This window comes from Moschus berezovskii, chromosome 5 (genome assembly GCF_049115385.1).
Source record: "Moschus berezovskii isolate FMDL1 chromosome 5, NW_MosBer_1.0, whole genome shotgun sequence".
NCBI classification, from domain to species: domain Eukaryota; kingdom Metazoa; phylum Chordata; class Mammalia; order Artiodactyla; family Moschidae; genus Moschus; species Moschus berezovskii.
Window position 1 is genome coordinate 69,964,095 of NC_142464.1, and position 144,179 is coordinate 70,108,273.

At 38.8% G+C, this 144,179-nt stretch overlaps 2 protein-coding genes and 1 pseudogene across 2 annotated transcripts; 2 read left to right on the plus strand and 1 right to left on the minus strand.

Annotated features, from left to right (window-relative positions):
- Window positions 1-8,498: 8,498 nt before the first annotated feature.
- Window positions 8,499-12,559, minus strand: LOC129561452 (uncharacterized protein C1orf53-like). The gene has a single exon (XM_055433951.2). The coding sequence runs from the start codon at window positions 12,306-12,308 to the stop codon at window positions 11,877-11,879; it is 432 nt and encodes a 143-aa protein (XP_055289926.2). The 5' UTR covers window positions 12,309-12,559; the 3' UTR covers window positions 8,499-11,876.
- An 88-nt stretch (window positions 12,560-12,647) lies between these two features.
- On the plus strand, window positions 12,648-113,419 carry SLC30A9 (solute carrier family 30 member 9). Its single transcript, XM_055433949.2, has 18 exons — window positions 12,648-12,893; window positions 24,113-24,265; window positions 41,469-41,531; window positions 44,186-44,285; window positions 46,115-46,207; window positions 46,854-46,936; window positions 49,469-49,527; window positions 53,356-53,423; window positions 55,925-56,027; window positions 69,848-69,903; window positions 72,060-72,195; window positions 82,642-82,681; window positions 83,518-83,589; window positions 84,159-84,266; window positions 86,844-87,009; window positions 95,679-95,808; window positions 99,219-99,332; window positions 109,916-113,419. Exons 1-18 carry the CDS (start codon window positions 12,782-12,784, stop codon window positions 109,958-109,960), a joined length of 1,701 nt encoding a protein of 566 aa, XP_055289924.2. The 5' UTR covers window positions 12,648-12,781; the 3' UTR covers window positions 109,961-113,419.
- On the plus strand, window positions 24,751-29,312 carry LOC148777850 (tripartite motif-containing protein 77 pseudogene; annotated as a pseudogene).
- Window positions 113,420-144,179: the final 30,760 nt, after the last annotated feature.

The following is a 144,179-nucleotide window of genomic DNA, read 5'->3' on the forward strand; positions in this document are numbered from 1 at the left end:
AGCACACCAGGCCTCCCTGTCCATCACCAACTCCTGGAGTTCACTCAAACTCATGTCCATCGAGTCAGTGATGCCATCCAGCCATCTCATTCTCTGTCGTCCCCATCTCCTCTCACCCCCAATCCCATACCTGGGATGCGCTAAAGGTGACCCTGACATTTTTACTGCTGAGTTTTTCTCCCTCTCCTGGGCACACTCATGAATTGGCATGGTGCACCGCACGTCGTTTTGCAACCTGCTTTGTTTGCTCATGGACATTTTTCCAAGTCAGCGAATGTGGATTTACATCATTCTTTTTAATAGCTGGATAGTATAGATGTTCACTAATTTATTTAACAGATTCCCTTTGATGAACATTTAGGTCGATTCCCATTTCCTCCAATATAAATAATGTTGTAATGAACATTATTGTACATATATCTTTGCTTGACTTATCTAATTCTTTCCATTAAATATATCAGAATCAAATTGACCCTTAAAAGTAAGCTTATTTTAAGTTTTGATCACTTTTATACATTTTTATATCAAGCCTTCAATATATATTTTATTCTTCCAGTACATCCATATAGCAAATGCTCACTCTTCACATATGGTTAGTGGCTAATGTGTTGAACAACACAGATATGGAAGGTATGAAGGAGACTGTCTGAGATTCTCTGGTGACATTGGCATTATCACATGCTGTTCCCCCAGAGTCTAGGACTAAGACTCCACGGCTGTGAATGGAGCTTAGAAGCAGCTTGAATAGAGTAAAATACTCTCCGCTGGCTGGTGAACTTGAGGACTTTGTATGGTTTGGATGACATGGCCTGAAAATGAAGCTGCGATTGAACATTCTTTGCAATTTTGTATGTATATTAAATTGTCTAACATTAAGACTGCTTTATTATAGAGCAAGGGCTTCTCAGGTGGCACTAGTGGTAAAGAACCTGCCTGCAAATACAGGAGACTTAAAAGACACAAGTTTAATCCCTGGGTCGGGAAGATCCCCTGGAGAAGGAAATGGCAAGCCACTTCAGTATTCTTGCCTGGAGAATCCCATAGACAGAGAAGCCTGGTGGGCTACAGTCCGTGGGGTCACAAAGAGCTGGACAGGACTGAAATGACTTATTGCACATGCTCACTATGTTATAAACCACCTTTTGCTTCCATTATATGGTGTATTAGTCTGCTCAGGTTTCCATAAAAAAATATTGTAAACTGGGTAACTTAAACAACAGGAATTTTATTTTCTCACAGTTCTGGAGGTTGAGAATTCCAAGGTCAAGATGCCAGCAAAGTAGATTTCATTCTGAGGACTCTTGGCTTATAAGTAGTTGCCATTTCACTTTATGGTCAGGTGGCCTTTCTTTGATGTGTGTACTTGGAGAGAGAGAGAGATTTCTCTCTTCCTCCTCTTATAAAGCCATTGGCTTAAGGCTCTACCCTTATGACTTCATGTAACCTTAATTATTTCCCTATCTCCATAGTCACAGTAGGGGTAGGACTTTAATATAAAAATTTGAACACAATCCAGACTAGTTAATTAAGCAGACAAGGACTTGGCTAACAACCATTAGCCTGGCTAACAATATTTTTTAAAAGGTGGGAAGGTTCAGGCTTGGAGCTCTGGAACAGAGAATGAAGCAGCTTCCTATTGTTGTCACTCTTGCTGGGACACTCTCCTGGAGGCTTGTCCCTACTGCCTCTGAATTTGTGTATCTAGGTCTCACATCTCTTCCCTCATCAAAATATGTTCCATGAGATGCCTTGCTTTTCCCATTATTTTCTTGCAAATTGAGGCCTTTCACAGATTTCTGATGGTTGATTGGCGCTTCTGTCGCATCTGTGGGCCCTCACAGGAAAAGAGCCTGAGAAATGAAGGGTCAGTCTTCTACCTTGAGGAGGTAAATCCACAAGGTGGGAGATTCTCCAGACACTGGAATTAGTCAAAATATGCTGGGCGGCCACAAAATGTAAATTTTCTTCATTGGCACTGAGTTTTATTATTGTTTGAAAAAAAAAATCCAGTTCAGGAGACATAAATTTAGCTCAAAAACAACTTTGTTTAATTTAGAATTTGTTTCCAAAAGCAACTGTTAAACAGTCTGTCTGCTTTCAAATTTATTTTTCTTTATACCTGACCTTGCTTCTAACCTTTTCTGTTGCATCATATTTTTACATCCTGGTAAATAATAGCCAAAATCTACTGGCTAGAGTATGGTTGTGTCAGGGCCCTTCTCTTCCGTTGGCTGGGAGGTGGAATGAGTGAAAAATGATGCTTCACTTATGGAAAAGGAATAAGAATAAGGAACAAGTGTGAGCCCATTACCGAAAAAAAACAGCATGGGTGCAAAATATTAAGCTACTTCGGAGCTTCTCACTTATTCTGTGTACACACAGAACTTTCGCATACTGTTGTCGGGAGTGTGTATTGGTACAACTACTACTTTGGGAAACTCCTAGTAACAGCTAAAGCTGAAAGTTTGCATATCCTATAACCAAGTACTTTCAATCTTAGGAATATATCCATCAGAAATGCATACACATGTCCACATAATTTGCAATAGTCCCTAACTGGAACCCAAATATTATTCAGCAATGGAATGGATAAACTATGGAAACTCACAACAGTGGGATGCTATATAGTGACAGGAATGAACACAGGGACATGGATGAATCCTACAAACATAATGTGAGATAAAGAAGCCAGACTCTTGCATACATATCATGAAAGAGTTCATCATATATAATCCACGCATACAGAGTCCCCAAACAGTCAAAAATAACCTATGTTGTTAAAAGGCATGATTAGTGGCACTCTTGATGGTTGAGAGGATCCTGATGAGAGGTCTTCTGGGAGACCAGTCATGCTGGGTACTGGTTACAGGTTTGCTCACTGCTTAGAATTCTTAGAGCTGTGCCCTCAAGACTTGTGCTGTTTTCTGTGTATTATACTTCCATAAAAAGCTAAGCTTTGAAAAACTTAAGGGGAATTTCCTTCGGTGTCACCACTTGTGGCTTTGGGGAAGAAATGAACTCTTTTCAAATGCTGCTTTCCCCCAGAACATCAAATCTACAGTCTACATGCTTTCGGTCCACAGCTTATTTCTCTCAAGGATAAAAATTAACCACACATTTCATTCTCTTTTGCCCTCCAGAGTATTTAGTAACTTGACTTTCCCTACTGTAATAACTGTAATCCCAGTCTTGCTCACTGACCTCTCAGGAAAGGAGGTGGTGGGGTGGAATGTATACACATCAGTTCCACATTTCATTTCCTTTGCTTCAGCAGGATGGTTTTGCCAGTACACACAATGTGTCTGTGCACACCCACACTGCTTCTGACCTTGGTTGTACAGCAAGTAACAACACCCTTGGTGTGGTCCTTTTCTTTTTGAAGTGTTCAGGTGGGCAAGGTCTCTCCTTTTCTAATCCCACAGAGGAAAAACAACATGATGCCAACAAATATATGTGTGATCAAAATTAAATTTGTGTTCTTGGTAAGACTGAGGATAAAACCACCGACTATCTCATAAAAGATTATCTAAGTTAGTTTTCCAAATAAGCAGCCAAGTTTGTCTCATGATCAGAATTACTATTTTCCCAAAGCTAAAGACAGGATGAAACTGAGGAGCAGTCAGCTCAACTACAGAGGCAAATTTCTGCAAGATGTGGAACTTCTTCAAGAGTTAATGGAAAATGTGGCAGGAGTTGTGGTTGATGGTAATAATTATGACACTTCACCCTTTACCTACTTCTGTTTCTATCTGTCTGACTTAATATTCCCTGTGTGCACTTAATCACTCAGTCATGTCAGACTCTTTGCAACCCCATGAACTGTAGCCTGCCAGGATCGTCTGTCCATGGGGATTCTCCAGACAAGAATATTGGAGTGGGTTGCAATGCCCTCCTCCAGGGGATCTTCCAAACCCAAGGATCAAACCCAGGTCTCCCGCACTGCAGGCGGATTCTTTACCATCTGAGCCACCAGAGAAGCCCTAATATTCCCTTTATTTGGGCATTTATTTATATAAAAAATTCTTGAGAATTTCCTGTGGTCCAGTGGTTAAGACCCCATGCTTTCAATGCAAGGGGAGTGTGTTCAATCCCTGATCAGGGAACTAAAATCCCACATACTGAGCAGTACAGCCAAAAAAAAGAAAAATCTCACGAAACAGACAAATTAATATCATGTTGCTCACACACAATAGTGGGATATAAAATCTGGGGTAATGATCTCTTGACCTACATTTTAGAAAACAGGGGGAAAAGAAGAAAAAAATGAGATAATGATTTTTTAAAAAAGAAAGAAAACAGTGAAAGACCTTATATTTTCTTCCAAAGTACAAAACCCACTGGCTTGCTTCTGCTGCTAAGTTGCTTCAGTTGTGTCCAACTCTGTGTGACCCCATAGATGGCAGCCCACCAGGCTCCTCTGTCCCTGGGATTCTCCAGGCAAGAACACTGGAGTGGGTTGCCATTTCCTTCTCCTACCCGCTGGCTTAGAAAGTACTTTAGGTGTTGAGAGATCTTTGTGCCTCAGTTTCTTCATCTATAACTTGCTAAGGTATTATGAATGAGATAATGCACATAGAGGGCATGACAATTAGCGTAAATAATCAGTATTACTACTATGACTATCATTATTTGAAATTATATGTGTTTATTTTTTAATTTTCTGTCTCCTCCAATAAAAAATAAACTCCATGATGCTGGAATCTTACCTGTTTAGTTCACACAGGCATCTGCTGAATGTGTCTCAATTTGAGCAATAAAGTAAAACAAGGATGAAATTTCTCAAAGACTTTAAGGTCAATGGAATTTTCCCCTAAGAAACTCTAAAACTGATGCTGTTACCCCCCAAACTGCATTCACTTCTTGGTGATTGTCCACCCAAGAGATACAGCCAACCCAAAGAGGAAGAGAGAGAGGGATTTTTTACTTGCAGCAAGTAAGGAGAACACCAGGGATCATTTCCAAAGCAATGTCTCCCTGAACAGCAAAATTGGGGAATTTTTTAGCTAAGGGCACATACGTATTGGTTAAGGGGCTTGAGCAGAGGAGAATTCAGCATTGAATTGGGGCAGAGGCCCACAGAGTTTAGTTGATTAAAGTTATGAGGGTCGGGGAAGTTCAACATCATCATTCCATCCTCCATCTGGATGGGGGCCTTTGTGCTTGCAGAACTCAGATATGTATCAGGTTGCTATGTATCTCCCTTGAGGATTACTTTGCCAACCAAGGTCCGTCTAGTAAAGGCTATGGTTTTTCTCGTGGTCATGTATGGATGTGAGAGTTGGACTGTGAAGAAAGTTGATCGCCGAAGAATTGATGCTTTTGAACTGTGGTGCTGGAGAAGACTCTTGAGAGTCCCTTGGACTGCAAGGAGATCCAACCAGTCCTTTAGAATAAAGGAGGTCAGTCCTGGTTGTTCATTGGAAGGACTGATGCTAAAGCTGAAACTCCAATACTTTGGCCACCTCATGTGAAGAGTTGACTCACTGGAAAAGACTCTGATGCTGAGAGTGATTGGGGGCGGGAGGAGAAGGGGACAACAGAGAATGAGATGGCTGGATGGCATCACCGACTCGATGGACATGAGTTTGAGTGAACTCCAGGAGTTGGTGATGGACAGGGAGGCCTGGCGTGTTGTGATTCACGGGGTCGCAAAGAGTCTGACATGACTGAGAGACTGAACTGAACTGAACTGAACTGAACTGAGGAGAACTAGGATTCTGTTTTATCACTGAACTATTGTTTTTTAATTACTTTTGTTTTGTTTATGCATTTCCTCAAAATCATTAATTACAGAGACCTGTTCAAAGGCATGCATTGTTGCCAGACTTAGAGCACAAGATGGCTTCGGGCCAAAAATAGCTTATCTTATATCAAGAAAGCCATGCCTGGTTCTCTTTCCCTGAGGTGGGGGTCTACCCTATGTGCTTACAACATTGCTTCAGCTCTTGGGGAAATTTTGGAGCGCATCCATCAGGACAAATTTATGATGACAATATAGGTATAAAGACCAAGACAACTGCAGAAGTATTTTAATCCAAGTCCATGGAGAACGTATTATGTGATACAGCATTGTGAGGGTTAAAAAAGACAAAACAGCATGATTTATCTTATTCAAACTTTTAGGCAAGTCAAGGCTTTTGTAGGCTTATTAAAATTAATACAGTGTCTAAGTCAAGTTATACAGTGCTGTGAAGTTTTTACTGTTTTTATTTAATGATGGAAACTTTTTATTTTTAAAAGAATATTTATTTTTATTTATTTTTGGCTGCATTGGATGTAAGCTGTGGCATATGGGATCTTTGTTATAGTATTTGGGCTCCAGAGCAAATCGAATCTTAGTTACCTGACCAGGGATCTAATCCATGTCCCTTGCATTTGAAGGCAGGTTCTTAACCACTGGACTTTGACCAGTCTTGATTAAAATGATAGTTGAAACTAAGGGTCAACTTTAAGACTCCAAAGCATTTAAGTTAGCAATATAATAAAGGTTAATGAATATTTACATATAGTTACCAGAAAGTTAAATCTTTAGGTGGTTTAGATAATAAAACTGGATTACTGGTAAAATCTATTTACAAGGAAAGGATAAAAACTTTACACTAATATTCAGATTTCTAAGTAATCTTGAGGTTATAAATATTTATGGAGCAGCATTTTTTAATGTTTAACCACTTAATGTTTTAATCTACATTTGTCATAAGAAGTTAAATTTGCTTACCATTCTTGTGATAATTTAATCACCATGACCTCACTAATTTGGTTGTACTTTCTCAATTAGCATAAAAGACTGTGTTGATTCTCTTAAAATTGGTAACATACTAATTTATTTCCCCTTGAGTTAGTTATGTTGTAGTGAAACTGAGAAGAACCCTGTGGGGCCTTTCAGTATTCCCGTTTCTCATTTGTAGGACAAAGGCTGCGGTGGGCTTAGTTGCTCAGTCGTGTCTGACTCTTTGCGACCCCATGGACTGCAGCCCGCCAGGCTCCTCTGTCCATGGGGATTCTCCAGGCAAGAATACTGGATTGCGTTGCCATGCCCTCTCCAGGGGATCTTCCCAACTCAGGGATTGAACCCAGTCTCCCACATTGCAGGCAGATTCTTTACATTCTGAGCTACCAGAGAAGCCCAGGAAAAGGGCTACAGCTTCTCAAACCTTCCCTGTCTATGGGATTCTCCAGGCAAGATCACTAGAGTGGATTGCCATGGAGTGGTTGTCATGCCCTCCTCCAGGGGATCTTCCTGACCCAGGGATTGAACCCGTGTCTCTTACTTGTCCTGCATTAACAGGTGGGTTATTTACCACTGGCACCACCCTGGAAGCCCCAGGATATACATAACAATGTATCTCTTCAGATATATACAATAGGACATACATAACAATATAGCTCTTTGTTCTTTTACAGGAACTTGATTGCAGCCATGAAATTAAAAGACGCTTACTCCTTGGAAGGAAAGTTATGACCAACCTAGATGGCATACTAAAAAGCAGAGACATAACTTTGCCAACCAAGGTCCGTCTAGTCAAGGCTATGGTTTTTCCAGTGGTCATGTATGGATGTGAGAATTGGACTGTGAAGAAAGCTGAGCGCTGAAGAATTGGTGCTTTTGAACTGTGGTGCTGGAGAAGACTCTTGAGAGTCCCTTGGACTGCAAGGAGATCCAACCAGTCCTTTAGAATAAAGGAGGTCAGTCCTGGTTGTTCATTGGAAGGACTGATGCTAAAGCTGAAACTCCAATACTTTGGCCACCTCCTGTGAAGAGTTGACTCACTGGAAAAGACTCTGATGCTGGGAATGATTGGGGGCGGGAGGAGAAGGGGACGACAGAGAATGAGATGACTAGATGGCATCACCGACTCAATGGACATGAGTTTGAGTGAACCCTGGGAGTTGGTGATGGACAGGGAGGTCTGGCTTGCTGTGATTCATGGGGTCGCAAAGGGTCGGACACGACTGAGCAACTGAACTGAACTCAAGGCCCCCACCAGGTGAAGGAAGGTAACTGCAGGCTGGGCTGGTTGGAACCAAAAGGGTGATGATTGAGATTCATGGAACATCACACTGTTTCCTTACCATCAACCAGTCAGAGAAAGGTCACAATCCTGCAGACTTATCTCCAAATTTTGCCCATAAAAACTCTTTCTTGAAACCCTTCCAAGAGTTTGAGCTTACTGGTCATGAACCACCTGTTGCCCTTGTTTGGCCCTGCAATAAATCTGCTGTAAACACTGATGTTTTGATTTGTTAGGATTCACAATGCATCAGGCACATGAACTTGGGTTCAACAACAGTAGTGACCTCTGAGAGGCAGCGGTGACCAGTGACATGAAGCAAGATCTTAATTCCCTGCCCAGGAATTGAACCTGGGTAGCCTGGATGAAAACACAAGAACCTAGCCACCAGACTAGCGAGGGCTAGAGACTAAAAGATATTTTTCACTGGCTCTTGCCTCCAGTGAAAAATTCATTTCTCACAGAGGCAAAAACTGTAAATGCAGGTAGAAAGTTTATTATTAGACATAGTGTTACAACAAGAGGGAGAGCACACAAAGAAACAGTTTGTTTCGTTAAGATAGGAGTCCCGAGTGAGGAGAAGAGCAGTAGAGAGGCAGTTAAGTCATTTATATAGGATAGTTCTTCTTTGTTTATCTTTGGCTAATTGTCTGGTTTCTTTTTCCACACCTGCCCTGCCCTAGGACCCTCCCCAACATGCATGTGCAACTTTCCAAGATGGATTTCAGCCCAGAGGCCTATGGAATCCCATATTCTGGGGTTGTGCCCCTCCTTTTTATCCCCCAGGCGTCTTTCTGAGCATGTGAAATGTCTCCATTGCCCCAAGGAGGGGAAATGCATGAACTCTTGATCCTTTAACTCAGTGTTTAGCCCCTCTCTGCTCCTGTCGTGACTATTATCTGAAGGTGTCCACAGGAGACAGTCTTGACTATTTACCATGTTTCAGTTGTTACTTCCATTTCGGAGAGCAAACAGGAGGCTGGTTGTAAATATCTAAACTGGAGCTCACCTATCCCTGCCTCAGTAGCACTATAGTCAAATGACTCATTAATTTTAAAACAAATCATCATGTATTCCATTCAATTAATTTATTTGTGTCAGGCACTGTTTTACCCCTGGGAACCAGCAATGGGCAAAACACAAGACTCCAGCATCATGATGCTTATTTTTCATTCTGAGAGACAGAAAATTATAAAAAATGCATAGATAATTTCAAGTATTTGCAGGCATTTTGAAGAAAAGCATACAGGGCAAAGGGGTAGAGAATAAACAGGCCTATTATAGCATCAAGGAGGAAGAAATTGTCCTCTACCCTTTGAGAAATAGAATATTTCCTGCCATACCAGTAAGCAAAGGATATCATAGTCATCAGCGATTGCAATCACTACTGATTGCAGTCACCATCAGTGGTGAGCCGGTGAGCCCTGAGGAATCTCAGGATTCCTCAGGACATACAGGACACTGTATGAAACTATAGGACGCTGGCCCCAGATAGCTGAGGCGCGTATCAAGGGAATGATTTCAGTGAGCACAGACTCTTGCATCTTCCCATGCACAGACAGGTGCTAAATGAGGTATCTGGTATCCCTTTAATTAACAATAATCTTTTGATGTTCAAACTACCTGCCCTTTGTTGCAAAACTATATAACCTGATTCTCCCCTCACCTCCTTGGAGCAGTTCTCTCCAGGTTACTTGAGATGCTGCTTCCCTGGCTTGAAGTCCTAAAAATTCCTGCTAAATAAAACATAACTCTCAGTATTTTTTAAGTCTACATCTTCTAAGTTCTAGCTGGTCTAAGAGTTAACATCAGATGGATTAACAGGATAAAATCAAACAAAAGTTCAGCAACATGTATACATAGGAGAGACCCAGGAAAACTGAGTAACTCCCCAAAACGGCCAACTTGAATACCATCTTCAGTTAAAGAAAAAAGAGGATGTTAGGGGTGGGAGTTTCGGACTTCCTAGGGGAGGAAGGCAACTGAAAAGGAGACAGAACAGCAGATGTTTGGTAAACAAATGTTCGATGGGTCAGCAGACACAGTGGGACACAGAGTGGAATGTTAGCAGATTTAGCTAGGTTCCTCTGAGTCTACACATCTAGTTTGTACTATGGTTATCCATGGTGGTATCACCCTTGGCAGACATGTCCTCCACATTGTTTTAAGCAGGTCAGGGAAAGGCCAAAGGTAATGAGTCTTTGATGTAAAAAAAAAAAAAAAAAATCAGCCTAAACTAATCCACATGCAAGGATACTCACTTTGGGGTGGCAAATGTTGCTCCCCTACAATAGCTAGGGCGGTCAAGGCAGGCGTTGCTCATTTGAGCTAAGACCTGAGAGCATGTCAGATAAACATCACAGTTAATGCTTGGTGAATATTGTTGATTGTTTTCTCCCTGGGACCACACTGACTCCTATTTACTTGTCTGCACACCTGCTCTACCCAGATAAATCCTGAGCGTGTAAGCCTTACATTACAGACATGAATCAGAGGTTCAGAGGCTAGTAAGGCAAGTTCTGATTCCGTGGGTACTTGCCCTCATGGTAATGGCTACACAGCAGTGTTGTGACATACTGTGGTACGGGTTCTGAGAGGACTGAGGACAAATTAGCCTAGTCTAGGGCTTATCCAGTAAGGCTCAGGAGGAGAGGCCTAGAAGGCCATTGTCCTTCCTTCCCACCTTCCATCCCATTCCAACAGCATGGTCCAGGATCTGAGCCCAGAAAAAATGAGAGTAGGCAGACAGAGCCCCCCAAAGCTGTCACTTCTGCCCAAGTTTTCATGGGCTGTTAAGAAGCAAATAATTTATGTGTAGACATCCAAGCAGAGTGCCACAGTAGAAGCAAGGAAGACAGTCAGTTCAGTTGCTCACTTGTGTCTGACTATTTGTGACCCCATGGACTGCAGCATTCCAGGTCTCCCTGTCCATCACCAACTCTCGGAGCTTACTCAACTCATGTCCATTGAGTCAGGACACAATTTAAGTGACTGAACCACAACAACCATATTAGTCAGGATGTTTTCACCTAAAAGTGTAGGCAAAATGTGGCTTCTTGGTTTAAAAGACTTATATAACTCAAAAACATGAGATAATTCAGTCTATTAATTTCAGTTCAGTCGCTCAGAGTGTCCAACTCTTTGACACCCCAAGGATTGCAGCATGCTAGACTTCCCTGTTCAACACCAACTCCTGAAGCTTGCTGAAACTCATGTCCATCAAGCTAGTGATGCCATCCAACCATCTCATCCTCTGTTGTCCCCTCTCCTCCTGCCTTCAATCTTTCCCAGCATCAGGGTCTTTTCAAATGAGTCACTTCTTCGCATCAGGTGGCCAAAGTAGTAAGAGTTTCAGCTTCAGCATCAGTCCTTCCTAAGAATATTCAGGACTGATTTCCTTCAGGATTGAATGGTTTGATCTCCTTGCATTCCAAGAGACTCTCAAGAGTCTTCTCCAACACCACAGTTCAAAAGCATCAATTCTTCAGTGCTCAGCTTTCTTTATAGTCCAACTCTCACATCCATACATGACTATTGGAAAAACTATAGCTTTGACTAGACAGACCTTTGTTGGCAAAGTAATGTCTCTGCTTTTTAACATGCTGTCTAGGTTGGTCAGTTTTTCCTCCAAGGAGTAAGCATCTTTTAATTTCATGGCTGCAGTCACCATCTGCAGTGACTTTGGAGCTCCCTCAAATAAAGTCTATCACGGTTTCCATTGTTTCCCCATCTGTTTGCCATGAAGTGATGGGACCAGATGCCATCATCTTAGTTTTCTGGATGTTGTTTCTTTTTTCTTTGGATTAAAATTTTATTTATTTTTAATAAGGCTCAATTAGATGGAGAACAGAGATAAAACTGTTGTCACACATAAAAGTATGAATTGAACTGCTTCTTTTTGGATGGATCTTTGACATTGATTTGACCATATGGACAGTGTCTACAGGCTGAGCCGCAGCACTGACCTCGCTGCAAGTGGGCCAGCTGGGTGAACACCATGCAGCCGGTTGCTGGGTCCACGTAGTGTAGCTGGCCAGCCGCGCAGGCGGCCGCGTGTAGCTCCGCGATCCTTCTCTCCGCCGCCGTTAACTCTTGGCTCGCCGGGCGCTTGGCCGCTTCCTCCGGCTCGCCCTGCGAGTCGGGCCCGGGACCACCGTCGTCTTCCCGCGCAGCCGAGCAGAGGGGCACGCCGCAGCTTCGTCGGAACGCTGCTTCGTCACGGGGCGGCGGCTCTGGCTGCGGGGCGGCGGGCCGCGGCCTCCGGAGCGCGGACGCCGGGACCCGCCAGGCCGCCATCTGAGAGAATGTTGAGTTTCAAGTCAACTTTTTCACTCTCCTCTTTCACTTTCACCCAGAGGTTCTTTAGCTATTCTTCGCTTTCCGCCATAAGTGTGGTGTCATCTGCATATCTGAGGTTACTGATGATTCTCCCGGCAATCTTGATTCCAGCTTGATTCCAGACATGCAAACGAAGCGCCACTGTAAAAGCGCGGAAGACAGGGAAGACACCAAACTTCCTGTGTAGGCACGCCCTCCCCAGCTGGTCAGGGTCTGGCAAGGTCTCGCGATTGGTCCTGCTCGCGCACGCCACTTCCGCTGTCTCCACAGCGAGGTCTCTAAATGATGTTACCATTTCCGGGTTCGCTGAAGCCGCCTGAGGCGGCGCAGGCGTCGGTGTTCGGTAGTGTCCGGTCTATGGAGTCAGTTGGTGGCGGCGGCGGCGCGGAGGCAGCAGGCGGTGTCCGAGTGGGGGCCTTTGCCCCGCCAGGATGTTACCGGGCTTGGCCGCCGCCGCCGCGGCCCACAGATGTAGCTGGTCTTCCCTGTGCCGGCTCCGTCTGCGCTGCAGGGCGGCGGCCCGCGGCTCCAGCGACCGCCAGGGTGAGTGTCCCGCGCCGACCACTGACTCCGCGGAAGCCGGACTTGAAGACAAGGCCGGGCTCGGAGCCGGATGCCTCGCCTCGGGCAGTACGCCTCCTTGCCCTTCCCCAACCAAAGAACCTTGCTTTGGGTCCACCGTCTTCGCAGTTCAGGCTCCCCACCCTGCGGTGGCCCCTACAGGCCTCCTTGATCTGGTCTCGCGTGCAGTTCTAGCACGGCTCCCGCGGGAACTTGGGGGCAGTTCGCGGTCCCAGTGGCATCCATGGAACCGACTACTTCGTTTCAGATGAAACGTTACGTGAGCATCTTAGAGCCTGGCGGTGACCGCCCGCCTCCTCCCCCGGTCAGTAAGAAATTGCTGACTCCAAGTTCCAGGGTGTTTTAAGCTCACCGCCTTACCTCTATTGAGCACTTGTGACTCAGTAGATTTTCTTACTGTGCTGCTTTTCTCATATGCCCAGCTTGTTTTATTAAATTTTCCGAGAGGAAGTTGGGAGTTACTACTACTTAACATTTACGAATAATTATTTAATATGAGACTCTGACAGTCCCGCAGTTAATTGAATGAACTCAGTTCGGTTGAAAACTTTTTGGCGAAGAAATGTTTACTGTTTTTATAATCCTTTTCCAACAATCTTTTCTGACTCAAATTTCAATTGGCAGTTTACAAAATATCATTGAACTTGCAATTCTGAGTCAGGCTTACCTCCGTTTTTGCCATACCAATAGTCTGTTGCAGGCCGAGAGGAACGATGAAGGAGAGACAGAATCAAATCCACCCCTAATCTAATCCCCAGATACTTGCGGGTGAAAAGAGAATTTAAAGAAACATTTCCTCAAAGTTTATGTTTGAAAAATCTTGTATCATGCTTGTGACTTTGCAATAAAAGTTGGAAGTTGTAGTCATTCAAGTTTATAAGTAACATAAGCTTTAGAAGCCAGTATGCAGTTATTTTGGAATATGGTCCTATTTTTGATTTGTAATAAATGTAGAAACTGGCTCTTAAAATTTCAGAAGGGTTCATTTTAACAGCTGTTTTGGAGACTTTTTGGTAGTGATGAAAAAGTGTAGCTGTGGAGTTTTCCTGTAATGGGAAATAGACCTGATTCTCTTGTGAACAATCATCTAGTTGTAACATACTCCGAAATCCTCAGCTAAGCTTTCTAGCATGATTGCTTCTATTGACCAAATAGTTTCAGCATTTTACACTTAAATTAGGTGGAGTGGCTGTTTGTTGTTTGATGACTAAGTCTTGTCCCATGCTGCAACCCAGGGGACTGTAACCTAAATTTAGTCTAAACTGCCTTTAAGTGTTGGTAAAAGGAGGTGAAATAGTGTAATTTGTAATTCATTATTCTCTGTTGAAATTTGTGTGATCTTCTTTCATCCCTCTGTGATAAGAATCGCCTGTCTTCACCAGTCAGAATGACTGTAAAGTTGTTTACAGTATTTACCAAAAAATGTGTTCTCATACTTAAAAATAGTAGATTGAAAAATAACCTTGTTGGTGAAAATTTAGTTTCAATAATGCCTAAACAATTTTTAAAAGGGCAACCATAGTTGTTACAAAAGGATTATTTAGAAAAAGTACTAATTAAGTTGGATGCACCTAAGAAATATTGGAAGAACTTTTGGGAAGAAATTTCTAAAAATAAATGTTTTTACTTTGTGAAGAAATAAATTTAGTTTGTGCTTCTAAAACCCCTGTGTAAATTTAAAAAGAGTAGTAGAGGAAGAATCTTAAGGGAAACAACTGCTTCTTGCTGCTGCTGCTTCAGTGGTGTCCAACTCTGTGCGACCCCATAGACGGCAGCACACCAGGCTCCTCTGTCCCTGGGATTCTCCAGGCAAGAATACTGGAGTGGGTTGCCATTTCCTTCTCCAATGAGGGCATGCATGGTCAGGCACTTCAGTCATGTCCGACTCTGTGCAACCCTGTGGACAGCAGCCCACCAGGCTCCTCTGTCCACAGGATTCTCTAGGCAAGAATACGGGAGTGGGTTGCCATTTCCTTCTCCTAACTGCTTCTTATGCATGCTCAAAGATGAGAAATGCTGGAGGGTCAAATTAACACTGTAAACATTTAAAGGCAACAAGGAAAACAATGTTCTTTCTGTCTGAAAGAAATATAATGTGTATCATGTATGTAATTTTGATTTTTCTGATAGTTGTATTTTAAAAAGTAAAAACAAATGAAATTAATTTTGTTAATATAGTTTATCCAGTATATTCAAAGTATTTCAATATTATCAATATAAAAATTATTGAGCTATTTTATCTTTTTGAACTGTTTCTGGAGTTCAGTGTGTATTTTACACTTACAGCACATGTTCAGACTATCCACATTTAAGGTGCTCAGTGAACAGCAACTACTGTACTGGACAGTGCAGTTATAGAATTAGTATTCCTAATTTATAAAGAATTTTTACAAGCCAAAGTACATTCCAGTAGAAAAATGAGCAAAGGAGATGAATGTATTCATAAGGGCATTCAAGTGACCAATAAAAATGCAAAAATGTTCCATACTTATGCTAATAAGTATAGAAATATAAATCTAAAGGATTTGCTACTAATTGCTTTCATATTAGGTAAGTTTTTCATAGTGATACTCCATATTGAGGCTGCAGGAAAGCAGAAACTCTTACTACTGATTGGGACATATAGTTAGTTGGTCAGTGTTTTGGAGGTCAGTTATTCCTTGTACTAAAAAGAACCTTAAAGGTCTGTGCCTTCTTGCCCATAAAATCTACTTCAAGGGATTTGCTTTCAAGAAATAACCAGATACATACTAAAGTGTGCACACAAGTTTATTATTAATAGTAATAAATAGGTAACATTTACAGTTATGAAGAGTATATTACAGTTATGAAAAGTATATGGTATAATGAATATACATTATGGTATATTTATTAAGGACTGGTGATAGATGCAGCTGTTAAAAAATATAATTTAGAAGAATATTTAGTGACTTGGGAAAATGTTCTTGATGTATTTGTCTCACCTATTTTTCATATATTTGTACCTTGCCTCGTTGACAAGGATTTGAGGTGGGGGGATACTCCCTTAAAGACTACAAATCAACAGATACAGGCCATTGCTGAAATCCAAGATTAATAAAAGTATAGTTTTTACATAAAAAGATAGAAATTAACCTTTGTATTTTTAAATTTTGGTCTGTAACGTGCTGGTACTACCATATGAAAAGTAGAGTGGGGATTTAATCCCTTAAATAACTAACAGGAACATTGACAGTTGTAAAAGACCATTTTGGCAGAGTGACAGCAGGATTCTGTATAGTTCAGGTTAGTGATAAGGTTACCTGTGAAGTGAGGTTAACCACAATATATGTGTCATGTGTAGGGTTTTTGTGAGTGAGGATCATTCAGGAAGAGGTATCAGGCATTGTAGTTGCTGATTGTGTTGTACTGAACAAGACAGACAGAATTTCCACCTTTTTTGGAATTGAGGAATGAGAAAACATACCTAAACACTGTACAAGAAATAAGCGGAGTGGTAGTCTAGAAACCTGCAGGGGCCATTTTATTAGTTATGCTGACCTGGGCCTCTAGGTTTTCTGTGGAGGTGGTGACTGAGCCAAGTCATGACAAATGAAAATAAGCAAGCCAGGTGAAGATCTGGGGCAAAGAGCAATCCAGGCAGAGCAAATAAAAAACCCTGAAGACCTGACTTGTAGTATTCAGGAGCAGAAAGAAACATGCTGTGACTGGAGTATGGTTGGAAGGGGAGGGATGTGTGAAGTGAGATTTGAGAAGTATCAAGGAGACCCTGGTTTGATTCCTGGGTCAGGAAGATCTGCTGGAGAAGGGATCGGCTACCTACTCCAGTATTCTTAGGCATCCCTGGTGGCTCAGCTGGTAAAGAATCCGCCTGCAATGCTGGAGACCTGGGTTGGGAAGATCCCCTGGAGAAGGGAAAGGCTACCCACTCCAGTATTTTGGCCTGGAGAAGTCCATGAACTGTAATCCATGGGGGTCGCAAGAGTCGGACATGACTGAGCAACTTTCGTAGCCTTTTGAGCCGTAGGTTTAAGGGGCCAGAAAAGGAAATGTTTTAAAAATATCATTCTGACTACTGTGTAGAGAATGGATTGGGGAGGAGAAAGTGTAAATAAGGAGATTAGTAGAGGGCTACTAGAGTTAGCCACGCAAAGAAGATTGTAGTTGGGCCATGATACTTAGCAATGGAGATCAGTTCAGTTCAGTTGCTCAGTATGTCCGACTCTTTGCAAACCCATGGACTGCAGCGTGCCAGGCTTTCCTGAACATCACCAGCTCCTGGAGCTTGCTTAAACTCATGTTCATCGAGTCAGTGATGCCATCCAACTATCTCATCCTCTGTTGTCCCCTTCTCCTTCTGCCTTCAATCTTTCCCAGCATCAGGGTCTTTTCCAGTGAGTCAGTTCTTCGCATCAGGTGGCCAAAATATTGGGGTTTCAGCTTTAGCATCAGTCTTTCCAATGAATATTCTGAGAACCCCATGAACAATATGAAAAGTCAATGGAGATGGAGAGATGCAGATGATTTTGAGGCATACTTTGGGATATAAATTATAGCATGATAATACAGGTAGAGCATTTAGGACAATGGCACTTGGTGAATCCTTAATATATTAAATATTTTCCCCCTTTTCTAAGAAAATATTAAGAATAAAGCAAGGAAGTAGAGTTGTATGCCAAGATGCAGTGCAGAAAGTTGCATATTCTTTACATACTCCAAAAAAAAAAAAGGATTCCTGGTTTTTTAGTCTGTTCTGGTGAAAAATCACATCAGCAGTAGTCCTGAAGGTTTAGCTGGCAAGTATAAGTCACCAGGCAATCCTTTTGCTTGCCTGATGATTAGGGCTGAAAGGGATTTTCCTGCATTTTATTTTGCTTGCTGAAAGTATAAAAGTAAACTAGAGACAGTCAGTGTGCTCCTATTAGAAATAATGTTAGAAGTAATTTAATAATGGATATATTTTTAATTTAAAATTTTAGGCATTGGGGAAAATACAGAAAAATAGTAAGATACAGAGTTAAAATTATGCATAATCCAGATATTTTACCAGTCACATTTAATAGTTGAAATCAACCTGTATTTTGCTTTTTTTAAAAAATGCAACATTATGGTTCAGTTATACACACACACATATGTTAGCAGATTCTTTTCCATTGTATATTATTATAAGTTATTGAATATAGTTCCCTGTCCTATACGGTAGGTCCTTGTTTATCTATTTTATGTATAAAAAGTTGGTCGCTCAGTCGTGTCCGACTGTTTGTGACCCCATGGATGTAGCCCGCCAGGCTCCTCCGTCATGGGAATCTCCATGATGGAATACTGGAGTGGGTTGTCATTTCAGGGGATCTTCCTGACCCAGGGATTGAACCTGGGTGGGTCTCCTGCTTTGCAGGCAGATTCTTTACTGTCTGACCCACCAGGTGTGTATGTTAATCCCAAGGTCCTAATTTACCTCCTTTGGTGGCTAGAGCTTCCCTTGTGGCTCAGATGGTAAAGAATCCGCCTGCAGTGCAGGAGACCTGGGTTCAATCCCTGGGTTGGGAAGATCCCCTGTAGAAGGGAAAGGCTACCCATTCCAGTATTCTGGCCTGGAGAATTCCATCGACTGTAGTCCATGGGATCACAAACAGTTGGGCATGACTGAGTGACTTTCACTTTGGTAACTACAGGTTTGTTTTCTATATCTGTGAGTCTGTTTCTGCTTTGTAAATAAGTTTATTTTCATCATCTTTTTAGATTCCACATGTAAGTAATATGATATTTGTCTTTCTTTGTTTGACTTACTTCACTCAGTATGATAACGTCTAGGTCCATCCATCTGCAGTGGTCTCAAGTATAGAGACTGATCTCTGAAAGACTTAGGTACATGTTTATCTCTTGTCCTGAAACTAGCCTAAAGTAAAAATTTCAAACCGTTAAGAAATCTTTTTGTTTGTTTTTTAGTTATTGTAGAAGCAACATACATAGTAGACAGAATTGTCAGTTTGCCTGGCAGAAAGAGTTTTTTGTACTGTAGTCTGAAAGGAGGCCAGATTTCCTCCAAAAGCCAGAGTAAGTGGTAGGTGACAAAATCAGATTGGAGAGGACTAGGGGTGATCAGTAGCAATGTCATTAGGAGCTGCAGAGACAGTAACAGTAAAATAAAAACAGAGAGAAGTGATTGTTGGTGTTAGACTGATAAGATACCTAGCTCTGCAGTCTTGATGAGAAAACAACCCTTGTATATACAGCAATGAGAAGTACCTTGTCCAAGCCCATAGAGTAGTGAGCACCGATCTGAAGACTAATCTAAGGCTTAACATAGCTTATTTTAGAAGTCATCTTGAAGAGAGGGTATAAATGATGGGTAATATTTTTTTTACTATCTTTTTGCCTCCCAGAATTAATTAACAAATTTAGTAATTTATTCAACAAACAGTTGAGTTTCTACTGCTGGGTTTTAGGTATTCTGTGTATTTTATTGAGTCAAATGTTGTCCTGTATATTCTGCGATTTCCTTGCAGTTTCGGTCTTGTATTATGCCAAATATGTACTTTTAAAGTTGCTGATATCTGAAATTCTTCTAATGTTAAAATTTAATAACTTTTTGAAACAGTGAGCAAGGACGCTAACAAGATTACTAGGGTAGTATCACAGGGATACAGGAGTTGGGAATTCACTGGTGGTCCAGAGGCTAGGATTATTCACTTTTACTATAGAGAGTGAGGGTCTGATCCCTGATGAAACTAAGATCCCCATGCCTTGGAACAAGTAAGCCGGTGAGCTCTGGAGCCTGTGTGCCCAACTGGAGAGCCCATGTGTGGCAGTGAAAGATCCTGTGATGCAACTGAAGCATGACACAGCCAAATAAATAAATATTAAAAAACCTCAGTTATGGTTCAGTTCAGTCGCTCAGTCATGTCTGACTCTGTGACCCCATGGATCGCAGCATGCCAGGCCTCCCTGTCCATCACCAGCTCCCAGGGTTAACCCAAACTCACGTCCATTTAGTCGGTGATGCCATCCAACCATCTCATCCCCTGTCGTCCCCTTCTCCTCCTGCCTTCAGTCCTCCCAGCTGCTGCTGCTGCTAAGTCACTTCAGTCGTGTCCGACTCTGTGCGACCCCATAGACGGCAGCCCACCAGGCTCCCCCGTCCCTGGGATTCTCCAGGCAGGAACACTGGAGTGGGTTGCCACCTCCTTCTCCAGTGTGTGAAAGTGAAAAGTGAAAGTGAAGTCACTCAGTCATGTCTGACTCGTAGCAACCCCATGGACTGCAGCCCACCAGGCTCCTCCATCCATGGGATTTTCTAGGCAAGAGTACTGGAGTGGCTTGCCATTGCCTTCTCCGAATCCTCCCAGCATCAGGGTCTTTTCAAATGAGTCAGCTCTTCATATCAGGTGACCAAAGTATTGGAGTTTCAGCTTTAGCATCAGTCCTTCAATCAATGAACAACCAGGACTGATCTCCTTTAGGATGGACTGGTTGGATCTCCTTGCAGCCCAAGGGACTCTCAAGAGTCTTCTCTAACACCACAGTTCAAAAGTATCAATTCTTCTGTGCTCAGCTTTCTTTATAGTCCAAATCTCACATCCATACATGACTACTGGAAAAACCATAACCTTGATTAGGTGAACCTTTGTTGGCAAAGTTATGTCTCTGCTTCTTAATATGCTGTCTAGGTTGGTCATAACTTTCCTTCGAAGGAGTAAGCGTCTTTTAATTTCATGGCATCAGTCAACATCTGCAGTGATTTTGGAGCCCAGAAAAAATAAAATCAGCCACTGTTTCCCCATCTGTTTGCCATGAAGTGATAGGACCAGATGCCATGATCTTAGTTTTCTGAATGTTGAGCATTAGACCAACTTTTTCATTCTCCTCTTTCACTTTGATCAAGAGGCTCTTTAGTTCTTCTTCATTTTCTGCCATAAAGGTGGTGTCCTCTGCATATCTGAGGTTATTGATATTTCTCCCTTCAGTCTTGATTCCAGCTTGTGCTTCATCCAGCCCAGCATTTCTCATGATGTACTCTGCAAAAAGTTAAATAAGCAGGGTGACAATATATAGCCTTGATGTACTGTTTCATGTCCACTTCTAATGTTGCTTCCTGATCTGCATACAGATTTTTCAAGAGGTAGGTCAGGTGGTCTGGTATTCCCATCTCTTTCAGAATTTTCCACAGTTTATTGTGATCCACATAGTCAAAGGCTTTGGCATAGTCAATAAAGCAGAAATAGATGTTTTTCTGGAACTTTTTTGATGATCCATTGGATGTTGGCAATTTGATCTCTGGTTCCTCTGCCTTTTCTAAAATCAGCTTGAACATCTGGAAGTTCATGGTTCACGTATTGCTGAAGTCTGGCTTGGAGAATTTTAAGCATTACTTTACTAGCGTGTGAGATGAGTGCAATTGTGCGGTAGTTTGAGCATTCTTATTGCCAAATTCAGACTTAAATTGAACAAAGTAGGGAAAATCACTAGACCATTCAGGTATGACCTAAATCAAATCCCTTACGATTAAACAGTGGAAGTGAGAAATAGATTTAAGGGACTAGGTCTGATAGAGGGCCTGACGAACTATGGACAGAGGTTCGTGACATTGTGTAGGAGACAGGGGTCAAGACCATCCCCAAGAAAAAGAAATGCAAAAAGGTAAAATGGTTGTCTGAGGGGGTCTTACAAACAGCTGTGAAAGGAAGAGAAGCAAAAAGCAAAGGAGAAAAGGAAAGATATACTCATTTGAATGCAGAGTTCCAAAGAATAGCAGGGAGAGATAAGAAAGCCTTCCTCAGTGATCAATGCAAAGAAATAGAGGAAAACAACAGAATGGGAAAGGTTAGAGATCTCTTCAAGAAAATTAGAAATACCAAGGGAACATTTCATGCAAAGATGGGCTCGATAAAAGACATAAATGATATGGACCTAACAGAAGAAGAAGATATTAAGAAGAGGTGGCAAGAATACACAGAAGAACTGTACAAAAAAGATCTTCACGACCAAGATAATCACGATGGTGTGGTCACTCACCTAGAGCCAGACCTCCTGGAATGTGAAGTCAAGGGGGCCTTAGGATGCATCACTACGAACAAAGCTGGGGGAGGTGATGGAATTCCAATTGAGCTATTTCAAATCCTGAAAGATGATGCTGTGAAAGTGCTGCACTCAATATGCCAGCAAATTTGGAAACCTCAGCAGTGGCCACAGGACTGGGAAAGGTCAGTTTTCATTCCAATCCCAAAGAAAGGCAATGCCAAAGAATGCTCAAACTACCGCACGGTTGCTCTCAGTTATGGTATGTGGACTGAATTAGGATCTGTTCACAGATATATAAAAATTACAGCACTGGAAATTGAGGCTATTTTCATGATATTAAACTTTTTTTTTCCTTGCATTGGTGGTATAGCCATGTTTTAAAAAGTTCTTATCTTTTAGAATGCATACTGAAAGTTTTATGAATGAAATTATTTTATGTCTGAGATTTGCATCAAATTAATATGTAGATGAGATACTGGTGAGGTAGAGATAACAAAGTTGTCCCTGAGTTGATAATTGTTGAAGCTAGGTAATAAGCACATGCATGTTTATTGTACTGTTTTTTCTACCTTTGTATATATTTAAAAATTTTCTGTAATAAAATATTTTTAAAATTAAGGAGAACTTTGAACAAGATCGAGGATCAAGTTACAAATATATTGTCATCTTCTTAGGCAAGATTTTTAGACTGTAGTAATCCCTCTTTAAAAACCTTAGCACAATGTCTAAAGAAGTATTTCATCAGTGGGTTAAAAAAATGTTAGTGGTATATTGTTTTTGTTTGGTAATAATCACAAAAGATACTTTAAACAGGGCTGACAAGTCAGAATACCAGTGGTGGTTGTGAAGAAGATGGTTTCCTGGAGGGTGGTTTCCCAGGGAGAGTTTGCTTTAGCCTTTGGATCACTAGTTTTGCTAGTGATGTATTTATTTTAATATGCAAGAAGATACATTGTTATATTTGCTTTACTTAGCCTTTAATAAGTAGCCGCAAATGACCAAGGAAAAACCCAAACCATACTGGGCCTTCAACAAATATTTGCCAAATGAAAGATTGAAGTTGGCATCGGGAAGTTTTTCAAGAAAACAAGTTCTAAGCCTGAAATTTGAGTGAATACTTAAGTCTGCCTTATGTCCCTCATGCTTTTCAGATTACCTTCAGTATTCACAGTAATTGATGTTCCTGATGAATTATCTGAGCCATTAAAAAAATATTTATTTTCTTTGATTTCAGAAGGCAATCTATACATGCAGATACATGAGTTAACATTTTGGGAAGATCATTATTAAGCAGTTAGAAAAGTTTCAACTCTTAAATGCTTAACTTGACTGTTTCTAATGATATAATTTCACTATTTTACCTACATTTTAGAAAATGTATAAATTGCACCTAAACAAGGTTTTCAAGTTTCAGTCCTCAGCATAAAAAATAACAGGGAGACAGGGTCACACAAGAGTAGAGACATTACTTTTCTACCACTTTGATGCAAATGTGGACTACATTTTTCTGTTTCAGCCCTCCAAAGCCCACAGTCAACCCAGATGCAGCAGCTAAAGTGCTTTTTAATTAGACTTCTATTCTTCCCTCAGTTAGAATTCCCATATACTGAGGAATCTCACCAAATGTTGATTTATTTATCTGATTTTAAAAAATCCGTGACAGTATGAATGACTGATTAATATAATTCACATATTGATTGTGAAATGGAAGAGGACCGAGTTTCAGCTAGCAGAAGGAAGATGCAATGTAATTTTGAGTAGAGAGCCCTCATGACCTTTCTCCTTTCATAGTTCTTATACTGAAAGATATATATGCCATTTTCTTTTAGCATGCAACCAACATACAAAATAAAGAGTAACTTTTATATGCTGGAGACCTTTCAGAATAGCTGTATAATATAAATGTTTTATCTGACTTTATGTAATTTAAAAAATTTCTATATAAATTTGCAAATGATAAAAGAAGGAACATTATCTTTATGTTTCCTTTACAGAATATAGATGCTGTATACCTAAGGGCTGATGAAACACCTGTGTGGAAAGAGTGGCTTAACATTGTGCATTTGGGTATTTAACAGAGTGCAAATTTTACTGTTATTTTACTCTCTAATCTTAGGTAGGCTTTATTGGATATAAAAATCCTTAATATTAGTTTGTTTGAAATTTAAATTTTTTTCTTTTAGAATGGCAGAGTTTAGTGACATTTGGAAGCTTTTCAAAAAGTGTTCCATGCTGTACACTGAATCAAGTAAAGTTGTATTCCACAAATGTTCAGAAAGAAGGACAGGGATCACAAACTCAGAAAATGGAAAAAATACCTTCATTTGATGAAGCAGGTATGTATAAATCTTTTAAGTTCTTTTTTTCCCTGTATATGGGAATAGTTTGCATGAGATTATTCCTTGAATGTTTGATAGAACTTATAAGTAAAACCATCTGAACTAGTGTGTTTTTCATGAGGAGCTAACTTAATTTCTTTTAATTTTTCTATTTCTGTTTGACTCAATTTTGGTTAAGTTCTTTTTTTTTTCCCAGGAATTTATCCACTTCAACTAAATTTTTAATTTATTTATATAAAGTTCATGATATTCTCTATATACATTTTAAAATAACATATGTACTCTTTTTCATTCCTAGTGGTGTTTGTTTACTTCGTTAATTTTGCCTGAGCTTTGTCAATTTTATTATTTTTACTAAGTGATAATTTTTTTACTTTCAATCTTTATATTGTATTTTTGTTTCCTATTTCATTTATTTCTACTCTTACCTAATTATATTCTCCTTTCTGCTTCCTTTGTATTTATTCTGTTATTCATTTAAAAAAATATTTATTTGGCTGGGCTGGGTCTTAGTTGTGGCATGGGGGATTGCTAGTTGCAGCATGTGTCTTTTAGTTGTTGCATGCAAACTCTTAGTTGTAGCAGGTGGATCTAGTTCTTTGACATGGGATCAAACCTGGGCCCCAGCACTGGAGCTTGAGTCTTAGCCACTGACTGCCAGGGAAGTCCCCTGTTAATCATTTTTTAATGACCAGTTAGCTGTTTTGCTCATTAATCTTTAATTTTTAAATTGTTTTAGGTCCTCATTAGTTATCTAATATAGTATTATATGTAATACTATATAGTAATATGTATATATGTCAATTCCAGTCTCCCAGTTTTCCTGTCCTTTGACTTTAAGCTTTTTTGTCCTAGTTTGATAATCTTTGTCTTTTAATGGAAAGTTTAGTCTGATTATATTTACTACAGTCGTTGATATATTTGGACATATTTCTGCCATTGTATCATGTGCTTCCCTGTGTGTGTGTTTACTTACTTTTTTTTGCCTCCTAATAAAATCTTATTTTTCTTATTCCATTATCCCCTTTCCCTCAAATACACAAACATACACACACTTGCTTGCGATGTATATGCTTTATGTATGTGTTAAGTTGGAGGGTAATTGAAAAGTTTACTTTCCTTCTGAAAAATACAGAGTTTAGAATGTTCACTCTGGTCACCCATTCTGAACTTACATGTTATTTGTTGGCTAGTATCTTGTATCTGTTCTACTCTCTTTTCCTTCTCTAAAATTTATATCATTATTTGTTTAAATTTTTAATCTAAAATCTTTGTTAACCATCTTTTCTTATGTTTCTGCTTTTCTATTTGATGTGTCGATACATACTATAGAAATTTCATTAGGTGAGACTCTTCATGGTAAAGGCACATTTAATACATAACTTATTCCATTGTCTTTTGGCTGACACTGTTACTGCTGAGAAGTCAGATATCATGCCTTTGTTTTCATGTCTTTTCTGTTTGGTTTTAAATTTAACTTTATTTTGAAAGTCTTTTTCTTTGGTGTAAAGTTTAGTTTTACTATGAAATGAGTAAGGTATTACCTTGCCTGAGATTTGTTGGGCTTCCTGGATCTGAGAATTGTCATTTTTCTACAATTCTGGAATTCTGCAGTTCTCTGTCACTGTCCCTGGGCTTCCCCAGTGGCTCAGTGGTAAAGAATCTGCCTACAGTGCAAGAGCCACAGGAGACCTGGGTTCCATTCCTATGTCAGGATGATCCCCTGGAGAATACTATGGACAGAGGAGCCTGGCGAGCTACGGTCCATAGGATTGCGAACAGTCTGACACAAATGAACTGACTTAGCATGTATCCCTTGAAGTGTGTATTACACTTCTCAATTCTCTGTTCTCCTTTGGAACTCTATTCAGAAATCTAAAAAACTTACTGCATAATTTTCCATGTCTCTAAACCTCTCTGACATACTTTGTATTTTTTTATCGTTCTGGCCTGACTCCTGGATTATTTTCTTAGGTCTACATAGTGTACTAATTCTCTCTTAGTAGTTGCCTCTAAATTGCTGGTTAGTACCATGTTGGGTTTTTAATTTTAATGATTATATTTTTCATTTCTAGAAATTGTGTATTTTTATTTTTCAGCTTGCTTGGTTGGTCTCTTGTGTGTTTTCAAACTTCTCTTTTATTAGACTTTAAACATAGCTATTTTGTATTCTATGACTGAAAATTCTGCTATCTGAAATCTTTGGTTTTTACTGTATTACCTTTTTCCTCCATTTCCTGCTTTCATTCATGATGATCTGTTTTTAAACTGAGAATTGTTCATTTTCCATGTAGTTTAATATCTTTGAACTCTTTGATGTCTATGATTGAGGATGTGTTCCTGCATAGAGAGTTTGCATTTGCCTGCCTTGGCTGCTGGGGATACAACTTGGGACGACATTAAATTAAATCATCAGCTTAAGATTTTTGGACCACGTTAGCAGCATGAATTCAGACTGTAAATTTGTGTGAGCTGCCTTATCCCTAGGATTTTCAGGGGAGTTTTTTCGTCTCCACTACTTAACACAAAAGTCGGGGCAGGCTTACTTCCTTGCTGACCCCTTTTCTGTGTTTTTTCTTGTTGTTGTGTAGTCGCTCAGTTGTGTCCGACTCTTTGCAACCCCATGGAATGTAGCCCGCCAGCCTCCTCTGTTCATGGGATTTTCCAGGCAAGAATACTGGAGTGGGTTGCAATTTCCTTCTCCAGGGGATCTTCCCAACCCAGGTATCAAACCCTAGGCATCTCCTACATTGGCAGGCAGATTCTTTACCACTGAGCCATCAGGGAAGCCCCATGTGTTTTTTCTAGGTCACAATTATGCCGTATCTACCTTTGTTTCTGGGTATTGCCTGTTACCAGAATTCTCGAGAATTCTCCTAGAGATGGAGACTCTAACAGGAGATACCCAGAAACAAAGCTAGATGCTTGGCATAACTGTAGAAATAGAACCTCAGGCCGAATGAAGACTGTTGCCTCCTCCTTCTGGCTGCCCAGGGCATGCTGTGGATGTTGCTCCAGGACCTTGCTTCTGTCAATGACTGCCGGCTGTTTCCTCAGTCTTGAATCTGGATTTGATAACCCTATCACTGGGAGGAAATGGGCATGGTCATTGGAGAATATATAAAGCATCCAGCAAAGAGCAAAGCTCATTCTTCTCCAGAGCCCTGGGCTGTCGTGTTTGGAGTTGTCTGGGCTGTGGAGACTTTTGGAAGTTACTGCCACAAGGCAGTAAGCACTTAATCCTTGAACTGAATTTAACAGAGTTACTTACTGGACAATAGTAGAACATTGCATTAACAGTACCCAAAGAAACATGAATTCCAAAAGCCTCCAGAATGAAGTCACCTGTTCCCTGTGTGTGAAGTATTTCATAGACCCGGTCACGCTGGGCTGTGGGCACAACTTTTGCATGCCGTGTCTCTGTTTCTACTGGGAGGAAGGCCAACAGCCTCCTCGCTGCCCTGTGTGCAGGAAAATAGCCCATCAACTGAACCTGAAAACCAACACCAATTTGAGGAAACTGGTATTTCTTGCCAGACAGAAAGGACCCTGTGACTTACCAAATCCTGCAGAAGAGATATGTGAGATACACAAATATACCAAGAATTTCTTCTGTAAAGTCACCAAGGATGTGCGTTGTTTACTCTGCTGTATGTCTGAGCAGCAGGGCACTCCCAGGCATGGTTCCCTTCAGTGGACGGCTGAGGAATACCGGCAAAAGCTTCTGAACATAATGAGGTCTGTGTGGAAAAAGATACAAGAAAATAAACGAAATCTGAACAGAGAAACCAACAAAATCAGAACATGGGATAGCTACGTGAGTACATGGAAGAAGATGAAACAGACTGAATATTGGAAGGTGTTTCACTTAGTCTACCATGAAGAGAAGCATCATTTAGAGAAAACAGAAGAGGAAAGCAGAGAGATTTTTCAACAATTCAAAGAAAGTCAATACAATATGGACCTGAAGCAGAAGCTTTTAAGGCAGATATATGAGGAGCTCAAGGAATTGTGCCATAAGCCAGACATGGAGCTGATCCAGCATTATGAAAACATGTCCAAAAGGGGTGAGTCAGTGCAGCTGCACATGCCCCGGCCTGTAGTCCCACAGCTTAGTGCGTGGCCCATCCCTGGACTTGTAGACTGGCTCAACCAATTCCAAGTGTACATTGCGTTGGATAATGAAAGAGTCACTCGTCATGTCCCTGTGTTTGAAGATCTGAGATGTGTTCAGGCTGGTCCTGATGGTCCTGGGGTCGACTACACTCCACCAAGATCTAAATATTTTCTTGCCTGGGGAGCTGAGTCATTCACTTCCGGTCAGCACTACTGGGAGGTGGATGTGGCGGGCTGTTGCAACTGGGCCATTGGATTTTGTAATGATTCTTGGACGAGAGACAGTGACATGGTCCTTGACTCAGAGGGAATTTTTCTACTTCTTTGTATCAGAGAGAACAATCAGTGCAGTTTCTTTACTGCCTCCCCACTATCACCTCAATATGTCAGAAAGACTCTAGGCCATGTAGGGGTGTTTCTGGATTATGATGGTGGTGTCGTGAGCTTTGTGAATGTGGCGAGAAGTTCCCTCATTTGTAGTTTCCTCTCCTGCTCCTTCTCTTCTCCTCTCAAACCTTTTCTGTGCTCTGGATACCCATGATCAAGGGTACTTTAGAAATTTGAAAACAGGTGTCAGAAATGTCAATAACTGGCATCACTAATTTGTGTCTGTATGATTTTCTGTTATTTCACCTTTCTTTATGAAATGTATTGATTTATTTTTAAAGGGTTGATATGTAGACTGTATAAATTTGTATAAATTTTTAAATAAAAATGATATAAAAAAAAAAGAAATAGAACCTCAAAGAGTGTAAGGTTCAAGAGAAATCATCAGGGAAAAAAACTGACTTTGGTGTGCTCTCTTATTCTGTAGAGATCCTGCTTTCCCTTCATTTTTGCCCCCTTCAGATAATTTTGCTAGCTTAGCAATGCATTTGAAAAGATATTTTTTTCAGGATATCTAGTCCACTGTGCCGGAGAAGGCAATGGCAAGCCACTCCAGTACTCTTGCCTGGAAAATCCCATGGATGGAGGAGCCTGGTAGGCTGCAGTCCGTGGGGTCGCTAAGGGTCAGACATGACTGAGCAACTTCACTTTCACTTTTCACTTTCACATATTGGAGAAGGAAATGGCAACCCACTCCAGTGTTCTTGCCTGGAGAATCCCAGGGACGGGGGAGCCTGGTGGGCTTCCGTCTATGGGGTCGCACAGAGTCGGACACGACTGAAGTGACTCAGCAGCAGCAGCAGTCCATTGTGCAGCATTAAAAAGAAGTCTTTATTTATTCATTAATTTATTGAAGAAGTATTTATTGAGCACTTTTTATATGGCAGCACATGAGAATGAGTTTATATTTTTTATTACCGAAACAGAAAATTAAACAAAAAAAGGATAGTAAGTACTATGGTAGAAGAAATACTTTGTGCTGGAGGGACACCTGGGTCTTGAGTGGTTGGGGAAGGTTTCCATAAGGAAATGATATCTAATTAGTGACCTGAAAGTAGATATAGGTGTGATAAATGGTGGGAAAAAAAGATAACACTGCAAGTAATTCACTGTGACCAGACTATTGAGTAGAGCATCTCATGGTGGGGTTGGTCGTTTTGAAAGGGTTAAAGCTCGAGAGATGAACAGTAGTCAGATCAGGGTTTTGTTGAGGAGTTTGGACTGTTTTGGAGGCAGTGGGAATCTATTGGGATATTTGAGTAGAGGAAGTACTTAATCATATTTAAGATTTTAGAAAGATAACTAGATGCAGACTAGAAAACAGATTGCAAAGGAAGGAAACTGAAAACTGATATGAATGAGGCTCTAGACTAGGTTAATGGCAATGATTTTCCAAAGGGAGTAGGTGAATGCAAGAAATTTAGGAGCTGAATAATTGACTTGGTTGAATTTGGTGGACTAAAAGAGTCAGTAAAGCACAATGCATGGTTATTGGATTTGACTGGGCTTTTGTGTTGGTGATTTCATTGACTTCTAAAAGTAGAAATACCAAAGCTGGGATGTATATTAATGAGAAGTTAAGGGTTCAGTCTTGGACATCTGAATTGTAGCTGCCTCTGGGGCATTTTAACAGATGACTACTAGTAGGCAGTTGGTTATACTACTTTTCTACTGTGAGACATCATCTCTTTGGCTGGATTGCTGCAGTAGCCTCTCTGGACTCCTTGCTTCCACTCTCACTTTCTCATTATATTTCAGTTAAACCATTTTCTTTTTGGTTCTTAGAAAATAAGAAAACACCAAGCTTGTTCTTGTTATAGGGTGTTTGTTCTTGTTGCTTTAACTTTCCAAGATGTGCTTCTTCATCTGGCTGACCCCTTTTGGTAATTTACATCTTACATGACATGCAAACTCTGCACTCCCAGTCAGTCCTTGATATTACACTAATTTTAATTCTCTGTGTGGACATCACTTATTACTAACTGATATTTTCAGTATCTGTTTTATTTATTTTTTCCCCTTGTTTCCAAACCTCATCATAGCAGGAACTTCAGTGCTTAGCTGCTGCTGCTGCTAAGTCGCTGCAGTTGTGTCCGACCCTGTGCGACCCCATAGATGGCAGCCCACCAGGCTCCCTCGTCCCTGGAATTCTCCAGGCAAGAACACTGGAGTGGGTTGCCATTTCCTTCTCCAATGCATGAAAGTGAAAAGTGAAAGTGAAGTCACTCAGTCGTGTCCAAATCTTAGCGACCCCGTGGACTGCATCCTAGCTCCTCCATCCATGGGATTTTCCAGGCAAGAGTACTGGAGTGGGGTGCCATTCCCTTCTCTGTCAGTGCTTAGAGTGGTTTGCATATAGTTCAGTTCAGTTCATTTCAGTTGCTCAGTCATGTCCTACTCTTTGCGACCCCATGAACCGCAGCACGCCAGGCCTCCCTGTCCATCACCAACTCTCGGAGTTCACCCAAACCCATGTCCATTGAGTCGGTGATGCCATCCAGCCATCTCATCCTCTGTCATCCCCTTCTCCTCCTGCCCTCAATCTTTCCCAGCATCAGGGTCTTTTCCAATGAGTCTGCTATTCGCATCAGGTGGCCAAAGTATTGGAATTTCAGCTTCAACATCAGTCCTTCCAATGAACACCCAGGGCTGATCTCCTTTACGCTAGACTGGTTGGATCTCCTTGCAGTCCAAGGGACTCTCAAGAATCTTCTCCAACACCACAGTTCAAAAGCATCAATTCTTCTGTGCTCAGCTTTCTTTATAGTCCAACTCTCACATCCATACATGACCACTGGAAAAACCATAGCCTTGACTAGATGGACCTTTGTTGGTAAAGTAATGTCTTTGCTTTTAGTAGGGGTTCAATAAATTTTGTAAATGAGTAAATGCATAGAGTTGTAACCTGGGGATAAAGATTTAGGAGTTTATAGCTGTACCCAGGTTGTAACTGAAGTCATGAGTGTGTTTGAGACAGTACAGGGGGAGAGTTTAGATTGGGGAGATAAGAGTTAGTCTGCAATCCCCAGTGAGTCAGGGACAGGTGGAAGAGGAGAAGCTTGCAAAGATTAGTTGAGGAGGAACAGCCTGGAGAGCTAGGAGAAAACCTAAGGAGAGGATGGTGTTAGAAGAGTGTTTGAAGAATAATAAACATTTCAAGACCATCTTTCGTTTAGTTGGCTGTCTTTCACAGGAAAGATTTGACAGATTGCTTGAGAAACCTGTGTTTATGTTTATCTAGGGAAAGAGCCGGAGAAGGCAATGGCACCCCACTCCAGTACTCTTGCCCGGAGAGTCCCATGGACGGAGGAGCCTTGTGGGCTGCAGTCCATGGGGTCACTAAGAGTCAGACAACTGAGCGACTTCACTTTCACTTTTCACTTTCATGCATTGGAGAAGGAAATTGCAACCCACTCCAGTGTTCTTGCCTGAAGAATCCCAGGGATGGCGGAGCCTGGTGGGCTGCCGTCTATGGGGTCGCACAGAGTTGGACACGACTGAAGCAACTTAGCAGCAGCAGCAGGGAAAGAGCAAATTAGCCAAGATGGCAGTGGTCAGAATCTCTCGCCCCCACACTCTCATTCTTGCCCCATGTTTTGTAAATAATGATAATATAACAGCTGAGATCACTTACACCACTGTGCATGCACGTGACAAGGTAACCACTTGGCCACGGTCTACCATGCTTTTGTTTTGTATGCATGTATATATAAGCTCCAGCTGAAAAAGCCCTTGGGGCTATGTTATGGTGGTGAGGCTGTGTCATGGCTGTGTCCGATGGGCCAACCACAAGAGGAGAGGATACAGCTGCTACGGGGGCTGTGCCAGCCCGGAGAGAATAAACATGTCTGCAGTTGCTGCGGCTCTTCTAGTTTTCTTCTAGCCTCTTAGCTCACACCTTACCTACCCTGGGTTCAGTGAACAGTGTGCACAGTGAGATACTGCAAGACAGTTAATCATGCCTGTTTTTCATCCTTTTTCGTAAGCCGCATCCTCTCTTTGGGCTTATCCAGTTTTAGTGAGTTTCTTCTCTTTTCCTTGTGGTGATGGAGAACTGCTGGGGTATAGATTGAGAGTTGGATATTAGAGGATGAAGGAATGGAGAGTGTCATGAGTCCATGAGTCCCTAAGTTCCAGAAATAAGCATATTTATTTAGAACATTGAAATGGGAGACGAAACAGGTTGTAGAATAATGTAATTAAAGATAAAACGTGTTATAATGCTATTGTGAGGTGAACATCGACTCAGGCAAAGGTATTTAATATTGGTTCCACTTTACAGAATGCTTGAAATTGAAATCTGTGACTCAGTTTCTTTTTTCTCTGCTGACTTGTGAAATTTAAATATTAGTTTATTCTATTATATTAGGACTACCTTGTTTACTGATGGTTTTATTTTGGGCTCAATTTTTCAGAATTTTCTTAAGCCAGATTAGACCTTGTTAGGCATCAGATTGGAGAAGGAAATGGCAACCCATCCAGTATTCTTACCTGGAGAATCCCATGGACAGAGAAGCCTGGCAAGCTACAGTCCATGGGGTTGTAAGAGTCGGACACAACTTTGTGACTAAACCACCAGTCATCAGATAGACAGCAAGTAATTGCTTGATTGAAAGATAATTTGTTTATTTAAGAGTTTGAGGTTGACTTTTGAATAATTCAAATCACATGATAAAGTCAGAAACAGCTCATTAAGAGGCAGAGACTTGCTAAGGAATCGTTAAGTTTTTAAGGAGCGTTCAGATGTTTTAAATTTTAGTAAAATCAGTTTTAATTTTGCTAATGACAGCAGATGTGTGGCAAACAGCCAGGACTTGAGCTTAAAACAAAATGTCTGGAGATATTCATGGATAGCATGTCTGGTTGCTTATTGAAATCATCAAGATTCTACTCCAGTGATCCAGTGTAAATTTATTAAGATGGTGGTATGTAAAAAAAGTATTTCTTCATGTGTTTGAGCTTTTTACTAGCATTTCTTGTTTGTGAGTCTTAACACTATATATTTAGTAATATCTAGACAGTTTGTGGTTAGAAGAATATCCAAAAATATCAGTATAAGAGCACCTCATTTTATGTGATTTGTTTGAATGACTTTGATCATTGTAGAAAGAACAGCTGTCTGCGAAATTTTAGATAGTAGATTTCAGTTGTTCACACACTATATGAGTGTTCAAAGCTTAATATTCTACCACCCCATCCCTTCATTTTTGTCTGCCCAGGGCTTTATTTCCCCAAAACAAAATTTTAAGTACTTGATACATAGATTCTGTAGATAAAGATGCTTTAGAATTTGTTTTCTGTATAGCCAGACAGAAATAAAATATCAGTCATTTAACTGATCAATGTCAAATGTTGGAAGCCATAGTTACTAATTAAATAGAAGTGTTTTTAGGCCTCTTTTTTGTTTTTTAACCAGTGTGTCATCCTAAGTTACTTAGAATCTGATGAACAGTGAAAATAAAGCCTTTTTGAATTTTCTGTACATGTTTTAGTTATGAAAACATAATATACCATGTTAAGTCATTTTCCCAGTTGCTTTCCCTGAAAAATAATTGAGAAATATACTAAATATTACAGGTAAGATTTTTTTGTTTATATTTTGAAGAGAGTTTTGTTTTTGTTAAGTGCCTATTCTGTTGATATTTAATTTATACATAAGAGTGTTAAAAGAAGGTAAATCAGTGGATTGGCAGAAATTTGGATCAGATAGCAATAGCATTGTTGAAGGAATGCTCTGACGTAACCATTCAACTTCTCAACTTACTGGTGTGATAGACTGAGTGTGCAAAGAGAAAACTGAAGTAAGTGGACTCAAAAAAAGATGTATCCAAGAATTGAAACAGAAGATACTGGCCTCTGGGTTTGTAAGCAGGCACTGGTAGCCAGAAGTTTGGCTTATTTGGGGTAATGGATCTGTAAGTGCTGCATGCATAGCCAGACTCACTGTGTGAATTTACCCATCCACCCTCCTATAGGAGGCTGAAGCTAGCCTCTTATATTTATCTGGGGCTCTGTGTTATAGAAGGTGTAGTGTAGGTGGAGGCAGCAGAAAGAACAGAAACTTAAACTTTTTGCTGGCTGGCAGACTAAACTGGAGGATAGTTATTTCAAACTGGCAGTGTGAGATCTGGTTCAGGACAGAAGGGTCAGATTGAGTTCTGGGCAATAGATCATGGAGAGTGAAACAGTGTATCCTATTCAGAATAAGACTGCAAATTCCAAAATTTAGAAGTACATAAAGGATCATATTGTAATATATAAATTAATCAAATCAATATATTATACACCTTCATTGGAAGGACTGATGCTAAAGCTGAAAATGCAATACTTTGGCCACCTCATGCGACGAGTTGACTCACTGGAAAAGACTGATGCTGGGAAAGGTTGGGGGCGGGAGGAGAAGGGGACGACAGAGAATGAGATGGCTGGGTGGCATCACCGACTCTGTGAACATGAGTTTGAGTGAACTCTGGAAGTTGGTGATGGACAGGGAGGCCTGGCGTGCTGTGATTCATGGGGTCGCGGAGAGTCGGACACGACTGAGCGACTGAACTGAACTGAACTGAACCTTATGTCAATTATATCTCAGTAAAAAATACACAAAGAATTCTAGCACAAGAAAGCCAACAAAATCAACAATCAAATATGAATTAGCTCCAGATAATTTTAAAATAACAGCCCAAATTGCTTCAGATAAGTTTAATATCCTCAAAAGAATAAGTGAAGTACTCATATTTTGAAATACAAACTGGCAGAAATAAAAGCATAATAAGTAGATCTGGAAGAGCCAATGAGAATTCCTAGATATGAAAGTGTGGTCATTAAAATAAGAATATAGTACATTGAATAGCCATAGTCAAGTGGAGAATTAGTAAATTGAAATTCATTCTGAATATGCATAAGAAAGTAAAAAGATTTTCCAAAAAAATGAAAAAGCTTTTGAAAGGCATGAACCTTTAGCTGATATTCAACAGGCATTTCAGAGAGAGAGAGAGGATGGAGAAATTATATATAGAGAGATAATGGATGAGAATTGTTCAGAATTTGAGAAAATCAATCTTCAGATCAAAAGTACACTTTTAGTACTAAACAGTATAAATGAAAAGGAATCCATAGATTTCAAAACTGAAAAAGAAAACAACCCAACCTAGCTTCCAAAAAGCGAGGCTGCTGTTAGTACAATTGTTATTACTCTTTTGAAGTAGACTTTTTATCTGCAACAATATGCAGAAAATAAAGGAGAAATGATTTGAAGTACTGTCCATGAAATGGTCAGAGGAAAAATAAATGTTCCCTAGAATTTTACATGGTCTAAATAATCATTGGGGCTTTAAAAGGATTATATCATCTAATAAGTACAATCTTATGGGCTCTTGGGCTTCCCAGGTAGCACTAGTGGTAAAGAATCTGCCTGCCAATGCAGGAGATGAAGGTTCAGTCCCTGGGTGGGGAAGATCCCCTGGGGAAGGAAATAGCTACCCACTCCAGTATTCTCGCCTGGAGAATTCCACAGACAGAGAAGCCTGGCAGACTACAGTTCATGTGGTCACAGAGAGCTGGACGTAACTGAGCATGCAAATAATCATTCCAGGGGAAAGGCAAAATAACATTTCACATGTAAAGATGACTTATCATTTACTACTAAACTACCTGTATTAAAAAAAAACCAACTATTCAAATACGTGTTTCTGTAAGATGCAGAGTAAACTCAGGGAGAGAAGGGTTGGGACAGTGAAGAGCCAGAAATAGTTTAAATGTGTTAGTAAAGTTATTGATAGTAAAAGTAAACTTTATATTAAATGCTCAAATTTTAGAGTGGTAAGATAAAAGAAATTTCAGTGGTTATTAAAGATATTTTTCTTGTTCAGAGGAAGGTCAAGATGATAAATAACCTTACAGATGATTAGAAAGATTTATAAGAAAACATGTATGTTAAATTTCTAAATAGAATCATGAAAACAGTAGAACTTTAATCTTGTAAATTCAAAAACCAGCTGGAAGTGGGGTGAGAGGAGAATATAGAAAATTTTATCAATCTAACAGATGGCCAGAAAGACAAAATAAAAATAAAAGCAAGAAAAAAGAGGATGGTAAACCAAAGACAGACCGTAAGGTGGCAGAAGTCTAAATCAGGTAACCAGGTTCGGTTTCATGGTGTTGCCTATCATTTATATAAATGCATATTCTAAATATGAAGAAATGATTATCTTCCCTATTTCATTACTTCCACCTCTGTAAAAATAAAATCATTATTTTATTTTTGATAAATGATGATTGCTTGGTTCCATTCTCTTTTCCAGCTCTTACTGAAAGTCCAGATATTGCTTTCAGTGTCTCATCTCCCTTTCTCACCTCTACCAATTGCTTCCATCACGACTCTGCTGAAACTGCTGTTGTCGAAAGGTTACCAGTGATCTCCACATTGCCGATCCAGTTTTCACTTCTATCCTCTTTTCCTGAAAACATGCAAATATCAACTTATACCAAATATTATTTTAAATGTAGAGGCAGTGTAGGAAAGAGGTTAAAAGAATAGAATAATAAAATGGCTTGGGTTTTAATCCTGACTGTGCTTCCATATTTAAAATACTAGCTGTGTGACATTGAGGGAAGTTCCAAATAAGATGAAGATAATAAGAGTACTCAGAGCAGCTTTGTGAGGATTAAACGAAATAATGATGTAAAGGACATAGTACTGTATGTGGCACGTGGTAAATAGTAAATGTAAGCTATTATTAATAGGCTCAAAAATGTTATTTTATTATTGAGTGAGGATATAAATATAATAAGGGATGATATTTTAAGGATGAGGTTTTTTATTACAAAATACTTGATACATGTATAAGAATATCTGTAATCAACACCTATAATTTACCACCTAACCTTGTAATTTACCATCTAACCTAACCTTGCATTCTTGATCACATTCTTGTTATCCTTAATATTTCTTTTCATAGTTCCTTTCACCCTTTGTATCCATGTGACTGTCCTGAATTTTGTGTTTCAATCTCTTGAGTAAAAAAATAAAAGGAATAGATTTAGATAATTGTATATGTCCTTACGGAGAAGGCAATGGCAAGCCACTCCAGTACTCTTGCCTAGAAAATCCCATGGATGGAGGAGCCTGGTAGGCTGCAGTCTGTGGGGTCGCTAAGGGTCAGTCGCGACTGACTGACCTCACTTTCACTTTTCACTTTCACACATTGGAGAAGGAAATGGCAACCCACTCCAGTGTTCTTGCCTGGAGAATCCCAGAGACGGGGGAGCCTGTTGGGCTTCCGTCTATGGGGTCACACAGAGTCGGACACGACTGAAGTGACTTAGCAGCAGCAGCATATGTCCTTAATTGTTTAGCTTACTTTATTGTGATAATTTATTGTATGCTTCTGTGATTTAGTTTTTCATTAAATTTTTTTGCCATGATTTATCTTAATTGTATATGTGTCTAATTCATTAATTTTCATTGAGATAATTACAGCATGTACTTTTGGGTGCTGTTGTGTGAATTAAATGAGTTGATGCACATTAAGTGCTTAAATAGTGCTTGCAGTTACCTTAATAGTAAAGGTGCAAAGAAAGATAGTCATTATGTTGTTTCTTTTTTACTGATGTACAAAATGCTGCTGAATGAATATAACATGGTTTCTTTATCTGTTCTCATGCCTGTGGACTTTGGATTGTTTCCAGTTTGAAACAACAGAACACAGTACTGCTTTGAATGTTCATCTTTTTATACCCTTGTACAAGTTTCTGCGTGCCATATATGTTGACCTAGAAATAGAATTGCTAAGTTGTAGGTTATGCCTGTGTTCAGCTACATTAGATAATGCCAATTTGTTTATCAAGATTATTGTACCTGTTTGTATTTCAGCCAGTAGTGTATGAGTTACCATTGCTCCATACCCTTGCCAACATTAGGTATTATCATATTTCTCATATTTCATAATCCAGTGGTTGTTAAATGGCATCTTGTGATTTCATTTCCGTTCCGTTCCGTTCTGTCGCTCAGTCGTGTCCGACTCTTTGTGACCCCGTGGATTGTAGCCTACCAGGCTTCTCTGTCCATGGGATTCTCCAGGCAAGAATACTGGAGTGGGTTACCGTTTCCTTCTCCAGGGGATCTTCCCGACCCAGGGATCGAACTCAGGTCTCCCACATTGGAGGCAGACCCTTTAAAGTCTGAGCCACCAGGGTGATTTCATTTGGATTTTATTAATAACGAGGCTGTCATCTCTTCATATGTTTATTGGTTATTTGTACTTCCCTTCCTGTGCGAGTTTGTTCCTGTATTCTACCCTTTTCTGTCTTTCTAATGGGTTGTCTCTTTCTTAACACATTTGGAGGAATTCTTAAATATTCTTCATACTTATCCTTTGTTGATTGTATTTGTTGGAAATACAGTCGCCCAATTTGAAGCTTTCTTTTCTCTATATATGGTCTGTTAATCATGCGTGCATGCTAAATTGCCTCAGTTCAGTTCAGTTCAGTTCAGTCGCTCAGTCGTGTCCGACTCTCCGAGACCCCATGAATTACAGCACGCCAGGCCTCCCTGTCCATCACCAACTCCCGGAGTACACTCAAACTCATGTCCACAGAGTCGGTGATGCCATCCAGCCATCTCATTCTCCGTCGTCCCCTTCTCCTCCCGCCCCCAACCTTTCCCAGCATCAGAGTCTTTTCCAGTGAGTCAACTCATCGCATGAGGTGGCCAAAGTATTGCAGTTTCAGCTTTAGCATCAGTCCCTCCAATGAACATCCAGGATTGATCTCCTTTAGAATGGACTGGTTGGATCTCCTTGCAGTATAAGGGACTCTCAAGAGTCTTCTCCAACACCACAGTTCAAAAGCATCGATTCTTCGGCGATCAGCTTTCTTCACAGTCCAACTCTCACATCCATACATGACCACGGGAAAAACCATTGCCTTGACTAGACAGACCTTGGTTGGCAAAGTAATGTCTCTGCTTTTTAATATACTATCAAGGTTGGTCATAACTTTCCTTCCAAGGAGCAAGCGTCTTTTAATTTCATGGCTGCAGTCAGCATCTGCAGGGATTTTGGAGCCCAAAAAAATAAAGTCTGACACTGTTTCCACTGTTTCCCCATCTATTTCCCATGAAGTGATGGGACCAGATGCCATGATCTTTGTTTTCTGAATGTTGAGCTTCAAGCCAACCTTTTCACTCTCCTCTTTCACTTTCATCAAGAGGCTTTTGAGTTCCTCTTCACTTTCTGCCATAAGGGTGGTGTCATCTGCATATCTGAGATTATTGATATTTCTCCCAGCAAACTTGATTCCAGCTTGTGCTTCTTCCAGCCCAGCGTTCCTCATGATGTACTCTGCATATAAGTTAAATAAGCAAGGTGACAATATACAACCTTGACGTACTCCTTTTCCTATTTGGAACCAGTCGGTTGTTCCATGTCCAGCTTCCTGACCTGCATACAGGTTTCTCAAGAGGCAGGTCAGGTGGTCTGGGATTCCCATCTCTTTCAGAATGTTCCACAGTTTATTGTGATCGACACAGTCAAAGGCTTTGGCATAGTCAATGAAGCAGAAATAGATTTATTTCTATTTATAGAAATAAATATTTATAATAATATAAAAATTAAAATATAAAATATAAATATAAATAATAAAATAATATATTTGTATAGAAATAAATATCTATTTCTATAGAAATAGAAATAAATTGCCTCAGTCATGTCCTATTCTTTGAGACCCTATGGACTGTAGCCTGCCAGGCTCTTCTGTCCATGGGATTTCCCAGGCAAGAATACCAGAGTGGGTTGCCATTTCCTCCTCCAGGGGATCTTCCCAATCCAAAAATTGAACCTTCATCCCTTGTGTCTCCAGCATTGGCAGGTTGGTTTTTTACCACTGGTGCCACCTAATCATATAAATGCCTTAGTCTTCAATCATTAATTTTCCTGGAATTGATTGTTTATGGTATGAGGTAGATTACAGTTTCATTTTATTAAATGTTTTTTGAAGTGGGAGAGGGTTGTACCATTGTTCCAATAACCATTTAATAATCATCCTTTCTTCATTGAATAGCATCTCTAGAACAGTTTGGGGGTGGAAAAATCGACAGCACGTTCCCTTGTTTTGTTCCTTGTTTTGAAGGGATGCATCTAAATTTTTACCATTGAATACGGTGTTTGTTACAGGTTTGCTTTACCCTCCAAGGAAATTCCTTTTGTCCTAATTTTTCTTAAAAAGGTTTGAAACTTGCGTGGGTGCTGAATTTTATTAAGTGCTTTTTGGTTAGCTCCTGAAATGATTCTACAGTTTTTTTCCCTTCAATCTGTTAATGAGAGGAATTAATAGATTTTTCTAATGTTTCTGGGCTTCCCTGGGAGCTCAGTGGTAAAGAACCCTCCTTGCCAGTGCAGGAGATGCAGGTTCAATCCCTGGGTCAGGAAGACCCTCAGGTGAAGGAAATGGCAATCTGCTCCAGAATTCTTGCCGGGGAGATCCCCTGGACAGAGGAGCCTGGTGGGCTATAGTCCATGGAGTTGCAGAAGAGTCAGAATGATTTAGCAACTAAACAACAGCAACAATGTTTAACTACTCTAATCTTGGTCTGTGATATATTATCTTTTTTATACATTGCCAGATTGTTTTAGCAAATGTTAATTAAGTTTATAGGGTTTATATGAATACAACTATTTAAAATAACTTTTAATCTTTACAGCAGAAAATATGGGTGCAGAATTGAAAGCTCCAATTATTAAGCAAGAACCTCTCCAAGTAAGAGGTAAATATGTTTTATTCTATTTTTTATTATAATGGTACTTTGAACTATATATATATAATTAGTTTCTATAGATATCTTTACAGTTATAAAGGTGTATTCAGTTTTACTTTTTAAAAAATATATTGACCATAAGGATTTATTCTATTTGTAAACTAATTTTCTACTGAAATTTGCATTCTGGTCATAAATTTTATGGTAATTGTTATTTCAAAAGCCCAAAGAAAGGAGTAAAGGCAAATAAAAATTGTTTTATCATTTTTAGAAAAGTAATGTGATTAATAAAGAACTAGAGGCCAATACCTGTGGCATGTTGAAATCGAGATAGTTTGGACATTCTTGATTTCCATTTCTAGGAGTGATTAAGTAATGAAGGAATTCTTGTTTGCAGTTCTCTTCTTTATAATTGGGCTATGGCTCCCATGTCCAAAGTAGCATATTTTATGGAGGTACTAATTCTGTGAGTAGGATCACCATGGCTTTGCTGCTGCTGCTGCTGCTAAGTCCCTTCAGTCGTATCCGACTCTGTGTGACCCCATAGACGGAAGCCCACCAGGCTTCCCCATCCCTGGGATTCTCCAGGCAAGAACACTGGAGTGGGTTGCTATTTCCTTCTCCAATGTGTGAAAGTGAAAAGTGAAAGTGAAGTCGCTCAGTCATGTCCGACCCTTAGCGACCCCACGGACTGACTGCAGCCTACCAGGCTCCTCCATCCATGGGATTTTCCAGGCAAGAGTACTGGAGTGGCTTGCCATTGCCTTCTCCACCATGGCTTTAGCGTCAGACAAAAGTAAATTCAGTTTGTAGCTTTAGCATGTACCAGCTTTATGGCTTTGGGCAGTTTACTTGATTTTTCTGAGTCATAGTTTTCTCCTCTATGGTGGTGCTGAAAATGGGACTTCTTTTTTGTAGGATAACTGTGGAAATGATACATACTGTACAATCACAATTAAGAATACTTAATGTTGTATTACCATCAATAATCTGGACTGGGAGAGGCCAACAGGGAGTTCTAGATACTTTGAAGAAACTATTAAAAAGTAATTTAAAAAACTAATTTTTTTAAAGAGAAATGTATTTATCCTGAAATAATCATTTGAATTTACTATTTTAGGATTATTAGAATAAGGTAGTTTAGAGACTTATGCAAAAAGAAACCTGAACTTCCTTATATACTTTTTTTCAAATAAAGTTTTGATTTTTATATAGAACTTTATTTTTGAAATGTTCTTATTAACTATGATTTGTGAATTTTGACTTTCATAGTTTAAGAGTCTTTTTGCCTTCTTCAGTAGTGGATAGTTTAGTCTTAATTTATTCTTTCAATTTGCAAGTACAACAGAAGCCTTAGTAGTTACTAGATATGAGAATAGAATATGAAGTAACTTGGCAACAGTTTGAAACAGAACACATGAGTTTCTGCTGTTTTTCTCCTGCTTTTCCAAGATATGCTTATGTTATTTATATCATGTGACTAAAAGTCTAACTTTATAAAAATGAACAGACCAATGTTGGCTGTAATTTTAATCCACAGAGTGTAACTGATGCCAAATTGGTATTTTGTTACTGATGTCTGTCATTTTTTATGAACAGTTTGATACTTGATAATAGGGGAATAATTTAACAGAAGGCAGTGTTTTGCTTATAATCAATAATTAACTTCCTATAATTTTTAACTGATAAAAATGTTCCTTATATTTATTTCACCTTTGTTACTTTATGTGAAATCGTTCAGTGAATTTCAGACTTTTTTGACTGCAACCCACATAGGAAGTACTAATGATGTAATATATATATAGATTATTATACGTAACTGAAACAAGTTTTCACAAAAAATGCTGATTCTTCATTATATGCAATACTCTTTGATTACTTTCTGTTTTTTTTTTTTAATGTTGGTTTCACCAGTGTTTGTAGAACACTGAACCAGCATGTAATTTTTTAATTGAAACTTCAGTTCATTTTCACTTAGACTTTCCAAGCAATTTAAAGTGTACTAGTCAGACAAGACTGAGCGACTTCACTTTCACTTTTCACTTTCACACATTGGAGAAGGAAATGGCAACCCACTCCAGTGTTCTCGCCTGGAGAATCCCAGGGATGGCGGAGCCTGGTGGGCTGCCATCTATGGGATCACACAGAATCGGACACGACTGAAGTGACTTAGCAGCAGTAGCAGCAGCAGTACGATTTAACAGACCAGTAATACCTTTGCAAGGTGTCCTTTAGACAAAGGGTTGATCTTTTGGCATCCAGTCTGGAAGATCCCCTGGAGGAGAGCGTGGCTACCCACTCTAGTATTCTTGTCTGAAGAATCCCATGGACAGAGGAATCTGGGGGGCTACAGTTCATAGGGTCACAAAGAGTCGGACATGACTGAAGAGACTTAGCATGCAAGCAAGCACTGATGAACTATGGAGTTAAAAGTTTAACTTTTAAACTTTAGACTCTGGGTGGTTGCAAGTTTAATTCTGTCCTGTTCTGTACTTGAAGTAGACTTTATTTTCCCCTGATGCCATCCAGTGCATCAGGAAAAACCTGTTTTCTATGGAACTCACTAGTGACCCCACTTAAAAATTATCATATGTTCATCTTCAAATGTGACTTCCAGTGTGCATATTTAGTATGTTTTCCTTTTTTTTTTTTTTTGGTTTTAGTCAAAGCAGTTCTTAAAAAGAGGGAATATGGACCAAAGTATACTCAGAATAATTTCATCACTGGAGTCAGAGCAATGAATGAGTTCTGTCTCAAATCCAGGTACGGTAATTTTTTTTTAATGTAGTGGTTTGCTCTATCTAAATAACCGGTTACTTCCTAGAATTTATTGCCAGCTACCATCCATGTGGAAACTTTACTATGGTTCCTTCCTAAATTGAAGAAATATTTTTATTCAGTTAAAAATATTTTTTAAAAATGTTAAAATTGTTAGCTTATTAAACTGAAGGTTGCTCTAGCTTGAGCAATTCCTGTCTTTCTTGGCTCCTTTAACTCAAAAAAATAGGCTCTTCAAAAATCTATGTGTTACACAAGAACCTTAGGAGTTCTATTGTTAATATGTAGCATAATTATCAATAAGAGTATTTGTATATTAATATAGCTTTAAAATTTGGGATTTTTTTTGGTACAGCAATTTTATTATGTTTATGTTCACATTCTAGCTGTGGTTTTTGTTGAGTGTAAATTATTTTACTTTCTGGTATCTTATTATTTTCTTCTAACTGAAGAGATTTATTGAGGTAAATTTTTTACAAATTTAAATGTTTTCCCCTCTTTTGTATGTTTATCTAGGAAAGCTATATATTTAAGTGGAAGATTTCTTGGCAATTTAGATATCAGATGATCTAGGCTTTCCCTTCATCACCCCCACCATGATACATCTTCTAGGATATAAAGTGAAAGTCTCTTATTCGTGTCTGACTCTGCGATCCCATGGACTATACAGTCCCTGGAATTCTCCAGGCCAGAATACTGGAGTGCGTAACATATGGTATAATATCAATAAGTAAGGATTCCTATAATCAGTTTTACAACTTCTGTAAATATTGAAACAACAACCAATTATAATAATGATATAAAACTATATTTTGTCTCCCATACAAAAATTTTATGAGTAAAGTAGGTTAGGTATAGCTATCTCCATATTTAGGCCAGAAAATATAATAAAGATGTTAGCAATGACCTGGTTCATTTAGTGAGTCAGTGACAGAGTGGGAACCAGAATACAGATCTTTTGCTACCTGATCTAGACCTTAGTTTTTTTATTTTTTGGCTGCAGCACACAGCTTACAACATTTTAGTTTCCTGGCCAGGAATTGATGCCAAGCCACAGCAAGAAAGCTGGGATCCTAACCACTAGGCCACTAGGGAATTCCTTAGATTTTTGTTTATAGGTCTTTTGTTGCTATTACAAAATTTCCTTAGGAAGACCAGTGGTCAAATTTAGAATGACTGTTTAGCAGAGTGACTTGATACATGTATCAACCTTTCAGAATTTAAGAGAAAGAAAAATAATTAAATAGCATGAAATTGACATATACTCTATAAATTGATACCTATGAATGATATTACCACTTAGTATTAGTCTGGACATGAGTTTGAGCAAACTCAGGGAGATAGTGAAGGACAGGGTAGCCTGGCGTGCTGCAGTTCATGGGCTTGCAAAGAGTCGGATACTTAGCGACTGAACAATGACAGTTAATCTGGATGTAAACAAATGACTGTAAATATTAAGTTTACATCCTCATATAGAGGAGTAATACTCAAATCTGTGTTCTTTCTACTTTTTTTTCTTCATGCATCAGGTATTGCAGTGGTGTATCCACAGCAGATGAAGGGACAAGCACTGCTGAAGGGTGTGACTCACTACATGTTATATTATGGTATCTATATTGAGTCAGAATAATTCTTAGTTTTTCAACTCTTTCTAAACCACTTTTATGTACAAAATGTCATCTTTAAGCTGATTTTTACAGGCTATCTAGCTTTAGCTATTAAAATGAGGCTTAGTTAGTGGTTTTTATCTGCCCTTAATAATCCTGAACTATATGAATGTTCTCTGAATAAATTCAACATATTTCTTTCTTCAGTGATCTGGAACAACTACGAAAAATCAGACGACGAAGTCCTCATGAAGATACCGAGTCGTTTACTGTATACTTGAGATCAGATGTGGAGGCAAAGTAAGAACATAGTTCTTCTAGGATAAAATACAAGCTGAATTTGGGATTAATAAAAACCCATTTTAGACAGACTCAGGATTTTTAAAATGACATGTTTTAAAAGCAGAATATATACATATTTTTTAAAGTATTTACTTTTATTTATTTGGCTGCACCAGGTCTTAATTGTGACATGCAGGATCTTTGATCTTCTTTGCAGCATGTGGGATCTTTAGTTGTAGCATGCAGAATCTTTAGTTGCAGCATGCGAACTCTTTAGTTGCGGCATATGAGCTCTTTGTTGCAGCATGAGGGATTTAGTTCCCCAACCAGGGATCAAACCCAGGCCCCCTCCATTGGGAGCACACGGAGTCTTAGCTACTGGACCACCAGGAAAATCCAAAAGCAGAATATTTTTACATTTGCAGATATGTATTAATTAGCAAAAAAAATCAGATTTTTTTTTTAATTTTAGAAAATTTGCTGTTGAATTTATTCTTATTGTGTAGATTTAATTTAGAAAAGTTTCTTAAGTGCTTTATATTTTTCCTAAAGGACCTGTGATTTGTTAAATTTTCGTATAGTTTTAGTTATCTAGATTTTATAATGATTTTCATGCAGTCATTAAAATTGTATTACTGAGTGATGGCCATGTGTATGTACATAGATCTTTGGAAGTTTGGGGAAGCCCTGAAGCTCTTGCCAGAGAGAAAAAACTTCGTAAGGAAGCAGAAATAGAGTATAGAGAAAGTAAGTATATTCATTTTAAAGCTGAGTTAACTGAAAAGCAACTTGTAAATGAGACCTGTATCTATAATAACTATGTCCTCCCTAGTGGTTGCCTACCTCTTGTGTTTGGCTTTGTTGGTTCTAGCAAATGCAAGTTTTCATTTTGGGGTTTAATTATTTTATAAAAACAATATCTATTTGTTTTCCTCTCTATAGCTTTTAAAGATCATGAGCGCAAGCAAAGCTAATTTGTCATTTCTATAAGACATATGAATATTAAAACTCAGGGTCTGATTTGAAGATTGTACCTGTTCTAAAAGTGAATCCTAGTTTCTAAAGGGTTTTGGCCTCTCAGAAGAAGCAGACAGCTGTTTAGTATCTTTATATTCACAGATAAGCTAGAGACCTGCACTTAACTCTACAGGAATGAAATGTTTACTTTTTTTTTTTTAATATACTTTTTACTGAGGTAACATTGGTTTACATAACATTATATGTTTTATTTCTGTTTATAACTTGATCACCACCAAAAATTTAGTTTCCATCTGGTACCACAAAGTTGATCCATTTTACCCATTTTTTCCTTAACCCTGCCCCTTTCCCTCCAGTAAGCACTACCCTGCCCCAGATTGGTAATCAGCATTTATAGTGGGAGCCCCTTTTCCTCTTAATAGGAAATAAAATTTAGAGACATTAAATTTTGGGGGCATTAGGGGTACTCAATTTTTTTTAGTAGGTTGATATATTTTTAAGGTATTTTCAGTAGACAGAGTTAGGAAATGCTTTTTGTTTCTTAACGGAAAATATGTAGGTTATTTTGATAAACTTCCTCCCCCCCTTTTTTCCTTTTGTATCTCTTACTCTGAAAATCCTATTTCTTAATTCATTAACATCATTAATTACATTTTTTATTTGTTCTTATATGTATGTACACACACACATAGACAGAATACAGTGTTGTTTCAAACTATCAGTATCAGTGTTCTTGCTAGTAAGGTAATTTAAGATTTCTGTTTTTCTTTTTGTCTTTACTGTGTATCTCACTGGGGATATACAGTCAAATGCCTGTGTTTTAAAGTCACTTGTAATTTCTCATTGTATGGATAAACCATCTACTAGATATAAAATAGGTTCGTTTGTTTTGCTTCTGATTTTAAGAAATTTGATTTTTTTTTTTTACAATTTTGTAAAACATTTATATGGTTCCAGAGTCACCTCAAATACTTTAAAGACAAAATACTTCAGAGAAGTTTAGCTTCCATCCCTGTCTTTTCCACCCTTTTCCCTCCCTCTAGCATAGGTAATTGCTTAAAAAATTAGTTTGAGTGTTATTTTTACGAAAATAGCATACATACTGGTAATTTAGACCCTCCTATTCATAAATAAGGCATAGTCTATGTACTTTCTGTGCTTGCTTTTTTTAACTTGATTATATGTCCCAGAGAACATTCTTTAGCAGGAAATAGAGAGGTTTCTTCATTTCTTTTATAATACTCCATTTTGGGGGGTACACCATAGTTTATTCAGTCATTTTCACCTAGGTCATTTCCAGTCTTTTACTGTTAAAATAATGATGCTGTGAATAACCTTATACACATGTTAGAGGACATACTTAAAATACAGAATTTGAGGAAGCACACTAATAAAATATTTTTTCCTTAAACTTTGAGCTAAAGATGGAGAACTGGTTCTTATATCAAGCTTAAATAACTCATCTTGCTGCACTGAAACTATACTTGTTTAACAGTTCTCCTGTCCCTCTAACCCCTGGTAACTACTCTTTTTTTTCTGTTTCTATAAATCTGACTCATAGATACCACATATAAATGGAGTCATACAGTGTTTGTCTTTTTGACTAAGTTACCTCACTTAGCAAAATGTCCTCAAGGTTCATCCGTGTGACAGGATTTCCATTGTATGTATATACCACATTGTTCAGCATTTATTTGTCCATGGACATTTTGGTTGCTTTCACTTCTTGCCCATTGTGAATGGTGCTGCTATAAATTAAGGTGTGAAAATAACCTCTTTGAGACAGTGCTTTCATTTTTTTTTGGATATATACCCAGAAGTGGTATTACTAAATCATATGATAGTTTTTAATTTTTTGAGGAACCTCTGTATTATTTTCCATAGCAGTTGCAATATTTTATAATCCTACCAGTATAGTCAAGATCTCCAATTTCTCTGCACTCCTTGCCTACACTTGTTATTTTCTCTTTCTCTTTGTTTTGTAGTAGTAGCCATTCTAATGGCTGTGAAGTGATACCTCATTGTGGTTTTGATTTGCATTTCTCTGATGGTTAGTGATCTGACCATCTTTTTATATGCTTGTTGCCCAGCTATATATCATCTCTGGAGATAAGTCTATCCACGTCCTTAGCCCATTTTTTAATCAAGTTGCAAATTCAGATTTATTACCATCACCTGATATTTTTGTTTGTATCTGGGAGAAGACTGTTTAACATAGTCTTAGAATAATTGTTTTAATCTAAAACGTGAAAGGATAAGATATGTATGAGCTAAATGTATTGCATAATTCTTTTTTTATAGGGCTATTTAGAAACCAAAAAATACTGAGGGAATATAGAGACTTTCTGGGAAATACCAAGGTAAGAATATTTTTCTTTTAATGTTATGTTGAGTATGAGTTTCACAGAAAATCCTAGTATCTGTCCATGATGAAAATCTAGCATGTCTGTGATCCTATTCCAAGGTAGATCTAATCTGCTTAAAAAAACCTTATCTTTCCACCACCAAATTTACTACCTTATGTACAAATGTGCCAGAATACTCTTATTTTCCTTCCTACCAGAAGGAAATTAATATTGGGACCAGTATAGAAAGCTTACCTTTACTGTTCACTTCTTATTTTCTAAGTCCTTCATTGGACTTACATTCCCACCACTCCACTGAAAGAACTATCAAAGCCACCGACACTTCCACGATGCCAAGTCGTCATGCTCAGAGTCAGCGTTGCATTTAAATTGAGCTGGAGGTGTCTCCTGTCAAGAAGTGAGCACCATACCTGGAGAAAGGGCTAGCTTTGCAAATTGTCTCTTTCCTTCTGACTTAAATTTGAGTTGTTGCTTCCTTCTTGGAAAATTTAGAAATTAGCAATGATGACAACTCTAGTCATACCTTATTTGATGTGCTTTTCTTTCCCATTCATCGTATTCAAAGCCTCTTAACTTCCATTTCTCTTTTGAGCCCTACATTTCTGGCACCCCAGTGCTGCACTGAAGACCTGGATTCTCTTCAGTGGTAGGGCCTTTGTATGTCATGTGAGTCACTTCTCTGCCTTGACAGCCGCTGCCCCTGCCTCTTGCCATGGAGTAATTTAGGCTGGTGAGATCTGCCTCCTGGGAAGACTTCCTGCTAGCTTTATATCTTTTTTGCATGGAGGATCATCAGCACCAGATTTTTGAATAGCAGCTGTTTGACTTCTGAAATCTGTGTCACTTAGAGCCCTTTTGAAGATTAATACTCATCAGCCTTGAAATGTTACAGATTTTGAATAAAATTTCTATTATACTTTTTTTCTTTTTTACTAGTAATAGAATAAGACTTTAGTATTTAATTTTCTACTGTTTCCATATTCCTTCTAGGAATACTCACTCTCTCACTAAAGATGGTTGGTTTCCTTCTGTAAAACATAACAGGATTATTCATGTTTCCTGGAATAAAAATACCTTCTTTACTTTTTTTTTTTGTCTATTTATTTATTTTTTATTGGAGTATGATTACTTCTCAATGTGTCAGCTTCTGCTGTATAGCAGAGTGAATCAGCCATATGTATAAACACATCCCCTCCCTCTTGAACCTCCTTCTCACCCACCTACTTTGGATCCTTTTTTATCTCTGATCCAGACACTGCCTTCTCTATTATATTCTTCTTCATTTTATGGGAACCCCAATAGTGAAATATATGAACTCACTATATTTTAGGTTTGGCACAAGCACCCTCTCAATGCTCAGTGTTCTGATTGATATCTTGTCCCTTTAATACATTTTCCCTTTAATAATATTTCTACTTTTTTGTGCCTTTCCCTCTAATCCTAATTCTCTGAACTTCTTGGGATAGTCTTTCAGCATACTGAAGTGGGTGGCCACTTGCTATTCCAGGGGATCTTCCCAACCTAGGAATCGAACCCGAATTTCTTGCATCTCCTACATTGGCGAGTGAATTCTTTACTACTTGCGCCACCTGGGATTGAAATGATAGTGTCATTTTGAAATTACCTGTAGCTCTTTGAGTATTTTATGCGGATTTTCCTCCTAGTCCTCTGAAATCTGTCCATCTACTATGGATCTGTTGTTTTTTGAGATTTTGCTTCCCTTGCTGCTAGATTTCCCTGGACCTTGTTGCTGCTGCTACTGCTAAGTCACTTCAGTCGTGTTCGACTCTGTGCGACCCCATAGACAGTAGCCCGCCAGGCTCCCCTGTCCCTGGGATTCTCCAGGCAAGAACACAGGAGTGGGTTGCCATTTCCTTCTCCAGTGCATGAAAGTGAAAAGTGAAAGTGAAGTCACCCAGTCATGTCTGACTCTTCGCGATCCCATGGACTGTGGCCTACCAGCCTCCTCCGTCCATGGGATTTTTCCAGGCAAGAGTACTGGAGTGGGTTGCCATTTCCTTCTCAAGGACCTTGTTGCTATTTCCAACCTAATTATTACCAACACATTTTCACCTTTTCTACAACTTTTTTTTTTTTTTTTGGCTGTGCCATGAGGCTTACATAATCTTAGTTCTCCAGGACTGCAGCGGTGGAAGAGCCCAGTCCTAACCACTGAACTGCCAGGGAATTCTCTCTGCAACCTTCTTTCAGAGCAATTTGAGCTCAGTGAATCTCTTTTTCCTTATTATAACATTCTGTTATGGTTTAAAAATCTCATTTTCCTTCCCTGTCTGTTTACTCCATAAATTTTCAGAACTTTCTTCTAAAGAAATCTTTTTCACCTTCTACCTTAAGTAGCATGTTTTCATTTTCTACTATTCCTATAACAGTTTCATTTTTTTTTTCCTGTACTAAGCGAAGGATATGGTATATTCTCGTTGTAGTAAAATGCACACACACTGGTTTTTGTTTATCAGTAAATGTCGTAACTCAGAAGTCTGGAACCATGGTCAGACTTTATAAATGAATCACTGTAAAGCTTGCAGCTCCCTCTTTTGCTCTGTTGTCCACAGGAACTTAGTAGGTGCTTTTTAAATCCTAACCTGCAGACCTGACTACAAAGCATTATCAGAGTGCAAAATAACAAGAAAAGCATTTTGCTCCCCTAATGCCACATCAGCCTTGTCTTTATCCTTTCTTCACACAAAACTTATTTCTGTCATAATCTTTGAATGTGCTGTATACTCTCCTAAGACATTCTTTCAGATTTTTCATGGTTGCTTCCTTCTCATCACTGAACTCCTTTCCCATAGTATTCTAATCAAAATAGCCCTCCTTGTCATACCCCCAACACTATTCTATCAGTCTCTGTCTTAATTTCTTTATTATATTTATCACTCTCAGATATGATGGATTTATTCTCCCTCTTCCTATACTAGACAGTGAGATCTATGAAGGCAGGGACTCTATTTTGTTTACTCTTGTGCTCCAGCATCTAGAACTGTGCCAGGTATGTAGTACTTGCACAATAAATATTTCTTGAATAAATTACATAAGACTGAATATATGACTTGCTTTAATAGAAAAGTAAAGTACAACAGCAAATGTGGAGCAGTGTGAGTATTCTCTGGGGGATCAAGGAAGGCTTACATAGAAGGGTAACCCTTGGCCAGATATGGAAGAAGATGAGTAAAGCTTAGAGAGGGTACAGTGACATATGATAGCATTCCCTGGAGAGGAAAGAGCAGGAAAAGAAACACAGAAAGTATAAATTCAAAGAATAGCCAAAGAGTATTTAACTGAAGAAAAATATTCTCCTTGAATACGTTCTCTACTTGTTTGATTTCCTTTTGTTTTGCTCAGTTTTGGAATTAAACACAGTGTTATCATTTGAGGGCTTCAGTCTTTAGAGAATAGTCAGGAGTTAAATGAGGGCAACAGGCTTACTGGCTTTGGCTGTTCTTGTTTTAAAAGTTTAGAAGTTGCTCAAGAAATGGAAAATTTTAGGTTATTTCTTTTCAGTATATTTTTATCACTTTATTTCTGTTTTTTAATGTAACCAACTCAGAATTTTTCTGGGAGTAAACAGGAAATGAATTACAAGGAAATAAACAACATTCTGGAAAAGGATCTACATGCACTTTCAATTTCCATCTTCCCACAATTTAAATAGGAAAGTCTAGAGAAAAAGAATTAAATAAGTAAATCTAGTTGTGAAGAGGCATTGATAGAGGAGATATTTTCTGGTGTGTCAGAGTCACATATAATCGTCATAGTGCCTTTTGGAAAAATGTTAGAGATTTTTTTGTTTTGTTTTTATAGCCACGCTCTAGAACGGCATCAGTTTTTTTAAAGGGGCCAGGGAAAGTGGTGATGGTTGCCATTTGCATGTAAGTACTGAAAAATAAACCTTTAAAAATAGAATTATATTGTTTTTAATGTATATATATGAATGTATAAATTTATTATTTGGTATCAAGATAAAGGTGCTGTCTGAAAATTTTTCTTCTGTTTTCATTGGTGTTGATAGAAATCTTTTTTAAAAAGTTGAGTTGGCCAAAGTTACATTTAGAGTAAACCAACCTGCATTGTGACTACTGAAGAGTGTCTGCCCTCTATATTTTTCTCCCATTTAACCTGGTAGAACATAATTGATGCTTTTACCTCTTTCTTTTCTCCTCTGTCTTCTTGATCTCTATTATTTTGCCTACCTTTTAATCTATTGTACTGAATAATCTATTTTAGGATGTTTATTTAAGCACATTAATTCGTAGTTCATTAGTTTGTGCTTTTATGTCTCAAATACATATACTACATGTGTCAGGAATTTTGATGTGGTCTGGAAACATAAAGGTAAAATACGTAATTGTTATCTTCAGGGACTGGAGGGGCACTAGACTAAGAGTCATTTATAATAATATAACACAGATGGTGGTAATAGGGATGGAGAGACATGGTTAGATTCAAAAAGTATTTAGGAGGACTGATTGGTGTTGGTGCCCAGGTTTCTGACTTGGACAGTTGGATAGATATTGTACTATCGCTGAGAAAAAAGGAGCACTGGAAGGAAGAGTCCGGGTGGGAGCAAAAAAATAATGGGTTCTTTTTTGAGTCTGAGGTATTTATAGGGCACCCAAGTAGAGCTGGTCAACAGAAATAATTGTTTTTGTCAGTAAAGCGGGATTAGCAGCTAAAGCTTTTTATATTGGAGGCATGTGATGTAGGGTACGTAAACTGTTTAGCATAGTTTCTGTTACATAATATGTTCAGTTCAGTTCAGTTCAGTCGCTCAGTCGTGTCCGACTCTCCGCGACCCCATGAATCACAGCACGCCAGGCCTCCCTATCCATCACCAACTCCCGGAGTACACTCAAACTCATGTCCACAGAGTCAGCGATGCCATCCAGCCATCTCATTCTCTGTCGTCCCCTTCTCCTCCCGCCGATGGTTATTATTGTTAATATATATTGGCTTGAAGCTCAGGAAGGAGATCTGAATTGGAGATAAAGAATAGTTATTAGTATATAGGTAATAATTAAAGCCATAAGAATAGTTAAGATCACCTAGAGAATGTATATACATATACATTATAATGTATGAGGAAGGAAAAGCACTCCTGAATAAGCCTTGAAGAATGCTCACATTTAAGACATTGGTAGAGGGGGAAAAAAAAACCTGCAGAAGAGCCTGAGGAAGAGTAAAGAGAAAGGCAGGAAGAAAACCAGGAGTCTGGTAGAAATCAGGGAAGACAGCGTTTTAAGAAGATAGTGGCAAATGCCTCTATAAGATTAAAGAAAATATTAAAAATGTTTTCAGGAATTTAATAGCAAGAAACAGTATGTTAAGTATATTGAGTTATTAAGTTAAGAACAGTATATTAAGTTAAGAACAATCTTGTGAGGGGTTGGTGGCGAAGCCATTGTTTAGGGATTGAAGACCGCATACAGAATGAGGAAAACTGAGACAGCAAGAGCAGATACAGTTCTCTCAAGAAATTATCTGAAGAGGAGAGGAGAAAAGGGTAGCTGGAAGGGGATATATTTATTTTTATTTATTTACTTAAAAGTTATTTTATTTGGCTGCACTGGATCTTAGTTGCAGCAGTGGGACCTTTTAGTCGCAGCATGCAAACTCTTAGTTGCTGCATATAGGATTCTCTGACCAGGGGTCAAACCCAGATCTCCTGCATTGGGAGTGCAGAGTCTCAGCCTCTGGACCACTGGGGAAGCCCCCGCCCCGTTTCCTCATTTATAAAATGAGGATGTTATTACTTACTGATATTTGTATGATAGTTATGGTAAAACATAGTAAGTGACTAAGTGTAGTGTCTGAGATAAATTATACTAGTTATTACTGTTAGAATCTGAGCACAGCTAGCTTCCTCAGGAGATAATCATGTTTATTTTAGCATGTATGATCTTCTAGTATGACCCAGACTACTTGGTCAAGCTTTGTTTTCACCTCTAACATCTGCCTAATTAAACAACCTGACCTTCACCAATGTAATGTCTTTGACCTGCTGAACAATATCACGTGCCGATCCTCTTTCGCTTACCTAAGACACAGTTTCCTTTCCAATTCCATTTTGTCCAAATGTAGAACACCCTCTTTTCTCATCAATTCTTAAATAATTTGTTTGCACATATCATGCCTCTTTCATTTAAATATTTAGTGAAACCATAATCTATATTCTTCAAATTTGTACTCTCTTGCCTAAAGCATAGTAAACTAGAAGTCTGTTTTAATTTACTTTGAACAAAATCTTGTGTGTCTGTGTTTATTATATGTATATTATATAAGCTTATATATTATATATTATTATGTACAAATAAGCTTATGGTGGGAATTTTTATCTAAACCTGTGCTAAATTATCTTTTCTTTCTCTCCTAGCAATGGATTAAACTGCTTCTTCAAATTTCTTGCTTGGATTTATACGGGTTCAGCAAGCATGTTTTCAGAAGCGATACACTCTTTATCTGATACTTGTAACCAGGTGAGGGGTAAAAGCTTTCTTACTAATTTAAAGTAATATTTTTTTAGATTTTAGTCTAAAAGTTGACATTTTAAAAACAATGATTCCTACAGTTGGGTTGTAAAAGAGAATGGAAGGTGTTTTACTTTTAAATGATGACATACAACGAATTATGATCATAGTATTTGAAAACTGATTGTTATGCTTTAAAAGCTTTTAACAATGAAGTGTAAGATTATCAGATACTAGGTGTTTGGGTAGAGGCTTTTGCAGAAGTGATTCTTACATTAAATAGAAATTTGATGTAAGAATACGAGTTCTTATAACTGTAAGAGCCATTGGATTTGTTTGAATAAACATATAAAATAGTCACATGTGATTGATGAATTAAAATGATTTTCACAATAAGCTAGTATTTTGATTTTTTCCTTGAATTTATAAATGAAAAATAATTTTTATAAAAGTAAAATACCTTCTTGCTGCTGCTGCTAAGTTGCTTCAGTTGTGTCCAACTCTGTGCGACCCCATAGACGGCAGCCCACCAGGCTCCCCCATCCCTGGGATTCTCTAGGCAAGAACACTGGAGTGGGTTGCCATTTCCTTCTCCAATGCATGAAAGTGAAAAGTGAAAATGAAGTTGCTCAGTCGTGCCCGTCTCGTAGCGACCCCATGGACCTCAGCCTACCAGGTTCCTCCATCCAGTCCCTTTAATTCAAATTTTGAATACTACAAATCTAAGCCTTTTTTTAAGAATACAACATTTCTACTTGTGTATCATTTCATACTTTAAAAAACGTGGCCTGTTAAAACCTTTTTAATTTTTATTTGTTTATCTTCCTGTTATAAAAGAATGATTTGGGAGAACTTATTACAAAAGACACAGGTACATACAGTAAGAATATTTAAGACAAAGTTAAAAATAATAATAAAATGGCTTCCTTTTCCGGTAAGCGGCCTGAGGTGAACCCTAAAAATGGTGTGCTATTCACTTGACCCAGAAAACCCCACAAAATCATGCAAATCAAGAGGTTCAAATCTTCATGTTCACTTTAAGAACACTCGTGAAACTGCTCAGGCCACAAAGGGTATGCATATCCGAAAAGCCACCAAGTATCTAAAGGATGTCACTTTAAAGAAGCAGTGTGTGGCATTCCGTCGTTACAACGGTGGAGTTGGTAGGTGTGCACAGGCCAAACAGTGGGGCTGGACGCAGGGTTGGTGGCCCAGAAAGAGTGCAGAGTTTTTACTACACATGCTCAAAAATGCAGAGAGTAATGCTGAACTGAAGGGCTTAGATGTAGATTCTCTGGTCATTGAGCACATCCAAGTGAACAAAGCCCCCAAGATGCGGCGCAGGACTTACAGAGCTCACGGTTGGATCAACCCCTACGTGAGCTCTCCCTGCCACATTGAGATGATCCTTACTGAAAAAGAACAGATTGTTCCTAAACCAGAAGAGGAGGTTGCACAGAAGAAAAAGATATCCCAGAAGAAACTGAAGAAACAAAAACTTATGGCCCGGGAATAAATGCCGCAAAAAATAAATGCAAATAAAAGTAAAAAAATAATAATGATAATAATAAAATGGTAAGCAGCAGGGAGACCAACTTTAATAAAAATTAAATCTGAGAACTCATGTAACTTACTGTCAGATAGATTAAAACCTTTTGTAAAAGTAAAGAAAAAAGTAGGGACTTTCCTAGTGGTCCAGTGGCTGAGACTCCACGCTCCCAATGCGTGTGGCTCAGGTTCAATCCCTGGTCAGGAAACTAGATCCCGCTTGCCACAACTAAGAGTTATCATACCGCAGCCAAAGATCCCACATGCCGCAAAGATCAAAGATCCCACGAGTGGCGCCTAAGACTGGGTGCAGCCAAATAAATAAATATTTAAAAAAATTTTTTTTAAAGATAAGGGAAAAGTACAGACACTTGGTATTAGTACTAACAATCATTTTCTTAAATTTTTATACTCAGTAATTTCTTAATAACTACTATTTATGTAATATTTTGCCTGTCGAGTGGGGGAGAGGTGGGTGAGTGAGAAATATATAACACACAGTACCTGTTTTAAGTTTATGTGAACATAAGAAAATTAAAATGTAAAAATAGTACATATTATTAATTTTAGTATTAGTTGTTACTTAAAACATTGAAGACAGTTTTTAAGTGTCTGTACTCTGAAATACTATTTAGGGGTTTAAAAGCATGTGGTAGGGGGACTTGCGTTGCAGTCCAATGGTTAAAACTCCATGCTTTCACTGCAGGGGGCACGGATTTGATCCCTGGTTGGGGAACCAAGATCCCACATGCCAAATGCCACAGCCAATAGATAAATAAAAGCATATGGTAGACAGCTATATATTGATCTGGAATAATAACCATATGACTGAAAAATCAAGCTGCAAAACATATGTATATGACATATGTTTCCAGCCATGATGGACACATGGGGACTAGACTCAGTCTTTTGCTATAAACAGCTAAAAACTATACAAAGTATATTTAACAATATTTTCAAACATTGGACATTAGCAGTGCAAGACTGTGATCCCTGAGGAAGGAGAACAGGTGAATTAAATTCTATGATCACTCTGATTTTTTGCTTGGAGGCACTTTTGGGATAGTGGGTGGAGCAGGGTGGGTTACCCATCATTGAGTTGAGAAGGTAGAAATTAGGGTTCAGTGAGTCTGAGGTGGCTAGAAATTATAAGGCAGATTACACAGAGGAGGGAGCTATGCAGACAAAAGCTGCCGAAGTCTACATCGGGTTTTCCTTGAGTTGAATCTTTGCTGAGGTTTTGTTACACTTGTGTTGGGTAAAGCACCATGAGACTAGGCAAAGAACCAGCAGGGATCGTTAACCTGAGTAATCCCTAGAGTGCACAAAGGGCTTGGATTAAGTTCTGACCTAAGGCTGAAAGTCCTGACTGATTACCCAGGCCAACAGAAGGCTTAGACTTTGGTAGTGGGGCTAAATTATCTTAGTTGTAAAGTTTTAGAGCCTTTCTGACAAAACTCTATAAGGATCATGCTGTTTTGCAAGTAACTTAATTACCTGCCAAAACAAAGCCCTACACTTATTAAAAAGAAGACAACAAATTCCAGACATGCAGTATAACGTTCATGGTGTTCAGCACCTAATTAAAAAAATTTGTATTACACAACCAGGAAGCAGAAAATTTGACATTCGACCAGGAGAAAAAATACTCAATAGAAAAAGACTCAATTGACATATGATAGAATTAGCAGACAAGGATCAGTTCAGTTCAGTCGCTCAGTCGTGTCCGACTCTCCGCGACCCCATGAATCACAGCACGCCAGGCCTCCCTGTCCATCACCAACTCCCGGAGTTCACTCAAACTCATGTCCACAGAGTCCGTGATGCCATCCAGCCATCTCATTCTCCGTCGTCCCCTTCTCCTCCCGCCCCCAACCTTTCCCAGCATCAGAGTCTTTTCCAGTGAGTCAACTCGTCGCATGAGGTGGCCAAAGTATTGCAGTTTCAGCTTTAGCATCAGTCCCTCCAATGAACATCCAGGATTGATCTCCTCCAGAATGGACTGGTTGGATCTCCTTGCAGTATAAGGGACTCTCAAGAGTCTTCTCCAACACCACAGTTCAAAAGCATCGGTTCTTCGGCGGTCAGCCTTCTTCACAGTCCAACTCTCACATCCATACATGACCATGGGAAAAACCATTGCCTTGACTAGACGGACCTTGGTTGGCAAAGTAATGTCTCTGCTTTTTAATATACTATCAAGGTTGGTCATAACTTTCCTTCCAAGGAGCAAGCGTCTTTTAATTTCATGGCTGCAATCAGCATCTGTAGTGATTTTGGAGCCCAAAAAAATAAAGTCTGACACTGTTTCCACTGTTTTTCCATCTATTTCCCATGAAGTGATGGGACCAGATGCCATGATCTTTGTTTTCTGAATGTTGAGCTTCAAGCCAACCTTTTCACTCTCCTCTTTCACTTTCATCAAGAGGCTTTTGAGTTCCTCTTCACTTTCTGCCATAAGGGTAGTGTCATCTGCATATCTGAGGTTATTGATATTTCTCCCGGCAATCTTGATTCCAGCTTGTGCTTCTTCCAGCCCAGCGTTCCTCATGATGTACTCTGCATATAAGTTAAATAAGCAAGGTGACAATATACAACCTTGACGCACACCTTTTCCTATTTGGAACCAGTCTGTTGTTCCATGTCCAGTTCTAACAGTTGCTTCCTGACCTGCATACAGGTTTCTCAAGAGGCAGGTCAGGTGGTCTGGGATTCCCATCTCTTTCAGAATGTTCCACAGTTTATTGTGATCCACACAGTCAAAGGCTTTGGCATAGTCAATAAAGCAGAAATAGATGTTTTTCTAAAACTCTCTTGCTTTCTCCATGATCCAGCGGATGTTGGCAATTTGATCTCTGGTGCCTCTGCCTTTTCTAAAACCTGCTTGAACATCTGGGAGTTCACGGTTTATATACTGCTGAAGCCTGGCTTGGAGAATTTTGAGCATGACTTTACTAGCGTGTGAGATGAGTGCAATTGTGCGGTAGTTTGAGCATTCTTTGGCATTGCCTTTCTTTGGGATTGGAATGAAGACTGACCTCTTCCAGTCCTGTGGCCACTGCTGAGTTTTCCAAATCTGCTGGCATATTGAGTGCAGCACTTTCACAGCATCATCTTTCAAGACTTGAAATAGCTCAACTGGAATTCCATCACCTCCACTAGCTTTGTTCGTAGTGATGCTTTCTAAGGCCCACTTGACTTCACATTCCAAGATGTCTGGCTCTAGGTCAGTGATCACGTTATCGTGACTATCTTGGTCGTGAAGATCTTTTTTGTACAGTTCTTCTGTGTATTCCTGCCACCTCTTTTTAATATCTTCTGCTTCTGTGAGGTCCATACCATTTCTGTCCTTTATCGAGCCCATCTTTGCATGAAATGTTCCCTTGGTATCTCTAATTTTCTTGAAGAGCTCTCTTGTTGGCTGTCTGAGGAGGCCTTACAAATAGCTGTGAAAAGAAGAGAGGCGAAAAGCAAAGGAGAAAAGGAAAGATATAAGCATCTGAATGCAGAGTTCCAAAGAATAGCAAGGAGAGATAAGAAAGACTTCCTCAGTGATCAGCAGACAAGGATAAATGACTATTAAAGATGCATTCATATTATGTATCAAAAAGAAAATATTAATATAATGAGAAGAGAAGTGGAAGATATAAAGAAGAACCAAATGGAAATTTTAGAGCTGAAAAATAATCTGATATGAAAAATCCAATGTGTACAATTAAGAGCAGATTAAACTTTGTGGAAAGCATGATCAGTAAACTCAAGAAAACATATGACTGTAGAAAGCATTCATACTAACACTAGAGTGAAAAAAGACTAAAAAAAAATAATGAATGGAGCCTTAGACATGTGGGACGTTATAAAGAGAATTATATCAAACATGTGAGGAAGAAATAATAACCAGTAGTACACAGACTTTGAGATATAGAGGAGAAGGAAACACTTTTCATTTCCTTTAATAAGGCTAGTATAACCCTGATTGTTGTTTAATTGCTAAATTGTATCTGACTCTTTTGCAACCCCAAGGACTGTGGCCTACCAGGCTTCTCTGTTCCTGGGATTTTCCAAGCAAGAATACTGGAATGTGTTGCCATTTCCTTCTGAAGGAGATCTTCCTGACCCAGGGTCCAATCTCCTGCATTGGCAGGTGAACTCTTTACCACTAGGCCACTAGGGAAGACCACTGTAACCCTGACCTAAAACCTTAAATATACTGCAAGAAGAAAATATGGACCCATATCTCCCATTAACATAGATGTAGATATCCTTTCAGTTCAGTCGCTCAGTCGTGTCCGACTCTTTGCGACCCCATGAACCACAGCACACCAGGCCTCCCTGTCCATCACCAACTCCCAGAATCCACCCAAAACCATGTCCATTGTGTCGGTGATGCCATCCAACCATCTCATCCTCTTTCGTCCCCTTCTTCTGCTCTCAATCTTTCCCAGCATCAGGATCTTTTCAAATGAGTCAGCTCTCCACATCAGGTGGCCCAGGTATTGGAGTTCCAGTTTCAATATCAGGCCCTCCAATGGACACCCAGGACTGATCTCCTTTAGGATGGCCTGGTTTGATCTCCTTACAGTCCAGGGGACTCTCAAGAGTCTTATGCAACACCACAGTTCAAAAGCATCAATTCTTCGGCACTCAGCCTTCTTTATAATCCAGCTCTCACATCCATACATGACTATTGGAAAAACCATAGCCTTGACTAGATGGACCTTTTTTGGCAAAGTAACGTCTCTGCTTTTTAATATGCTGTCTAGGTTGGTCATAACTTTCCTTCCAAGGAGTAAGCGCCTTTTAATTTCATGGCTGCAGTCACCATCTGCAGTGATTTTGGAGCCCAGAAAAATAAAGTCAGCCACTGTTTCCACTGTTTCCCCATCTGTTTGTCAGGAAGTGATGGTACCAGATGCCATGATCTTAGTTTTCTGAATGTTGAGCTTTAAGCCAACTTTTGCACTCTCCTCTTTCACTTTCATCAAGAGGCTCTTTAGTTCTTCTTCACTTTCTGCCATAAGGGTGGTGTCATCTGCCTATCTGAGGCTATAGATATTTCTCCCAGCAGTCTTGATTCCAGCCTGTGCTTCCTTCAGCCCAGTGTTTCTCATGATGTACTCTGCATATAAGTTAAATAAGCAGGGTGACAATATACAGCCTTGACGTAATCCTTTTCCTATTTGGAACCAGTCTGTTGTTCCATGTCCAGTTCTAACTGTTGCTATCTGACGTGTATACAGGTTTCTAAAGAGGCAGGTCAGGTGGTCTGTTATTCCCATCTCTTTCAGAATTTCCCACAGTTAATTGTGATTCATACAGTCAAAGACTTTGGCATAGTCAGTAAAGCAGAAGTAGATGTTTTTCTGGAGCTCTCTTGCTTTTTTGATGATACGGTGGAAGTAACGCTGAAGAAGCTTAAGTTGAATGGTTCTATGAAGACCTACAAGACCTTCTAGAACAAACACCCAAAAAAGATGTCCTTTTCTTTATAGGGGACTGGATTGCAAAAGTAGGAAGTCAAGAAATACCTGGAGTAACAGGCAAATTTGGCCTTGGAGCACGGAATGAAGCAGGGCAAAGGCTAACAGAGTTCTGCCAAGAGAACGCACTGGTCATAGCAAACACCCTCTTCCAGCAACACAAGAGAAGACTCTACACATGGACATCACCAGATGGTCAACACCGAAATCAGATTGATTATATTCTTTGCAGCCAAAGATGGAGAAGCGCTATACAGTCAGCAAAAACAAGACTGGGAGCGTGCTATGGTTCAGATCATGAACTCCTTATTGTCAAATTCAGACTTAAATTGAAGAAAGTAGGGAAAACCACTCGACCATTCAGGTATGACCTAAATCAAATCCCTTATGACTATACAGTGGAAGTGAGAAATAGATTTAAGGGACTAGATCTGATAGAGTGCCTGATGAACTCTGGACGGAGGTTCGTGACATTGTACAGGAGACTGGAATCAAGACCATCCCAAGAAAAAGAAAAGCATAAAAGCAAAATGGCTGTCTGAGGAGGCCTTACAAATAGCTGTGAAAAAGAGAAGCGAAAAGCAAAGGAGAAAAGGAAAGATATACCCATTTGAATGCAGAGTTCCAAAGAATAGCAAGGAGAGATAAGAAAGCCTTCCTCAGCGATTAATGCAAAGAAATAGAGGAAAAAAATAGAATGGGAAAGACTAGAGATCTCTTCAAGAAAATTAGAGATACCAATCACCTGCCTCTTGAGAAACCTGTATGCAGGTCAGGAAGCAACAGTTAGAACTGGACATGGAAAAACAGACTGGTTCCAAATAGGAAAAGGAGTACGTCGAGGTTGTATATTGTTACCCTGCCTATTTAACTTATATGCAGAGTACATCATGAGGAATGCTGGGCTGGAAGAAGCACAAGCTGGAATCAAGATTCCTGGGAGAAATATCTATAACCTCAGATATGCAGATGACACCACCCTTACGGCAGAAAGTGAAGAGGATCTAAAAAGCCTCTTGATGAAAGTGAAAGAGGAGAGTGAAAAGGTTGGCTTGAAGCTCAACATTCAAAAAACAAAGATCATGGCATCTGGTCCCATCATTTCATGGGATATAGATGGGGAAACCGGAGAAGGCAATGGCAAGCCACTCCAGTACTATTGCCTAGAAAATCCCATGGATGGAGGAGCCTGGTTGGCTGTAGTCTCTGGGGTCACTAAGGGTCGGACACGACTGAGCGACTTCACTTTCACTTTTCACTTTCACACATTGGAGAAGGAAATGGCAACCCACTCCAGTGTTCTTGCCTGGAGAATCCCAGAGATGGGGGAGCCTGGTGGGCTTCCGTCTATGGGGTCGCACAGAGTCGGACACGACTGAAATGACTTAGCAGCAGTAGCAGCAGATGGGGAAACAGTGTCAGACTTTATTTTTTTGGCTCCAAAATCACTGTGGATGCTGATTGCACCTGTGAAATTAAAAGACGCTTACTCCTTGGAAGGAAAGTTATGACCAACCTAGACAGCATATTAAAAAGCAGAGACATTACTTTGCCAACAAAGGTCCGTCTAGTCAAGGCTATGGTTTTCCCAGTGGTCGTGTATGGCTGTGAGAGTTGGACTGTGAAGAAGGCTGATCGCCGAAGAATTGATGCTTTTGAATTGTGGTGGTGGAGACGACTCCTGAGAGTCCCTTGGACTGCAAGGAAATCCAACCAGTCCATTCTAAAGATCAATCCTGGGTGTTCATTGGAAGGACTGATGCTGAAGCTGAAAGTCCAGTACTTTGGCTACCTCGTGTGAAGAATTGACTCATCTGAAAAGACCCTGATGCTGGGAGAGATTGGGGGCAGGAGGAGAAGGGGACGACAGAGAATGAGATGGCTGGATGGCATTACCGACTCGATGGACATGAGTTTGAGTGAACTCTGGGTATTGCTGATAGACAGGGAGGCCTGGCGTGCCGAGATTCATGGGGTTGCAAAGAGTCAGACTTGACTGAGCGGCTGAACTGAACTGAACGAAGGGAACATTTCATGCAAAGATGGGCTCAATAAATGACAGAAATGGTATGGACCTAAGAGAAGCAGAATATATTAAGAAGAGGTGGCAAGGACTTGTACAGAAGAACTGTACAAGAAAGATCTTTATGACCCAGATTATCACAAAGGTCTGATCATTCACACTCACCTAGAGCAGGACATCCTGGAATGTGAAGTCAGGTGGTCCTTAGGAAGGATCACTACGAACAAAGCTAGTGGAAGTGATGGAATTCCAGTTGAGCTATTTCAAATCCTAAAAGATGATGCTGTGAAAGTGCTCCACTCAATATGTCAGCAAATTTGGAAAACTCAGCTGGGGCCACAGGACTGGAAAAGGTCCGTTTTCATTCCAATCCCAAAGAAAGGTAATGCCAAAGAATGCTCATTCTACTGCACAATTGCACTCATCTCACATGCTAGTAAAGTAATGCTTAAAGTTTTCCAAGCCAGGCTTCAGCAATATGTGAACTGTGAACTTCCAGATGTTCAAGCTGGTTTTAGAAAAGGCAGAGGAACCACTGATCAAATTGCCAACATCTGCTGGATTATCAAAAAAGTATGATATCCTTTAGATATAATCCAATTGAATCTAGCAATATACAATATTTATAATACATCATGATCAAGTGAATATTCTAGGAATGCAAAGTTAAATATTCAAAGTCAGTAGAAAATTAATATATAAAAATCTTTGCATTTCTACTATCAGGAAACAAATGGAGAATGAAATTTTTAATAAATTCCATTTAATTATTAATTAAATATTTTAATTAATTAAATATTAATTATGATTGATTAAATACATTGGGGTAAATTTAACAAAAGATGTGTAAGACCTTAATACTGAAAACTTAAAATATAACTGGATTAAGTTAAGACCTAAGGAAATGGATAGAGATACTATGATCATGGATTGTATGTCTGATTTCCCTAAATTAATTTACAGATTTAATGTAATCCAGCAGACTTTTTTTTTTTTGGTAGAAATTGACAGATTGATTAAATTGTAAAATTATATCCAAATATAAAGAACCTGGAATATTCAAAGTAATCTAAAAAAATTTTTGGAGGATTTTAAGACTTATTTCAGAGCACAATAATTAAGACAGTAGGGAAGTCCCTGGTGGCTCAGACTGTAAGAATCTGCCTGCAGTCAGTAGAGACAGGTTCCATCCCTAGGTCGAGAAGATCCCCTGGAGAAGGAAATGGCTACCCACTGCAGAATTCTTGCCTGGGGAATTCCATGGGCAGAGGAGCCTGGCGGGCTGTAGTACATGGAATCGCAGAGTCGGACATGACTGAACAACTAACACTTTCAAGGTATTGGCACAAGGACTGACAGATCAGGAGAGCAGAGTGGAGGGTCCAGCAGTTACATAGTCAGTTGATTTTTAACAAAGGCACCAAAGCAGTTCAGTGAAGAAAAGAAACTCTTCAACAAATGGTATGGGAAAAATTGGATATTCACATGGATAAAAAAACAAAGGACCTCAACTTATACAAATGCCTTCATACCTTATACAGATTTAAGGTGGACCCAGAGGTACCAGCTAACACTTTGAAAATACTGGGAGAAAACCTAGGAGAATATCTTCTTGGCCTTTGTGTAAGCAGAGATTTCTTAAACAGGACACAGAAATAGAACCATAAAATAAGAAAAACGTCATCAGAATTAAAAGCTCTTACTAAGGACACTTTTAAGACAATAAATAGGCAGGTTGCAGATAGGGAGAAAATATTGGTAAAGCTTATAATCTGACAAAAGGCCGGTATCCAGGATAAATAAAGAACTTCTGTTTTGTTGTTGTTGTTCATTTGCTGAGTCACGTGTGACCTTGCAACCCCATGGACTGTAGCACACCAGGCTTCCCTGTCCTTCACCAACTCCCAGAGCTGCTGACATTCATGTCCATCGAGTCAGGGATGTTATCCAACCATCTCATCTGCTGCTGCCCTCTTCTTTTGCCTTTAATCTTTTCCAGTGAGTCAGCTCTTCACATCCAGTGGCCAAAATATTGGAGCTTCGACTATAACTCAGTATTAAAAAGAAAATTAATTTTTTTAAAAAGGCTGAAGATTTGAAAAGGTACTTCACAAAGATACATGAATGTAGTTAATGGACATAAGGAGGTGGTCAACACTATTCATCATCAGGAAGTGTATATTGACATCCAAACAGGACCTCTCTACACATCCACTGTAATGATTAAAATTTAAAAGCCTGACAGTCAAATGTTGGGTTAAGGTGTAGAGCACCCAAACCTTTTAGATATTGCTGATGGAGTGTAAAATGTTATAACCACTCTTAAATTAGTCAGTTTCCTGTAAACGTATGTCTATTGGCCTCAGCAATTCCCCTCCTAAATATTTAACCAAGAGAAATGGGAACAAAGGCCCACAAAGACTTGTATAAGAATGTTTAAAGCACTGTAAAGGTGCTATAATGGACAAAAAATTGGAATCAACACAAATGTTCATCAACAGTGGAATAGACAAACTGTGGTATACAATAGAATATTATCTAGCAATAAAAAGAAAAAATGAAATTCTTATCTATAACAGCATATATGCATCTCCAACAGTATGTTAAATAAAAGATGACAAATACAAAAGAGTAATCATTGCATGATTCCATTTACATTAAGTTCTAGAACTTTGACTTTAATCTTTGGAGAGCAGCATTCATTTCAGTTCAGTTCAGTCGCTCAGTCGTGTCCAACTCTCCGCGACCCCATGAATCACAGCACGCCAGGCCTCCCTGTCCATCACCAACTCCCAGAGTTCACTCAAAGCAGCATTAGTGATACCTTATTTTTATAAGAATAAATAAATTTTATAGAACTTATTAAATTTAACATATTAAATTTATAGAACTTCTGATATCTCACACTTCATTGCATAGCCAACGTGAACATTATTTTAAAAATGATTGAATATTCATTGACTATTTTTTAGAGTGTGAATTGATAATGAGTATTTCAATTTTAGTATACCAGTTTTAAAATTATATGTTCTTAATTTACTCTCGTTCTCTTAGTTTAATTTATTGAAAAGCCATCATCTGTTTTAGGTAGTTTGACCATCTTTTTCTTTGGAATCAAGTAGGAAAAAAAGTTGTAATATTCTTTGTTTTTAGGATAGAATTTCCAATATCAAAAGTTAAGTCTGGTATTTATTTGTTTTAGTCATTTTCAGAGTGGTATAATCTCCATATATTCTACAAAAGAAAATGTTTTCTATTAAATGCATGGTAACCTACAGAGAAACCTCAACTGTGAAGAATTTGGTTATCTTGAAAGTGTACCTATTTGATACTATGCTGAAAAAATGGAAAACCCCCAGCTTAGTCGAATAAAATTACATAGGATATTCACTCAGAGGCTTTGTATTTTTATTAGATAAATAAGTTTAATAAGGTAATCTTTTTTAAATTTCTAAATTTACATCAAATTAATGGAAAAGATACTTAGTGCAAACATAATACTGAGCAGTTCCAGTGAATCAATCTTTTTTAACAAAAGATATGATCAAAAATATCAAATAAACAGAAATAAAGGAAGAAAAGATGAAGGCAAGGGAGGAAGGAAAGAAAGATGATAACCAATATAAAAGATATTTTTGCATTTTTGTCATGACTTTTTTTCCCCTAAAGAAATAAAATTTTTGTTGTATTTAGTCTTCCATCTTTATTTCTCCCTTCCACACTCCAGATAGTCACTGCTGTATATACATTGATATGTATACTTCACATAGTTTTGGAGCTTTACTAAAAATGTAAATGTGTCATAGAATAGTCACTCAGTCATGTCCGATTCTTTGCGACCCCATATCTGTAGCCTGCCAGGCTCCTCTGCCCGTGAAATTCTCCAGGCAAGAAAATGAGTGAGTAGCCATTCCCTTCTCCAGGGGATCTTCTTGACCAAACCCAGGTCTTCTTGATCAAACCCAGGTCTCCTACATTGCAGGCAGATTCTTTACCTTCCAAGCCACCAGCACAGCCCAAATGTATCATGTGTATACACAATTTGTACTCTTTAAATCTTTTATTTGTTCAGCTTATACAAGCTATTCTTCCTGTAAAAAATTAGGTATTACAGGCTACCCTAATCCTACTTTTCTCCTCAGAGGTTAAATGTGAGTTCTTTCAGGCTTTTTCCTATGCTTTACATTATATGTTGTATACAAAAACTACAAAACACAAGTTCTTTTGTATTATACATACCATTTCTAAACTTGCTTTTTCCCCTTTCATTGAATGTTATGTCTTGGAGCTTTCACCATGTCAGCATAGAGAGCTCTATCTCAACTCTATTCTTTTACACTGAGGTAGAGGACATTTTGGGGAAGGAAGTGGCAACCCACTCCAGTGTTCTTGCCTGGAAAATCCCAGGGATGGGGGAGCCTGGTGGGCTGCCGTTATGGGGTCGCACAGAGTTGGACATGACTGAAGCGACTTAGCAGCAGGAGCAGCAACAGAGGACATTTATTGTTTGGTTGTACCATAATTTATTTTGCCATTTCTCATTGAAGAAATTTTAGGTTGCTCTCTTGTTTCTCATATTTCTAAGCAGTGTTTTTTAAACCCCTTTCTGTTCGTCTTTATGTCTCTATGGTAAATACTAGAAACCAGAATTGCTGGGTTATTGGACATTCATGTGTTAAGTGTTTCTTTGTTGTAGTCAAGTTGTGCCCTCCAGATTGGCTTTACCTCATTATACTCCCTATCTTGCTAATGATTATTTACTTTTTTTTCTTCCATAGGCCTTACTAGCATTGGGCATCAGTAAGTCTGTTCAGACACCAGATCCTTCTCATCCGTAAGGACTCTGTCTTTATTATGTTTTCATTTGTTTTGGCAGTAAGTCGTTGAATTATAGATATGTCCTGAAGTTTTATATCCTGCAGCTTTGTGTTAACCTTTCTTCTGCTGTAGTATCTAAAATGCAGGATTCACTTGTTTTGTCAAAGTAAATTCAAGATGTAATTTGAAAATGGAGTTCAAATTATTTTTATTCTTTATAATGTAACATAAAGATCTTGTCCTCTTTGTATTTGATAATAACAAAGCACATATTTTAATCTTGGAATTGTTTTATTTGGTCAAAGGAAATATGTATATTTCACGTTTGGACTAATAGGCCACTCTTAAATTTTAGTGATAATTTTCTATTAAATTTATGCTTAATGTATTTTAATCCCTTTATTGTTATCTGGAGATAGTAGTCTGTTAATATTTCAAAATGACTTATTTTTAAAAGAAATGTGCTCTTTAGCACATATGGTTTTGAATTATATTAGTTATTTGATACAAAGACTTGCTAGTGCTTCTGCTAATATAACCAGGTAAAATTTTTGGATTCTACATGTATTTTTTTCTTTTTTTAACAAGCTTCAGTAATAGAATTTAGGCAGTCAAATTTGCCATAAGGCAAAAGAACTACACTTTTATTTCTGTATAGGAGTCTGCCTCTGTGCTTTATATATCTTGAAATCCAGATACTCCTGTTTTCTTATACATAATAGCATATTTTGAATATCCTGTAACTGTCAGTAAGCTTTTATATACCAAAAATTTTAAAACAGGGTGAAATTGAAAATTTTTAGGTGTGTATATTTCATAAGATATTTTCAACAGTCTAGTTTAGTGCTGCCTGATAGAATTTTCTATAATAATAGGAATAGTTATGTATATCTATTCAATATGCTAGTCACTAGCTACATGTGGCTGTTGAGCACTGGAAATGTGGCAGGTGCAATTGAAGAGTTATGTTAAAATTTTATTTAGTTTTACTTAATTTACATTTAAATAGTCTTATATAGCTAGTGACATATTGGATAGTGCAGATCTACATAATTTAAAAATTTCAGTAAGAATATACAAATTCCTTGAAAACATATAAAATGAAAGTAATGATATTTACTTTAGATCTTAAATTATCTTAAATATAGTCTATGTGAGAAAAACTTTAGAAGAATGTTAATTTTTCTAAATTAAGCTTATAGAACACTGTCACGTCTATAAACTGATAATTTCCTATGGTAAGATTACATATTTACAAAAGGAATTCAAAAAACAATTTTAATTACGATTCCAAGCAAGAATACTGGAGTGGGTTACCATATCCTACTCTGGAGGATCTCCCCAACCCAGGTATTGAACCTATGTTTCTTGCATCTCCTGTATTGACAGGCAGATGCTTTACCACTGCACCACCTGTGAAGCCCTTTTAAATTAAGAACTCTTGTTTAAATTTGCATTTACTCTAGAGGTACCATGTTTGAATTTGGGGGTAAATTTCCGAGAAACTTTTGTATCAATGAGTGATTCTTTCCCTCTTACATTATCTCATATTTTAAAATTTATTACTCATTATTTTATTGGTACATACAGTGATACAAAGAAATGCACATGTTGACCAAAGACTCTTAAAAAAGTAATTGTGATTTAACAAAAAAATTGTCATCAAAACAACTGAAGCTGTTAGTCTTTTAATAGTAGTAGTGAGATACTGTGTTTTAAATTCTACAGAATCAGCAAAAAGTATCTAGCATCAAATTATAGGTAATATAAATTATGTAAGACAGTATTTAATTAGAAACTTCATTACAAGGAAATTGAAATGTTACCCTCTTCATTAAACCTCTGAATACATTTAAAAAATAAATTTTATCTGTGTTTGTGGTATTTAAGGGTAAAGTCGCTGTAGTAAATCAAAGCAAATTATAAGAGGGATTAGCAAAAACCTGAATTAAATAATATTCACTTTATTTTTATATAGTTTCAAAGATCTTGCAGTTTTTTCCACTTTATATGTTATTTTCTGATTAGATATGAGTTTGGTACTTACCTTTTACTTAACTATAAAATCATATCATCTTGATATTGTAAGAGGTTTTTCTTAATTGAATGATTAAACATATTTTGGAAGGAAATCATTTGTATTTCTTGTAAACTATTTTTTTTATTTTTCAGGTATGGATTTTCAAATATGCGCTATATCGCTTCACTAATAAGTGGTGTTGGTATTTTCATGATGGGTGCAGGATTATCTTGGTACCATGGAATCATGGGATTGCTCAATCCTCAACCAATAGAATCTCTTCTATGGGTAATTTTCTTCTTCCCTCCCCCCTCAGTTTTAAACTAATATGAAATAACAGTTAAGTACAGTAGAATACCTTTGTTATATTAATGTTAAAGATTGGGACTAAATATACCTTCTTGACTGTAATATAGGATTACGTACCTGTATGTGTTTTTCTGGGCTTCCCTGGTGGCTCAGACGGTAAAGCATCTGCCTACAGTGTGGGAGACCCAGGTTCGATCCCTGGGTTGGGAAGCTCTCTTGGAGAAGGAAATGGCAACCCACTCCAGTACTCTTGCCTGGAAAATCCCATGGATGGAGGAGCCTTGTAGGTTACAGTCCATGGGGTCGCAAAGAGTCGGACATGACTGTAGCACCCTTATGTGTTTTTTAGGATGTGACTGAACCTGACCTCTGAATCCATATGATTCAATGATGTTGAGCAAGAGTATCTCTTTAGGTACAGTCATTAAGCACTGCATCCTTGGTTAACATTTTGGACAATTCTATTAATTTCTGCTATCACTAAAAGCAGAAAGGCCAGAAGACCTCTGTTGAGTTTTAGTACTAAGAATAATCTGTCAGTAGTTAAAATATCCATTCCCTTGTAACAGTCATATGTTAGAATTTTTCTTAAAATTAAAGCATCTTCTTTCCCACATTCTGGTAGGAAGCCTACATTGGGAGAATGGGAGTGTGATTCCTTTCTGTATTTTTTCACCTAAGGGCTTCTGTTCTTCTCTCTTATACCCTAGGTTCCTTCTGGCAGTACTGAAGGTAGATATAGGGGACAGAAAAGTACTACTTTACGGTACCAGCATCATCTTGCACTGGTATCCGCTGGCATTTGTAGGTACCTAAAGCTGTCTTTTCTCTTCTCATGGGAACTTCTTGGAGATTACCCTGCTTGGCAGCTGTGACCATAGCTCCCTTGACAAGTGCAAATTGGTCATGTGGCACCCCTGTCAGCTTTTGTATCTCATGGTGTAGTTCCAGACTATTTCTACTGATGTTGCCAGTAAGATTCAGTGGAAGGAGCCTAAAATTGAGACAGGAAAACCTGTATTCTAGTTCTTATTTCAATATCCTTTCCATATACTCAAGCAAATCACGTAGCTTTGGGAAATCTTAACTTTCCTTAACAGAATGAGGAGAATGTTGAAGTGGGTTCAAAATTTTTAAACCTCTATTTCAGGGAAGACTGGGGTTCTGAAAAATTCTATATTTGGATTTTTTAATTTCATATAACATTTATCATTTGAATTTCATATAAAATTTTTTATGTGTTTATTTTTTAAAAAATATTTATTTATTTTTATTTTTTATTGGAGGCTAATTATTTTACAATATTATATTGGTTGGTTTTGTCATCCATTGACATGAATCCGCCCTGGGTGTACATGAGTTCCCCTTCTTGAACCCCAAGTTTTTAAAAATCTGTGTTATTTCTTTCTGTATGTCTTGGACTAAAGCAGAAAGCTGTTTTTGATAGTTCAGTTCAGTCGCTCAGTCGTGTCCGATTCTTTGCGGCCCCCTGAATTGCAGCACGCCAGGCCTTTCTGTCCATCACCAACTCCCAGAGTTTACCCAAACTCATGTCCATTGAGTCGGTGATGCCATCCAACCATCTCATCCTCTGTTGTCCCCTTCTCCTCCTGCCTTCAATCTTTGCCAGCATCAGGGTCTTTTTAGATGAGTCAGCTCTTCACATCAGGTGGCCAAAGTATTGGAGTTTCAGCTTCAACATCAGTCCTTCCGATGAACACCCAGGACTGATCTCCTTTAGAATGGACTGGTTGGATCTCCTTGCTGTCCAAGGGACTCTCAGGAGTCTTCTCCAACACCATAGTTTAAAAGCATCAATTCTTCTGCGTTCAGCTTTCTTTATAGTCCAACTATCCCATCCATCCATGACTCCTGGAAAAACCATGGCTTTGACTAGATGGACCTTTGTTGGCAAAGTAATGTCTCTGCTTTTTAATATGCTGTCTAGGTTGGTCATAACTTCCCTTCCAAGGAGTAAGCATCTTTTAATTTCATGGCTGCAGTCACCATCTGCAGTGATTTTGGAGCCCAGAAAAATAAAGTCAGTCACTGTTTCCATTGTTTCCCCATCTATTTGCCATGAAGTGATGGGACCAGATGCCATGATCTTAGTTTTCTGAATGTTGAGTTTCAAGCCAACTTTTTGACTCTCCTCTTTCACTTTGATCAAGAGACTCTTTAGTTCTTCTTCACTTTCTGCCATAGGGGTGGTGTCATCTGTATATCTGAGGTTATAGATATTTCTCCCGGCAATCTTGATACCAGCTTGTGCTTCACCCAGTCCTGCATTTTGTATGATGTACTCTGCATGTAAGTTAAATAAGCAGAGTGGCAATATACAGCCATGATGTACTCCTTTTCCTATTTGGAACCAGTCTGTTGTTCCATGTCCAGTTCTAACTGTTGCTTCCTGACCTGCATACGTATTTCTAAGGAGGCAGGTCAGGTGGTCTGGTATTCCTATCTCTTTCAGAATTTTCCACAGTTTATTGTGATCCACACAGTCAAAGGCTTTGGCATAGTCAATAAAGCAGAAATAGATGTTTTTCTGGAACTCTCTTCCGTTTTCAATGATCCAGCGGATGCTGGCAATTTGATCTCTGGTTCCTCTCCTTTTTCTAAAACCAGATTGAAGATTTGGAAGTTCACGGTTCACATATTGCTGAAGTCTGGCTTGGAGAATTTTGAGCATGACTTTACTAGCATGTGAGATGAGTGCAATTGTGTGGTAGTCTGAGCATTTGGCATTGCCTTTCCTTGGGATTGGAATGAAAACTGACCTTTTCCAGTCCTGTGGCCACTGCTGAGTTTTCCAAATTTGCTGGCATATTGAGTGCAGCCCTTTGACAGCATCATCTTTTAGGATTTGAAATAGCTCAATGGGAATTCCATCACTTCCACTAGCTTTGTTCGTAGTGCTGCTTCTTGATATCTTTATCTAATTGAATTGTGTTTGGGATTGTAAGGAAAATGGTATTATCTTCCTCCCCGAAATTGATTACTGTGTATAACTGCTGATCCATCTGAATCAGGACTGAGAAAGAATTCTCTTGGTACTGGGCGTCCAAACAAAATTAAGAAATAACTGGGTATGGTTGTGGATCTTACTGTATCCACAACCCTAGATTTCAAATGTTTGTGTTCATTTTGAAGTTCAAAAACTTTTTTACCAGTTAAGTAATAATTCTTTTATGTCATGAATTAACTTAGGTCATGGTATAACATTCTACTTTGTGTGTGTGTATTACTCTTCCAGGTATTAAAAAATGAGATGGTCATCAAATTTTAACTCTTATTTCTTCTTTTTTTTTTTTAATTTTTTTAAAATTTATTTTATTGGAGGCAAATTACCTTACATTAATATATTGGTTGGTTTTGCCATACATTGACATGAATCCTCCCCGGGTGTACATGTGTTCCCTTTCTTGAACCCCCCTCCCACCTCCCTCTTCCCCATATCCTCCCTCCATGTCATCCCCGTGCACCAGCCCCAAGCATCCTGTATCATGCGTCAAACCTGGACTGGTCACTTATGATAATATACATGCTACAATGCCGTTCTCCCCAATCATCCCACCTTCACCCTCTCCCACAGAGTCCCAAAGACTGTTCTATATGCCTATGTCTTTTCTGCAGTCTCGTATACAGAGTTCAGGTTACCATCTTTCTAAATTCCATATATATGCGTTAGTATACTGTATTGGTGTTCTTCTTTCTGGCTTACTTCACTCTGTATAATAGGCTCCAATTTCATCCACCTCATTAAAACTGATTCACATGCATTCTTTTTGATGGCTGAGAAATACTCCATTGTGTATATGTACCAAAGCTTTCTTATCCATTCATCTGCAGATGGACATCTAGGTTGCTTCCATGTCCTGGCTATTATAAACAGTGCTGCAATGAACATTGGAGTACATGTGTCTCTTTCAATTCTGGTTTCCTTGGTGTGTATGCCCAGGAGTGCGATTGCTGGATCATATGGCAGTTCTATTTCCAGTTTTTTGAGGAATCTCCACACTGTTCTCCATAGTGGCTATACTAGTTTGCATTCCCACCAACAGTGTAAGAGGGTTCCCTTTTCTCCACACCCTCTCCAGCATTTATTGCATGTAGACTTTTGGATAGCAGCCATTCTGACTGGTGTGAAATGGTATCTCATTGTGGTTTTGATTTGCATTTCTCTGATTATGAGGGATGTTGAGCATTTTTTCATGTGTTTGTTAGCCATCTTTATGTCTTCTTTGGAGAAATGTCTGTTTAGTTCTTTGGCCCATTTTTTGATTGGGTCACTTAGTTTTCTGGAATTGAGCTGCAGGAGCTGCTTGTATATTTTGGAGATTAATCCTTTATCAGTTGCTTCATTTGCTATTATTTTCTCCCATTCTGAAGGCTGTCTATTCACCTTGCTTATAGTTTCCTTTGCTGTGCAGAAGCTTTTGATTTTAATTAGGTCCCATTTGTTTATTTTTGCTTTTATTTCCAGTATTCTGGGAGGTGGGTCTTGGAGGATCCTGCTGTGATTTATGTTGGAGAGTGTTTTGCCTATGTTCTCCTCTAGGAGTTTTATAGTTTCTGGTCTTTCATTTAGCTCTCTTATCCATTTTGAGTTTATTTTTGTGTATGGTGTTAGGAAGTGTTCTAGTTTCATTCTTTTACAAGTGGCTGACCAGTTTTCCTAGCACCACTTGTTAAAGAGACTGTCTTGTCTCCATTTTATATTCTTGCCTCCTTTGTCAAAGATAAGGTGTCCATAGGAGCGTGGATTTATCTCTGGGCTTTCTATTTTGTTCCATTAATCTATATTTCTGTCTTTATGCCAGTACCATACTGTCTTGATGACTGTGGCTTTGTAGTAGAGCTTGAAGTCTGGCAGGTTAATTCCTCCAGTTCCATTCTTCTTCTTCAAGATTGCTTTGGCTATTCGAGGTTTTTTGTATTTCCATACAAATTGTGAGATTATTTGTTCTAGTTCTGTGAAAAATATCGTTGGTAGCTTGATAGGGATTGCATCGAATGTATAAATTACTTTGGGTAGTATACTCATTTTCACAATATTTATTCTTCCAATCCACGAACACGGTATATTTCTCCATCTATTAGTGTCCTCTTTGATTACTTTCACTAGTGTTTTATAGTTTTCTATGTACAAGTCTTTTGTTTCCTTAGGTGGACATATTCCTAAGTATTTAGTTCTTTTCGTTGCAATAGTGAATGGAATAGTTTCCTTAATTTCTCTTTCTATTTTCTCATTATTAGTGTATAGGAATGCAAGGGATTTCTGTGTGTTGATATTATATCCTGCAACTTTACTGTATTCATTGATTAGCTCTAGTAGTTTTCTGGTAGAGTCTTTAGGGTTTTCTGTGTAGAGGATCATGTCATCAGCAAACAGTGAAAGTTTTACTTCTTCTTTTCCAATTTGGATTCCTTTTATGTCTTTTTCTGCTCTGATTTCTGTGGCCAAAACTTCCAGAACTATGTTGAATAGTAGTGGTGAGAGTGGGCACCCTTGTCTTGTTCCTGACTTTAGGGGAAATGCTTTCAGTTTTTCACCATTGAGGATAATGTTTGCTGTGGGTTTGTCATATATAGCTTTTATTATGTTGAGATATGTCCCTTCTATTCCCACTTTCTGGAGAGTTTTTATCATAAATGGATGTTGTATTTTGTCAAAGGCTTTCTCTGCATCTATTGAGATAATCATATGATTTTTATTTTTCAGTTTGTTAATGTGGTGTATTACGTTGATTGATTTGCGGACATTGAAGAATCCTTGCATTCCTGGGATAAAGCCCAATTGGTCATGATGTATGATCTTCTTAATGTGTTGTTGGATTCTGATGGCTAGAATTTTGTTAAGGATTTTTGCATCTATGTTCATCAGTGATATTGGCCTGTAGTTTTCTTTTTTTGTGGGATCTTTACCAGGTTTTGGGATTAGGGTGATGGTGGCCTCATAGAATGAGTTTGGAAGTTTCCCTTCCTCAGCAATTTTCTGGAAGAGTTTGAGTAGAATAGGTGTTAGCTCTTCTCTAAATTTTTGGTAGAATTCGGCTGTGAAGCCGTCTGGACCTGGGCTTTTGTTTGCTGGAAGCTTTCCGATTACTTCCTCTATTTCCGTGCTTGTGATGGGTCTGTTCAGATTTTCTATTTCTTCCTGGTTCAGTTTTGGCAAGGTGTACTTTTCTAGGAATTTGTCCATTTCTTCCAAGTTATTCATTTTATTGCCATGTAATTGCTGATAGTATTCTCTAATAATCCTTTGTATTTCTGTGTTGTCAGTTGTGATCTCTCCATTTTCATTTCTAATTTTATTGATTTGGTTCTTCTCCCTTTGTTTCTTGATGAGTCTGGCTAGTGGTTTGTCAATTTTATTTACCTTCTCAAAGAACCAGCTTTTGGCTTTGTTGATTTTTGCTATGGTCTCTTTTGTTTCTTTTGCATTTATCTCTGCCCTAATTTTTACAATTTCTTTCCTTCTACTGACCCTGGGGTTCTTCATTTCTTCCTTTTCTAGTTTCTTTAGATGTAGAGTTAGGTTATTTAGTTGACTTTTTTCTTGTTTCTTGATGTGTGCCTGTATTGCTGTGAACTTCCCCCTTAGCACTGCTTTTACAGTGTCCCAGAGGTTTTGGGTTGTTGTGTTTTCATTTTCATTCATTTCTATGCATGTTTTGATTTCTCTTTTGATTTCTTCTATGATTTGTTCATTATTAAGCAGCGTGTTGTTCAGCCTCCATATGTTGGCATTTTTAATAGTTTTTCTCCTGTAATTGAGATCTAATCTTACTGCATTGTGGTCAGAAAAGATGCTTGGAATGATTTCAATTTTTTTGAATTTACCAAGGCTAGATTTATGGCCCAGGATGTGATCTATCCTGGAAAAGGTTCTGTGTGCACTTGAGAAAAAGGTGAAATTCATTGTTTTGGGGTGAAATGTCCTATAGATATCTATTAGGTCTAACTGGTCTATTGTATCATTTAAAGTTTGTGTTTCCTTGTTAATTTTCTGTTTAGTTGATCTATCCATAGATGTAAGTGGGGTATTAAAGTCTCCTACTATTATTGTCTTATTGTTAATTTCCCCTTTCATACTTGTTAGTAATTGTCTTACATATTGCGGTGCTCCTATGTTGGGTGCATAAATATTTATAATTGTTATATCTTCTTGGATTGATCCTTTGATCATTATGTAGTTTCCTTCTTTGTCTCTTTTCACAGCCTTTGTTTTAAAATCTATTTTATCTGATATGAGTATTGCTACTCCTGCTTTCTTTTGGTCTCTATTTGCGTGGAATATCTTTTTCCAGCCCTTCACTTTCAGTCTGTATGTGTCCCTTGATTTGAGGTGGGTGTCTTGTAGACAACATATATGGGGGTCTTGTTTTTGTATCCATTCAGCCAGCCTTTGTCTTTTGGTTGGGGCATTCAACCCATTTACGTTTAAGGTGATTATTGATAAGTATGATCCCGTTGCCATTTTCTTTATTCTTTTGGGTTCGAGTTTATATACCCTTTCTGTGTTTCCAGTCTAGAGAAGATCCTTTAGTATTTGTTGGAGAGCTGGTTTGGTGATGCTGAATTCTCTCAGCTTTTGCTTGTCTGTAAAGCTTTTGATTTCTCTTTCATATTTGAATGAGATCCTTGCTGGGTACAGTAATCTGGGCTGTAGGTTATTTTCTTTCATCACTTTAAGTATGTCTTGCCATTCCCTCCTGGCCTGTAGAGTTTCTGCTGAAAGATCAGCTGTTATCCTTATGGGGATCCCCTTGTGTGTTATTTATTGTTTTTCCCTTGCTGCTTTTAATATTTTTTCTTTGTGTTTGATCTTTGTTAATTGATTAATATGTGCCTTGGGGTATTTCGCCTTGGGTTTATCCTGTTAGGGACTCTCTGTGTTTCTTGGACTTGGGTGATTATTTCCTTCCCCATTTTAGGGAAATTTTCAACTATTATCTCCTCAAGTATTCTCTCATGGTCTTTCTTTTTGTCTTCTTCTTCTGGGACTCCTATGATTCGAATGTTGGGGCGTTTAATATTGTCCCATATGTCTCTAATATTGTTCTCATTTTTTAAAATTCTTTTTTCTTTTTCCGTCTCTGTTTCATTTATTTCTACAATTCTATCTTCTAGCTCGCTTATCCTGTCTTCTGCCTCCATTATTCTACTGTTTGTGCCCTCGAGAGTGTTTCTGATCTCATCTATTGTATTATTCGTTATATATTGACTCTTTTTTATTTCCTCTAATTCCTTATTGAACATTTCTTCCATCTTCTCAATCCTTTTCTCCAGTTTATTTATCTGTAACTCCATTTTGCTTTCCAGATTTTGAAGCATTTTCACAATTAAAATTCGAAATTCTTTATCGGGTAGGTTCCCTATATCTTCCTCTTTTGTTTGTGTTGGTGGGCATTTATCCTGTTCCTTTACTTGCTGGGTATTTCTCTGCCTCTTCATCTTGCTTATATTGCTGTGTTCGGGGTGGCCTTTCCGTCTTCTGGCAGTTTGTGGAGTTCTCTTTATTATGTAGTTACCTCGTTGTGTGTGGGGTTGGATGGGTGACTTGTCAAGGTTCCCTGGTTAGGGAAGCTTGAGTCGATGTTCTGGTGGGTGGAGCTCGATTTCTTCTCTATGGTGTGCAATGAAGTGTCCAGTAATGAGTTTGAGATGTCAGTGGGTTTGGGGTGGCTTTGCGCAGCCTGTATATTGAAGCTCAGTGCTATTCTCCTGTGTTGCTGGATAGCTTGCGTAGTTTGTCTTTCACTGAAACCCTTGGGTGGCGCCTGGTTTCAGTGTATGTATGGAGGCATTTGATGAGTGCCTATCAATTAATGTTCTCTGGAACAGGAGATCTCTTTTGTTCTCAGGATTTGGCCTTAAGCCTCTGCCTCTGGTTTTCAGTCTTATTCTTGTAGTAGGCTCAAGGCTTCTCCCTCTGTTACTTCCAAGGCAGTTTCTTCTGTTGAAAAAGCTCTTCTGTTTTCTGGTCTCCTCAGTGTCTAATTCCCGTCCTGACACCAGGATGCGGTGGTGGACACTTCACTCCCCCTTCCGCCCCCGGCTCACCTATTCAGTCCTGCTATGGGAGGGAGGAACAGCTAACAAATATCCATGGCGTCTGTGGGGAGTGCTCGCGGTCTCTTGGCTACACTGGGAATGCTCCCGCTCGAGGCGTGTGTGCTTTCCCTGTTTATGCTGCTTAGGCTTTAGTTTGCTCTGCTGCGAGCTGTCCGCGGCTGGCGCTGGGTTGCATGCACTTCCCAGGTCTGAGCGGCTCAGGTTCAGGTCCTCGGGTACTCCACAAAGGCGCAGACTTGGATGTGCCTGCGTTTTGTGCCTTCCCCGGTCCGAGCAGCTCAGGTGACCAGGCATTTGGTGAGCGGGGTTGCTGCTGCTCTGTTTTCTGGGAGTACAACCGGCACACTTTCTCTGGCGGATATCGACCGGCCCGAACCCAAGAAGTCCTGGCCAGCAAGGGAGCCTGCCTGCAGCTTGGCACGGGAGGCCTCTCTGGGGCCGCTGCTGCCCCCACCCCTGTGCGGCTGCCCTCCCCGCCGGCGTTGGTGGGGGCTGGGGGATGGACCGCCCTCTGCCAGCTCGCTCAGCTCAGCGCCCCGTTCTGTGGGCGGGGCTGGCAGAGTCCTGGGTTGGGGATTTTCACAGGCTTTTCCCAGCCCTCTCGCCCTTCAGCTGCAACCTCTGCTCTGGTATCTTAAGTTCGAGCCCTCAGTTTGCCCTGGGGCATTCAAGCCTGGTTCTCCCTCTAAGCACAGCCGCCAGTTCTCCCTCTAAGCGCCTGCCAGCGCCTCCCTGCCCAGCCCCCGTCTGCTAGTGAAGGGCGCAGGCGTCTGCCCCGCTTCTCCGGTGAGAGTTTCCTCTGGGCACTTAGTCTGTGAGTTTTAATTATTTATGTCTTTTGTCTCCCAGTTATGCGGCCCTCTGAGATTCCACTCGCCAGTGTTTCCAGGTGTTTGGAAACTTCTCTATTTTTTTTTTTTAAGCCTCCCTTCCCTGGACGGAGCTCCGTCCCTTCCTCTTTTGTCTCTCTTTTTATCTTTTCATCTATTTCCTACCTCCTTTTGTTGACTATGGGCTGCTTTTCTGAGTGCCTGATGTCCTCTGCCGGTATTCAGAAGTTTTTTTGTGGGATTTACTCAGCGTTCAAATATTCTTTTGTTGATTTTGTGGGGGAGAAAGTGGCCACCCCCGTCCTATTCCTCCACCATCTTCCCGTGCGGTGCTCTCCCTTATTTCTTTTGAAGATACCATGTATCTCATTGTCCTCATTTGAACTATTTCCCATCAAAATCCTTATCTGATTAGGATTGAATTGATGTTTCCATCCATTAAGCTTATGCATGGACTGTTATAATTCTTTAGTGAAATATTAACTTATGCTTTATGTTAATATTTATTTCCTAGGCATACTGTATTTTAGCGGGATCATTAGTATCTGAAGGAGGTATGTACTATCCCAGAATTTTGTTATTCTTAATAATCTATAGTTCATTTTTATAGTTTGCTATTAATAATAAATTCTCTTGGTTAAAGAAAACTGTAGAAATAGGAATAAAGTTTTGTCTCCTTTGAGGGAGGAAATTCTTTGTATAATATATGGTGTTGATTCCTGTAATGGATGGGGCCAAATTTGGAAAAGTTTTTTTTGTTCTTGTTCTGAAGTATCATATCATAATGCTCAGAACATTTGAAATGGAGTATAAATACATAATGATATAGTGAGTTTTTAAGAATCAGGCTTTAGTAATGTTAACCAGGGAAGACTGTCCCTTTTTGCAGTACAAGTATTTTTAAGTTTTTGAAAGTTTCAGCTGTAGCAGTAATATGACAGAGAAGTGCTAATACCATGCATGAAACTGCCTTATCTGCTGCCTACTTACAGTGTGTTTACTTCTGAAACATTATCGTTTTCTATTCATTATCCCTTCATCTTTGACAGTCTTGTAAAATGTTGATAATACCACCTGCCTCAAAAGGTTGGGAGTCTCAGAAGTGATTGTGCTTAGTGTGGTACCTGACAACTAATAGTTGTCTAATAAATTAAGGCTGTTTTGATGGTAATGATGTTTAAATTATGGTAGCTAAAAATATGGGATTCATTTTATTATAATGATTAACTGGAGTTCTTGATAATGGCTAGTTTAATATAGAACTTTTCCTTATTGACAGCTCTTAGATAGCATTAAAGCATTGTGCCTATTTATTTATCTTTTGAGATGCCATCTTTAAAGTTTGGAGGCATGAAGTTTCTTCCATCTGATATGAGTGCTTTTCTTTCAGCAACACTTCTTGTTGCTGTAAATGAGCTTCGTAGGAGTGCTCGGGCCAAAGGAATGTCATTTTACAAGTATGGTATGTACTTTAGAAACGTAGGTGTATTATAGCATCATCTTTATTTGCCTAAAATCACCGAGTACTGTTGCTTTGTTCCACATAGATGTGTAAAAAATATATCTCAGTGTCTTCCCTGTGTGGCTCTTATATATTAGCTCTTTTAAAAAGAAAAATGTAGTGTAATTTGAATAGGAGTGCTTTATATTTGGATTTAACTTATGTAGACTTCAGTATTTCTTTGTATGCTTATGTAACTTGAGAAAGTAATTTGACTTTAAATATCAGTTATTGTTAACATTTAAATCAAGTAATTATGTTTATATTGAGCAGTTTTAAAAGTCAGGATCTCATATATTTTTAATTTTTTTCTTTTATGGCCATTGGGCATAACTTGTGGGATTTCAGTTCCCCAGCAAGGGATTTAACCTGGGCCATAGCAATGAAAGCCTATAATCCTAACCACTAGGCCACTAGGGAACTCCCTTTTAATTCAAATTAAGTTAAATTAATGGACATTTTATGTTACCTGATAATATCAAATTAAGATTTCAAAAGTTTCTTTTCTTGTCTCTACCCCAATGATTAAGTAATGGAAAGTCGTGATCCTAGTACAAATGTTATATTACTGGAGGATACTGCAGCAGTGTTGGGAGTGACAATAGCAGCCACTTGTATGGGCCTTACTTCCATAACAGGTAAATATTTCTCGGATTACAGGTGATTTATTTGTACTACTTAAATAATCCTTTAATATGTGGGAATTTTCGTTTATATCATTGAAAAAGTTTAAACCAGTAGTTTGTTAAATGTGAATTTCATACTAACCATTGGTATAAGACAAATAAGATAGTAAAAGTATTCAGATTTCTGACTTAGGAATTTCTCGTAGAAATAAAGAAAGCTGCTAATAGAGCATTTCTGTAATGCTCTAAACCTTTCTAGCTGTGACTTAGTAAATTACACAACTATTCAGAGCTTTTAAGTTCTTAATGTGTAGAGATATTGGTAATATTTGTCCTAATGACCTTACAGTTTTGAGATAGTATATGAGAGAGAACTTTAATAAACTCTTAAGTTTAAAATAAATATACATTGTGGCTCATCCATTTGTCTTTTTCCACTATTAGTGCCAATAATAACTGCTCTTGCTTTCCTGTTTCCTTGATTCTTCGGTTGCTTCCATCCTCATTCTGGCAGCTAGTTAAATGTTTTGAAGGCCAGTGCAGCACAGGTGAATAAGAAGACAGAAAAGCCATTTTATTTTTATTTTCTAAAATAAACGAACCAATTATTACGAAGAAACCCAATTTCTGATGTTGGAATTCTCTTGGAACAGTATTTCCATTCTTCCCTGTTTGTCCTAGCATATTTAAAATAATTTTAGGTAGTGAGCTTCCACCGTTCGGCAGTTAACATAGTCTGAAGTATGAATAGATTTTTCTCATTTTGAATGTGCATATTGAGACTAAATTGGCATTTTCTAATATTCACTATAATCCAAAATATTCCTAAATGTTAATCTTGATTGTTTTTCTAGTTGACCTTACCATTTTAGACACTTTTTAGACATAAATAATTTCTTGCCAAAATGTCAGGCTTAAGGAAAGTATGACTTGATGAATAGGTCAGCTTTTAATAGAGGGGTAGGATGGGATCAGGGGTAGGAGGGAGGTTCATGAGGGAGGGCTATATATATATCATATATATACTTATGTCTAATTCATGTTGTTGTATGGCAGAAACCAATGCAACATTGTAAAGCAATTTTCCTCCAGTTAAAAACAAATTTAAAAAGAAGGTTGAAAAAAAATCAAGATAAAGATCTCTTTCTACCAAGTATGTTTTATTATATCCTTCATTAAAAAGTTTCACCTTAATTTTTACTTAATTACTTAAGTTATTTACATTAAATGACATGCCAGGAAATAAAATATTTTCCAGCTAATAATTCTGTTCATTATTATTGTCATTCAGTTATTAGTAATGTATATTTGAAAATAAAAATAATTAAGTTTAGATTTCTAAAGAGCAGTATTTGATTTGAAACTCTATAATTACAGACTTCCTAATGGATTATATTTTACAAGTGGATCATATTTATAACTTTAGTAGTATAAAATAAGTCATCCCTTTTTAGTGTTATATTTTGACTACATGTTAATAAAACTAATGTAAATTGAGATTTTTTTTTAGTAAAACGTGTATTTTATCAAGCATTAAGGTAGTTAAATTTAATACTGACATTTGATCCATGAAATAAAAGGCTTAATTATAAAAACCTTGCATGTAAAATTTATTATAAAGATTTAAAGTATAATATATATTGATACATTCATAGATAATAAGTCAACTCTTCTTATTGGTTCTGGAAGAGAATAAAGCCCTAATAACCTAAGGCAAACTTTACAATCAGAATCATCGGGAGGGATTGGGAAGGCATAGAATGCTAGACCCCTGCTCCAGATTTCTGATTTAGAAGGTGGAGAAGGAAATGGCAACCCACTCCAGTGTTCTTGCCTGGAGAATCCCAGGGACGGGGAGCCTGGTAGGCTTCCGTCTATGGGGTCGCACAGAGTCGGACACGACTGAAGCGACTTAGCAGCAGCAGCAGCAGCAGAGTGAGAACTGAGAATTTGCATTCCTACCACTACCACGTTATCTAGTGATGCTGATGCTACTACTGGTCATAGGACTGCATTTTGAGAACCACTGCTTTAGGGTAGCCATTTGATGCAAATGAACTTCCTTCCATTTTCTTTCTGCTTTCTTTTTGTGTATCTAAGAACGTTACTACCTATGTATCATTCTTGGCTGAAAGAGAAAGAAGTGCCTCATACATATTTTTTTATATGGCTTAAATCTTTCACAGAACCTTTGTAAGACAAAACACAAAATTTTTTTTGGCTGTTGATCCTACAATTATTTTGTCAACTAGGAAAAGTGCTACCGATATATCAGAAAAGAAATGGACTCTTTATTACTTTAGTATATATATCATGTCTCTAATTTGAAAATGCTCTGAACCTTAACCCATGTAACCAGGTGCAAGTAATGGATCATAAGTAATTAAACTGCATAATATTCTTTATGTAATATGCAGCAAGTTGTAGCATTCTTATTTTGTAGAATAGTAAAACTATCAGGAGAAAGTCATTAAAGGAATTAGGAATGAATTTCAAGTCCCTTGATTTACTAATTCAGGTTCTTTGCTCCCTAAAGCTCATTGAAATAGAACATGTTAATTTACTGACTTCTTATGTGCTTTTATTTAGGCAACCCACTGTATGACAGCCTAGGTTCTTTGGGTGTGGGCACCCTATTAGGCGTGGTCTCAGCATTCCTCATCTACACTAACACAGAAGCACTCTTAGGACGATCCATCCAGCCAGAACAAGTACAACGGCTTACTGAACTCCTGGAGAATGATCCATCAGTAAGGTCAGCTTATTCCAGTGATGCTGTTAAAGTTTAGAGAAATATATTAAGAAATAGAAATGCTTGTTTTATAAATTCTTGCAAAAGAGGTTTTGAATCCCTAGCCTTCAGAACTTTTTGATCTGTTACTTTGCAGCATTGCAACCTTACAAGAAAGCAAGTGAAAGCATTTAGCAAACTCCCTGAGTTTCCTTTTAAATTTTGTATATCTTTAATTTTTCTAATAAGGAACAATTAGAGGATATAATGGGAACAGAAGTTTGCAAAGTATTTGCCTCTTTAATGTGGAACCACTTATATGAAATCTTCATATTTATATTTGCCTTGTATTATAAGTACAAATTGAATATGTATTTTTAAAAATTTATTTGGCTGCACTGGGTCTTAGTTACAGCATGTGAGGTCTAGTTCCCAGACCAGGACTGAACCTGGGCCCCCTGCATTGGGAGCTTGGAGTCTTAGCCACTGGACCACCGGGGAAGTCCCCACAAATTGAATATATTGAACTTAAAAGATTTTTATTCATTGGGATATGACTACCAAATTGGATATAATTTGTACTTTTTTTTTAGTATAGACATCTTATTTTAGCTTATTTTAAATGTTTTCCTTATAATCTTTAAATGATAAAGAGTTGAAGATTTAAGAGATAATCAGAAGAGATAAAGTGTTCTAATAGAACCTAGTGAACTTAAGCAGTTTCAGAGTGAAGGGGAAGGAACAATCCTTTAAAATTCTAATTTTCTAATACTTACCTACATATATATATATATATATATATATTTAAGAATGTGTTTTTCTTGTGTTATAATTAAAATCTTTAAGTTCAGTCCTTTAAGAATGACCTCTATATCTGCATCACTAAAACAAATGAGTATGTGATTACTATATTTATATTCTAAGCCCTACATGTTTATTCTTTAAAAAGTAGTTACCTACTAGATCAAGATTAGAAGTTGAGCGTTTTTAGAATCAATACTAGGCTTAGTGACTTCATGTGAGATTCTCCTTATTAATATCCTTTTCTTGTGATGTCTTTTGTGTACTTTTAGTATCATGGTATTATTGACTTTATAAAATGAGTTGGGAAGTGTTTCCTCTCCTCGTCTTCTAATTTTTTTTAATGAATTTATTAAAAAATTGTTATAATTTCTTCTTTAAATGTTTGGTACAATTCACCAGTGATACCATCTAGGGATGGGCTTTTGCTTGGTTAGTTTTTTGATTACTTGCTCCATCTCTTGTTACACATTTATTAGGATTGTCTGTTTCATCTTGTGTTAGTTTCAGCGGTTTGTATCTTTCTAGAAATTTGTCCATTACTTCTAAGTTATCTAATTTGTTGATACAGCTGTTCCTGGCTTTCCTTTGTATTTCTTTTTCTTTCTTTAGGATTGGTAGTAATGTCTCCTCTTTCATTTCTGATTCTGGTAATTTAAGTGTTGTTGTTTTTTTTTTTTCCTTGGTCAGTCCAGCTAAAGATTTATCAATTTTGTTTATCTTTTCAGAGGACTAACTTTTGGTTTAATTGATTTTCTGTAGTTTTTTCTATTTCTTGAATCCTGCTCTGATCTATATTATTTCCTCCCTTCTGCTTGATTTACATTTAGTGTTGATTTAGGTTTGCTCTTTTTTCAGTGTCTTAAGATGGTACATTAAGTTTTTTTATCTGATATCCATCTTCTTTTTATAATATAGGCTTTTACAGTTATAAATTTCCTTCTAAGTACTGCTTTCACTTCATCCTATCAATTTTATTATATTGTGTCTTCATTTTCATTTCAGTTCAGTTCAGTCGCTCAGTTGTGACCGACTCTTTGTGACCCCATGAATAACAGCACGCCAGCCTCCCTGTCCATCACCAACTCCCGGAGTTCACTCAAACTCATGTCCATCGAGTCGGTGATGCCATCCAGCCATCTCATTCTCCGTCGTCCCCTTCTCCTCCTGCCCCCAATCCTTTCCAGCATCAGAGTCTTTTCCAGTGAGTCAACTCTTCGCATGAGGTGGCCAAAGTATTGGAGTTTCAGCTTTAGTATCAGACCTTCCAATGAACACCCAGGATCGATATCCTTTAGAATGGACTGGTTGGATCTCCTTTCAGTCCAAGGGACTCTCAAGAGTCTTCTCCAGCACCACAGTTCAAAAGCATCAATTCTTTGGTTATCAGCTTTCTTCACAGTCCAACTCTCACATCCATACATGACTACTGGAAAAACCATAGCCTTGACTAGACGGACCTTTGTTGGCAAAGTAATGTCTCTGCTTTTTAATATACTACATAGGTTGGTCATAACTTTCCTTCCAAGGAGTAAGCGTCTTTTAATTTCATGGCTGCAGTCAGCATCCGCAGTGATTTTGGAGCCCCAAAAAAATAAAGTCTGACACTGTTTCCACTGTTTCCCCATCTATTTCCCACGAAGTTGATGGGATCAGATGCCATGACCTTCGTTTTCTGAATGTTGAGCTTTAAGCCAACCTTTTTACTCTCCTCTTTCACTTTCATCAAGAGGCTTTTGAGTTCCTCTTCACTTTCTGCCGTAAGGGTGGTGTCATCTGCTTATCTGAGGTTATTTATATTTCTCCTGGCAATCTTGAGTCCAGCTTGTGCTTCTTCCAGCCCAGCGTTCCTCATGATGTCCTCTGCATATAAGTTAAATAAGCAGGGTGACAATATACAACCTTGATGTACTCCTTTTCCTATTTGGAAACAGTCTGTTGTTCATGGCCAGTTCTAACTGTTGCTTCCTGACCTGCATACAGGTTTCACAAGAAGCAGGTCAGGTGGTCTGGAATTCCCATCTCTTTCAGAATTTTCCACGGTTTATTGTGATCCACACAGTCGAAGGCTTTGGCATAGTCAATAAAGCAGAAATAGATGTTTTTCTGGAACTCTCTTGCTTTCTCCATAATCCAGCGGATGTTGGCAATTCGATCTCTGGTGCCTCTGCCTTTTCTAAAACCTGCTTGAACATCTGGAAGTTCACGGTTCACATATTGCTGAAGCCTGGCCTGGAGAATTTTGAGCATGACTTTACTAGCGTGTGAGATGAGTGCAATTGTGCGGCAGTTTGAGTGTATACTTGCCTTGAGAATCCCATGAACAGTATCAAAAGGCAAAATGATAGGATACTGAATGAGGAATTCCCCAGGTTGGTAGGTGCCCAGTATGCTCCTGGAGATCAGCAGAGAAATATCTCCAGAAAGAATGAACGGATGGAGCCGAAGCAAAACCAATACCCAGTTGTGGATGTGACCAGTGATAGAAGCAAGGTCCAATGCTGTAAAGAGCAATATTGCATAGGAACCTGGAATGTTAGGTCCATGAATCAAGGCAAATTGGAAGTGGTCAAACAGGAGATGGCAAGAGTGAACGTAGACATTCTAGGAATCAGTGAACTAAAATGGACTGGAATGGGTGAATTTAACTCAGATGACCATTATATCTACTACTGTGGGCAGGAATCTCTTAGAAGAAATGGAGTAGCCATCATGGTCAACAAAAGAGTCTGAGATGCAGTACTTGGATGCAATCTCAAAAATGATTGATTTCTGTTCGTTTCCAAGACAAACCATTCAGTATCACAGTAATCCAAGCCTACGCCCGAACCAGTAACGCTGAAGAAGCCGAAGTTGAACGGTTCTATGAAGACCTACAAGACCTTTTAGAACTAACATTCAAGAAAGATGTCCTTTTCATTATAGGGGACTGGAATGCAAAAGTAAGAAGTCAAGAAACACCTGGACTAACAGGCAAATTTGGCCTTGGAGCACGAAATGAAGCAGGGCAAAGGCTAATAGAGTTTTGCCAAGAGAACGCACTGGTCATAGCAAACACCCTCTTCCAACAACACAGGAGAAGACTCTACACATGGACATCACCAGATGGTCAACACCAAAATCAGATTGATTATATTCTTTGCAGCCCAAAACGAGAAAGCTCTATACAGTTAGCAAAAACAAGACCAGGAGCTGACTGTGGCTCAGATCATGAACTCCTTATTGCCAAATTCAGACTTAAATTGAAGAAAGTAGGGAAAACCACTAGACCATTCATTTTCATTTACTTCAAAGTATTTTCTAATTTCACTTCAGATTTCTTCTTTGACCATTGGTTGGTTAGCAGTGTGTGGTTTAATTTCTCAAATGTCTTTGTTATTTCTTATTTCATTCCATTGTGGTTGTCAAGCATTCTTTTTATTGTTTCTGTCCTTTTAAATTTACTGGGCTTTATTTTATAGCCTAACATATGATCTATCTTGGATAGTGTTCTGTGTGTACTTGAGGATGTTTATTCTGCTGTTATAAGGAGTGTTGTGTAGATGTCTGTTAGATTTGGTTGGTTTATAGTGCTCAAGTTCTCTGTTTCTCTGTTGATCCTCTTGCCTTGTTCTCTCCATTATTGAAAGTAGGATATTGAAGTCGCCTATTACTATTGTTGAATTGCCTATTTCTCCTTTCATTTCTGTCAATTTTTACTTCATGTATTTTGGCACCCATTTGTTAGGAATAATGTGTTTATAATTTGCGTATGTTGTTTATAATTAAAGTCTGCAAAAGAACTGTAAATGGAAAGATTGCGACATATTTGAAATTTCCTGAAATAGTGAAGATCTGTAGATTAAATTGTTGGAAAAATACATGTTAGTATTTCAGAAAGTTTATACAGTTTTTAAAGCAGTGTATTAGTTATCTATATTGCTTTGTGACAAATTACCCCAAAACTTTGTGATTTAATACACGTTTATTGCTTCACGGTTTCTATGGGTCAGGAATCTGAGCATGGTTTACCTGGGTCTCCACTCTAGGGTTTCTCACTTATTGCAGTTAAGGTGTTGACTGAGAGATTTCAGTCGTCTCCTGGGGAAGGATCAGCTTCTAAGCTTACTGCCACAGTTATCAACAGAATTTAGTTCCCTTGCCATGTGGAACTCTCCAACATATCAGTTTGCTTAATCAAAGTATGCAGATGGAGAAGACAACAGATATTGAGTGTGGCCAAGATAAAAGTCACAGATCAGTCACCTGATCTTGAAATGACACTTCATTATCTTGCCATATTCTTTTGGTAAGGAGCAAATCACTAGGGGTAGCCTGCATTGAAAGAGAGAGGGTTATACAAGAGCCTGAACACAAGAGGAGAGGATCGCTGGAACCATGATAAACACTGCCTATCACAGTTTTCTATCTGCAGTTAGTTATGTGTAAGAATATAAGGGAAAAGTATATCAGAATATTTTTATTAACTGCTGTTTAATATTAATCAAGTCATGAGTATTTTAAATCGTTTGTTAAGCCTGAGTTAGATACACTTTTCTAAAATGAATAAATTGTATAGCTTCTTAAAAACCTGGACAAGTTCTGTTTCAATTTGGACATATATAACTTTATAAATATTCAGCCATTAATTCTTATTTTCATCTATACATCTTTATTCATATGGATAAAGAATTTTAGACTCATAGTAACTTGCTTAAGATCTCTCAGGTAGATGTTTTAAGAGTACTTGGTACCTCATTTAGGCTTGTTTTCCCAGTAGAAAATCTCAATGTCCTTAGAATTCAGAGGGGTTTTAATTTTCTTATGTATCCTGTAAACAAAAGATGTTATAATGATTACCGTAGAAAGAAAGGATTTTGTCAACAGTGTTCTAGGGGAGATTGAGGATTAGGGCAGGAAGGATGAAAATCAGTTATGCTTGAGCATCTGCTTCCTTTTCTGGAAGGCAGAATGGTATAATGGAAAGGGCACTAGGTTTGGATATCTAAAGATCTCGGGGTGAGTCCTGGCTCTGCCGTTGACCAGATAAATTATCTTAGACAGGTCTCTCATATCCCTCTGGGACTCTCTTATGTATGCCATCTTAATCTACTTTATGAATATCATTGATTAAATGCCTGCTGTGTAATTGGTACCATATTAAGCATTTTATATATCTTGGTTCATTATTTCCCACATCCATCCCGTTCAGTTCAGCTCAGTTGCTCAGTCGTGTCTGACTCTTTGTGACCCCATGGACTAGCACACCAGGCCTCCCCGTCCATCACCAACTCCTGGAGTTTACCCAAACTCATGTCTGTTGAGTCGGTGATGCCATCCAACCATCTCATCCTCTGTCTCCCCTTCTCCTCCTGCCCTCAATCTTTCCCAGCATCAGGGTCTTTTCTAATGAGTCACCTCTTTGCATCAGGTGGCCAAAATATTGGAGTTTCAGCTTCAATATCAGTCCTTCCAATGAACACCCAGGACTGATCTCCTTTAGGATGGACTGGTTGTATCTCCTTGCTGTCCAATGGACCCTCAAGAGGCTTCTCCGACACCATAGTTCAAAAGCATCAGTTCTTCGGCACTCAGCTTTCTTGGTAGTACAACTCTCACATCCATACATGACTCTGGAAAAACCATGGTTTTGACTAGACGGACCTTTGTTGGCAAAGTAATGTCTCTGCTTTTTAATATGCTGTCTAGGTTGGTAATAACTTTCCTTCCAAGGAGTAAGTGCCTTTTAATTTCATGGCTGCAGTCACCATCTGCAGTGATTTTGGAGCCCAGAAAAATAAAGTCAGTCACTGTTTCCATTGTTTCCCCATCTATTTCCCATGAAGTGATGGGACCAGATGCCATTATCTTAGTTTTCTGAATGTTGAGCTTTAAGCCAACGTTTTCATTCTCTTTCACTTTCATCAAGAGGCTCTTTAGTTCTTCCTCACTTTCTGCCATAAGAGTGGTGTCATCTGCATATCTGAGGTTATTGATATTTCTCCCAGCAATCTTGTGCTTCTTCCACCCCAGTGTTTCTCATGATGTACTCTGCATATAAGTTAAATAAGCAGGGTGACAGTATACAGCCTTGACGTACTCCTTTTCCTATTTGGAACCAGTCTGTTGTTCCATGTCCAGTTCTAACTGTTGCTTCCTGACCTGCATACAGATTTCTCAAGAGGCAGGTTAGGTGGTCTGGTATTCCCATCTCTTTCAGAATTTTCCGTAGTTTATTGTAATCCACAGAGTCAAAGGCTTTGGCATAGTCAGTAAAGCAGAAATAGATGTTTTTCTGGAACTCTTGCTTTTTCTGTGATCCAGTGGATGTTGGCAATTTGATTTCTGGTTCCTCTGCCTTTTCTAAAACCAGCTTGAACATCTGGAAGTTCACGGTTCACGTATTGCGGAAGCCTGGCTTGGAGAATTTTGAGCATGACTTTACTAGTGTGTGAAATGAGTGCAATCGTGCATTAGTTTGAGCATTCTTTGGCATTGCGTTTCTTTGGGATTTGAATGAAAAATGACGTTTTTCAGTCCTGTGGCCACCACTGAGTTTTCCAAATTCGCTGACATTTTGAGTGCAGCACTTTCACAGCATCATCTTTTAGGATTTGAAATGGCTTAACTGAAATTTCATCACCTCCGCTAGCTTTGTTCATAGTGATGCTTCCTAAGGTCCTGTTGACTTCACATTCCAGGATGTCTGGCTCTACGTGAGTGATCACATGATCGTGTTTCTCTGGGCCGTGAAGATCTTTTTTGTACAGTTCTTCTGTGTATTCTTGCCACCTCTTCTTAATATCTTCTGCTTCTGTTAGGTCCATACCATTTCTGTCCTTTATCGAGCCCATCTTTGCATGAAATGTTCCCTTGGTATCTCTAATTTTCTTAAAGAGATCTCTAGCCTTTCCTGTTCTATTGTTTTCCTCTATTTCTTTGCACTGATCACTGAGGAAGCCTTTCTTATTTCTCCTTGCTATTCTTTGGAACTCTGCATTCAAACGGGTATATCGTCCCTTTCCTCCTTTACGTTTTGCTTCTCTTCTTTTCACAGCTATTTGTAAGGCCTCCTCAGACAGCCATTTTGGTTTTTTGCATTTCTTTTTCTTAGGGATGGTCTTGATTCCTGTCTCCTGTATAGTATCACGAACCTCTGTCCATAGTTCATCAGGCACTCTATCAGATCTAGTCCCTTAAATCTATTTCTCACTTCCACTGTATAGTCATAAGGGATTTGATTTAGGTCATACCTGAATGGTCTAGTGGTTTTCCCCTCTTTCTTCAATTTAAGTGAATTTGGCAATAAGGAGTTCATTATCTGAGCCATAGTCAGCTCCCTGTCTTATTTTTGCTGACCGAATAGAGCTTCTCCATCTTTGGCTGAAGAGAATATAATCAGTCTGATTTTGGTGTTGGCCATCTGGTGATGTCCATGTATAGAGTCTTCTCTTGTGTGTTTGGAAAGGGTGTTTGCTGTGACCAGTGCGTTCTCTTGGCAGAACTCTGTCATCCATCCTGTTAGGTAGTTATTATTAACCTCATTCTAATACAGTACTTCTCAGCATCGTGTGAAAAACGAGCTATTTAAAAAACGATTATGAGATAAAATGACAATATTGTAAAAGCAGTTTAGAGCTGATTTTTTAATCCACAAGGTATGTAATTAATTATATAAAAATTGCCATAAAATAGTATTGTTTGCACCTTTGTATGGCATTATACCCCCAAAAAATAAAAAAGCTAAATGAGCTATTTGTTTGGAAAATGGTAGGTGGTTCTTAATGGTGAATACTCTGGAAGCCATCTTAGTCCATTTTCATCACTGGTGGAAAAAAATAAGAATTCTAGACTTTTGCCAGTAAAATGTATGTGTGTGTTTATAAATTTGTATGCATTGTTATTGATTACAGGGCAATTCATGATGTTAAAGCCACAGACCTGGGATTAGGGAAAGTGAGATTTAAAGCAGAAGTAGATTTCGATGGACGAGTTGTTACGAGATCATATTTGGAGAAACAGGATATTGACCAAATGCTACAAGTAAGTTTATGTATTTTTTAATTTTTTTTTTTCTTATATAGCCATGGGTTGAAGAGTTACTTCCTGAGTAAATAAAATAAAAACTTTTCTTTATAAGTCTTAAAGTCACTTCAGGTTTCAGCATCTTAGGGCTCTAAAATTTGACAAAGACTTTCTTATTTACTATAAGAGTGATTCAAAGGAGACAGCAGAAAAGCTAATTTATTATTAAAGTGTTTTTTAGTGCCAGGCATTGTATATATGTTATTTTATTTGCTCTCAACAACCTGTGAGATGAAGAAATAATATCTTCATTTTAATTTTATTTATTTTTAATAATTTTTATTTATTTAATTTTGGCTGTACTGGGTCTTCATTGCTTGTGGGCTTTTCTCTAGTTGTGTTGCGCAGACTTCTCACTGTGGTGGCTTCTCTTATGGAGCACACGCTCTAAGGTGTGTGGTCTTTGGCTGTTGAAGCAAGTGGCTCAGTAATTGCAGCTTCTGGGCTCCAAAGCACAGGCTTAATAGTTGTGGCCCAAGGGCCTAGTTGTTCCATGTCATGTGGGATCCTCCTGGACCAGGGATCAAACCCATATCTCCTGCTTTGGCAGGCAGATTCTTTACCAGTGAACCACAAAGGAAGCCCCTTAATTTTTATATATAGGCAAATTCAGACACAGAAAGATTAGATAACTTGCCTAAATTTCAGAGCCATAATATGGAGTCAGACATTAATTTAGATATCTGTAACTCCAGAATCCATGCTTTTTTTACTAAGAGTACTTTAAAAGAAAATTTATAGAGGATAGTATAATGAATAGAGCAGAGGTTACCACTTGCCTTTGTCTAATATTAACATTTACATTTACCATACTGTATTTGCTTAAGATCTTAAAAAACAGAAATCATTACAAAAATAGTTATAGCCCTTGTTTCTCCTTCTAGATTCCATTCTCTTTTTTCCATCCCAAGATCTAACAATTATCTTGAATTTAGTACTTGTCATTTCCATTCAGATTTTTATACTTTTCAACATATTTTTCTTAGCACAAGACAGAATAACATTTTAGGCATTTAAAATTTGTTATAAATGGTATAATATGATTTTCTCTATAATTTGTTTAGCAGTGTGTTTTATGTTAATATATACCCTAATTAATTTACTTTTATTTGCTATATAATATTTCATCTTATGAATGAACATACTGCAATTTATTTATCCAGTCCCCATTTAATGGACAGTTATATTAGCCCCAGTGTTAAACTATTGGAAACAACACCACAATGGCATTTTTATACACGTTTCCTTGTTTGCATGTGCAAAAATTTAGGGCATTATTACATAGCTCTATTTAAAATAGATGAGCAATTGGCTGAACATATCTTCAGCTTCCTTCAGTTCAGTTCAGTTCAGTCGCTCAGTCGTGTCCAACTCTCCGCGACCCCATGAATCACAGCACGCCAGGCCTCCCTGTCCATCACCAACTCCCGGAGTTCACTCAAACTCATGTCCACAGAGTCGGTGATGCCATCCAGCCATCTCATTCTCCGTCGTCCCCTTCTCCTCCCGCCCCCAACCTTTCCCAGCATCAGAGTCTTTTCCAGTGAGTCAACTCGTCGCATGAGGTGGCCAAAGTATTGCAGTTTCAGCTTTAGCATCAGTCCCTCCAATGAACATCCAGGATTGATCTCCTTTAGAATGGACTGGTTGGATCTCCTTGCAGTATAAGGGACTCTCAAGAGTCTTCTCCAACACCACAGTTCGAAAGCATCGATTCTTCGGCGATCAGCCTTCTTCACAGTCCAACTCTCACAACCATACATGACCACGGGAAAAACCATTGCCTTGACTAGACGGACCTTGGTTGGCAAAGTAATGTCTCTGCTTTTTAATATACTATCAAGGTTGGTCATAACTTTCCTTCCAAGGAGCAAGCGTCTTTTAATTTCATGGCTGCAATCAGCATCTGCAGTGATTTTGGAGCCCAAAAAAACAAAGTCTGACACTGTTTCCACTGTTTTTCCATCTATTTCCCATGAAGTGATGGGACCAGATGCCATGATCTTTGTTTTCTGAATGTTGAGCTTCAAACCAACCTTTTCACTCTCCTCTTTCACTTTCATCAAGAGGCTTTTGAGTTCCTCTTCACTTTCTGCCATAAGGGTAGTGTCATCTGCATATCTGAGGTTATTGATATTTCTCCCAGCAATCTTGATTCCAGCCTGTGCTTCTTCCAGCCCAGCGTTCCTCATGATGTACTCTGCATATAAGTTAAATAAGCAAGGTGACAATATACAACCTTGACGTACACCTTTTCCTATTTGGAACCAGTCCGTTGTTCCATGTCCAGTTCTAACTGTTGCTTCCTGACCTGCATACAGGTTTCTCAAGAGGCAGGTCAGGTGGTCTGGGATTCCCATCTCTTTCAGAATGTTCCACAGTTTATTGTGATCCACACAGTCAAAGGCTTTGGCATAGTCAATGAAGCAGAAATAGATGTTTTTCTGGAACTCTCTTGCTTTCTCCATGATCCAGCAGATGTTGGCAATTTGATCTCTGGTTCCTCTGCCTTTTCTAAAACCTGCTTGAACATCTGGATAGATACTGGCAAATTGTTCACCAAAGTATGTCAGTTTAACTTCTATCATCAATGTAGCAAAGTTTCTATTGCTTCACATTTTCAGTAGACTGTATTGACAGAGTTTAAAAAATTTTGTCATTCCTGTTGATTTAGTTGATCTTTCCCTGATAGCAATAAGGATAATAAGCGTAGAAATTTATTAACCATTGGAATTTCCTCTGCTTACTTCATTGTTCATTTACTTTCTCTTATTTTGAAAGATTTGTGTTTTATTTTTAATATGCTGAGTACTAATCCTTCCTCAGTTGCATATAGGCAGACAACTTCCTAGTTTGTAATTTATCATTCCACTTCGTTGTTTTACAGAAGATTTAATGCAGTTTTTAATTTTATGTCAAATTTGAAATGTTTTTTATTATCTTGATTGAGAAACCCTTCTGTATCCCATTATCATAAAATGTTCTTTTTTTCTAAAAATTTTATGGTTTGTTTTTATACCTTCGGTTTTCAGTCCACTTGGAATTATTTATTAGTCTAAGGTAGGGATTTAGTTATTTTTTCTATTAAAAAATAATTTTTTCAGCAGTACTTACTGATTTATCCATTCTTTTCTCACTGATTTTGCAGTGTTACCTCTGTGGAGCATTGTACTCAATTTTTTCCGAAATTAATTTTTTTTTTTTTTTTTTTTAGAAATAGGCAGTCCATTGCTTATAGCTTGAAAGTTTTCCATATTTCATAAAACTCAATGATATTTGTTATGATTTTTTAAGGAAATTATCAATGTATGACTATGATTATTTTTTAAGAATTTATTTTGTTTTTATGCTATTATTTTCTTTTATAGGAAATTCAAGAAGTGAAGACTCCTGAAGAACTCGAGACCTTTATGCTTAAACATGGAGAAAATATTATTGATACTTTAGGAGCTGAAGTAGATAGACTTGAGAAGGAACTGAAAGTAAGATATATTTATAATAATAATATGCTAACAGTGTCACCTATTTTTTGAATATTTATCTGTGTCAGGCACTTTGCTAATTGCATTACTTCTGTGCTTTTATCTTCTTGGTAACCTCATAATGTATCGGTAGTTATGGTCAACAAAATGACCAGGTTAGAGAAGTTAGATAATATACTCAAGGAAATAGGAGACTTGGGATTTGAACCTTTATTATTTAGTTTAAGATTCAGTATTTTTAACCCCTCTTCTATACTGATTGCTTAGTTTCTAAAATAATCAGAGGTTTGTTTGTCTTTAAGTAAGAAGTGGTCTCTAATATTTCTAGAGAAAGGTAAAGGGGAAACCTTAGATTGTGTTCAAAAGTAAAAAAAAAAAAAAAGACTTTAAATATATACATCCTTCTTTAATCTGTCTGACATTAATTTATATATTCTGTTTGTTTCTGTTCAGTTGGATAGCATTACAGCCTATCGTTTTTTTGCTAAAATATTACGTAACCGGACTGGCTTTAAAAATACCTCTGTGTTCTCAAATTGTCATTTGTTGACATTTGAGTTCTAATTGTTTACAGTGAAGAAAACTTGTAAATAATTTTTAACATCTATAGCTTGTTGAAGGCAGTGAATTTTCCTTAGTTGATGTTGATCAATCTTTAGTATTGTTAAAAATTGATGAGAAACGACAAATTGAAGGGAAACATTTCTATCATTATTTTACTATCTTTTAGAATCTACGTATGTAATGAGATTTATAGAGCACTTCAAAAAAAGATGATTTTGTTAATGTATTTGTTTTAATTTTGATGATTTTGTTAATGTTAATTTTATAGTTCATGAGCTTTATCAGGGATGATTTTCAGAACTTCTAGATGAATAATTGTCACATATTTTGATACTAGGATTCTACAGTCTTAAATATTATTGAGGACTCCATCTTTCTTTGGGAGGTTATATTTATTGATACTTACCAAACTATAAATTACAGTTGAGAAATTTAAGAATATTTATTCATTTAAAAAGCTACGTGTTATATTCTTTTTTAATATTATATCAAAACCTGGCAATTGGTAACCTCTTAAAGCTTAGTTGTGATGTGAAATATGAAAGCATTCAATGAACTTTTCATACAGTGTTTGAAGTTAGAGGGCACAGTCCACAAGACCATCTTCATTTGTGATACCAGTTGCAAAGTTTAAGGAGTTTCTAAGACTATCCTCAGGTTTGATAATTCACTAGGAGGACTCACAGAACTCACCGAATGGTTTGTTACAGTGAGAGGATACCGATTAAAGCTAGCCACAGGAAGAGGTGTATAGAGCAGAGTTCTGAACCTGGAGTGTCACTGTCCTCTCCCCATGGAGTCATGGACAGTTACATTCAGGGTAATGATGTGTGATAGTTTGCATGGAGTGCTGCCAACCAGAGAATCTCACCTGAGCTTTGGTATCCAGTTTTCTTGGGGCTCTGTAGTTGACTACTTGAGTAGCCGATCTCTCATCTCCAGCCCCTCTAAGGAAGAGCTGACACCTTTAGTCTCTACCCCTTTCTGAAGATACAGCAGCCACCATGTGGCCAAAGATAAACAAAAACATAATTATCAGGCAGGATTTCCAAGGGCCTAAGACGGTAGGTATTGCGAGGGGGCATCAGAGGGCAGACACACTGAAATCATAATCACAGAAAACTAATTGATCTGATCACATGGACCACAGCCCTGTCTAACTCAGTGAAACTAAGCCATGCCATGTGGCGCCACCCAAGACGGACAGGTCATGGTGGAGAGGTCTGACAGCATGTGGTCCACTGGAGAAGGGAATGGCAAACCACTTCAGTATATTTGCCTTGAGAACCCCATGAACAGTATCAAAAGGCAAAATGATAGGATACTGAATGAGGAATTCCCCAGGTTGGTAGGTGCCCAGTATGCTACTGGAGATCAGTGGAGAAATAACTCCAGAAAGAATGAAGGGATGGAGCCAAAGCAAAACCAATACCCAGTTGTGGATCTGACCGGTGATAGAAGCAAGGTATGTTGCTGTAAACAGCAATATTGCATAGGAACCTGGAATGTTAGGTCCATGAATCAAGGCAAATTGGAAGTGGTCAAACAAGAGATGACAAGAGTGAACGTAGACATTCTAGGAATCAGTGAACTTCACTGGAAAAGACTCTGATGCTGGAAGGGATTGGGGGCGGGAGGAGATGGGGATGACAGAGAATGAGATGGATGGATGGCATCACCAACTCAATGGACATGAGTTTGAGTGAACTCCGGGAGTTGGTGATAGACAGGGAGGCCTGGTGTGCTGTGATTCATGGGGTCGCAAAGAGTCAGACACGACTGAGCGACTGAACTGAACTGACTGAAAGATTACCTCCCAATAGCCAAAAGCAACTGTCAGACCTCTCTTTGGGTACAATAAGTTCTCTCCTATACACTATTATATTAAAATCTGTTAGCCTATCTTTGTTCTCTGTATGATGGGATCTTTTAACCCATGCATGATTCTTTAGCATTATGAATTGGTCATTTGGAAAATACTGGCTCATTGAATTTATGCACATCATTCAAAAATACTGGCTCATTGAATTTATGCACATCATTCAAATGTTGATACATTTCTAAATATTGGGAGGCTGTCAGACTCATCATGGTGGATATGAGTTTTTCAGCATCCTAATTTTGACCTGAAAGCTTGCATTTTATTATTAGCAACAAAGTACTATTAGTTGTTTTTCTTGAAGTAGACTCATTTTATTTCCTAAGAGGGTGCCTACCAAATAACCAGATTTGAATAACCATGGTTTGTTAGTTATTCTTTCAAGTAAAACTGGTGTTCAGATAAAAAGCATCTGATTGAGCTTGTAATTCAAGCAGTCATGTTCCTTTCCTTGTGACATCAGACTTTGGTGTGGAACTAGAGGGCTGTATACATACTACATCCTTCCCATTTTGTCACAAAACATTTTTTAAAAATTGTATTCAAGGATTTCAATTTAATAAATCAGTACTTTTTACTGCTTCATGAAGGACATCTCAAAGTGAAACTGGCTTTAAAAAAAAATGGGGTGGCAGTAAAGAAGCAAAATGAATGTCTACTGTTTGGTGTAAGTTGTCTTGAGTTGTGTGAAGGTCCCAGCAGTTTTATCCACCATTGCTTTTATGCCATTGGAGGAAATGTCAGCATAGTACAAAAGACAAAAAGCATCTTACTGTAATTAGAAAAATAGTTTGACCTTGAAGTCACCCCTGAAAATATCTCAGTAACCCAGTAATCCTTGGACCAAACTTTGAAAACCATTGTTCTTAATAAAATGTGAGATGATTCTTTTTATGCCGGGTAATTGGTGAATGAATATATGTTAAATTTCCATTCTGTCTGTTTTTAGGGGAAATAACGGACTTTAAAAATTAATTCTTTATTTTGGCTTTACTCTTATTAGAAACACTATTAGAAACAGAACGTCACAGTATAGATTGGAGAATAATTAACAAGTTAGCCATTCTTAAGTGTATTTATTCTTATCATAATCAAATAAGCTTATTATTTTTAAGCTTATTTTGTCAGTACTTGGATGCAGTCTTAAAAATGACAGAATGATTTCTGTTTGTTTCCAAGGCAAACCATTCAATATTACAGTAATCCAGGCCTATGCCCCAACCAGTAATGCTGAAGAAGCCGAAGTTGAACAGTTCTATGAAGACCTACAAGACCTTTTAGAACTAACACCCAAAAAAGATGTCCTTTTCATTATAGGGGACTGGAATGCAAAAGTAGGAAGTCAAGAAACACCTGGAGTAACAGGCAAATTTGGCCTTGGAGCACGAAATGAAGCAGGGCAAAGGCTAATAGAGTTTTGCCAAGAGAACGCACTGGTCATAGCAAACACCCTCTTCCAACAACACAAGAGAAGACTCTACACATGGACATCACCAGATGGTCAACACCGAAATCAGATTGATTATATTCTTTGCAGCCCAAAATGAAAAAGCTCTATACAGTTAGCAAAAACAAGACCAGGAGCTGACTGTGGCTCAGATCATGAACTCCTTATTGTCAAATTCAGACTTAAATTGAAGAAAGTAGGGAAAACCACTCGACCATTCAGATATGACCTAAATCAAATCCCTTATGATTATACAGTGGAAGTGAGAAATAGATTTAAGGGTCTAGATCTGATAGATAGAGTGCCTGATGAACTCTGGACGGAGGTTCGTGACATTGTACAGGAGACAGGGACCAAGACCGTCCCCATGGAAAAGAAATGCAAAAAAGCAAAATGGCTGTCTGAGGAGGCCTTACAAATAGCTGTGAAAAGAAGAAAAGTGAAAAGTAAAGGAGGAAAGGAAAGATATAAGCATCTGAATGCAGAGTTCCAAAGAATAGCAAGGAGAGATAAGAAAGCCTTCCTCAGCGATCAATGCAAAGAAATAGAGGAAAACAACAGAATAGGAAAAACAAGAGATCGTTTCAAGAAAATTAGAGATATCAAGGGAACATTTCATGCAAAGATGGGCTCGATAAAGGACAGAAATGGTATGGACCTAACAGAAGCAGAAGCTATTAAGAAGAGGTGGCAAGAATACACAGAAGAACTGTACAAAAAAGATCTTCACGACGAAGATAATCACAATGGCGTGATCACTCACCTGGAACCAGACATCTTGGAATATGAAGTCAAGTGGGCCTTAGAGAGCATCACGACGAGCAAAGCTAGTGGAGGTGATGGAATTCCAATTGAGCTATTTCAAATCCTGAAAGATGATGCTGTGAAAGTGCTGCACTCAATATGCCAGCAAATTTGGAAAACTCAGCAGTGGCCACAGGACTGGAAAAGGTCAGTCTTCATTCCAATCCCAAAGAAAGGCAATGCCAAAGAATGCTCAAACTACCGCACAATTGCACTCATCTCACACGCTAGTAAAGTCATGCCCAAAATTCTCCAAGCCAGGCTTCAGCAATATGTGAATCGTGAACTTCCAGATGTTCAAGCAGGTTTTAGAAAAGGCAGAGGCACCAGAGATCAAATTGCCAACATCCGCTGGATTATGGAGAAAGCAAGAGAGTTCCAGAAAAACATCTATTTCTGCTTCATTGACTATGCCAAAGCCTTTGACTGTGTGGATCACAATAAACTGGAAAATTCTGAAAGAGATGAGAATACCAGACCACCTGACCTGCCTCTTGAGAAACCTGTATGCAGGTCAGGAAGCAACAGTTAGAACTGGCCATGGAACAACAGACTGTTTTCAAATAGGAAAAGGAGTACGTCAAGGTTGTATATTGTCACCCTGCTTATTTAACTTATATTCTGAGTACATCATGAGGAACGTTGGGCTGGAAGAAGCACAAGCTGGACTCAAGATTGCCAGGAGAAATATCAGTAACTTCAGATATGCAGATGACATCACCCTTATGGCAGAAAGTGAAGAGGAACTCAAAGGCCTCTTGATGAAAGTGAAAGAGGAGAGTAAAAAGGTTGGCTTGAAGCTCAACATTCAGAAAATAAAGATCATGGCATCTGGTCCCATCACTTCATGGGAAATAGATGGAAAAACAGTGGAAACCGTGTCAGACTTTATTTTTTTGGGCTCCAAAATCACTGTGGATGCTGATTGCAGCCATGAAATTAAAAGACGCTTACTCTTTGGAAGGAAAGTTATGACCAACCTAGATAGCATATTAAAAAGCAGAGACATTACTTTGCCAACCAAGGTCCGTCTAGTCAAGGCTATGGTTTTTCCCGTGGTCATGTATGGATGTGAGAGTTGGACTGTGAAGAAAGCTGATCGCCGAAGAATTGATGCTTTTGAACAGTGGTGCTGGAGAAGACTCTTGAGAGTCCCTTATACTGCAAGGAGATCCAACCAGTCCATTCTAGAGGAGATCAGTCCTGGGTGTTCATTGGAAGGACTTATGCTAAAGCTGAAACTCCAATACTTTGGCCACCTCATGCGACGAGTTGACTCACTGGAAAAGAGTCTGATGCTGGGAGCGATTGTGGGTAGGAGGAGACGGGGACGACAGAGAATGAGATGGCTGGATGGCATCACCGACTCGATGGACATGAGTTTGAGTGAACTCCGGGAGTTGGTGATGGACAGGGAGGCCTGGCGTGATGTGGTTTGGGGTCGCTAAGAGTCGGACACGACTGAGCGACTGAACTGAACTGAACTGTGCTTTAATTGGGACATCCCAGGTGGCTCAGTGGTAAAGAATCCACCTGCCAGTGCAGGAGATGCAGTTTTAATCTCTGTATCAGGAAGATCCCCTGGAGTAGGAAATGACAACCTGCTCCAGTATTCTTGCTTGGAAAATTCCATATACAGAGGACCCTGACGGGCTGCAATCCATGGGGGTCACAAAGAGTCAGATGCAACTGACCATGCATGTGATTTAATTAGAAGCCATTAAATCATTAATTATATTCTTTGCAGCCAAAGATGGAGAAGCTCTATATAGTTAGCAAAAACAAGAATGGGAGCTGACTCTGGCTCAATTCATAAACTCCTTACTGCCAAATTCAGACTTAAATTGAAGAAAGTAGGGAAAACCACTAGACTATTCAGGTATGACCTAAATAAGATCCCTTACGATTATACAGTGGAAATGAGAAATAGATTCAAGGGATTAGATCTGATAGAGTACCTGAAGAAGTATGGATGGAGGTTCATGACATTGTACAGGAGGCAGTGATCAAGACCATCCCCAAGAAAATAAAATGCAAGAAGGCAAAATGGTTGTCTGAGGAGGCTTTCCAAATAGCTGAGAAAAGAAGAGACGCTAAAGGCAAAGCAGAAAAGGAAAGATATACCCATCTGAATGGAGAGTTCCAAAGAATAACAAGGAGAGATAAGAAAGCCTTCCTCAGCAATTAATGCAAAGAAATAGAGGAAAACAATAGAATGGGAAAGACTAGAGATCTCCTCAAGAAAATTAGAGATACCAAGGTAAAGTTTCATGCAAAGATGGACTCGATAAAGGACAGAAATGGTATGGGCCTAAGAGAAGCAGAAGATATTAAGAAGAGGTGGCAAGAATACACAGAAGAACTGTACAAGAAAGATCTTCATGACCCAGATAACCACAGTGGTGTGATCACTCACCTAGAGCCAGACATCCTGGAATGTGAAGTCAAGTGAGCCTTAGGAAGCATCACTATGAAGAAAGCTAGTAGAGGTGTAATTGCAGTTGAACTATTTCAAACCCTCAAAGATCATGCTGTGAAAATGCTGCGCTCAACATGCCAGCAAATTTGGAAAACTCAGCAGTGGCTACAGGACTGGAAAAAGTCAGTTTTCATTACATTCCCAAAGAAAAGCAGTGCCAAAGAATGCTCAAACTACCGCACGACTGTACTCATCTCACACGCCAGCAAAGTAATGCTCAAAATTCTCCAAGCCAGGCTTCAACAGTACGTGAACCAAGAAAATTCCAGATGTTCAAGCTGGATTTAGAAAAGGCAGAGGAACCAGAGATCAAATAGCCAACATCCGCTGGATCATCGAAAAAGCAAGAGAGTTCCAGAAAAACATCTTCTTCTGCTTTATTGACTACACCAAAACCTTTGACTGTGTGGATCACAGTAACTTGTGGAAAATTCTGAAAGAGATGGGAATACCAGACCACCTGACCTGCCTCCTTAGAAATCTGTATGCAGGTCAGGAAGCAACAGTTAGAACTGGACGTGGAACAACAAATGGACGTGGTTCCAAATCAAGAAAGGCATCCGTCAAGGCTGTATATTGTCACCCTGCTTATTTAACTTATGTGCAGAGTACATCTTGCAAAATGCAGGACTGGATGAAGCACAAGCTGGAATCAAGATTGCCAGGAGAAATATCAATAACCTCAGATAGGCAGATGACACCACCCTTATGGCAGAAAATGAAGCAGAACTAAAGAGCCTCTTGTTGAAAGTGAAAGAGGAGAGTCAAAAAGTTGGCTTGAAACTCAACATTCAGAAAACTAAGATCATAGCATCTGGTCCTATCACTTCATGGCAAGTAGATGGGGAACAATGGAAACAGTGATAGACTTAATTTTGGGGGCCTCCAAAATCACTGCAGATGGCGACTGCAGCCATGAAAAGACCCTTGCTCCTTGGAGGAAAAACTATGACCAACCTAGACTGCATATTAAAAAGCAGAAATACTACTTTGCCGATAAAAGTCTGTCTAGTCAGAGCTATGGTTTTTCCAGTAGTCATGTATGGATATGAAAGTTGGACTATAGAGAAAGCTGAGCGTCGAAGAATTGATGCTTTTGAACTGTGGTGTTGGAGAGGCCTCTTGAGAGTCCCTTGGAATGCCAGGAGATCAAACCATTCAATCCTGACGGAAATCAGTCCTGAATATTCTTTGGAAGTACTGATGCTGAAGCTTAAACTCTTAATACTTTGGCCACCTGATGCAAAGAACTGACTCATTGGAAAAGACCCTGATGCTGGGAAAGACTGAAGGCAGGAGGAGAGGGGGACAACAGAGGATAAGATGGTTGGATGGCATCACCAGCACGATGGACATGAATTTGACCAAGCTCCGGGAGTTGGTGATGAACAAGGAAGCCTGGCATGCTGCAGTCCATGGGGTGTCAAAGAGTTGGACGCTGTGAGCGACTGAACTGAACTGAAATCATTAATAGACTGAATTATCTCATGTTTTTGAGTTATATAAGCCTTTCAAACCAAGAAGCCACATTTTGCCTACACTTTTAGGTGAAAACATCCCTGAATAATGTGGTTGTGGTGGTTTAGTCACTTAAATTGTGTCCAACTCTTACCAGCCCATGGACTGTAGCCTCCTAGGCTCCTTTGTCCATGGGATTCTCCAGGCAAGAATACTGGAGAGGGTTGCCATTTCCTTCTCCAGGGAATCTTCCTGACCCAGAAACCGAACCCAGGTCTCTTGCAGTGCAGGCAGATTCTTTACAGGCTGAGGTATGAGGGAAGCATAGGGTTATCAGTTCAGTTCAGTTCAGTCCAGTCGCTCAGTCGTGTCCGACTCTCTGCAACACCATGGACCACAGTATGCCAGGCCTCCCTGTCCATCATCATCTCCTAGAGTTTACTCAGATTCATGTCCACTGAGTTGGAGGTGCCATCCAACCATCTCATCCTCTGTTGTCCCCTTCTCCTGCAGGAGGAAAGGAGGAGAAGGTGGTCATAAGGTACAATTAATCTCAAGTCAAAAGGAAAGTTCTTGTGTAAATGCATCATATCCATAGTGGGAAAATCCTCCCAAATCTTAACTTTCTCTGTAGTAACATAACATTATAATGTCTGCTTACTTAACATGTGTTTCCTCACTAAAGATAAGTTCTTTCAGGTCAAGTTCTATTTGTTTCTTGTTCATTGTTGTATACTTCAGTGCTTGCTACAGTCTAGGCATATATTAATTTTTGTTGTTGAAATTTCTTTAGATTTTTCTACATTCTGACTTCTGCTTATCTTTCCAGCCTTATTACTAACCCTCCCTTTTTGCAGTTTCTGTGATGATTATACCATTTTGCCAGTGCGTATTCGTGGGCTCTCTGACTTTGCTCATGTTGTTTCTTCTGTCTAGACCCTTTTCCTCATCTGTCTGGAAAATTCACTGTATTCAAACCTTGGTTAGATATTGTATCCTCAGTGAATTCTTTCTGGATCTCATGAACGAAAGTAGTAGATCTCACGTTATTGTAACCAGAATCATTATTTAGTACATAAAAATAGTTACGAGCTTTGGGGTCTGGAGTCAGGCCTGAAATCTGTCTTGCCTCCTCCACTTACTAGCTGTTTGACTTTGGGTGGTTAGTTAATTTCTTTAACGTTCAGTTTTCCCATATGTAAAATGGAAATAATTGGGTTATTATGACAGTTTTAAAGCACACACTATTCCGTGAAGCCTCTTACACAGTGTTTGACACAAGAGTAACTGCTCATTAAATGTTAACTGATTATTATTATTAGTTATAATGCTTTAACTCATAAAGGTTATTCATATACTTACCTCTGACTAAACTAAGTCCCTCAGGGTCAGAAGCAGAGTCTTATTTAATAACCATAGCTCTACTTATATGGACTGTTACTGGAATATGTAAAATAAGTTAATATCAGCTTAGTTCTGATTATTGTTCTGCAGTGATTTTCACCACAAATGAAAGTATTTGCACTGCTTTGCAATACTTTGCACGTACTAGATTCTTAATTCATTATTGTGTTAATGAACATATGGACAAAACTCAGGGAGGTTGGACTACTTACTGTTACTGTTTGTAGTGTATAATTGGTCATTATCTATTGATCTTGTGTTTTTCCCTTTGTAAATATTTCTCTTGATACTATGCTACAGTGAAATAGTTTGACCAAATGTTTTCATGGGAGCGAAAGAAAAAGAGCGACTATCCTGGCAGTCCAGTGGTTGAGACTCTGAGCTTCCAATGCTGAAGGCACATGGGTATGATCCCTGGTCGGGGAACTAAGATCCCACATGCCATATGGTGCATCTAAGTAAATAAAGTAAAATTGATAAAAAGGAATAAAGGAAATGGAAGATTGTCTTTGCTATTAATATTGTAATGGTGATTTTTTTCCTTCCAGAAACGAAATCCTGAAGTTCGACATGTAGATTTAGAGATATTATAGACCTCATTGGGATGAATCACCTTGGAGGGAGCCTTGAAACCAAATTTGCGAAGACTGCTTTCCCACACTGAGGGAATCAATGCCATTCGGAAGCCGTTTATTTGAAGATGGAGCAAGTATTTATATGAAAAGGGCAATTCAACAGTCCATAGAACTAAAACAGCTTCTTTTAAGAGACATATTACAAGTTGAATCAATTTGGAAATCATGTTTTTATGTTTCAGTGGGAAACGTTTTAGTTATTTAAATTGTTCATAATTTCTTATTTTAGCCTGTCAGTGTGTATTGTATATGCAATCATGTTTCCTTCCTTCACATGGGTAAAAATAAGCAGCATCCATAAGATTATGATTTTTTATTTTGTTGCCAGTGAAGATTTCACTCCTTCAAAACCTGTCAATCTTGAACATTCTGGCTAAATCTTGTATTCTGGTTTTTAAAAGTCACTCCGTTTTCATAGTCTGTCTTTCCTTATAGAATGTAGAAATTATTTCGACATAGCTTGTATTTTTGCCCTGAGCACTAAGAGGAACACTGTCCTGATAACTTAGTTATCCATAAATGTTCATTCCAATAGGACTTTGTTACTAAATTGAAGGAAGATAACTTCAGTACACTCTTTTAGGTCATGCTAGTTGCCATTTTGTAAAATTTCTTTTTTCTCCTTTGTTTTTTTTTCCTTATTTAGTTTAATTTTTCTAATGGTAGGAAATATAAAATAACACTAGATATTTCCATGGGCCAGTGTGGTGACTGGTTTTTAGTTTTTGTCTTTAACTGGCTCCAATGCTGCCATGTGTATTTACTAGGAGATAATGCATTTATAAGCATTTTAACATTCTGTAAAGTGGACTAGAAATATTTATAATTTTACAGACACCACAGCATTTTATTTTTAATTTATTTTAAAAGAGGCACTACTTATGTCAATCTGAACTGTGTGATATTTCTTGCTTTAAGAGATAGAGACGTAAACCTCTTATACAGAAACTTGTGACCATGACTTTGTTTAATATCATAGTCAATAGTATAACATGAGTTTCTTGCAGTTACAAATGGGCATTTAGCATAAAGTATGATTATAACATTATGTAAGTAGCTTTCTAATGATCATAAAGTATCAAGGTGAAAAAAACATGCAATTCAGTAATTGAAAACTTAGTGCAGAACTACAGCTGTGTCTCTCCATTCATCAAACCAGTTCACGTGCACTTTAAATTGTTTAGGTACCAGTGAGCATTGTCCATGCAAGAGTGATGGCTGGGTGAATAATCTCTTTGCTGGATAAGGGGGTGTTTAAGGACCTAGGTCAGTGTCTATGAACTTAGTTAGATTGAAGTTTATCAATTATAGCAAATTGTAATGCCAGAAACAAAAAATAAACATTTGATTAAAGGGGTTTGTAGTGGTAATTTTTTGACACAGAACTGTCATTTACTGGAAAATTGTGAAAATCTAGTTTGGTGTACATTTTTTACCATTACAAAACATTTTGCATACTGTACATTTTAAGTGAAATAACATTCCAATTTTATTTTTTAAGATATAAAGCTCTTTTATACATGTATCTGTATACACCCACAATTTGTTCTTATGGTTTCAAATTCTTTGCCCTTTTTAAGAAACTTTTTTTACCCATTATAATTCACTCTGTATTTTCCATGTCTTCCTCCCTTCCCTTTCCCACTTGCCATTTTGTTATTCCATGTCAGTGCCATATGGAAAGGTACCAAATTATATCCAATTTCCTCCTAGTGAAATTACTCTGAAAAATATCACATCGGCAAGAATATTAACTTATTAAAAAAAAATCTCAAGTTGATGTGCAATAGTTATTCCAAATGGTAGATTTTGTTTAAAGGACTCCCTGAAAGAAGCCAATTCCTGATACTTCTTTGACTTTTCTAATATGATTTTGATTGAAGTAATACCTGTTCTTAAATCATGATTGAATTTTATGTTTCTGTCCTTTCTTTCCAGTCTTGTCCTGCACTGATACTTTAAAGTTTAAGTGAAATTTGACATAAAGAAGTACAGCCTTTCTAGGAATTTAATGTATAACAACACTGGTCCTTTTTTTTTTTAAGTGAGAGTCAAATTTGAATTCTGAAATCAGGGAATTTGATCCCCTTTCTTTAAGATAATGTCTAATGTTGGACAGAGAAGAGGTCAGTTAAGGCCATTACTTCTCTTTGTATTAAGCTGAAATCTGGAAATTAGCAAAGGTGAAATATACTTGTTTTCAGTTCTGGCTGTAAGTAACAGGCCCCAGACTATGGAAGGTGGCATGTCTCTCAGACCACAGCAGAGGATGAGGAGTAGAGATCTATTTTTAAGTGGACTATGTTAGTGGCCAGTAATATTCAGTTCCAAAGAAGGAGATTCCTAACATATACCTAGGAAACTGTAAGATAGAATCAGATTGGGAAAGCCTTCAAGTTTTTTCAAAAATAAACTTATATCTGCATACATCCTCCTACACACTAAATAACCCAGAACAACAAAATGGCATTAGATTTGAATTTTGGGTATATGATTTCAGTGTGTTACCTTAATTATCCTATACTTTGGGTAATGCTTTTTGGTAAAATTATACCATCTAAAGGAAATGGCTTAAGTTTTAAATCTGATAACTTTTTGAGAATGCTGGAAACTACAGAAAATTGCACAGGCATTTGGAATTTATACTATTTTTCTTAGATTGCATTTGTCAAGCTTTGGCATTTCTTTTAAATGTGATGACCCCCAATTTGCCAAACTGTCAGAAGTCAGTGAAGCAAAGAATTGAAGGTAAAATGTTGATTCAAAGATTGTCCCCCCTAAATCCCTCATCTTTGTCTCTGAAATGGAACTTTGGAAAGCATTTATATAGAAGATTGGTCTGGCAGCCTTTATATTTGCATTTAAGTTTACTAGCATCTCTAGACTTGGTTTTATGGAAAAGAGAAAATTTTTGTTTCTATTGCATTGTATTTCATCTGTCTGATCTCTGTGGCAGGTTAGATTTCCCTAGTCCCTCAGGATACGTTCTTCCTTAATAAATGTTGTATGTAAATAAAAATATTTTATTTCTTAGTTTGGGATTTTTCCCCCCTGATAAATAAATGGTTGTTAAACAAATACTTCTTTACCTCATGTGCTAACCTTAAATATCATGCCTTTGTTTCCAAACAATTTATTATTTCTTGAGCATAGTTGTTAATTTGTGGGTGTCCTCAGTTTTACAAAACTAAATATAAAAATCCTTAATTGTTTTATAATCCATTTTTAGTATAAAGAGAACTATTATTAATATACTGTTAGAATATCATATGCTTGGTAAAGTGAAAATTAAAACATTTATATTCCTTAGTGACACATACTGTACTGTATCACTACATTTTGACAAAATAAGATTATTGGAACATGTTAGTTGGGTTATGTCTTTTGAGATATGCCTATATAGTATATTTAGGAGGAAAAAAGTACAAAAATTAAAACAACAAAAGATTGAGTGTAGAACCAGCCTCTAGTGGGGTCCAGGTTGAATTCTGTACTAATCCTGTAGGAAGCCCCACTGTGTTTCCTTTTTCACAAGAAACTGAGCCACATTAGTTATTCAAAGTAAATCAGTATTTTGAGAGGGCATATCTCCCTCCTCCAAATCAAAACATATTGAAAATAAAAGCAGTACAGTTTAGAATTTGTGAAGCAAAATACAAAATATGTGTGTGTCTTTAAGAGCTTGTAGAAGTTTTAAAATAGGCAAAAGTAAAAAAAAAAAATCTATTGTATATAATGGCTATCAACAGGATAATTTGAGCTGTTTATGCCAAGTACCATTTTTTATATACACACATCCCTCAGAGAGATTGCAGGTTCTGTCCCAGACCACTGCAATAAAGCAAACATTAAAGCAAGTCATACAAATTTTTTGGTTTCCCATTGCATATAAAAGTTATGTTGGACTTCCCTGGTGGTTCAGTGGCTGACTCCGTGCTCTCAGTGCAGGGGGCCTGGGTTTGATTCCTGTTCAGGGAGCTAGATCCCACATGCCACAGCTTAAGAGTTTGCATGCTGCAACTAAAGTTCCCCAATGCCGCAGCTAAAAATAATTTTTAAAAATTTAAAAAAAAGAGTGCACATGCCAAAAATGAAGACCTAGCAGAGCCAAATAAATGTTTAGAAGTTATGTTTGGAGTATACTGTAGTCTATTATGTATGCAAGCACGATGTAACTACCTTAATTTAAAAGTACTTTATTGCCAAAAAATGCTGACCATCATCTGGGCCTTTTGAGAGGCAGTTTCAGGAACTGCCACCACCCTGGTCAGTCAGCAGCCATCAACATGAAGACAAGACTGGCTGATGAAGAGTCATGTCTTCATGTTGATGGCTGCTAACTGACCAGGGTGGTGGCAGTTCTTGAAGGTTGAGAGTTGCTGTGGCAATTTCTTAAGATAACGAAGTTTCCCTACACCATTGGACTTGCTTTCTTGAATAGTTTCTCTGTGGCATGCTATGTCATTTGATAGCATTTTACCCACAGTAGAACTTTGTAGATTCTCCTCCAGTTTTCTATACAGTAGAAAATTGAAGTTAATCCTCCCAAACCCTACCCTGATTATCAATTAAATTTACATTATATTTTTGGTACTTTGTTGTCATTTCTATATTCTTCGCAGTATCTTCACTAAGAGTCAGTCCACCCCAAGAAACCACTTTCTTTGCTCATTCATAAAAAGCAACTTCTCATCTATTACAATTTTATCATGAGATTGAAGTAATTCAGTCACATCTTTAGGCTCCACTTCAAATTCCAGTTTCCTTGCTATTTTCACTGCATCTGCAGTTACTCCCTCCACTGAGGTTCTTGAATGCCTCAAAGTCATCTATGAGGGTAGGAAGCAACATCTTCCAACCTGCTGTTAATGTCGATAATTTGCCCTTTCTATGAACCATTTCTGTTCTTAATGATATCTACAATGGTGAATCCTTTCCAGGTTTTCAATCAGCTTTACCCAGATCCCATCAGAGGAATCACTACAGCTTTATGAAATATATTTCTTAAATAATTAGATTTGAAAGTCTTGGTCCATGGGCTCCAGAATGGATGTTGTGTAAGCAAGCATGAAAACATTAGTTTTGTGGTACATCTCCATCAGAGTTCTGGGGTGACCAGGTACATTGTCAATAGTGGAGAAGCTCCATACAGTCAGCAAAAATAAGTCCTGTATCTGACTGTGGCTCAGATCATGAGCTCATTGCAATATTCAGACTTCAAATTGAAGAAAGGGAAAACTACTAGGCCATTTAGGTATGACCTAAGTCAAATCCCTTAACGATTATACAGTGGAAGTGACAAATAGACTCAAGGGATTAGATCTGATGGAGTGCCTGAAGAACTATTGATGGAGGTTCGTAACATTGTACTGGAGGAGGTAACCAAAATCATCCCAAAGAAAAAGAAATGTGAGAAGGCAAAATGGTTGTCTGAGGAGGCCTTACAAATAGCTGAGAGAAGAGAAGCTAAAGGCAAAGTAGAAAGGGAAAGATATGTAGCGTTCCAAAGAATAGCAAGGAGAGATAAGAAGGCCTTTTTTTTTTCTCATGATAAAATTTAGGCTTTATTATTTGACATTCAGTAGGTCAGTCCAAGTGCATCTACATCTTACGCGGGGTTAGGAGGCTAGGCCATGGGCATCCATGGCCTTTTCAAGTTACAAGCCAGTAACAGCAGTTACAAGCCAGTAACAGCAGTCCTGGAGAAGGCAATGCCAAGCCACTCCAGTACTCTTGCCTAGAAAATCCCATGGATGGAGGAGCCTGGTAGGCTGCAGTCCGTGGGGTCGCTAACGGTCGGACACGACTGAGCGACTTCACTTTCACTTTTCGCTTTCCACTTTCACACATTGGAGAAGGAAATGGCAACCCACTCCAGTGTTCTTGCCTGGAGAATCCCAGGGACCGGGGAGCCTGGTGGGCTTCTGTCTATGGGGTCACACAGAGTCGGACACAACTGAAGTGACTTAGCAGCAGCAGCAGCAGCAACAGCAGTCCAAAGATAGCCAACATGTCTTGAGTTTATTGCATCATTGTAAACAAGAAATCTTACCTCTTCCTGACCAGATAACCAAAGGTTATAAAAAAAATTTAACTTAGGTCCAACTTGAGGACATGTACTAAAAGTTTCAAGCCTCACCTTGGCATTTTTTAAAGACTAAGTGTGATCCTCTATAAGGCACTGCCATGCTGTAGGAACATTCATTCTGTCACATCTTATATATATAAAAAAGCTGCATGTTCTCATTACGTGTCTTCAGTTGCAATGCAACCACAAGATTGAGCAGTTCACACTGGCTGGAATCAAAGTCTTATTTCCCCAAGGCCAGGGCAGTGCAGCCTGGCACCACCATAAGGGACATCATTCTTAGATGACACCTAGGACCAGCCTCAACCACCTGTTTTAAGAGCATCTGATAAAGGAATAGGCAATTATCCCTTCCCATGTTTTAAAATAAGCAACATTTCATATCTCTATAAGATTTCCAAGTAAAAACATTATTAAACATAGCCATAGCCTTGAAAACTCAAGCATTTCTAGTGTACAATACTTCCTCTCTGGCAATGCAGAGCCTGCAAGCTGACCATTAGTTGGCACGTGTCATCTGTGGAGAAAGGTGGGGTTCTGCGGATAAGAAAGCCTTCTTAAGTGAACAATGCAAAGAAATAGAGAAAAACAATAGGCAAGACCAGAGGTCTTTTAGGGAAAATTAGAGATACCAAGGAAACATGTCATGTTAAGATGGGCACAATAAAGGACAGAAACCGTAAGAACCTAACAGGAGCAGAAGAGATTAAGATGAGGTGGCAAAAATATACAGAACTGTACAAAAAGGATCTTAATGACCCAGATAACCACAATGATGTTATCACTTCCCTAGATCCAGACATTCTGGAGTGTGAAGTCAGGTGGGCTTTAGAAAGCTTTACTTCGAACAAAGCTAGTGGAGGTGATGGAATTCCAACTGAGCTATTTCAAATCCTAAAAACAATGCTGTTAAAATGTGTTCAACATGCCATCAAATTTGGAAAACTCAGCACTGGCCATAGAGCTGGGAAAAGTCAGTTTTCATTCCATTTGGAAAGAAAGGCAATGCCAAAGAATGCTCAAACTACCGCACAATTGTGCTCATTCCATTTGCTAGAAAAGTAATGGTCAAAATCCTTCAAACTAGGTGTCAGCAATACATGAACTGAGAACTTCCAGATGTAAAAGCTGGATTTAGAAAAGGCAGAGGAACCAGAGATCAAATTGCCAACCTCCATTGGCTCATAGAAAGAGCAAGAGCAATATTTTGAAAGGAAAATTTTTTTTGAGCTGTGGGTTTCAACAGTTGTCTTAAAATATTCAGTAAACCTTATAAACAGATATGTTGTCTTCTGAAGGCTTTGTTCTTCCACTCAGTACAGGTAGAGTAGATTGAGCCTAACTTTTAAGGGCCCTAGGATTTTTGGAATGGTATAAGAGCGTTGGCTTCAAGTCATCGACTGCTTTAGCCCCTAACAAGAGTCAGTCTGCCCCGTGAAGCTTTGAAGCCAGGCATTGACTTCTCTTTAGTTATGAAAGTCCTAGAGAGCGTCTTCCAATATAAGGCTGTTTTGTCAACATTGAAAATCTGTTACATAGTGTAGCCACCTTCATTTATTATCTAAGCTAGATCTTCTAGATAACTTGTGGCAGCTTCTACATTAGCTCTTGCAGCTTCTCCATTACACTTGCTAATATAAAGTTCTATATTTTTATATTATGGAAATGGCTTCTTACCTTAAACTTTGAACCAGCCTTTGCTAGCTTCAAACTTTTCTTCTGCGGCTGCCTCATCTCTCAGCCTTCACAGAGTTAGAGTTAGATAGGGTCTTGCACTGGATTAGGCTTAAGGAATGTTGTGGCTTATTTGTCTTCCAGCCAGACTACTAAAACTCTCCATATAAGCAATAAGACTTTTGTTTTCTTATCATTCACCTGTTCATTGAAGTAGCACTTAAAATTTCCTTCAAGAACTTTTCCTTTGCATTCACAACCTGGCTAGTCGGTGCAAGCTTTTGGCCAGTCTTGCTAAGTTTTGACAATGTATGATATCTTCACAAAATTTCTGAACTTTTATCAATATGCTCTTATTTCTCCCATCATAGAAAATGAACTAAAACAAACATCAGTCACACACACACTCATGAATTCCTAAAAACAAAAAATAACCTTCAACTACTTTCCCAATTTTGTTTCCCTTTACAGGAAAAAAGCTCAAAGGAGTCATCTATATTTGCTGCTCTTCTTTTTTCCCATTTTCATTCTCTCTCTGCTAACTCCGTCCTTGACCTCCGTACTACTAAGTACGATGGTCAGTCTTAAATGTTCATTTGACTTGACCTACCAGCAACCTAGATAGCATATTAAAAAGCAGAGACATTACTTTGCCAACCAAGGTCCGTCTAGTCAAGGCTATGGTTTTTCCCGTGGTCATGTATGGATGTGAGAGTTGGACTGTGAAGAAAGCTGATCGCTGAAGAATTGATGCTTTTGAACAGTGGTGCTGGAGGAGACTCTTGAGAGTCCCTCGGACTGCAAGGAGATCCAGCCAGTCCATTCTAAAGGAGATCAATTCTGGGTGTTCATTGGAAGGACTGATGCTAAGGCTGAAACTGCAATACTTTGGCCACCTCATGCGACGAGTTGACTCACTGGAAAAGACTCTGATGCTGGGAGGGATTGGGGGCGGGAGGAGACGGGGACGACAGAGAATGAGGTGGCTGGATGGCATCACCGACTCGATGGACATGAGTTTGAATGAACTCCGGGAGTTGGTGATGGACAGGGAGGCCTGGTGTGCTGTGATTCATGGGGTCGCAAAGAGTCAGACATGACTGAGCGACTGAAGTGAACTGAACTGAACCAGCAACATTGCTGGGAGGGATTGGGGGCAGGAGGAGAAGGGGACGACAGAGAATGAGATGGCTGGATGGCATTACTGACTCGCTGGACATGAGTTTGAGATGGACAGGGAGGCCTGGTGTGCTGTGATTCATGGGGTCACAAAGAGTTGAACACGACTGAGCGACTGACCTGACCTGACCAGCAACATGTGATGCAGAATCTTTGACTTCCTGAACCCCACTCTCTCGAGTTCTCTTCCTACCTCAGTGGCCTCTTTTCCAGTCTCTTCTGCAAATTGTTGCTCATTTCCCTTACCTCCAAGAATTGGCATGTCCCAGGGTTACATCTCTTCTCCGGCCACACTCATTCACTGGGTGACAATTCTGTGCCTTCAAAAACCACTATTTATTGAAATCTGAATTTTCTATCTTGAACCCTAGGTTCATACACCCAGTTGTCAACTTGACATTCCACTTGGGTAAATTAGGTGATTGGTCCTGATGGTCCTGATTATTCACTGCCCTATTGAAAGAACATTTACATGTCCCTGTTGAATAATTATCCCATTGCCATAAGACCTACAGTACGTCCCATTAACATCAGGCTTTGTCATGCAACAGGCTTTGGTCAATATATTGTGAGCATGAGTGGTATATGCCATGTCTGAGCAGATGTCTATTTTTTTAAATTGAAGTACAGTTGATTTACAGTGTTGTGTTAATTGAGCAGATGTTTTAAGAGCTATTGCATGATTCTACCGTAGCTGTTTTCCCTCTTTCTTGAGAATGGCATGTTCCAGATAGGGGCTGTTTTACTTTAATGTGGTTTCCTGAATAAAAAAGGCACATGGAACAGAAAGACAATCAACTCATAACCATTGCAATGTGAGCATTACTGAAATTTGGGAGATCACTAATACCTCAAACTCAACATATCAAGAAAACTCCCAGTTTCTTCATCTCACCTTCAAAACAATTCTCTTGCAGTCTTTTCCTCCTCATTAAGTGACATCTTCATCCTTTCAGTTGCCCTAAACTTTGGTTTTATGCCTGGCTCCTCTTTATTTTTCATACAATGAACATTCAACCCCTTAGCAAGATCTATGAGCTCTAACTCCAAAACATACTTAGAATCTACTTCTCAGCATCTCAGTTATTACCTTCATGTCAGCCATCATCATATCTTGCTTGAATTTTCAAAATAGACTCTTCAGTGATTTCCTCCTAATCCTAGCCCTCACATTGCTTCAACAGCAGCTAGTGATTTTTTGAAAATATATTAGACCACGTCACTTCTTGAAGCCCTCCCTGTAGTTTCTCATCTCATACAAACTGACAAACAGAACAAACAGAACAAAGTCTGTTCAGATGAAGCTTATAAGTCCTCCCTGATGAATTTCTCCACCGTCTTTCAGACCCCATTTTCCACTATTTTCTCCCTCCCTCTTCCAGCTAGACTGGCCTCCTTTCTGCTTTTCATACATCCTAAGTATGCTCTCCACCTAGGGCCTTTATACTGCCTGAAATATTCTTTTCACCACATGCCTGCACAGCATGTTGCTTTGCTTCTTCATATATCTGTTCAAAGGCTACCTTATCAAGGACTTCCCTGGTGGTCCATTGGCTAAGACTCTGTGCTCCTAATGTAGGGGGCCAGGGTTCAGTCCCTGGTCAGGGAATTAGATCCCACATGCCACAACTAAGAGTTTGCACATGCTGCAACGAAGATCAAAGATTCCACAAGTGGAAAATAAGACCTGATGCAGCCAAATAGATATATATTTTTAAAAAGCATAATTAAAGTTTATCAGTGAGGCCCTTCCTCACCACCCTTTATAAAGTAGCAAACCCTCTCCGTTTCTCTCCCCAAAACTATAATTTTTCCTTGTTTTGTTTTTGACAATAGCATTTATTACCTGCATATTATAATTTTATTTTGTTTATTGTCTATCTCTACTAACATGTAACATCCATGAGAGCTGGATCTCCAGAAATCAGATTGGCATCTAGATTGGCATAGTAGGCATTCAATAAATATATGTTGACAAGTGAATGTTTCATGTATGATTCTATCTCTAGAGGTATAAAGATAAAAAAAAAATAGACTCACAGTCTAGTTAAATGACTAGCACAGTGCAGCTGCATGGCACTTATACCTCACACCCAAGGGCAAAGAAGCCCCAGTAGGATGACAGGCGCTGGACTGGTGGCTATGTGGCACTGGAGTGACTTTGAGGAGATATCCCATGTCCAAAGACAAAGGAGAAGCCCCAGCAAGATGGTAGAAGGGGAAATATTGTGTTCAGAGGGCTCAAATATACCTTGTGCGCATCAGGACCCAGAGACCCCACAGAGGCTGAGAAAGAACTGTGTTTGGTGTCTCCTGAGGAGGTGAGGGTCATCAGTGGACTGCTGCAGGGGAAGGGGTTGTGGGTACAGTAGACCTGGGTCTGGCACAAGCCCTCTTTGAGGAGGTTGCCATTAACCCCACCATAGAGCTGCCAGAAGTTATACAGGACTGGAAAAACAGACTCTCGGAGGGCACAAACAGAACCTTGTACACACCAGGACCCAGGAGAAAGGAACAGTGACCCTACAAGCCACTGGTCCAGACTTGCCTTTGAGTGTCCAGGAGTCTCTGGTGGAGGCATGGGTCGGCAGTGGCCTGCTTCAGGGTTGGGGGCACTGAGTGTAGCAGTGTCTGCATGGAATTTTTGAAGGAGGTCGCCATTATCTTTATTACCTCTACCATAGTTTGGCCTCAGGTCAACTAACAGGGAGAGAACACAGCCCCATCCTTCAACAGAAAGTTGGATTAAAGATTAAAGAGCGTGGCCCCACCCATCAGAACAAGACCCAGTTTCCCTCTCAGTCAGTCTGTCCCATCAGGAAGCTTCCATAAGCCTTTTATCCTCCATCAGAGGGAGACAGAATGAAAACCACAATCACAGAAAACTAACCAATCTGATCACATGGACCACAGCCTTGTCTAACTCAATGAAACTATGAGCCATGCCATGTAGGGCCACCCAAGTCAGACAGGTCATGGTGGAGAGTTTTGACAAAACTGGAGAGGGGAATGGCAAACCACTTCAGTATTCTTGCCTTGAGAACCCCATGAATAGTATGAAAAGGCAAAAAGATAGGACACTGAAAGATGAACTCCACAGGTCAGTAGGTGCCCAATATGCTACTGGAGATCAGTGGAGAAATAACCAGAAAGAATGAAGAGATGGAGCCAAAGTGAAAACAACACCCAGGTGTGGATGTGACATGATGGAAGTAAAGTCCAATGCTGTAAAAAGCAACATTGCATAGGAACCTGGAATGTTAGGTCCAAGAATCAAGGAAAATTGGTAGTGGCCCAACAGGAGATGGCAAGAGTGAACACTGACAATTTAGAAATCAGTGAAATAAAATGGACTGGAATGGGTGAATTTACCATTATATCTACTATTGTGGGCAAGAATCCCTTAGAAGAAAAGGAGTAGCCATCATGGTCAACAAAAGAGTCCGAAATGCAGTACTTGGATGCAATCTCAAAAACTACAGAATGATCTCTGTTCGTTTCCAAGGCAAACCATTCAATATCACTGTCATCCAAGTCTATGCCCCGACCAGTAATGCTGAAGAAACTGAAGTTGAACGGTTCTATAAAGACATACAAGAACTTCTAGGACTAACACCCAAAAAAGATGTCCTTTTTATTATACGGGACTGGAATGCCAAAGTAGAAAGTCAAGAAATACTTGGACTAACAGGTAAATTTGGACGTGGAGTACAGAATGAAGCAGGGAAAAGGCTACTAGAGTTTTGCCAAGAGAACGCACTGGTCATAGCAAGCACCCTCTTCCAACAACACAAGAGAAGATTCTACACATGGACATCACCAGATGGTCAATACCAAAATCAGATTGATTATATTCTTTGCAGCCAAAGATGGAGAAGCTCTGTACAGTCAGCAAAAGCAAGACATGGAACTGACTGTGGCTTAGATCATGAACTCCTTATTACCAAATTCAGCTGTAAATTGAAGAAAGTAGGGAATACCACTAGACCATTCAGGTATGACCTAAATCAAATCTCTTCCTATTATACAGTAGAAGTGACAAATAGATTAAAGGGATTAGATCTGATAGAGTGCCTGAAGAACTATGGACAGAGGTTCATGACATTGTCCAGGAGACATGGAACAAGACCATCCCCAAGAAAAAGAAATGCAGAAAGGCAAAATGGTGTCTGAAGAGGTCTTACAAATAGCTATGAAAAGAAGAGATGCGAAAAGCAAAGGAGAAAAGGAAAGATATACCCATTTGAATGCAGAGTTCCAAAGAATAGCAAGGAGAGATAATAAAGCCTTCCACAGTGATCAATGCAAAGAAATAGAGGAAAACAATAGAATGGGAAAGACTAGAGATCTCTTCAAGAAAACTAGAGATACCATGGGAACTTTTCATGCAAAGATGGGCTCAATAAAGGACAGAAATGGTATGCAGCTAACCGAAGCAGACGATATTAAGAAGAAGTGTCAAGAATACACAGAAGAACTATACAAAAAAGATCTTCATGACCCAGATAACCACAATGGTGTGATCACTCACCTAGAGCCAGACATCCTGGAATGCAAAGTCAAATGCACCTTAGGAAGCATCACTACAAACAAAGCTAGTGGAGGTGATGGAATTCCAGTTGAGCTATTTCAAATCCTGAAAGATGATGCTGTCAAAGTGCTGCACTCAATATGCCAGCAAATTTGGAAAACTCAGCAGTGCTCACAGGACTGGAAAATGTCAGTATTGATTCCAATCCCAAAGAAAGGCAATGCCAAAGAATGGTCAAACTACCGCAAAATTGCATTTATCTCACATGCTACCAAAGTAATGCTCAAAATTTTCCAAGCCAGGCTTCAACAGTATATGAACCAAGAAAATTCGAGATTTTCAAGCTGGATTTAGAAAAGGCAGAGGAACCAGAGATCAAATTGCCAACATCCGCTGGATCATTGAAAAAGCAAGAGAGTTCCAGAGAAACATTTATTTCTGCTTCATTGACAATGCCAAAGCCTTTGACTGTGTGGATCACAACAAATTATGGAAAATTCTGAAAGAGATGGGAATACCAGACCACCTAACCTGCCTCCTTAGAAATCTGTATGCAGGTCAGAAAGCAACAGTTAGAACTGGACATGGAACAACAAACTGGTTCCAAATAGGAAAAGGAGTACGTCAAGGTTGTATATTGTCACCCTGTTTATTTAACTTATATGCAGAGTACATCATGAGAAACGCTGGGCTGGAAGAAGCACAAGCTGGAATCAAGATTGCTGGGAGAAATATCAATAACCTCAGATATGCAGATGACACCACCCTTATGGCAGAAAGTGAAGAAGAACTAAAGAGCCTCTTGTTGAAAGTGAAAGAAGAGAGTGAAACAGTTGGCTTAACGCTCAATATTCAGAAAACTAAGATCATGGCATCTGGTCCCATCACTTCATGACAGATGAGGAAACAGTGGAAACAGTGGCAGACTTTATTTTGGGGGACCCTAAAATCACTGCAGATGGTGACTGCAGCCATGAACTTAAAAGATGCTTACTCCTTGGAAGGAAAGTTATGACCAACCTAGACAGGCTATTAAAAAGCAGAGACATTACTTAGCAGACAAAGGTCCATCTAGTCAAGGCTATGGTTTTTCCAGTAGTCATGTAAGGATATGAGAGTTGGACAATAAAGAAAGCTGAGAGCTGAAGCATTGATGCTTTTGAACTGTGGTATTGGAGAAGACTCTTGAGAGTCCCTTGGACAGCTAGGAGATCCAACCTGTACATCCTAAAGGAGATCAGTCCTGAATATTCATTGGAAGGACTGATGCTGAAGCTGAAACTCCAGTACTTTGGCCATTTGATGCAAAGAATTGACTCATTTGAAAAGACTCTGATATTGGGAAAGATTGAAGGCGGGAGGAGAAGGGGACGACAGAGCATGAGATGGTTGGATTGCTTTACTGACTTAATGGACATGAGTTTTAACAAGATCTGCATGTTGCTGATGGACAGGGAGGCCTGGTGTGCTGCAGTCCATGGGGTCACAAAGAGTCGGACACGACTGAGAGACTGAACTGAACTAGTTAAATGAAAAAGAAGAGACCCTTACAAATAATTACAGTACAGTGTAATAATCCAAAAACATTTAAGTGGATTAATACTATTTTCATCAAAGCTTGGTTTGTGAGAAGGGCCTGTTGACATGCTGCTTATGGGAATGTGAACTGGAGCCATCTATTTGGAGGGTACTTGTCTGGTAGATACATAAGTGGGAAATGTTCTTGGCTTTCAAGCCAGTCATTCCACTTGTAGCAATACAATCTAAGGAAATGGTGCTGCTTTAGTATGAAAAAATTAGAAAAAAGTTAGGAAAATAATTAAAGTATGGCATATTTGTGAGGAAGGAAACGACAACCCACTCCAGTGTTCTTGCCTGGAGAATCCCAGGGAAGGGGGAGCCTGGTGGGCTTCCGTCTATGGGGTCACACAGAGTCGGACACGACTGAAGTGACTTAGCAGCAGCATGGCATATTTGTAAGGTTAACAAACCATGATGCGGTGCCGGGAGCCAGCGAGGGAAATCCTACCCATGGCAAAGGTCAACTGGGGAAGAGACCTGACGGCAAAGGCAATCAGGACTCGAGGAACCCCCTGGACTTACCTGAGCATCTACCCCAAAGAAAACCGGAGTCTGACTGCTTTACTATCTTACGCCTCTTACCAAGTATACTTACGGGGGCTTCCCCCCAACCACCTTTCTCTGAAAACATTAATTCAGAGCTGTAGTTTAAAAGTTCTCCTCGGCTTAATAGGAGTGTTCCAATCCAAGCCCCTCTGATAGCTTTCTAACTTGCATGACAAGTTTGTCCGGGCTCTTACAACTACAAATGTGACTGTTTATAGCCTCCCAGCCATGCAAGGACAGAAAGCCTAATATTCTAAAATACAGAAATCTGTTGAAGAAGTTAAAATCATTAGAATAGTACTAAAAAAGATTTCATTGTTGAATCAATGCTTGCTGCAAAGTTTCCTCTATCTATTGTATCCTTGGAAATATATTAATCACATATAGAGAATATAAGTAGTAGCCTTTGATTTAACCACATCAGATCTTAAGTTAATAAATTCCTTTCTTGTAGCTCACTACACCGGTGCCTTATAGGAATGTAACTTTGTTATGTGTCTAGCACCTGACTTTAGGAAAGTCACCTTAAAAGAATATAAGCCTTTTACTTGCTAACTAACCTATTGTTAGGATAGAGGGCCATAAACTGTTAGCAGGCCCCCTGGCCAGAAGATGATGTACTAGCTAACTAACCTATTGTTAGGAGAGAGGGCCATAAACTGTTAGCAGGCCCCCTGGCCAGAAGATGATGTAAACCACCTAAAACTTTTATCACGAGACACACAAAAATAAGCCCTGATCCTGATAAGGGTCAAGACTGCTGACCCCACGTGATTTTGGCATGACTCTATACCTCCCTTTCTCTGTTTCTTATGCGCATAACTTAGGGTATAAAAGCAGCACTGGAAAATAAAGTTTTGGGCCTTGCTCACTGAAGCTTGGTCTCCCCGTGTCGTTCTTTCTCTTTTTCCATCCTTTTCTCTATTCTCCTTTTTCTGGTTGACATCCTTGGAGCGCTGGGCCCTCTGCGTTTACTTATCTGCCTGGGCTTCTAAGACCCACTCGAGGGGGTGCCCTGGTGGGGTGCCTCCAGTGATTCGAGAGGGCACCTGCGGCCTACGTAAACAGAGCAAACCCCGTGCTGGGGTTTTATTGGTTTCCAGCGTAAACCAAGGAATCATCAGCCCCTGTCTCTCTCTTTCTCTCTCTCTCTCTCTGACGCCGACGCCGTTCATCCCAAGGATACCTTGGGCCATATCGAGGCTGGTCCCCGATAATGCAGTCTTTGCAATAATTTTTTAAAGAATATTTAATAAGATGGCAAAATGCTTATGATAGAGAAAGACCAAAGAATACATACTTATCACTTTAAGTTGTTACTGTTAAGGGTTGGGATTGGGGTGGGAGATGTCCTTTACTTTTTATTATTCATACTAAAAATATTTTATGACCAAGAATTAGTTTTGTTAACTGAAGGTGCTTAGGACTCATTTTTTAGTGGAAAATAAAAATAGGACACACGACTATATTCAGAATAAATCCAATTTTGTGTACCTAGAAAAAGGACTGAAAGGAAATATTCAGTTCAGTTCAGTTCAGTCGCTCAGTCATGTCCAACTCTCCGCGACCCCATGAATCACAGCACGCCAGGCCTCCCTGTCCATCACCAACTCCCGGAGTTCACTCAAACTCATGTCCACAGAGTCGGTGATGCCATCCAACCATCTCATTCTCTGTCGTCCCCTTCTCCTCCCGCCCCCCAACCTTTCCCAGCATCAGAGTCTTTTCCAGTGAGGCAACTTGTCGCATGAGGTGGCCAAAGTATTGCAGTTTCAGCTTTAGCATCAGTCCTTCCAATGAACACCCAGGATTGATCTCCTCTAGAATGGACTGGTTGGATCTCATGCAGTACAAGGGACTCTCAAGAGTCTTCTCCAACACCACAGTTCAAAAGCATCAATTCTTCGGCGATCAGCTCTCTTCACAGTCCAACTCTCACATCCATACATGACCACGGGAAAAACCATAGCCTTGACTAGACAGACCTTTGTTGGCAAAGTAACGTCTCTGCTTTTTAATATACTATCAAGGTTGGTCAGAACTTTCCTTCCAAGGAGTAAGCGTCTTTTAATTTCATGGCTGCAATCAGCATCTGCAGTGATTTTGGAGCCCAAAAAAATAAAGTCTGACACTGTTTCCACTGTTTTTCCATCTATTTCCCATGAAGTGATGGGACCAGATGCCATGATCTTTGTTTTCTGAATGTTGAGCTTCAAGCCAACCTTTTCACTCTCCTCTTTCACTTTCATCAAGAGGCTTATTAGTTCCTCTTCACTTTCTGCCATATGGGTAGTGTCATCTGCATTTAGGTTGGTGCAAAAAGAATTATGGTTTTGGACCCTGAATTTTAAATCGTTGTTAACTAGTACAAAAAAGATCTTCACGACCAAGATAATCATGATGGTGTGATCACTCACCTGGAGCCAGCCATCTTGGAATGTGAAGTCAAGTGGGCCTTAGAGAGCATCACTACAAACAAAGCTAGTGGAGGTGATGGAATTCCAATTGAGCTATTTCAAATCCTGAAAGATGATGCTGTCAAAGTACTGCACTCAATATGCTAGCAAATCTGGAAAACTCAACCGTGGCCACAGGACTGGAAAAGGTCAGTCTTCATTTCAATCCCAAAGAAAGGCAATGCCAAAGAATGCTCAAAACTACCACACAGTTGCACTCATCTCACATGCTAGTAAAGTCATGCTCAAAAAACTCCAAGCCAGGCTTCAGCAATATGTGAACTGTGAACTTCCAGATGTTCAAGCAGGTTTTAGAAAAGGTAGAGGAACCAGAGATCAAATTGTCAACATCCGCTGGATCATGGAGAAAGCAAGAGAGTTCCAGAAAAACATCTATTTCTGCTTCATTGACTATGCCAAAGCCTTTGACTGTGTGGATCACAATAAACTGTGGAAAATTCTGGAAGAGATGGGAATACCAGACCACCTGACCTGCCTCTTAAGAAACCTGTATGCAGGTCAGGAAGCAACAGTTAGAACTGGACATGGAACAACAGACTGGTTCCAAATAGGAAAAAGAGTACGTCAAGGCTGTATATTGTCACCCTGCTTATTTAACTTATATGCAGAATACATCATGAGAAACACTGGGCTGGAAGAAGCACAAGCTGGAATCAAGATTGCTGGGAGAAATATCAATAACCTCAGATATGCAGATGACACCACCCTTATGGCAGAAATTGAAGAATAACTAAAGAACCTCTTGATGAAAATGAAAGAGGAGAGTGAAAAAGTTGGCTTAAAGCTCAACATTCAGAAAATTTAGATCATGGCATCCGGTCCCATTGCTTCATGTCAAATAGATGGGGAAACAGTGGAAACAGTGGCTGACTTTATTTTTTTGCCTCCAAAATCACTGCAGATGGTGATCGCAGCCATGAAATTAAAAGACACTTACTCCTTGGAAGGAAAGTTATGACCAACATAGACAGTGGCGAAGAATTGATGCTTTTGAACTGTGTTGTTAGAGAATACTCTTGAGAGTCCCTTGGACATCAAGGAGATCCAACCAGTCCATCCTAAAAGAAATCAGTCCTGGGTGTTCATTGGAAGGACTGATGCTAAGACTGAAACTGCAATACTTTGGCCACCTGATGCAAAGAGCTGACTCTTTTGAAAAGACCCTTATGCTGGGAAAGATTGAGGATGGGAGGAGAAGGGGACGACAGAGGGTGAGATGGTTGGATGGCATCACCAACTCAATAGACATGAGTTTGGGTGAACTCCAGGAGTTGGTGATGGACAGGGAGGCCTGGCGTGCTGCGGTTCATGGGGTCGCAAGGAGTCGGACACAACTGAGCGACTGAACTGAACTGAAGTACCCACTTTAAGAGCTTTTTCACCTTTCTAATTCTAATACCAAACTACCATAAAATGGTCAATGTTAAGTTCCTGGGTAACTTCTCGTGTAAGTGGATCAACTTCAATGATGGCTCTCGATTGGTCGTTGTCAACTTCCAGTGGCTGGCCTTGAGATCCTCATCTTCAAGGTTCTGGTCTCGTTTTCGAAACATCTTGAACCACCACTGCACTATACATTCATTAGCAGTTCCTGGGCCAAATGAGTTGTTGATGTTGCAAGTTGTCTTGGCTGCTTTATGACACTTTTGAACTGGAATAAGAATATTGCTCAAGTTTGCTTCTGTCTAGCATCATTTACATAACTAAAACTATGTAAAATAAATAGCAAGTAATAATTCACTAGCAGAAAACATAAAGCAAGAAATGTGCATTAAAATGTTGTATAACATAACCATATTTATTTAAGAATATATTCCAGTATCAAATGGCAAATTTCAACAATGCAAAACTTGCACCAACCTGATATGTACACTAAGCAGTAACAATGTTCAATATGATTTTTCTCTTTTTTTTGTCACTTAGAGATTTCCAATGACGAACATGTCTTTTATTGGGTTGATCAAAAAGCTTGTTCAGGTTTTTCCATAAGATGTTATAGAATATAACAAAAAGATAATTGAAAAGGACCGACAACTCTTCAATTGTCCTGATATAATTGAAAAAATTATAGAGTATCATAAAACTAAGCTGTGAGAATTTCTGAATTAGAATTCTAACTTTAATACTCCCTTTCAAAAGGAAATAAAAACCAAAAATTTTAAAGGGAAAAGGCTGAAGATAGCTAGTTTCTTTCAATTATTTTTTAACTTGAGTTTAATACCATTAGATTTCAACTTTCCCATAGGAACTTCCAGTCCTAATAATAGGGGTATATGGTGCTGTATAACACAAGATGCCCAGCCTGGTGCTTTCTGATGACCTAGCGGGTGATATCGGTGGGTGGGAGGGAGATTCAAGGGGGAGGGTGTGTAAATATAGTTATGACTGATTTGCATTTTTATACAGCAGAAACCAACACCACATTGTAAAGCAATTATCCTCCAATTTAAAAATAAATTTTAAAAAACAGTTGTATTTCCAACTCAACATGGCCGTGTGCTTAATTCTTCATTTATATAATCTGTCATGCTCTTGGCTCTCACTGTGGGTTATTGTAAAAACAGATACTTCTCTGTCAGGGAAGCCTAGAGAAATTGTCTTATAAAATTGGAAAACTGAAAGAGAAATTAAAAAAACCGAGCCTTCAATTATTGCATTCACTCAACAGATATTTTGTGAGCACCCTGTGTCACTAGGCACTGTATACCTCATTCCTACCTAGGCAGTAGGGATTGGAAAGCCTCCTCCAGGCTGTGCCCTTTGAGGTCAGACATAGAGAGAGCGGGGTGGTGTCTTTCAGGAAAGAGGAAAAGAATGTGTACAAAAATATGGTATTGATCTTCAATTGATAGCTCTGTCTGATTAGGTTCATGCAACCTCATTCTAACAGGAATATCAGAGTGCATTTTCATTCCCGAGAACCTGTTCCTTGAGTGTTCACACAGGTTGTCTAGCCGTCAATACTGAGTGAATTCCACTCTGCTACATCTCTGCTGGATCTGGAGAGGCATAAAGGATGAGAGTCTCACGCTTATTTTGAAATGGTAGATAGAGTGTCTCTGGTGGTTCAGTAGATTTAACTTGTTTCCTCATAAGTGTAGCTTCAAGGTATTGTTTCTTGCTGGAGTTCTGTATTGTGATTTATTTGTTCTCAGTAGAAATATTGAATAAACCTGTGAAAACTCTAAAACCCATTTTTATTGTAATTTTTCCTATTGAATTCTAGATGTAGCTTTAAGATGATTGAGTAAAAGGTGAAGGGAGAGGTGGCTGTTAAACTCAGATTGAAGCAATTTAAAATTTTACAGGCAGTTGTATTTGGAATAAAATTTCTCAGTTTATTCTAAATGGGGAAAAGTTTGGACCTCCAGAAGGGATGAAATAGATGTCACAGCTCTTTCCTTTGTTGCCTGGGACTTCTTTTCTGCCCCAGCCTGCAAGGTTCCTCTTATGTCTCTTAGCTCTACCTTCGCATCTCTGAAGCCCAGGGCCTTGCTGTGTCCTGAAGATGGGCTTAGTGTTGCAGTAGAACCACCCCTCAAAGCTTGGCAGTGTTTTCAGATTAAGGGGCTTCAATTTTCTTACAAGTTATTTACTTACTTAATTTTATTGAGGTATAACTGACATATTACATAAATTTCAGGTACACAGGATTATGAGTTACTATCTGTATGCATTGTAAAATGATCACCGCAAGTTTAGTTAACATCCATCACCAGTCATAGTTACAAACTTTTTTTCTTGTAATGAGAACTTCTAATAACTACTCTTAGCAGTTTTCAAATACACAGTTTGGTATTGTTAACCAGTGCATGGGTGGTTCAGTAGTAGAATTCTTACCTGCCAGGCAGGAGGCATGGGTTTGATTCCCGGCCCATGCAGCCACAGTGTCTCCTCTGGGGCTTCCCTGGTGGCTCAGATGTTAAAGAATCTGCCTGGAATGCAGGAGACCAGGGTTAAATCCCTGGGTCAGGAAGATCCCCTGGAAAAGGGCATGGCAACCCACTCCAGTATTCTTGGGCTTCCCTAGTGGCTTGTAAGCTCAGATGGTAAAGAATCTGCCTGCAATGTGGGAGACCTGGGTTCAATGCCTGGGTTGGGAAGATCCCCTGGAGAACGGAATGGCAACCCACTCCAGTACTCTTGCCTGGAATATCCCATGGACAGAGGAGCCTGGCGGGTACAGTCCATGGGGTCGCAAAGAGTCGGAAATGACTGAGCAACTAACACTTTTCTTTCTACTATAATAACTGTGCTGCATGTTACTTCCTCGTGACTTTTTATAACTGGAAGGTTTATACCTTTTGACTGCCTTCACCAATTTCACCCATTTCACAGCTCCTCCACCAATCTGGTCTCTGCTTCTGTAAGTTTTTTTTTTTTTAAGACTCCGTGAAGAAGTGGTAGCATACAGTATTTGTGTTTCTCCATCTGACTTCCTCCACTTAGCATAATGCCCTTGAACATGGTTCATCCATGATGCTGCAAGTGGCAGGATTTCCTTTCTTATGGCAAAATAACACACCACATTTCTTTACACTTTTGTTACTGAGGTGACATTGATTCATAAGGGCGTCCTTGGTGGCTCAGTGCAGGAGATGTGGGTTCAATCCCTGGGTTGGGAAGATCCCCTGGAGAAGGAAATGGCTACCCACTCCGGTATTCTTGCCCGGAAATTTCCAGGGACAGAGGAACCTGGTGGGCTACAGTTCATGTGAAACAGAGCAGTACACTAGGGTCCTTGCCCCTGCCACCACCATGTCCTCTGCCTGCCTTTTGTCTGTGGAACACTTTAGCCAAAGAATAGGTTTACTCAGAGAAGTGAGAAATGCAGAAACAAAGGAAAACAGTCAAAGGAGACTAAATGATCACAATGTCATTAAGCATAGTCAAGGACCTTTAGTTCTTTCTCAAGGGCTATAGATAATACTCTGAACCATATTACAGATACTAAAACACCTGGTGAAGTTAACTACATGAAGACCAGACTGTCCAGGACATGGGCAGCCACAATTCTGAGAACTGGCCTCAGAGAAATGGAAGGAAATGGACCCTGGAACTGAAGATTAACTGAACATGAAACAATCAAGATGACGCTGGTCAGACCACCGATGACCAATTTGAAGACGACTGTCAGAGCTGACTGTGCTGTTTCTGCATGTGGCCCTCTCCTTCTGTCTATAAAAACCCTTGCACCACTGGTTTCCAATGGTGAGGGGAGTCAGCCTTTGGACAGATGTCTGCCCTTCCCTCCCCAGTTGCCAGCATCTGAAATTAACCAAATTTTCCTTTCCACCAACCTGGCCTGTTCATTGGGTTTTGAGTGGAGAGCAGCTGGACCCCACAAACTCTTTCAGTAACATATAGGGTTGTAAGAGTTGGATACAACTTAGTGGCTAAACAACACTAATTTATATCATTATATAAACTTTATGTGTATATCGTATTTCTACAACATGCTATTCACCAAAATTTTGTTCCATCCTTTACCATACAGTTGATCCCCTTTACTGACTTTGCCCTCTGTGCCCTTCTTTGGTAGCCTTTACTCTGTTCTGTCTATGGGTTTATTTTTGTTCAGTTGTATGCTACATCTTTCTTTTTTATATTTTATTGAAGCATAGTTGATTTACAATGTTGTGTTAATTTCTGCTATAGAGCAAAGTGACTCAGTTATACATACATATATGTGTGTGTGTGTATATACATATATATATTTATTTATTCTTTTCCACTGTGTTTTATCACAGGATATTGAATACAGTTCCCTGTGCTATACAGTAGATCCTTGCTGTTTATTATATATATAGTAGTTTGTATCTCTTAATCCCAAACTCCCAATCATTCCTTGCCCCACACACCTACCCCTTGGCAACCCCAAGTCTGTTCTCTGTGTCTGTGAGTCTCTTACTGTTTCATAGATACGTTCATGTATGTTGTATTTTAGATTCCACATATACATATTATATGGTATCTGTTTTTCTCTTTCTGACTTACTTTGCTAGTTCCATCCACATTGCTGCAAATGGCATTATTTCATTCTTTTTTATGGCTTAGTAATATTCCACATTTTCTTCATCCATTCATCTGTTGATGGACATTTAGGTTGTTTCCATGTCTTGGTCATTGTAAGTAGTGCTGCTGTGAATATGGGGGTGCATGTATCTTTCCGAATTATAGTTTTGTCAGAGTGTATACCCAGGAGTGGAATTGTTGCATCATATGGTACCTCTGTTTTTAGGTTCTTGAGGAACCTTCATACTGTTTTGCATAACTGCACCAATTTACATTCCCACAACAGTGTAAGAGAGTTTCCTTTTCTCCACACCTTCTCCAACACTTATTATTCACAGATTTTTTATTGATGGCCATTCTGACTGTTATGAGGTGGTATCTCATTTGCATTTCTCTGATAGTTAGCAATGATGAGCATCTTTTTTATGTACTGTGTTTTCTTCATCCAGTTTTTCACTGACGAACACTTTGAACGTTTCCATATCTTGGCTCTTGTAAATAATGCTGCAATGAACATGGGGTGTAAATATCTTTTCCAGTTAATGTTTTTTTCTTCTTCAAATAAATATCCAGCAGTGGCATTGTGGGATAATGTGAAAGGTCTAGTGTGAAGTTTTTGAGGAATGCCATACTGTTTTCCATAGCGATTACACCCATTTATATTCCCACCAACAGTGCACAATTGTTTTCTTTTCTCCATATCCTCACCAATTCCTGTTATTTCTTACCTTTTGACAATACCCATTCTAACAGGTGTGAGATGATATCTCATAGTTTTGAGTTTCATCTCCCTGATTAGTGATATTGAGCACTTTTCATGTTTCCTATTGGTCATTTGTATGTCTTTCTTTGAAAAAATGTCTATTCAGATCCTCTGCTCATTTTTAAAGAAGATCTTTTCTTTTGTTTTTGCGTTGTATGTATTCTTTATCTATATGTTATAGATATTAACCCCTTATCAGATACATGATTTGTAAATATCTCTCCCATTTGGTAGTTTGCCTATCATTTTGCTGATGGTTTCCTTTGGTATGCAGAAACCTTTTAGTTTGATGCAGGCTCACTTGTTTATTTTGCTTTTCTTGTCTTTGCTTTTGGTGTCAAAAAAAAAAAAAAGATCAACGGGACCAAAGTCAAGGAGCTAATTACCTATGTTTTCTTCTAGAAGTTTCATGGCTTACTTAATATTTTGAAACTCATCTCTGGTCAATTAAATACAGCTGAATTCCTTTTGAAGATTTACATTGCTGAAACTTAACTATAGAATTAACTTTCTCCTTAATAAAGATTGTCATCACTGACTATTCTGTCAGAAAAGAATTTCCTCAACATCATTAGCTGCTTCTTTGGTGTTACAAATTTTATAGTCTCTTCATGGGATCAGCTAGAGCTGCGTTTCTCAAATTTTAACCTGCAAACAAATCACTGTGAAATCTTGTTAAAAATGCAGATTTTTTTTGTTTCAGTAGATCTGGAGTAAGGCTGAGATTCTGCATTCCTAACACGTTCACAAGTAGTTGATTCTAAAACTGCTAGTTCATGGACCAGACTTAGACTATCAAAGGCTAGATTATTTTCAGATGTTGTATATGCGGCCTACAGCATGGGAATATCTCATACTGAACTGGAAGATATTTGAAACACCTATTAAAGAAAACTCTCTAAGAATTATTATAAAAAATGCATTCTTCTGTTCAGTTCAGTTCAGTCGCTCAGAAGTGTCCGACTCCTTGTGACCCCATGAAGCGCAGCATGCCAGGCCACCCTGTCCATCACCAACTCCCAGAGTTCACCCAAACTCATGTCCATTGAGTCGGTGATGCCATCCAACTATCGTTCCTTTCTCCTCCTGCCCTCAATCTTTCCCAGCATCAGGGTCTTTTCAAGTGAGTCAGTTCTTCCCATCTGGTGGCCAAAGTATTGGAGCTTCAGCTTCAACATCAGTCCTTCCAATGAACACCCAGGACTGATCTCCTTTAGAATGCACTGGTTGGATCTCCTTGCAGTCCAAGGGACTCTCAAGAGTCTTCTCCAACACCACAGTTCAAAAGCATCAATTCTTCAGTGCTCAGCTTTCTTCACAGTCCAACTCTCTCATCCATCCATGACTACTGGAAAAACCATAGCCTTGACTAGACGGATATTTGTTGACAAAGTAACGTCTCTGCTTTTTAATGTGCTGTCTAGGTTGGTCATAACTTTCCTTCCAAGGAGTAAGCGTCTTTTAATTTCACGGTTGCATCAGCATCTGCAGTGATTTTGGAGCCCTAAAAAATAAAGTCAGCCACTGTTCCACTGTTTCCCCATCTATTTCTCATTAAGTGATGGGACCAGATGACATGATCTTCATTTTCTGAATGTTGAGGTTTAAGCCACATTTTCACTCTCCTCTTTCACTTTCATCAAAAGGCTCTTTAGTTCTTCTTCACTTTCTGCCATAAGGGTGGTGTCATCTGCATATCTGAAGTTATTGATATTTCTCCTGGCAATCTTGATTCCAGCTTGTGCTTCTTCCAGCCCAGAGTTTCTCATGATGTACTCTGCATATAAGTTAAATAAGCAGGGTGACAATATACAGCCTTGACGTACTCCTTTTCCTATTTGGAACCAGTCTGTTGTTCCATGTCCAGTTCTAACTGTTGCTTCCTGACCTGCATACAGATTTCTAAGGAGGCAGATCAGTATTCCCATCTCTTTCAGAATTTTCCAGTTTATTGTGATCCACACAGTCAAAGGCTTTGGCATAGTCAATAAAGCAGAAATAGATGTTTTTCTGGAACTCTCTTGCTTTTTCAGTGATCCAGCGGATGTTGGCAATTTGATCTCTGGTTCCTCTGCCTTTTCTAAAACTAGCTCGAACATCTGGAAGTTCACTGTTCACGTATTGCTGAAGCCTGGCTTGGAGAATTTTGAGCATTACTTTGCTAGTGTGTGAGATGAGTGCAATTGTGCGGTAGTCTGAACATCCTTTGGCATTGCCTTTTTAGGGATTGGAATGAAAATGGACCTTTTCCAGTCCTGTGGCCACTGACTGCTGAGTTTTCCAAATTTGCTGACATACTGAGTGCAGCACTTTCACAGCATCATCTTTTAGGATTTGAAATAGCTCAACTGGAATTCCATCACCTCCACTACCTTTGTTCACAGTGATGCTTCCTAAGGCCCGCTTGACTTCACATTCCAGTATGTCTGGCTCTAGGTGAGTGATCACATCATTGTGATTATCTGGGTCGAGAAGGTCTTTTTTGTATAATTCTTCTGTGTATTATTGCCACCTCTTCATAATTATCTTCTGCTTCTCTTAGGTCCCTACCATTTCTGTCCTTTATTGAGCCCATCTTTGCATAAAATATTCCTTTGGTATCTCTAATTTTCTTGAAGAGATCTCTTGTCTTTCCCATTCTATTGTTTTCCTCTATTTCTCTGCATTGATCACTGAGGAAGTCTTTCTTATCTCTCCTTGCTATTCTTTGGAACTCTTACATATGCATTCTTACATAATTAATACGTATGCATTCTTACATAATTATTACATGTGCATTCTTACATAATTAATTATTGGGAGTAAATCTGGAATTGTATCCAAAGTATGATCATAAAATAATGTCAACATATTTTTAATAAAATTGAAGCACAACTAAATATTCCTTTAAAAATAGTCCCTTGTGAGACTCTTGTCTTATTCTAACAATGCTGCCATCTTTAGGATATGTTCGGAACACCTGCTTGGGAGTTAACTATCGCATTTTTAACTCGTTTGTAAAAGTAGGCTAATGAAGTGATAGATATCTTCACCTTTTGAGGATAAATGGAATTTCGGGTGAAGCAGTCAAAACCACTTGGATCTAAGACTTATGAATATGGATGGGTAAGATAGTTATCATTATTTGGGGGTGAAAAATAAGGAGCACTATAATGAAATCTATTTTGGGTTTGTGGCTCATCATTTTGTTTTGTAGGAGGAGCCCCACAAACAACATGAATACTGTAATTATATAATAAGTTCAAGTCCTTTCAAGGTAATTACTGATATGAAGAATAATGTTTACCTGAAGATATAAATTCTAGTTTCTTGGTTAAAGAAATAGGCCTCATTATCTTAACAGAGTCTTAAAATATGTGAGGCAAAAACTGATGGAACTGGAAGAGAAATAGATAAATCCACACAATGCTCCTCTCACAATAATCAATAGATACAAACTGAAAGTCTTTTATATAAGTATATAGAAGATGTAAACAACAGTATCAACTAACTTGACCTATTTGACATTTATAGTACATTCCATCCCGAAACAGAAATGCACATTCTTTTGAAGTTCACTCAGATTTTTTACCAATAAAAGACCTTATGTTTCACCATAAAACATGTGTTGATAAAATTAAAAGGATTTTAATCATGCAAAGTATATTTTTTGACCAAAATGGAATTGAGTTTCAAAACCCATAAAATGTAGAATTAAAATATATGAAAGCAGTATCACAAAAGGACAGGAATAGAAAAATAGAAGATTCTTACACTATTAATGAAGTGTTACACTTATATTTCAAGGCAGCCTGAGCAAGGCGAAAGGACACTATGTTTTAGCAATTCTAAAACACATTATTAGCTATACCTCATACAAAGAGGTATAGCTAATAAGTCAACAGTGGAGATAAAATGGAATCATAATAAATATTCAGTAAATCCTAAACAAGGAATAAAGAAAAGATGAGACAAAAATCAAATAGTAAGATGTTAACTTCAATTCTTATGTTAATTCGAAGTGGTAGATATTTTATAGATAAGGAACCTAAGACTTAGAGAGCTTTAAATAACTTGCCCAAAGTGACATAGCCAGGATGTCCTGGGGCTGGGATTTCAATTCAGGTCGCTTGTCTTCCAAGATCTGTGCCCTTTATTTATTGCCAAGGTACTGCAGTAGTAGTCCTAGCAGGGTGTGTTTGTGTGTGTGTTTGTGTATACATTCTAGCTACTGCTGCTACTGTGTGGCGTGCTCAGTCATGTCCAACTCTTTGCAACCCCATGGACTGTAGCATGCTAACTCCCCTGTCCCTGGAACTTTGCAGGTAAGAATACTGGAGTGGGTTGCCTTTTCCTTCTCCAGGGGATCTTCTCGATCCAGGGATCAACCCCCACCCCACCCCGTCTCTTGCATCTCCTGCATTGGCAGGCGGGTTCTTTACCACTGTGCCACCTGGAAATCCCCTCTAGCTACTATGTGTACAGAATCATTTGGACAACTAAACCTATGTCTTCCAACATTTGTGCATATAATTGACGTTTACATTTCTACATGCCTATGTAACTAAAATACATTCTCAGCTTTCAAATTACAGTGACGTTATATAGAATTATTTCTTGGGGGTTTCCTGTCTTCACTCTCCAGCGCAGGTCAGCATATGCCTAGGTTCTCTACAACTGAGGGAGTGGGATGAGATGGTGCCAGTGTTGTCTGGCCCTGCTTCACTGACCACCGTGAGGATGACCTAAGTCTCTCCTCACAAACCTCTTCAAATCTTTATGAACTTCTTGCTGTGTGCCTCATCTGTGTATAATACACACATATGAGCATAGTACACTAACACGTTAAACATGTTTTGGCCCTCCAGACAATATGCAAGATTCTGTGCTCAGCTAAAGATATTAAAAGATGAACAAATTATGTCTCCTGATATTGTAGAATGAGAAGTCTGATGAGGCATGCAAACTTTATACAGAGAATCACACAAATATACACAATAATGTCATAAATGATATGAGAGCAACAGGTTATCATGATTGATAATAGGATGACCTATATGCAGGGTCATCAATGGAATAGACATTTTCTTCCTTTACAAATATATTGAAGACTTTGAAACTATTACAAATACTACTATTATTTGTAATACTACTACTATACTAATACTATCCCAGCCACCAAGCTAAAAGTAAGATAATTTATTAATAAAAAAATTATTTCAACTTCAGCATGCTTGGAGCCATGTGATATATTTCTAATCTCTTGAATATGAAGTGCTGTCACTTGCAATTATTTTGAAAGTTATTTTCTTTCCAATCTGCTAAAAGAATGATGGTTTTTTAAGAGTAAAGATTTAACTAGAAATTTTTCATTACAATGCAGGCTTTAACTATAGGACTTTAGAATAAAACTCACTTCCAGCAATGCATTTAAAAAATGGCTGTGGATGCTTTTAAAAGAGCAGTAAAATCAGCTGTAGCTGATAGAGTGTAAGGGGCTCACCTAGACCCTGCCGTGTTCATTCTGAGCTGTGTTCTGGGGGAAGCTGAGCAGGAGTGATTCTGGGAGTAGCCCGCTTCCTTGTCTCAACAAGACCAGATCACACTGGGGCTATTTCTGATTCTCTCCAACCAGAGCCCACTGGTTGGAGCCCAGTGACCAGCTGCAGTCAGTGTGAAAGCTGAACCATGTCACTCTGAAAAGAGCACAATACTATTTCCTTCAGATCCCATCTTTCCCTGGTGATAGGGAACTGGGGACCCAAGGACAGGCCCAGGACCAACCACTTGCACAGTGCTACACGTACTGAAGACTCAATAAATGCTTAAAAAAGAAAAAAGTAAAACAAACTTGGATGTTTGTGTTTAGACAGCTCAAAAGGAAGATGGAAATAAAACTAATTTTTGTTAGTTGTTGGATAAGAACTGGAGCAGGAAGAGACAAAAAATAATATGACCCAACAATCCCACTACTGGGCATACATACCGAGAAAACCACAATTCAAAAGACACATGTACCTCAGTGTTCACTGTGGTGCTATTTACAGTAGCCAGGACATGGAAGCAACCTAGATATCCATTGACAGATAAGTGGATAAAGAAGATGTGGTACATATACACAATGGAATATTACTCAGCCATTAAAAGGAATGGAATTGGGTCATTTACAGTGAGGTGGATGAACCTAGAGTCTGTCATACAGAGTGGAGTAAGTCAGAAAGAGAAAAATAACGTATATTAATGCTTGTATATGGAGTCTAGAAAAATGGTATACATGAACCTGTTTGCAGGCCGGGAACAGAGATGCAGATGTATCGAACAGACATGTGGGCACAGTAGGGGAGGAGGCGGGCGGGACAAACTGGGAGAGTGGCATTGATGTATATACACTATCACGTGTGAAAGAGCTTATGGGACTCAGCGGCACAGCCCAGGCAGCTCAGCTTGGTGCTCTCTGATGACCTAGAAGGGTGCTATGAGGGGTGGGAGGGAGGTTCAAGAGCGAGGGGATATTTGTAACCATACAGCTGATTCACTTCATTGCACAGCAGAAAATAACACAGCATTGGAAAGCAATTATATTCCAATAAAAAAGGTAAAAAAAGAAACAGTGATTTTAAAGACATTTTACAAAAACACTGGATCATTGTCTGATGACTTGTATGTAAAAATTGCTTTATTTTGGGAACAAATTTAAGTGACCGGATTTTAAACATTCTCCCCAAGTATTTTCCTGGTTAGACACTTAGTACTTAGGCAATAGAAACATCTGCTCGCTGAACAGATATCACGGTGTAGAGTGAAGGCACTCAAACAACTGCATTTACTTTTCTGATTAGAGTGAAGGGGAGGGAGGGGAGGCAGGAACATGGGGGAATACTGTGGGTGGCTGAGTCTGCAGTGCCTGCCTGCTTGCAATGTAAATTGGCAGCTTGTCTGCTTAACAAAGTGGGAAGGATTGTTTCTAGCACAGAATAACCATCCTTAGAAAATGTTTCCTAATAAATATTTTTATTAGTATACCATAAAGTTTTCAGTATTAATATTAAAGAACCCACCAGATTAAGGCTGGGCATCATTTTGAGAAGGTATATGCATTCGTTTTTAGGGTATTCGGGGAGCAAAGCTGCTTTGTTTCAACAAGGATTGTAGCACAATGCTTTTTTAAAAAAATAACATTTGCTCATTTTGTGCAGGCGATGTTTATTTATTATTGATTAATTAATTGAGTATTTTTGGCCGTGTTAGGTCTTCACTGCTACACGCGGCCTTCCTCCAGTTGTGGTGAGCAGGGGCTACGCTTCATTGTGGTGCACGGGCTTCTCGTCGCGGTGGCTTCTCTTGTTACACAACATGGGCTCTAGGTGCATGGGCTTCAGTAGTTGTAGCACTGTGTGGGGAAGTCCCAGCACAGTGCTTTCTTAAAAGTGGGATTTCAATTTTGGAACAGGTTTGTCCATTTGTCTTTCTGATATCCTCTTTCTAGCCTAATACTTTGGGCAGACTACTTTTAATATTTTACAGCAACATATTTTACTGCCAAGCCTTTCAGTGTAGCCAACAACTAGTAAGAAGAAACAAAAAAGCTGTGAGATAAGCCGCCAGGGAAAAAGTGATTCAGAGCTGAGGAGAAGGTTCTAGATTCGTAGGCGTTCTTAACATGGGGACCATGGATGAAACTTAGCTTAAGAATCCCTTGGAATTTCCTGGAAAATTCTGAGTGTATCTAGGGAGAGAGTCCCAAGTTTTCATAAGATTTTCAGAGTGGTCTTTACCCTAACAGTTAAATTCTTGTAGTGTGTGTGTGAGTCCAGATAGACTAAGTTATGCTGCAGTAACAAGGCAATTTTGAGACTTTGATGGCTTAAAACCACCATTGTTTCTCACTCCCTAAGTTACTTCCACTTCCCACTTTTGTCAGACAACAGATACTTGTTCAGAGGGGGTTCTGCTCAATGTCTTCTAACTAACTAGGGCCCCAGAGAGCGAGGGAGCAGGTCCCCTGGACATCACATGTCTTTACCTCTGGACAAGTTCTTCATTTTTCCTTATCCACCAGATTCAATTTAAATTATTGAAGTTTAGTTAATTTAAAAGTTGTATTAGTTTCCACTGTACAGCAAAGTGAATCAGTTGCACATACACACATTCCACTCTTTTTTAGATTCCTTTCCCGTATTGGGCATTAGATTATTGAGTAGAGTTCCCTGTGGTATACAGTCCTTGTTAATTATCTGTTTTATGTACAGGAGTGTGTATATGTCAATCTCAACCTCCCAATTTAACCCTCCCTCCCTTCTTCCCCCTGATAACCGTAAGTTTGTTTTCTACACTTGTGATTCTATTTCTGTTTTGTAAATAAGTTCATCTGTACCTTTTTTTTTGTTTTAGATTTCATATATAAAAGGTATCATATGATATTTGTCTTTCTCTGTCATCCACCAGATTCTTATCCTAATTGCAGACAAAGAGGGGAGAGAACCCTGGCATGGACATGACCACAAGGGTTGAGAAAATAGTTTCCAGATAAGTAAGTTGGGACAAGTAGTCTGAATTGTTTTTGTTAGTGTTGGGGAGGGGTGGGTGGGGTAGGTGGCAGAAAGGAATGAAGATGTCTAATTTCTGGGGTTAGCTTTTGAACATGACAGTATATGTTCTAGGAAGCATTCGAATATATTTATCATCCATACTTCCTCTATTTCCAGGTAAAAATAGCTCATAATAATAAAGCACTGTTACAATAAACTTTCAAAGATAAATGCAAAGACGAGAATAGAAAAAGATGGCTGGTGGTGGTGGAGAATAAGCAGACTGGAAAAGGTGATTTAAGGGAAGCTGCAGTTGAGATATAACTTAACATTAGGCTTCCTGGCAGCCACGGGAAAAAAAGGGAAGAACCAATAAGACATTTGGACAAGTAGCTGTAAAAGTTTTATGGTTCTAGGGTCCTAGAGTTTTGATATTCATATAGGCACTGCTAGCAAATAGCTGCATGAACTTGAACAGGTTATTAGAATGTTCTGGGCCTCAGTTTTCTATATGTGATAGCAATTGCCTGCTGAATTAGACAGTATCTAAATTTGTTTTATTCATAACTTCTCAATTATTAATGACACTTCAAAGAAATGTCTTCCTTTATACGTTTCATCAGGATTACTCACTTCTTCATTAAACATATGTTTATGGTTCATAGTAGATTCATGAGATTTTCCTCATTAAGCATCCTTAAAGAGAAATGTGACAGAATTATCTAATCTTTACTAATTTTAAAGCTAACATATATTTCACATGTCATGTGCCTAGTTTTTACTTTGACATTCTTCTGCAGTCACAGAAAAAAAAAT

Bases quoted from the DNA above. Each gene is read 5' to 3' on its own strand.
- SLC30A9 (XM_055433949.2), top strand. From the start codon at position 12,782: ATGTTACCGGGCTTGGCCGCCGCCGCCGCGGCCCACAGATGTAGCTGG. The intron at 24,266-41,468 runs GTATGTATAAAT...TAATCTTTACAG, and splicing joins ACCTTCATTTGATGAAGCAG to CAGAAAATATGGGTGCAGAA. The intron at 46,208-46,853 runs GTAAGAACATAG...GTATGTACATAG, and splicing joins AGATCAGATGTGGAGGCAAA to ATCTTTGGAAGTTTGGGGAA.
- LOC129561452 (XM_055433951.2), bottom strand. From the start codon at position 12,308: ATGGCGGCCTGGCGGGTCCCGGCGTCCGCGCTCCGGAGGCCGCGGCCC.